The sequence below is a fragment of the Cervus canadensis genome, chromosome 15, assembly GCF_019320065.1.
Source record: "Cervus canadensis isolate Bull #8, Minnesota chromosome 15, ASM1932006v1, whole genome shotgun sequence".
NCBI classification, from domain to species: Eukaryota; Metazoa; Chordata; class Mammalia; order Artiodactyla; family Cervidae; genus Cervus; species Cervus canadensis.
Genome location: NC_057400.1, coordinates 8,520,633 through 8,664,811, shown reverse-complemented (window position 1 = coordinate 8,664,811; position 144,179 = coordinate 8,520,633). Strand labels below are relative to the sequence as shown.

Below are 144,179 nucleotides of genomic sequence, written 5' to 3'. Positions count from 1 at the left end.
ACCCCTCGGACTGCAGCCCACCAGGCTCCTCTGTCCATGGATTCTCCAGGCAAGAATGCTGGAGTGGGTTGCTATGCCTTTCTCCAGGGGATCTTCCCCACATAGGGATTGAACCCAGGTCTCCCACGTTGGAAGCAGATTCTTTACCGTCTGAGCCAGCAGGGAAGCCCTTGGTACCATGGAGCCACTGTAATTCTTGGTGGTAAAAAGAAGACTGACTTTGGGTCTGCCCCACTGAGTCAGAGCAAAATGGATGGATTTGGGGGTTCAGGCCTGTCCTTGTGTCACCTGTAGGCCTCTGCAACATCACATGGGCCAAAGACTGGAACTTTGTCTGCCCTCAAAGTTAATATGTAATTATCTCTCAGTATGGGGAATGGTTCCAGGACCTCTGAGGACACCAAAGTCCTCTGCTGCTCAAGCCTCCCAGGGACGACAGTATAGTACGTCAACCCTCTGTATCTCCAAGTTCTGAGGGCCCAGGATACCTCCATTTATGTTTAATTATTTGAGATCTGTGAAATTTAATTTACTGGGAATTGGAAGTTTTGCATTGAGCTGATGCCTTTCTTCTGTGTGTGAAGTTCATTTGCTCTTATAGAAAAAAGAAAGAAAGAAAGAAAGTGCTTACGAATGATTTTTTTTTTCCATTTGATACTGAGCCAAATATATTTATTTGGGTTAAAATGTGTAACTCCCAAAACCAATGGAAAATTTACAAGGGTGAGCATACCTCATGCCTGGCTTGCTGTGGAAACACTAATGTTGAAGGAAAACTGTTCTAATTCTCTTTCCAAGAGTTACTGTTAAATGAAGGAAGTGTGTGATTAGCACCCTTGAAGTGAAAATGTTTCTTTTACACTGAGAAAGGGAAAGAATAGGATTCAACTGGTCAGGGAATAGAGGATTAAAGAAAACAAGCAACCATTTGGATAAAATTAAGCTATAGTTTTTCCAGTAGTCATGTAAAAATGTGAGAGTTGGACCATAAAGAAGGCTGAGCACTGAAGAATTGATGTTTTCGAACTGTGGTGTTGGAGGAGACTCTTGAGAGTCCCTTGGACAGCAAGAAGATCAAACCAGTTAATCCTAAAGGAAATCAGTCCTGAAGATTCATTGGAAGGACTGATGCTGAAACGGAAGCTCCAATCCTTTGGTCACCTGATGTGAAGAACTGACTCACTGGAAAAGACCCTGATGCTGGAAAGATTGAGGACAGGAGAAGGGGTTGACAGAGGATGAGATGATTGGATGGCATCATGGACTCAGTGGACATGAGTTTGAGCAAATTCAGGGAGAAAGTGAAGGACAGGAAAGCCTGGCATGCTTCAGTCTATGGGGTCATAAAGAGACACAACGAAGGGGCTGAACAACAATGAAAGATTTTCAAAAGCTCTGCTGGTCTGAATTTTGGAATGTTACCAGAGGCATGGCCAGAAGCCTCTAGCAGTCCGCACCCTAGGGGGCCCCTGTTAGGGGCTTGTTCTCCATAGAATGAAGCTAGTGACTTTAGGATCATTTGAGGTGGTTCAGCGTCTGCCTCTCAGGGGTTAAGCAGTGGGAAGTCTCGGCAGGTGGTACGCTAAGACTTCACAAGAGGGCGGTGTGCTGGGAAAGTCGCTGCGGTTCTGTGTTGGTGCTCAGCTCGACAGCATCTGAATCATGTCCTTGTCTGCCACACCCTAGGAACCCAGCCACCTTAGCCAAATATCCCAGAGACAGAAAAGGACATCTGGGTCTTCCTGGAAGGAGCATGAGCTGGTTACAAAACTGGAGACCTGCCTTCACTGCTGGTCTTCATATTACACCCTGGGGCTATCTCTGGCTCCAGCAGAGGTGGCTGAGGGACGGGGCTTTTGGCGCCCCCCCATGCCTACTTGATCCAGAACTGCTTTTTTAAAAATTCTGTTTTACCTACTGGGATTCTGCATGATATTGTGTTAAAACAATTTGGAAATTATTATATTTTTCACTCAAGTAAGTAAATATCTGTCATGAAAATTTTCTCCGTTTTGAAATAAAGTTATTCTTTCTAATTATAAATGTAATATAGACATGGAACAGAATATTTGAGAAATACTGAAGAATAGGAGAAGGAAAAGAAATTCAATTACTCCACCACTCCCTCTGACTTTGTTCCTGTTCGTATTTTTACATGGTTCAGACAGTACTGCATTAAGCAGTGTTTTCATTCATGATTATTTTTTACTTACAGTGACTTCAGAAGCACCTGTGTTAGGGATTTTTTTAAATTATTACTCTCACTACTACTTTTACAAACAACTTCATACATAAATTTTTTGCCAGTTTTGGATTTTTTCCTAAAGATCAATTCTCAGTAGTTACTAGCGTTATAGGTTTAAAAGATCTGGATGTTGTACATGCTCTTGGAGTATAACACAAACTTGTTTTGAGAAAATGTTTCGCTGATTCATTCATCCACAAGCTATTTTTTTATTTTTTATTTTTTTTTTATTAGTTGGAGGCTAACTACTTCACAACATTTCAGTGGGTTTTGTCATACATTGATATGAATCAGCCATAGATTTACACGTATTCCCCATCCCGATCCCCCCTCCCACCTCCCTCTCCACCCGATTCCTCTGGGTCTTCCCAGTGCACCAGGCCCAAGCACTTGTCTCATGCATCCCACCTGGGCTGGTGATCTGTTTCACCATGGATAATATACATGCTGTTCTTTCAAAACATCCCACCCTCACCTTCTCCCACAGAGTTCAAAAGTCTGTTCTGTATTTCTGTGTCTCTTTTTCTGTTTTGCATATAGGGTTATCGTTACCCTCTTTCTAAATTCCATATATATGTGTTAGTATGCTGTAATGTTCTTTATCTTTCTGGCTTACTTCACTCTGTTTAATGGGCTCCAGTTTTATCCATCTCATTAGGACTGATTCAAATGAATTCTTTTTAATGGCTGAGTAATATTCCATGGTGTATATGTACCACAGCTTCCTTATCCATTCATCTACTGATGGGCATCTAGGTTGCTTCCATGTCCTGGCTATTATAAACAGTGCTGCGATGAACATTGGGGTGCATGTGTCTCTTTCAGATCTGGTTTCCTCAGTGTGTATGCCCAGAAGTGGGATTGCTGGGTCATATGGCAGTTCTATTTCCAGTTTTTTAAGAAATCTCCACACTGTTTTCCATAGTGGGTGTACTAGTTTGTATTCCCACCAACAGTGTAAGAGGGTTCCCTTTTCTCCACACCCTCTCCAGCATTTATTGCTTGTAGACTTTTTGATAGCAGTCATCCTGACTGGCGTGTAATGGTACCTCATTGTGGTTTTGATTTGCATTTCTCTAATAATGAGTGATGTTGAGCATCTTTTCATGTGTTTGTTAGCCATCTGTATGTCTTCTTTGGAGAAATGTCTGTTTAGTTCTTTGGCCCATTTTTTGATTGGGTCATTTATTTTTCTGGAATTGAGCTGCAGGAGTTGCTTGTATATTTTTGAGATTAATCCTTTGTCTGTTTCTTCATTTGCTATTATTTTCTCCCAATCTGAGGGCTGTCTTTTCACCTTACTTATAGTTTCCTTTGTAGTGCAAAAGCTTTTAAGTTTCATTAGGTCCCATTTGTTTAGTTTTGCTTTTATTTCCAATATTCTGGGAGGTGGGTCATAGAGGATCTTGCTGTGATTTATGTCGGAGAGTGTTTTGCCTATGTTCTCCTCTAGGAGTTTATAGTTTCTGGTCTTACATTTAGATCTTTAATCCATTTTGAGTTTATTTTTGTGTATGGTGTTAGAAAGTGTTCTAGTTTCATTCTTTTACAAGTGGTTGACCAGTTTTCCCAGCACCACTTGTTAAAGAGGTTGTCTTTTTTCCATTGTATATCCTTGCCTCCTTTGTCAAAGATAAGGTGTCCATAGGTTCGTGGATTTATCTCTGGGCTTTCTATTCTTTTCCATTGATCTATATTTCTGTCTTTGTGCCAGTACCATACTGTCTTGATGACTGTGGCTTTGTAGTAGAGTCTGAAGTCAGGCAGGTTGATTCCTCCAGTTCCATTCTTCTTTCTCAAGATTACTTTGGCTATTCGAGGTTTTTTGTATTTCCATACAAATTGTGAAATTCTTTGGTCTAGTTCTGTGAAAAATACCGTTGGTAGCTTGATAGGGATTGCATTGAATCTATAGATTGCTTTGGGTAGAATAGCCATTTTGACAATATTGATTCTTCCAATCCATGAACACGGTATGTTTCTCCATCTGTTTGTGTCCTCTTTGATTTCTTTCATCAGTGTTTTATAGTTTTCTATGTATAGGTCTTTTGTTTCTTTAGGTAGATATACTCCTAAGTATTTTATTCTTTTTGTTGCAATGGTGAATGGTATTGTTTCCTTAATTTCTCTTTCTGTTTTTTCATTGTTAGTATATAGGAATGCAAGGGATTTCTGTGTGTTAATTTTATATCCTGCAACTTTACTATATTCATCGATTAGCTCTAGTAATTTTCTGGAAGAGTCTTTAGGGTTTTCTATGTAGAGGATCATGTCATCTGCAAACAGTGAGAGTTTCACTTCTTCTTTTCCTATCTGGATTCCTTTTACTTCTTTTTCTGCTCTGATTGCTGTGGCCAAAGCTTCCAACACTATGTTGAATAGTAGTCATCCACAAGCTATTTATGACACTGCTGTTGGTTCATGCCTTCATCCACGCTGGGTACTCTTGTTTTTAAAAATAGCATCTTGGGACTTCCTTGGTGATCCAGTGGTTAAAAATCCTCCTGCCAATGCAGGGGACACAGGTTCAGTCCCTGGTCTGGGAAGATCCCACATGCCGCAGAGCAACTAAGCCCATGTATCCCAACTACTGAGCCTGTGCGCCAAACAAGAGAAGCCACAGCAATGAGAAGCTCATGCACTGCAACTAGAGAGGAGCCCCTGCTCACCACAACTCGAGAAAGCCCTTGGGCAGCCAGGAAGAGCCAATGCAGTCATAAACACATAAATACTTTTAAAAAGTGATTATGCATATTAAAAAATAGTATCTTGTTTCTTTGGTTATCAGTGTTTTATTTTCATATTTGTTTTCTGGTTGTATTTACAGGTATTCTTTCTAAAAACAATATTTTGCTTTCCTACTTAAAATGGTCCTTTTCCCCCAGTGCCTACACACAGGACAAAATTCTGTGGAGCATATGAGCATGAACACACATATCTGAACTGGAGAAATGTTTTCCAGCCCGTTTTCCTTGCAATATTTACATGACCTTGGATGAGTCCCTTGATCTTAGTTTCAATTTCCCTCACCTACAAAAATAGGAAAAACAACATACAACTCCCAGACTTTCATAATGAAGATTAAATGAGGTGTCCTTTGTGAGGAACTCAGGAGAGGATCGGTTATGAAAGAGAGCTTGAAATCTGTAATGTCGTTCTGCCACGATGACATATGTGACCCTTTAGGAGACGGAGAGTCAACATTTCATGAGTGACCACTTCCTACTCCCCAGGCACTGTGCTAAGCACTTGGCACAGACTAACTCATATTCACCTCCCAGCAGCATGTGAGGAAGGCGATAGTCCTGGTGATTTGGTAGATGAGGAAACTGAGGCATAGAGAGATCAGGCAACTTGCCTAACGTTACAACACTCATCAGTGGCAAAGTGGGAACTCACCGTTTCACATTGGGTCCACCCTTCCTCTTAGAGCTGCTCACTCCAGAGCCGCACGGCGGGGCCATCCCCTGGCGCGCCTGGCCTCTCACTCCCAGGCCACTGCACATGCTCCTCCCTCAGAAGCGCTGCTCATTTTGTAATGTCTAACATAAATGTCCTCTTCCCTGTGGTCACAACCAGCCTCCCCTTACTGTGTGCTCCTTTCTCTTTTGTACTTCTATCCCCTAAAACACTGAGCCAGTTGTGAGTGTGTGTGTCTGCGTTAGCACTTTGATTACATATTTATCTTCCCCTTAGACTCAGGACTTCCAGTTCAGTTCAGTTCAGTTCAGTCGCTCAGTTGTGTCCAATTCTTTGCAACCCCATGGACTGCAGCACACCAGGCCTCCCTGTCCATCACCAACTCCCGGAGTTTACTCAAACTCATGTCCATTGAGTTGGTGATGCCATCCAACCATCTCATACTCTGTCGTCCCCTTCTCCTCCTGCCTTCAATCTTTCCCAGCATCAGGGTCTTTTCAAATGAGTCAGTTGTTCACATCAGGTGGCCACAGTATTGGCGTTTCAGCTTCAGCATCAGTCCTTCCAATGATTTCCTTTAGGATGGGCTGGTTGGATCTCCTTGCAGTTCAAGGGACTCTTAAGAGTCTTCTCCAACACCACAGTTCAAAAGCATCAATTCTTCGATGCTCAGCTTTCTGTATAGTTCAACTCTCACATCCATACACAACTACTGGAAAAACCATAGCTTTGACTAGATAGATCTTGGTTGGTAAAGTAATATCTCTGCTTTTTAATATGCTGTCTAGGTTGGTTCCAGTAGACACCCATTATTTTTTCCATTATCCCTAACTCCTCATCTGATTTTTAATCCCTAGGATGTGCCCAATCCCTATTTGTCACGTGAATGAATGAATGGTGGCATTTCAAGCCCAGTGAGAGGTTGACAGGTGACAGACCAGCAGCACCGGCTCTCTGGTGGCTTCTGAGGGACTTAACTTGGGCTCTGTAGAGGGCTAATTATGCAGTAAAATAACTTCTTCCTTTTCCATTGGCTGTTGATCCCAGTTTGCCTCCCCTACAGAAATGCCTGTGGCCACCAGCCACACTCCCACGTGGCCCAGAGAGCTTCAGCCACACACTTTGAGGTTTGCAATCTGGCTGGTGATGCAGCCAGTGGCCTGCTTCTTGTTAGCTGGCCCTGCACTTGGGTTCCATAGGCAGCCCTAAAGGAGACACAAGCTCCTACTGGGCTCTAGAAAGCCCACTCTTTAATTATTTTTATTTGGCCATGCCTGTGGTGTGTGGAATCTCAGTTCCTCGACCAGGGATCAAATCCACGCCCCCCTGCAGCAAAAGCGCAGAGTCTTAACCACTGGACACCAGGACAGGCATGGCTCATAAAACCCTGCAGCTGTATCCTGATGCTGGAAGGCGCTTATGTTGGGTGGTCCTAAGCTGGCTTGTGTCAATCATTCTGCTTCCTCAAGAGGTACCACTGTCCATGTTGCAGATGTTGTAGTTGTCTTTCAAACCAGATGTATACTTACCCTGTGCTATATAACCTCCCTTTCCTTTAGCCAAGGTGCCTAGTCCAACATTTTTTTCTGCCAGTTAATCGCATTCTAAGATCCAGTGTGTAAAAGTCTGCCCTTTTAGAACTTGCTCAACTGGATTAGAGGGCTTTATGCAAATGCACCAGAGTGAGTGAGTGAGTGAGAGTGTGTGTGTGTGTGTGTGTGTGTGTGTGTGTACAAGGGAGAACACAGAACGCAGCTGCTCAGGTTTTGCGTCTGGATTAGGAGTGAGTGCAGTGTGTGTGTAGGCGAAGCCAGACCTGATTGTGTAGGGGGCAGTATTTTAAAATAATGTCTTACTTTTCTATTGCTGCTGTAACACATGATCACAAATTTGGCAGCTTAACAGTCACAGGTATTCTCTCACAACACTAGGGGCCAGGAGTCTGTAGTGGGTTTCAGTGTCAGCAGAGCCAGAGACGCTACAAGACACCCTGTTGCCTTGACTTTTCCAACTTCTGGAGGTTGTTCTCACTCCTGGGCTCACGACCCCACATCACATCTCCTCTTCTCCCCACTTCTATCATCACATCCTCTTCTTTCTCTTCTGTTCCAAATGTCCCTCTATCTCCTTTCTATAAGGAAGGACACTTGTCTCCTCAGGTAATGCAGGACAATCTCCCCATATCCAGATCCTTAACATACATAATAATCCCTCTGGAGAAGTCTCTGTCCAAGAACTAGGACGTGGGGGTCTTCGAGGGTCACATCATGCCTACACAAATACGTATATGGGGTATCCTCACTGCTGCCCCCACCTGAGTGTGAAATGCTGGGCGCATTCATGCCATGCTGCCAGTAGCTCATTTCCACCAGCCCCTGCCCTGGACCAGAACGGTGGCAGGTGCTGGAGATTCAGGGGTGGCATGATCTCGTCTACTGGCCAAGAAGGCATTGCTGGTGAAGAGATGCTGCGGATGAATGCAATGTGACAGATGCCAGAGAGAGGCTCATCAGGAACAGAGCAGGGCCATCACCTCTGGTGACAGAGGAGGGGAGGGGTCAGGGAACAGTGAATCCTTGGAGCTGGTTTTTAATGGATGTCCAGGCAGACAGTGTGTGGGGAAATAGCAGCCAAAGTGCAAGAAATAGCAAGGATTCAGGTGTCCACACAAGTGTACTTGGAACCTCTAAGATGAGAGAGTTGGATGGTATTGTCCACTCTCTGGTATGGAATTCCCAGGTGGCTGATTTTCTATGATGCTGTGACACAAGTGATATCTGAAAAATGAGATGAGGGACAGTAACTGGTTTTGGGATATATCCCAGAAGGCACTCGTTACCACCGACTTGTGGTCACCTTAGAAAAATCCTGCCTGTGAGAGAAACAGACTTTGGTCCTTGATCTGGGGCACCTGCAGGAGGGTCTCAAAGGGCACATGCCCATTCTTTCCCTCTGGTTCTTTGGTGTCATTGATGATCTTTCCTCCATTGTGCCTGTACACCGCCCAGCCCAGGTGTTCCTCACCTTTCCTGGTCTCCCTGGGAATCAGCACAGACATGGGGTTAAGGTCACAGTCTCTGCAGCCAGATTGTGTGGGTGCAAAATCTCCCGACCTCTCTATTCCATGTTTGCACATCTGCAAATGTGGCCAGTGCAGAGCACTCAGCCTGTAGGAAAAGTGAAAGCATTAAGTCACTCAGTCATGTCTTACTCTTTGCAACCCAATGGACTGTAGCTTGCTGGACATTCCTCTGTCCTTGGAATTCTCCAGGCAAGAATACTGGAGTGGGTAGCCACTCCCTTCTCCAGGGGGGTCTTCCCAACCCAGGGATGCAAATCTGCCTTGCATTGCAGGCAGATTCTTTACTCCGAGTCAGCACGGAAGCCCCAGATCACAGGAGGCACGGCTGAACTGAAGCTGCTGTCACTGCCCTACAGTTTAGCACTTGGATCCATCTACCTTCACATCAAGTCTTCAATGGTTTGGGGAGCTCGTTTCTTCCCCTGTCTGTTTATGAACCACTCAAGGGTAGAACTCGTTTTTTTAATGTTTATTTTTGGTTTATAACGTTATATAAATTTCATGGTACAATGTTTTATTTAGACTACAGTATAGCGTGTTCACCACCAAAAGTCTGGTTTTCATCTGTCACCATTCAATTGACCCTTTTACCCATTTTACCCTCCCCATCCTCTCCCTTCCTCTTTTGTAACCACTACTTTGTTTTCTGTTCCTATATGTTTGCTTTTGTTTGGTTTGATTTGTTCATTTATTTTGTTTTTGTTTTGTTTGCTTTTCTATTCCACGTATGAGTGAAATCATATGGTACTTGTTTTTCTCCATCTGACTTATTTCACTTGGTGTAATATCCTCAAGGCCCATCCATACTGCATCAAATGGCAAGATTTCATTTTTTTCAAAATGGCTGAGTAGTATTCCATTGCACTGCAAAGTTAATTACTGGGCAGACAAAATGGACATGTCAAAATTCCATCCTTCTCCACATGTTTGATGGGTGTTGGGAGAGCTTGTGATTTCACTTCTAGTTTTATCCACCAGAAGGGAGGTTCTTTTCAAACCAGTTTGAAAGAATTTCCAGTGCTTCTTGACTCAGGAAGGCCATAACTAGCCCAGGGAACCCCGATTTACTAGAGGCAATATGTGCAATTTCTAATCAACAAAGTAATCAATGACAGAGATATAATTTTCCCCGGGCCTTCTCATTGGCCTCTGGGCAGAAGTTGTTCCATTATTCATAACAGTCTGGGCTCCACTCTGGCTCCTACTTGCTTGCAGGAGGTGTGTCTTTACCACTCCCCTCTCACTGTCTCTGAACATCTTCAAGGAACTCACAGGTCTTCATTAATAAGCTCCTGTAGTTTTCACAGGGGTCAAGTACCTAGATAGCCCCTTCAGGATGAAATCTTTCCTCTGGCACTGGTACTGTGTCCTCCTGGGAATACCGACCTCCTGCCTAGAATGCTGCTATTTCCTGGGCTTCCAAGATGTAAATCCCGGAGATGCCAAGACCCATCTGAGCTCCCTCCAGTTTCCAATGTTGCCAAGTTCCCAAGGTTCATGCAGAGGAGGCTCCTATGTATGTGCCTATCTATGGACCACCCTGGATCTCATCCAGCTTTCCTATGGCCTTGCTGCTCATGAGAGCATCACTTTCCTTTTTGCCTCCTGCTCTTCTTCTCATGTGACTGGTCAGGAGATGGATACCATCTCTCTCTGTCTCTCCTTCCAGGTATGACTGCACTAAGTTCCCTTAGTTAGTTCCTTGGGAGCATGCCTCCAGGTTCCCCATGGATGCTTGTTAATGCCTCACTCCTTGCAGACAACAAGCCTGATTGTAGCCGAGAGCTCAGAGATGCAGATTTTGTGGAATGATGCCACTGAAAAGCTCACAGGCAAACTTCCATAGAAATTATGAATATTTGACAATGAGTCTCAAGGATGACGAAGGCCAGAGTTGAAACAAGTATACAACGCTGGCCTTGTGGAGGACACATCTCCTCCCTCCAGCATTATTTTATCCACTGGTTTAATTGCATGTGGGTGAGGAGACTCTGGAAATAACTAGAACAGTTCAGACAGTCAGAGAGGAGGGGCTGAGGACATACCCAGAAGCTAGATGTTGGGGACAGGGGCAGAAACTTGGGTTAGAACTTGCCATGAAGGAAGGAGCAATCTGACTCAGGAGCTCCCTGAGTCTTGGAATGTGAGAGCTGGCGGGGAGCAGTGGTTCCTGAAACTGTGGGTACCCGTCTCTTGAATTCGAGTTTGAACCATGCATCTGTCTGTGGTATTTGTTATGCAGAGAAACAAAAGTTATGCAAATTAAAATAGATAGGCAAATAAAGATGTAGCTTCAAGGGACCCAAACATGTAGGTGTGGGATCCTCTTTAAAAGCGCAGAGTTCAGGGCAAGAGAGGATGGAGAGAGATGGGAATCTGAAGGCTGGAGTGGAAGATCAGTCAGCAGGCAAGGGTCCCAGGTAGGGTGGGAGAGAGAACTGGTGGAGAGGTGGGGAGGGGAGGGCCTGAGGGCAGATGGGGCGGAGGGATGGCAGCCTTTATAACAAACTCTCCCCTTGTCCCGCCCTGCACCCCCACTTCTCCACCCACCAAACAACTCTTACTTCTTAAATGGGGTTATTTGATTCTATCTGTGTCAAGGGGCTGGGGTGAGATTTCAGTGAAATGAAGGTCAGGGTGTTTTGGAAACTTTCAAGTGCCAAGCAGATGTAAAGAAAATGTGAATCATTAAGGGATTGGAATACCATGTCATAATTTCCGTTTAGTGGAGAAAATTGTAGGAAATGCAATTTGCTTTGAGTGTGAAAGCTTTTCTTTTTCAATTTTGCATCCAGAAACACCAGAAACCTTGATGGGATCCATGTCTCCACTCATTCATGCATTCATCACTTGCTTATGACTTCTGCTAAACATCATGGCCCGGGCTGGGTGTGGAGCTGAGGGAAGTGGCCACACGCTGTCTGCCCCACAGGCTTCTCCTATAGTGCGGTGGTGGGGGACACGTGGAAGCAGGGTTCCGGCCTAAGAGGGTATCACAGAAAGGGTGTCTGTCTCAGGCTCTGAAAGCTGAGGATTTCAGACCCACTGAAGTGCCACGCGGTGCTGCGCTGTGCTTCCTACGGGCTGCGGACAGCTGTCATTAGCCTGGCTTTAGGAAGGGAGCTGTGATAATCACTGCTGAGTGACTGTACACACCAAGTGTCCCCTAAGAGAAGAAGAATATTTAGTTAGACTCTCAGGCAATTTGTTAGCTTGGGTCTGTGTTGGGGAGAGGGGAGGGAAGTCCTGTCCGGGAGAGCATTTGCCATAGTAAAAACAGAAAATCAATCGTATGGCTTTAATTTAATTTTAATTCACATTTTTATACATGGAGTTTGTTACAAGGGCTGACATACTGCTGTGGAAATCTATAAGGGCTGAATTGTCCTTGAATTAGAAGATTTTTAAAGGAACTTCTTTGCCACTGGGTTGCAATTTGTTAAAACAAACAATAGTATAACCACAGTACAACCGGAAGCTGAGATATTACTGGACTCAGCGAAAATCAAGTAATCCTTTTTAGGTTCTATTCTCTCCCAACTAAGCTCCCCAGCAATGTCAGAACATGACAAATTGCAGGATGAATCTAAGAGCAGTGCCTTCAAAAATACAATAGTTACACAAGCCATCTATTGTTAATGAAGAATATAATGCAATTTGCCTGTCTGTAATACAATTATGCAAATCAAAGGAGGAACTATCCCAAAATCTCTTTACATTCCGATTAAAACGAGATAATTTATCAAACAGAATATTACTGATTATGTTTATGTGTTGCACATTAATCCTGTTACAATAATGTACCCTTCTCCTAATGTAATGGATTTGTGCAATCTAACAGAAAATGACTTTTATACTATCCACAATTATAAAAATATTCAAAGCATATCCATCCCAGTGCAGTAGCACATGTCTGCAACTGCACAATAAACCTATTAAAACAAGCTGAGCTTGTGAATGTAACCTTCATCCCAATAAAGATGACAGGACATTCAATTTCCTTATACTTATTAAATGAACAACTCCATAGGTAATATACATGAGAGGTAAATTAATTTAACCTTCTTTTTCTTTATTTTATTTTTAAGAAAAAAGTAAACTTTAATCAATGGCATTAAAGCACTCCTCCCTCCCCATCTGAATCTTTTTTTGGTCAAATAGGATATGATTTTGCATATGAGAGATTTGAGGAAATTAATCATAAATGAATTACTTCTGTTTCACCTCTAGGTCGGTCTTTGGATTTGTATGTTTTTGTAGGGTCGGGACATTAACGCAATATATCACGTCCCATGTCTTGTGTTCATGTATATTGGGAAATACGAATGCTTCAGATGGATATATGGCTTGCATGGCAGTCATCTAAAGGGGCACATGAATTTCCATTCTAACATGTACATCAGAGCCAAAAACTAATGAGGAGTATTGTCAGAAAAAACAAGAGCCCAAATAATTGGCTAAGATCTCACTAGTGCTTCTATTGCCAAGGATAATCATTTTTGCATTTAAACCAATCTCTTCCACCTTGAGGAGAGTCATTAGCATCTGACAGTGAGCGATAATGTGCTTAAATTTCACACCTCTTGGCCTTGTTTACACTGTCAGCGTTTCCCATATGCATACCTCCACACCAGGCAGACAGGTTGACTTAAACAAATGTTTATCTTTTGTGGTGAAATTGTAAACCCCAGTGTATTGCAAGTTCTCAAATTGTTTTCCATGCCTTTAAATACCTCGGAGCCAGTTTGGCTTCAGACTATGCTTGAAGCATTATTTTTCCCACAATGCATAGGATTCCCATCCCACTTTGATTAGATAGACCTGCCAAGTCAAGAAAATACAGTCTATGAAGAGCAGCAATTTTTTTCACTTCTAAATAGTTGAGTATGCACTCACACACATATATGAACATAAAGCACAGTTGTTGTTCTGTCGCTCAGTCCTGTCCAACTCTTTGCCACCCCATGGATTGCAGCATGCCAGGCTTCCCTGTCCTTCACTATCTCCCTGAGTTTCTACAAACTCATGTCCATTGAGTCAGTGACTATCCAGCCATCTCATTCTCTGTCCCCCGCTTCTCCTATTGCCCTCAATCTTTCCCAGCATCAAGTGTTTTCTAATGAGTCAACTCTTTGCATCAGATGGCCAAAGATTTGGAGCTTCATCTATTAGTCTTCACCTCAACTACCCAGCATTTCTCACAACAGTAAAAGAGTAAATACTTTTAGAGATATCTATGAGGAAGGAATGGAAGGGAAGGGAAAAAAGGAAGGAAGGAAAGAAAGAAGGAAAGGTGGGTGTCATTCATTGTTTAATAAACAATGGTTTCATAGAAACTATTGAAAGAGGAGGGAAGGGGGCAGGACACAACTCTTGAAAGAATGGTATAGCCCAGGGACACAACATAAACTGATTAGAATCAAATGAGTTCCAGGTGGCAGACAAGTCAACTTGACTCCTGAGAAATATGTATGCAGGTCAAGAAGCAACAGTTACAACCAAACATGGAACAACGGACTGGTTCAAAACTGGGAAAGGAGTAGATCAAGACTGTATATTGTCATCCTACTTATTTAACTTATATGCAGAGTACATCATGCAAAATGCCAGGCTGGATAAAGCACGAGCTGCAATAAAGATTGCATGGAGAAATACCAATAACCTCAGATATACAGATAACCCACTATGACAGAAAGCAAAGAGGAACTAAAGAGCTTTTTGATGAAAGTGAAAGAAGAAAGTGAAAAAGCTGGCTTATAACTCAACATTCAAAAAACTAAGATCATGGCATCCAGTCCTATCACTTCATGGCAAATAGATAGGGAAACAATGGAAACAGTGACAGACTTTATTTTCTTGGACTCCAAAATCACTGCAGATGGTGACTGCAGCCATGAAGTGAAAAGCCACTCGTTCCTTGGAAGAAAAGCTATGACAAGCCTAGATAACTTATTAAAAAGCAGAGACATTACTTTGTCGACAAATGTTTGTATAGTCAAAGCTAAGGTTTTTTCAACAGTCATGAACGGATGCAAGAGTTGGACCATAAAGAATGCTGAGAACTGAAGAATTAATATTTTTGAACTGTGGTGTTGGAGAAAACTCTTGAGAGTCCCTTGGACAGCAAGGAGATCCAATCAGTCAATCTTAAAGGAAATCAGACCTGAATATTCATTGGAAGGACTGATGCTAAAGCTGAAGCTCCAATACTTTGGCCACCTGATGCGAAAAACTGACCCATTGGAAAAGACCCTGATGCTGGGAAAGATCAAAGGCAGGAGGAGAAGGGGACAACAGAGGATAAGACTGTTGGATGGCATCACCGACTCAATGGACATGAGTTTGAGCAGGCCCCGGGAGTTGGTGGTGGACAGAGAAGCATGGCGTGCTGCAGTCTATGGGGTCACAAAGAGTTGGACATGACTGAGCAACTGAACTGAACTGTACTTGCCCTCTGCAGTAGCCCACACTCTGTGGAGTGTGTTTCTCTCTGAATAAATCCACTTCTTACCTATCACTTTGTCTCTTATTGAATTCTTTCTGTGATGAGACATAAAGAACATGAACTTCATTATTGTGGGTTCTGGCTGGGTTTGAGTCCCAGCCACGTGGGTTCAAGTCCCAATCAGAAGAAAATGGTTTCACTATTGCCACTCAGTTTTTGAATGGTTTAGCCATATAGATTGTTAAGAAGTGAAGTCTTGCTGCTAGCTTCCGTGTCCACAGGACAGAGTCTTTACAGAAAAGGAGTGACAGAGTTGGAAGATGGCTTGCAGGGGCTGGTAGGTATTCTCTTTCATGGTTTACCAGTTGGTTTGGGGAGCTGTTGGCCATTCCCCCCTCAAGTGTAGACTGTCCCAAGTGGAAACATTTGATGAAGAAAGAATGCATTTTGCCCCTGGACTTCCTGAGCAGATTTTGCATCCCTGCTCAGGATGTAGCAAAGGAGCACCTTCCACTCAGAAAGACTTCCTACAATTAGAGCAAAAAGATCTGGAAGCTTTGACCGTCAAAAATGGGGGCATTAGAAATGTAGTCAGAACAGTGGGAGTGAGAACTCTGAGGAGACAGCACATATGCAAGAGATCAGTTTCCCTGCTGCTGACCCCGAAGAAGGCCACGCCTCCCTTTCAAACTCTAATGTGGTTGAGGGTGTATTTAAAGCTTAGGGTTGGAAGACTATGGCAGTGAGAAAGGGGATTTTGATGGGTGGTCTGGACTTCCGTGGTGGCTCAGACAGTAAAGAGCCCGCCTACAGTGCTGGAGACTTGGGCTCGATCCCTGGGTTGGGAAGATCCCCTGGAGAAGGGAACGGCTACCCACTCCAGTATGCAGGCCTGGAGAATTCGCAAAGAGTCAGACATGACTGAGTGACTTTCACTCACTTTTACTAGGCTCATCAGAGCTGTGCTAGGCTGTGTGCATGTGTGTAGACATTGGGACAAGGATTTCTAGACCCCTTTGACATGAAGTTGAGGTGGAGAAAATGCAAGCACGCATGCTTCGTCGTGTCCAACTCTATGCGACCCTGTGGACTGTAGCCCACCAGGCTCCACTGTCCATGGGATTCTCTAGGCAAGAATACTGGAGTGGGTTGCCATTTCCTCCTCCAGGGGATCTTCCTGACCCAGGGATCGAACCTGTGTCTCTGGAGTCTACTCCATTGGCAGGCAGATTCTTTACCACTGTACCACCTGGGAATCCCATGAATGAACTATTATCTTGAAGAGTCAGGGAGATTGGGTTGAGAGCAAACACACCAGGTGGGAGAGAGAAGGGTGCCATCCAGAGCAAGACGAACAACTACAGAGTCCACGTCTGCATTTCGTGAACAGTAACCGAGTGACAGCTTGGGGTAAGACAGTGTTCCTGGCACGTGGTGTATATCAGTGAACAAAGACACACAGATATCTGCTTTCATGAAGCCTACACTTTTAGAGGAGTAAAGCAAACAATCAATAAGTAAAAAGTGTAGCATGGTAGTAGGTGACAAATTATGGGTAAAAATAATAGATCAGAGTGAGAGAGATCAGTCAAGAGTGTAGGGGATTGGGATTTGGAATTTTAAAAAAAAATAATACTCTGGTTGTCAAACTTGGAATAAAAGTTGCTTTACATAAAGCGTTTTTCCTGGCTAAGGCTTCTGTTGCCGTGAGAATATATAACCACTTAGCATTTCCATTTTTTTTATTCCAAGTAAGTGTGAATTTTTATGCACAGATCTTTGACGGGTTTTTGTCAACTGGTAACTTCCCAGAGTTTCCACCCGAAATCAAGATACAAGGAAAACATCTCGATTCATTATTTTACTAGTTATTCTTTTCTGCTTTGGACAATAATCAGTAGTTTTAATTGGAATAAAATATTCACAATTGATTTTGGCCTGATTGTGCTCTGCTGAGACAGTTTAGCAAGGTTTCTTTAGACGGAAAATGGCTTAGAGAGCCCAAAAGGTAGCTTTAGAGATTATGCATAATCCCTAAGGTATATGAAGAGTTCAGTTTCTTGGTGGAATTTCCCATTTCAGCTGAAGATGTCAACCTCACCCTGTGCCCTTGAACCAGAACAGTTACCCAAATATGTATATCACTGATGCTCTATCAAACTGAACACAGAGGATAGCCCTGAAGCTGCAGTGAGTCACCCAGCTGCACCCGGATCCCCATTTAGGATGGGAGCAGTCATTTCTCCAGCTGCTGGTCATGTTGCCTGCATGCTCAGCTGCTAAGTTGTGTTCAACTCTTTGTGACCCCGTGGACTGTAGCCCACAAGGCTCCTCTGTCCATGGGATTTCCCAAGCAAGAATACTGAAGCGGGTTGCTATTTCCTTCTCCAGGTGATCTTCCCAACCCTCCTCTTGCTCCTCAATAAGCCTGCTGCACGCTAACTGCCTTCTCAGAGTCTGTTTCCCAGGGAATTTGTTCTAACAAACTCTATTTTATTTCTATATGCAGAGATCAACTACAGAATCAACAATTTATAGTGGTTATGCTGTTGTTCTTACCTTCAATTCAATTAAATTGCTGTCAGTTTCTGATCTTTGGCTCTCCTGTCTGCATTTTCACTTTCTTTTTAAACTAAGTGATAGCTTAAGCCCTCTGGGTTTTAACCTCTGCTTTTACCAGTTCTGGCTTTTTCTTTGATAATCCCATCAGTTCTAGCCTCAGTTACCAGAACCTATACCTGAGGCTTGCTGTCTTTCTCTCCTTTCCCCATCACCGCCCCCCCGCCCCAGCCCCCAACCCTGATCCTGAGCATCTGACTTCAAGGATGCCCTCCCCTTACAGATCACATAGCTCTCACTTCATCCAGCGCTGAGGCTCTTGCAGGCCTTAGGAGGAAAATGTTGTAAGATTAGGACACAATGACCATGAAATTATGGGCTATTCACAACAGGATTGGGAATCCCAGGTGGCACAGTGGTAAAAAAAAATCCATCTGCCAAGCAGAAGACATGGGTTTGATCCCTGGGTCGAGAAGTTCCCCTGGAAGAGGAAGTGGTAACCCACTGCAATACTCTTGCCTGGGAAATCCCATGGACAGAGGAACTTGGTGGGGTTATAGTCCATGGAGTCACTAGGAATTGGAAATGACCGAGCACATATGCACACAACAGAAATGGGGTTATTTCCTTACAGACATTGGTCAAGTTTATGTCCACAGACAGGCCATGAAAGCACAGCATACTCTAAAGGAAAGTGCAACAATTGTGGCTTTCAGTGATAATATTTCCATGACGATGGGCTTGAATTTGAACTTGGCTTAGAGGGACTTCTCTGGTGGTCCAGTGGTTAAGAATCTGTCTTGCAATGCAGGGGATTCAGGTTCGATCCCTGTTCCGGGAATTAAGATTCCACATGCCACAGAGCTGCAACCAAGAACTGACACTGCCAAATAAATAAATATAATGAACTCCTGGCATAAAGGGTCATAACGACTTAAAAACATACTTTTCTGTAAACAGTCCTCTTCTTGCTATAATATTACCATAGGGGTTTGTAGGCATGTCTTCTTTTGTTGTGTTAGTTATTCCAAGTGAAACACCACCCCTCTGTAAGTGACTTTTCGTGCCCCTTAATATCTCAGGAATTTTTTTCATTGCTGTCTAAAATTATCCATGGCTCCTGCACGGGTGGGTAGAGTTAGTGCCTCCAAAGAGTTATAAATCCAGTGTCCCCACTGAGCCCATTGTTTTCGGTCCAAAAGTGTATGAATTGCAGCCCCAAGATTTTTCTTTCTTCTTTGTTATGAAATAGGTAACCAGATCTCGCTGAATGGAAATCCTCCTCCGAAGACTTTCTGGCATCCGACTGCACTTTCAACTCTTGCAAACCTTATTTTGGAAAAATGGTCATTTATAATATCAACATTTCTAGCTCATGTTTTAAGGACGGTTACAGGCATTTGAAGTAACCACATGCCAAAGCTGTCTACTTCTAACCTAACAACCCCCTAGGTTGAAACCAGAGCGAAACTTAGAGACAGGAGGCCAAGAGCCAAAAGACTCTTGGGGGATATTTATAATCCCCAAATTCAACCAAAATTGTTTCCACTCAAAATTAATACTTGGAAACAGATTTTGAAGCCCAAATTTAAACTCTGCCTTCAGTTTCTTGGTTCGTCATGGAGCCAACTGTTTGAAATAAATGTATTTGAAACTGATTGAACATCAAAATGATTGTCTGCTACATCTAACAGACAAATAGCACAAACTATTTGGAGAGATGACCCTCTTTATCCAGAGCTCTCCTAGCCAAGGACTCAGGGTTGGCCAAGATCCATATTGGGAAGGGGTGGTTACCAGCATGTGGACGTACCTCTGTTTACACATATGATTCCTCTGCAGCTCAACTAATAGTCTGTTTGCTGGATGTAGTTGCAGTTCACATTTATGAAGGCAATGTGATATGCTGGAGAGCGTTTTGGCCCTGGAGTTAGAAAAATCTACACTTAAAGAACTGCTTTATCAGTTCCAAATTGTGTAATTGTGCCAAATCATTGAGTCTCTTGAGTCTCAATTTCTCCCATTGTAAAAAGAGGCTAACCAGTTCTGCTCTGCCTCCCTCTTAGAGTTGTTAGAGGCTCAAATGAAGAAATGAATGTGAAAGCTCTTTATCACTAATTCAAATGTGCAGTGTTACTGTGTGGTTCTGGTACTTTTTTGTCTGTTTTGTTTACTTTTTGAATACCAACAATAATTGCAATCTCAAATCAGAGTATCAGACCTCATTTAATCAGTGAAAAAAGAAGCATAAATATAAAGGAAACAGATTTGCCAAAGAGTATCCTTTATATGGACACTAATTAGGACATTGTCCTTGACCTAAGTATCCTAAAGAGACTTTTTTCCCCCCCAGAGTTTGAAAGGTGTTTTCTGGCCACTCATCACAATTGATTTTAAAAATTTGAACTTTTAATTATTCATTTGTTTCTGCATTCATGCATTTCATTCTTGTTAGATTCTTTTTTAGAAGGTAGGGAGTAAAAATTCCCAAATGACATCTGTATAGCTGGTTGTGGATAATACTTTGAGCAGCAAGATATTAAGGTACTATTCTAATAATACTGGTGAGAGATGATGGTGGCTTGGACTTTCAAAATAATGGTGGGCATGGGGAGAAACACAGAGATTTGAGATATAATCTGGAGGTAGAAGAGACAGGAGAGTTGATGAAGTATATATGTGTGAGGGTTAAGGGAGAAAGAATAAAAGATGACCCAGATTTATGGTCTGGACGGAGAAGGCAATGGCAACCCACTCTAGTACTCTTGCCTGGAAAATCCCATGGACTGAGGAGCCTGGTAGGCTGTGGTCCATGGGGTCGAGAAGAGTCGGACACGACTGAGCGACTTCACTTTCACTTTTCACTTTCATGCATTGGAGAAGGAAATGGCAACCCACTCCAGTGTTCTTGCCTGGAGAATCCCAGGGATGGAGGAGCCTGGTGGGCTGCCCTCTAAGGGATCGCACAGAGTTGGACACTACTGAATCGACTTAGCAGCGGCAGCATGGTTTGGATAACTGGATGGGGGTTAGTGCATGCATGCAGGTTAATTCGCTTCAGTTGAGTCTGACTCTTTGTGACCCTCTGGATGGTAGCCCACCAGGCTCCTCTGTCTGTGGAATTCTCCAGACAACAGTTGTGGAGTGGGTTGCCATGCCCTTCTCCAGAGGATCTTCCCAACCCAGGGACTCTTGTCTCTTATGTTTCCTTCATTGGCAAGTGGGTTCTTTACCGCTAGCGCCACCTGGGAACCCCATGGGGGTTAGCATCATTTATTAAAGTGTACAAAATGGATGGTATAGGTTTTTGAGGGACAGGAGGGATGAGGAGTTCTGCTTTAGATATGGTAGAGATGGTATGCCTATGACATAGTCAATGTCTATGACTTAGTGAAGTAGTTAAGTGCATGTATGAGTTTGGAGTTCAGAGTAAATCTCTAGGCTTTAGCATAAATTCATGTCAGAAACACATAGAAAGCACTGAAAACCATGGGACTAAATGGGCTAACATAGAGAATGTAGAAAGAGAAAAGAAAATGGTCTTGAATTTAGCTGAATGCAATTTAAGCATGTATGTCATACCCAGAAAAACTTTAGATAAACTATATAGATTGGAGGTCAAAATCTTAAAAGTCCACCAATGCCAGGCATGCCAGGTAAATGAGAGAAGAGGACTGGCTCTAAGACAATAGAGAATGATGAGGACGGTGGATCTAAGCGGTGAGGATGACTCACCTCAATGGGTAGCTACCATCCCACTCCTCCAATTGATGCCTCCAACTGTAGGTCTAGATCCTCCAAGTTCCCAGGAGAAGTCAGAAATTCAGATAGTTTATGGGAAACTCTTTATGTGCTGGTAACCAAGCCAATGTTTTCATATACTATGTTGGCCAAATAAAATACGTCAGCGAGATGGACCTAGCCCATGAACTCCTAGTTTGTAGCCTCTGACATAGATCCTTGAAGGTATCAGATTTAGCTGGTTTAATGATTAGTGGAGGAGGAGAGTAGCCTGAAAGGCCAATGAAATGGAGGAATTTCTAGTTGCCCTGAGATATAAATCTGAATCACAGTCGCTGGTATGCAGAGCTAGGGAGTGACTGAGACCAAGTATGGAGCACCCACACTACAATAGGGCTTTGTAGCTCTCTACTTACCTCAATGTGTAATCCTTGTGATTCAGAAAAAGTAAACACACTTATTTTGTGAGGAATGGTTGCGTGTAGTTTAAGTTGTAAAGTGGTGAACATTTGGTGAAGACTGTGTAGGCAACATGTGGTTCTAGTTGGAAATGTAATTTAGGAAAAATCCAACAGCCAAGATAAAATTTCCACAGTCACAACTTTGAAAGTTTGAGGCAGTCTCTAGATGTTTCTTTGGAGAATATTCAGGAAGATTTCTGAATATGAAATGGAGATAAAGTGTGGTTTAGTTGAGCATTAAGACAAGTGAAGGAACCAAGCAAGACTATTTGCTTCCTAATGGCAGCACAGATTTCTTCTAAACTGTGTGTTCAGGTGAAAGGAATGATATTCTCAGAGAGAGGAGATTTGTATTTGGTGTATGCTCAGTCACTCGGTCATGTCTGACTCTTTGCAACTCCATGGACTGTAGCCCACCAGGCTCCTCTGTCCACAGAATTTTCCAGGCAAGAATGCTGGAGTGGGTTGCCATTTCCTACTCCATGGGATCTTCCCGACCCAGGGGTCAAACTCATTGTCTCTCTTGCATTGGCAGGCGGATTCTTTACTATTCCATCACCTGGGAAGCCCCTTTGCATTTGGCAATGAGTTTACATATCTGTTTGGGGACTTCCCTGGTGGCTCAGATAGTAAAGCGTCTGCTTACAATGTGGGAGACCCGGGTTCAATCCCTAGCTTTGGAAGATCTCCTGGAGAAGGAAATGGCAGCCCACTCCAGTCTTCTTGCCTGGAAAATGGAAGAACCTGGTAGGCTACAGTCCATGGGGTCGCAAAGAGTAGGACATAACTGAGCGATTCCACTTTGCATATCTGTTCGCATGCTTATAAATCTTTGCTCCTCTAGGTCACAGCCATCTTGTGATATAGTTAAGGGTGTGGATAATAGACCCAAGTGGTTTCAACTTAAGGTGCCTTGAGTTGACCATTTTAAAAGCACTGTTTAACCAATGTCTTAAGAGGATAGCTAAGTCCTTCTTTATCCCCTCCCCCAAGTTCTCCAAGCATGTCACTGGTTGGCATCAGTACTTCTGTTTTTCACTCTTCATTATTGTGGTTTCAACGTGCAATTTACTGGCTAGTGTCTTTGGCAGGCTAAGAGTGAGCTTGCCACTGGCAAGAAGAGGTCAGTGCAGATCACCATTTCTGCCTACTTCACCAAAGAAAAGTTATTCTCTCAGCCTCACTTTCCTCATCTGTAAACAGAAATAATAATACAGATTTCGTAGGGACAATAATGCCCAGAGTATTAAAATATTCAGTAGGTGCTCAATCAATTTTCCTCTTTCCATTGGTCTTTCTTCATTTTCAAATTTTAAACCAAATCTCAAAGCTTTGGAATCCAAATGGTACATCTTCAAACCCTTTCTCATTTTGTCCAGGAAGCCAAGGGTAGGGGAGATGATAACCTAAGTCCTGCTCTGATATCCCAGGATTCTCTAGATGGGAATGCACATCAAGTGTTTCTCCCCCAGCGCCCCCAGAAACCCTGACCTTTCCTACACTTAATAAATCAATTAGTAAGCATGGCCCATTTATTCTACAAACTTTTACTTACTTACCATATGCTCAGTATAAGACATGATGCTGGCCCATGAGGGGCTAGCCATCCAATGGGGAAGGTCTGACTTAGAAACAAAAAGTGCCATAAAGATTACAAATATGTATTGGGTGGCAGATGTTGGAGGCATATCACCCTCACATCTGGAAAAAATATGCATTGCAACATTTACTGAACAATGTGTTCCCCCCCAAACTCTGCAAAAGTACTCAGCAGTCCAGATCCACAGGGGATGATGGTGTCCCTGTGTTGCCCTCAGAGCTGTTGAGGCCATCTTCCTTGCAGCTTGGTGAGTCCCTTTTTTGCTGTACCTACATGGCAGGAGAGCCTGTAGATCATGAGGCCCCATCTCTCCATGTGTCACCCCTGGGAATGGCATTACCCTGTTTGAATCTGGTCTTGAAGAAGGACCAAATCAACCACTCAGAGAGGTCAGGGCTGAGGACCTGGTTCGATGTGGTGAACTGAATGTATGACTTTCCTCTTGATGGTTCCTGAGGGAGACGCCGCTCTCCAGGCTGACAGGGCTGGGAATGAATGGCCTGCAGACTCCTGTTTTCACACAGTACATCAGGTCTAAGTGAAAGGTTTGTGCTGCTGCCAAGAGCAGAAAATGATGGCTTGGTGTCACTTTTGGAGGAGAGGATGCTTTAAAGCAGACCTTGGCTCCCAGAGAGCTTTAGAGACTGAGACATGCTCCCGAGGCCTCCCAGGACATCTGGTCTGCAAAGCCCACCCAGTGTCACTCCTTCCCGGTAACTCTCAAGGCTGGGGGATGCCTTGCATGCTTCAGACATCTGGGATGCTACTCAGATCCTTGCTTTCTACTTCTTAGTGAGGAGCAAAGGGATCTATACATGAAGATTATATAAAAATCAAAGCTGATCATTTATCAGATCAATGTAGCAAAGGCTGCTTTTTCTTTGTAGCTTCCAGGGTCGTAATACATTGATCATTGTCCAGCGTGGTCGCTAAGCAAGTTACCCTGGTTTGTGCCCTGGTACAGCAGCCTATGGGGCAAATGCTCAGCATCCCCTCTGGATCATAGCCTATATCCTTCACCACATTGCTTTGCCAAGCTTGGGCTCTCCTCCACACTTGTTCTGGAGCCTAGAACTTACACTTGGCCCTTGCTTTTTTTTTTTTTTAATTCTCCATCTGCTCCCTCTGGTGCAGACTTTGCTTTCTTCCTCAGATGCATTTCACCCCCCAGCCCTTCCAGGTCTCTTTTACTCTTTAGCTGTCTTCCTTTCCAGCCTCCACCAGTGATATTTACCTCTCCTGACAGTGCCCAAGGATTTCCTTGTTATCTGCCTGGACTAACTTGCTGAGGCTATCCAATTCTTCTACAACTTTTTCTTCTCTTCTCTTTCAGTAATAATGTAGATATGTCTTCATACTCTAGGTTCAACAGGTCCTAAATTAGGATAGCAATTAGGCAGACATGTGGGAGAGATGGTGGCCAGGGAAAATGTAAGGGTACATCAACTCCAGGACTTGTTGTCTTCTGGAAAGCAGTCTTTGTGATGCCAGCTTTTCATATTTTCAAAGAAAAATCAGAAATATGAATTTTTATATAAATGTTTCATTATAATATTTTATCAAGTTAATATGTATACATGTTAAAAAAGTTCCCTGGTGGCTCAGATGGTAAAGAATCTGCCAAATGCAGGAGTTTGATCCCCAGGTTGGGAAGATGCCCTGGAGAAAGGCATGGCTACCATTCCAGTACTCTTGCTTGGAGAATTCCATGGACAGAGGAGCCTGGCAGGCAGGCGACAGTCCATGGGGTCACAAAGAGTCAGACCCAACTGAGTGACTAACACTTTTGGCACTTTTTGGCAGTATTGAAGACTTACATTAACAACATAGTACTACTCTGCCCCACTCTTTCCCACCACTGTTTCTTAATTTACCAATTTTCAATGTTATCTATCAACTTTTAACTTTTTAATGGTAGTTATATGAGCTTACTTTCCTACTTCCTCTTTCTTATCATCTCAGTACTGTTAGGTCCTATTTGTTGGCTAAATCAGTAGTCAAAATTTATATCATTATCACTGTATAAAAACAAGTGGGCTAAGCAGTTTACTCTGATTACACTTCCTTCTTCAAATAATTTTTATTTTTTGTCTTTCTTGAAATTAAATGTTGCTTGATGATTTAATTTCTTTGGTTTTCTATGAGCTTTGGGAAGTGATTTTTTTGGGTCATTTTTTCACTAAAGATTCCAGCAACCCTCAAATATCTATTTATATTTATATTTTTATATATTAAAATAATATCAAAATTTATATTAAAATTATATATCAAATTTATATTTTCATATATTATTAGATATGCTGATTCCACTTTTTCTTTGAAGAACTATCCATGTTCCTGCTCCCCATTTGTATTAATTAGTTCCTAGCCTTTCCACATAACTTTTTGTCTTTGTGACTTTAAAGTGCCATACTCCAATATGTTTTCTTGATTTAGCCCATATTTTGGTTTCCTAGAGTACAGACTCCAGTACCTTTTCCACAAAGGATGAATGAGAAGTAATTTTTTGTATCCTTGTGTATCTAAAAATCCCTTTATTCTATCTATACTCTTGAATATTTTGGCTAGGTATAGAATTCTAGGTTGAAAATTCAAGCTAAATGTCCTCAGAATATTGAAAGCATTGTTCCATTGTCTTTGAGTATCCAATGTTATCATTTTTGACTCTCAGTCTTTAATATGTGATCTGGTAGTTTGTTTTCCTATAGACCTTTAGTATCTTATCTTTGCCCAGGATATTCTGAAAATTCAGTTATGAATCTTGACTCTCTTGCACTCACTACACTTTCTACCAGAGGAGCCCTTTCAATTTTCAATTTGGAAACTAGCTCTCTTCATTTCCATGGCATTTTCTTAATTTTAAAAATAATTTCATTTTCTCTGGTTTATTTGTTCTCTTTTTCAAGAATTTCTATAACTTGAATATTGGACCTCTTAGACTAAATCTCAAGCTTTCTTAATTTTCCTGTTTTATCTTTATCTTTTTGTTCTGCTTTCTGCACAGTTCCCTTGTCTCTATACCATTTTGTACCATATCAGCTTGGTTAATCTGATCTATATTTTCTAGAATCCTCTACCATGAGTTGTCTGTCCCACAGTGTTGATTTCCTACTGTGTGAACTTGGCTAATATCGAACTGTATTTCCCCCAGATCACCTACTCTGTATGGTTCGGTGTTTTAGCTGACCCAAAGAGAAGTTTGTATAAGACTTGGGAAGTAGACAGAAAGTAGTTATTACTACTGGAGCTCATGGTGGTTAGAAGTGGTGAGTGGTGAGACATAGGCAAACGTGCCAGCAGATTCCAATTTGTCTTGCCCACTTGCATAGTCTTCTCCTCTCTGGTCCAGCTCTTTCCCGTCATGTTAGCTCTGCTGCCCAGTGGTGACTCCAGGCCCCCATTAGATGCTTGGCTGTAAACTCTCTGCAGCAGGAGCTATGAATAAGCAGTTTCCATGGACTTTTACCCAGCAACCCTTCACAGTCCCACTCCAGAAGCTCAACGTGGCTGAAATCACCAGTCTGTCCACCTGCGCTTGTGCTTTAGGAGGGCTGGTTAGGGCTGTTCCTGGATCCTCTACTTTTCTAGCTCTTTCCACAATGGGTAAAGTCTAAATTCCTATAAACATTTCTTAATCCATAATATTCATAGTAGTTCTGCTTCTCTGTGTGAACCCTAATATAATATTTATTTGACATTTTACTTTAACTAGTCTGAGTTCAATTCCCAGGTATGCTTATTCCTTTGTTCTTGTTGCTCTTTCAGTATAGTGTCTCTCCTGGGTTGAATACTGTCCTGACCCAGTTCAGGTCTACCAGGAATCTCAGAATGTAAACTCATTTGTCAATATCATCTTTGCAGATGTAATTAGCTGAGTTATTCAATAAGATGAGGTCATTTTGGAGTAGGATGGAACTCAAATTTAATGTATTATGTCTTTATAAGAAGGCCATCTGAAGATGCAGAGAGAGACACATGGAAGAAGGCCATATTCCAGGAGAGGCAGAGACTGGAGTGATGCAACCACAAACCAAGAGATACCGAGGATTGTTGGCAACCACCAGAAACTAGGGGATGGACATGGACCATATTCTTCCTCACAGCCAATGGAAGAACCAACCCAGATGACGTCTTGATTTTAGACTTCTAGCTGCTGAAAGATGAGGTAATAAATATCCATGTTTAAACCAAGCAATCTGTGGGTCATTTTTTTGTAGCAGCCTTATGTAGTATCTTTTCTTGTTTTGAATTGATTGTATTTTTAAAGTTTGCTTCTGATTCCTCTCTTCTTTGTGTGAGTTGGTTTTGATTTTTATTTTTTTGGTCTCTGACTTTTCTGTCCGCATTTCCTCAAATTACTGGTGATCCTTATCTGGCTTTCACATTTTGGAGCAGAGTACTGAAAGTTGGAAGCTCCATGCATTGGATAAGACTTGTTAACTAGTGGGCTTCTCTATACTATTGGAGACAGAAATGGCAACCCACTCCACTATTCTTGCCTGGAGAATTCCATGGACAGAACAGCCTCATGGGCTACAGTCCATGGAGTCACAAAGAGCTGGACACGACCGAGTGACTAACACATACTTCTCTATATTATAGGGCAGGTAAGCAGTGAGGCATCATTTCCTGTGAGGGGGAATCTTAATCCCAGCCTATTACCATGGCATTTCCATGAAACTATTCAGTTTAGTTCAAGAATTATCCACAAGATTTATCTATTTCCATGAAACTATTTATTTCAAGATTACCTCCTACTTGGAAAGAGGAGTCTGATGGGCTATAGTTCATGGTGTTGCAAAGAGCTGGATATGACTGAGCAGCAGGCATGTTATGGTAATCATAAATGAAGCTACTGAGATTTTACAGGGGAAAATATTGAAAGCACCTCCGTCAGTCCTACATCGCAGTATCTCCCACACCAAATTTGGCTTGTGTACCCAAGTCTGGAGATTCTCAGATTCAGTTTCCCCAAAGAGAAAGCCAGTGTCCTGCCAAGGCCAAAGTACTTGGCAAGGTGGGGGTGCTGGTTGCCAGACTGCTTAGATGCTTGTAAGGCATGAACTCCAACTCATCAACTGTAACCTGCCAGGCTCTTCTGTCCATGGGATTTCCCAGGCAAGAATATTGGAGTGGGGTGCCATTCCCTTCTCCATGGGATCTTCCCCACCCAGGGATTGAACCCAGGTCTCCTGCATTGCAGGCAGAATCTTTACCGTCTGTGCTACCAGGGAATCCCCTCCAGATGTAGCTATGCAACCAATTATCCTGTTTTCAACCTTATACCTCATGTCTTCTTATGATGTTTCATGTTCAGAAACTCTGAGCTTTCCAAGAGTGTTCAGGGCAAATTTGGGTCCACTTTTAATCACAATAATCCTCCATATATCCCCATGTTGAGGTTCCTTCCCTCAAAGTCCATTGTCACACTTCCAACTGCCTCTAAGGAGATTTCTGTTGAAATCTCTATTCTGCTGTTGTCTAATCTCCATGTTTTTTTGGTCTTTGTAGCTTAAAAATTTTACAATATTTCTTTTGCTGTTATTTTTAATTTGTGGGAGACAGACTAAATACATATGTTAATTGAACGTACCCTTCCAATTTTCAAAGAATAGCTCACATCGTAAAGTAAAACAAAACAAGATGCAAGTCAAATGAAGAAGAGTTAGGGACCTATTTGGCCTATGGATGTTTGATCTCTCCCAAGGGCTTACTATGGAGGCCAAAACAGAGAGAGGGGCCTAACGCTGCCATGGCAATGACAACTAGACCTGCCAATATCAGGAAAATCCTGGAAGGAGGGGCAAACCTGCTAGTTTGAAGGAGAAAAGGAATGGTGGGTTCTCCCCTGCCCAGGACCTGACACCAGCAGGCCTAGGGCTTCCCTGCCAAGGAAGTGAGGGAGTCCTGAGTGCCAGACAGGCCTCTTGGTGAGAGGTTTTATGAGGCTGTAGCAGTTATCTATTTTTGCATTACAAACTATCCTAGAATTTAGTGGCTTAAAACAATAAACACGAATCATCTCACAGTCTAAGGGTCAGGAATTCAAAAGCAATTTAGCTGAGTGGCTCTGGCTCAGACCAGAGGTCAGCCACGGGCTGCAGGCTTTCCCAGGGCTGGAGGATCCACTTCCACACTCGCATGGCTGTTTGCATGAGACACCAGGTCCTCTCTGACTGTTGGTTGGAGGCCTTACTTTCACCTCTATGAGCCTGAATCCATGACATAACAGCTGGTTTCTGCTGAGTGAGTGATCCTATAGAGAAAGCAGGAAGCTGTGGTACCTTTTATGACCTTGTCTCCAAAGTCAAACATCATTACTTCTGATTTATTTTTGTTGTAATTGTTCAGTCACTAAGTCGTAACTGACTCTGTGACCCCATGAACTGCAGCACACCAGGCTTCCCTGTCCTTCATCATCTCCCTAAGTTTGCTCAAACTCATGTCCATTGAGTCAATGATGCCATCCAACCATCTCATCCTCTGTCGCCTCTTCTCCTCCTGCCCTCAATCCTTCCCAGCATCAGGTGCTGGGAAGAGCCAGCTCTTCGCATCAGGTGGCCAAAGTATCAGAACTTCAGCTTCAGCATCAGTCCTTCCAATGACTATTCAGGGTTGATTTCCTTTAGGATTAACTGGTTTGATCTCCTTGCTGTCCAAGGGACTCTCAAGAGTCTTCTTCAGCATCACAACTCGAAAGCATCAGTTCTTCAGTGCTCAGCCTTCTTTATGGTCCAACTCTTAGATCCATACATGACTAGTGGAAAAATTTATTTTATTTGTTAGAAATGAGTCATTAGGTTCAGATTATTCATAGGAGGAAAATTTGGCTCCACTTTTGAAGTAAGGAATATAAAGGAATTTGTGGACATTTAAAAATAATCACATAGGCCTTTTTGAATACCTTCTTTTTTAACCTCTTCTCTTTTTCCCGGTCACCTTATACCTCTGGGATTTATGGATTTTTTGTTTTGTTTTGAGTTTTTTTTTTTTTGCTTATAAATCACCATTAATTTTAAGAGATGGAAACAAACTAACATAACGCTGATTTTATTAGTTAATCCTTAAGCAGCTATCCCTTCAAAACTCCCCAAGGTAGGCAGCATCCTCAGTTACAAAGTTTAGTTATTCACTCAGCAAGTAGTTTTTTGATTGCACGCGACATTTCAAGCTCTCGGCTGGGTGCCAGGGTACAGAGCTAAACAAGATCTGGTTTTGAGCTCATCTAACTTATGTTTTAATGGGGGCTTCCATTCTTCAGGAGAGCACCTGAGGGGAGGTTATGACATGTGGCCCAAGGACACACAGCTGATAAGCGACCAGTACTGCCCTTTTCGAAGGAGGAGTAACGGGGACAGGGACTGAGAGAGAGGAGGGAAGGGGTTTCTTCCCGGTTGCCCAGCACTGCTCACAGCCAAGGACAGGAGGGAGGGATGAGCGGGGAGTCTTCAGACAGGAAGGAGGTGGGACATTTGTCTGAGCGCCCACAGGGGTGAGGCTCCGCAAAGAGGAGGGGCAAGAGCCCTGATACCACTGTCTTCAGTCCAAGGACAGACATCTCTCCCCTCTGCCCCTCATTGGACTTGGTCTAGCCTTTTCCCTGCTGATTCACTTAAGGACTAAGTACTCTGTGACCTGGGGCCCTAGATAGTGATCTAAGGTCAGTCCAGATGCTAACACCCACAGACATTCAGAGAGAAGCTCATGACATGTTTGGAAACAGAACTTGCATCATATCAGGGGTTCGGAGCAGGGACTCAAGCAGAAGGGAGCAATTTTGAAAGCCAGGGGTGAAAGAGAGGAAGGAACACTTGGATTTCCAGATGGGGTGGGCTGACTCTGGGGCTGCTGGAGTCTGGGTGGCTGTTGGGAGCTTTTCTGCTCTGTTGCGGTTGTAATTACAGCATCTGAAAGCTTGCGTGACATTGCTAATTTTAGAGAAAATGGGACACTGATATCTGTACGAACACTCTGGCTCAGGTTGCTGATTAGTGCTACCACGTATCTCAGAATCAAACCCAGAAATAGTGTAGGCATTAGGAAATATTATTATTAGAAGAATGTTCCTAACGATGGAAATGAAAAATGTAAATGCCAACTCTTTAGAGAGGTTTAAAGAGATTAATTGGAATAATAAAACAACTGGAAGTCAAATTGGTTATGGAACTGTGCTCCGAAATGATGAATTCCATTTGAAGTCTGTTTTCCTTTGGCACATTCTTTTTTGGTTAAAATGTAAAAATAAATTAGTAAAACATAGTTGTATAAGTGAGCTTCTCAAATCCATGAAGGACTACATAATATGGGATATGCTGACCAAGTAGTTCCCATTTGGCATAGGAAAACAAATTTTAAAAAGTGAAAGAAAGCTGCAAGTTGAGACTGTAGGCTAAATATATAGGAAAATTTGTGGGCAGAAAGTGAGACACAGGAATCTGCCATCAAAGATCAAGATACCTTCATCTGAAAACAGAAACAATGGGACGGTTTTAAGACCACATTTAAAAATACTGTAAACAAGACTATGGTTAAGAGAGAAAAAAATGAAGTGAACAATATTAAGGCCTGGAGTGAATAATGCAAAGGGTTATTTGCTTATTTTGATTAAGACAGAGAATAGTCCATATGCAAAGAACTGACATTGATCATTGTTCTTAAGGAAGGTAGCCTGAAACTAATTTGACAAAAATATGTTACATTACAAAGATGTAGGCTAAAATCTTATCAAGTTCTCTAACATTGTATTGTTAATGGTGCAGTTTTCTGGTTATAAGTTTAGTTTCCAAGAGGGCTGGAAAGAACATGAACTTTGGAGCCAAATGGAGCTGGGTTTGATCTGTGTGATCCTACACATTTTATTTCCCTGTTCCCCTGTCCGTCTGAGTAAAGGGAATAATAGTGTTAACCTTTCAGGGTTGCTATGATTCATGAGGCCTTGTGTGTACAGCATGTTGGCACATATTCCACCCTTGTGAGTGCCTCCTCTTTTCCTTTTCTTGAAGGGAAACTACTTAAAGAAGGGAACCTACAATGGCGCTATGTTGCCATCACCTTAAATGCCTAGGCCATGAGCCTCAATTCTAACCTTTAAGGTTTATGCCTTGAATATGGCTCTGAAAGATCAGAACTTGTTTTCTTGAACTGTTCGTGGACTCTGGAAAACTGAACATGAATCCTGCAAAGTGTTTCAGACTTCATGCTGAAGATATTGGAGAGAAATCATTGGTGCATTAGGCTAAAACAGACATATGTGTAATAGCTGTGATTCTTAGAAAGAAAGTGAAGTCATTTAGTCATGTCTGACTCTTTGAGACCTCATGGACTGTAGCCTACCAGGGTCATCTGACCATGGGATTTTCCAGGCAAGAATATTGGAGTGGGTTGCCTTCTCCAGGGGATCTTCCCAACCCAGGGATCAAACCTGGGTCTCCCACATTGCAGGCAGACGCTTTACCATCTGAGCCACCAAGGAAACCCGATTCTTAGTGATTCTTAAACCATACATCAAAGTCACTGATTAAGTCATTAATCATATTTTGTAAGGTATTTGCAGACAGCCTGGCTCTAGCCCTTGCTGGCTGTGTGGTCTTGGTAAAATCACTTAATTTCTCTCACACTCTGTTTTCTCAGCTCTAAAATGGGAATAATAATAGTACCCACCATTATATGATGTATATAAGCGTGCTTAATGGAGTGCTTGGCACAGGTTGGGCACTCATCAGATCTAGTTAAACAATTCAGCAAGTAAACAAATAAAATCCTCATCCCGGCTAAAAAGTAAAGGATAAGGAGGCTTTGTGCCTGGAATCAGTCCTAGCACTTTGGTGACTGCTGGCGCTCAGCCCTGCCGTATAATTAATCACAGCACAGTGAGCTCTCGATTATCTGCACTAGTGAAGGGCAGAGGCGTGGATAATACAAAACAAGGGGTAATCTAAAAGTCATTTATATCTTTGGCTTTGGAATCAAATCAGAGAAAGACACATATGGTATGGGCACATGCACACACATCATTCTCTTTCCTGACAAAGGCTTCCCAAGTGGAATCCTTTATCACTCCTTTTCTTGGGGCAAGGAAGGAAGGTACACTTGGCACTTACTTAAGGAGATAAACGATATGTAAAGTATTTTTAAATTTTTAAAGACATGCATCATATACAAATGTAGTTGTCATTACTGTTATTGATGAGTTGACTTGCAGATTTTTGGCAGTTGACTAAAGGCATAAATCAGAATCCAGGAGGCAGGTTGTTTTCCCTCACAGCTCCCTGTGACAAGCCATGTGCTAGCTGCCACACATCGCCCAAGTGAAGTAGAACTGTGAGCTACAGAATATGGTTCACTCTTAGATTCCTCTGAAGTGTTTAACTATGAATAACAGGGCTGTCATATACTAAGAGGTCAAAAAGCATTCAGGTGGGAATTGGGGTCTTTTAGGGAGATTTCCATCAAGGTGATGTGGCCTGTAGACTTGAGATGGATCCTCCAGAGAACTCTCAGAAAGCACAAACAGCCCCATTCACCTGAGATGATTTCAGCTTTTACCTTTCTAAGGCTCACAACACCTTCTGGAGAGGTTATTTAGTTCTTTTGCTGAAATACTGGACAGGGACAGTGAAGATGGAGAGGACTAGAGACCAATAAGCAGAGAAACATGTGGTGAGATTAAAGACTTTCAAGAATCTCCCAGACTAATTCCCCACATCTCATCGAAACTTCATTCATGTAACCAACATTTGTTTAGCATCTCTTGCAGGTCACATCTTGAGCTCAACACCAGGAGAACAGATAGGCACACACTGTATTTGAACTGCTTACAAGCCTGTTTTACCTTCTGCGCTCAGCTCTTCTGGGGCTAGAACCATGACGTGTTCATCTCTGTGTCCCCAGTTCGCGGTACAGTATTTAGCACTGCCCTACACACAGATATCCACACCCAGTGGTTAAGAGTGATGGAGTCTATTGGTCTATTCAAGATATTTTACCCAGAAACAGATGTCTATGACCAGAAAAACATACCAAGAACTTAATGGTACTTCATGGGTATAAGAATGAAGAAATGAATGACTGAGGGAGATGGAGACACAATGTCATTTTCTTAAGGACCCTGTTGCTTTTTAGAGGCAGCAACATGTTAATAAATGTCTGTAGAGCAGTTCACACAGTGCCCTTACCAGGGGCTGCTCAGAAGAAGAGTTCTCCTTGGTTTGTGTGGGCTGGCTCAGTGAAGAGGAAATGCATGGCCAGGGTCTTGCAAAAGGCTAGGGTTTAGCTAGGCAAAGAAAGACTGAGGAAGGCTCCCCCAAAAGGAGACATAGCCCATGCAGATGCAACGCGTGCTGAAGTAGATCTGTGTGGAGGAGGAATGGGAACAGAGGGTGAGAAACCAGAGCGATATATGGTCCCTCATTCTCATCTATGAATCACTGTGGGTTCCTTATTAATGACTGGCTGCTTGAATATTTTCCTGCATCTCTCTGAGGACAGTCTTTTATGCTTTTCTCTTTTTTTTCTATAAAAAAATAGGTCAGGACACAGAGCACGCAAGTCAAATCCATTTGGCTGGAATCCTGGTTCTCCCCAGGGGTGGGTTATCTATACGTCGTACTGTGCTTTTTAGCTACCAGTTTTAGAGGGTCTTGGCAAAGACTGTGCCCTTTGTCTCTTTCTATCACTCACTCACCCATCCATCCATCCATCCATCTACCCATGATTAAGAACAGCAGTCACACAGACTACCTATTTTTTTTTTTTAAGTCTGCTTCTAAGTCAGTTCAGAAGACAGCAGAGTCAGGTCTCCTATGACACAATTTACACTGGTGGGTACTGAGGTTTAACTGCTTGATTTTCTTTCTTTTCCTTGATTCTACCCTCCCCCCTTCCCATCTTTGAATAAATAAAGATGCTGACGGCCTTCTATCAAGATCTCACTTGCCAATGCTCTTGATAGATAGCTCAACTTCTCATCCAGAGATGTCATCTTCACTGGCAACAACCCAGGACTGGAGAGAGGAAGAGGGTGTGAAAGAAGTTGAACCCTTCTGTTTATCTGAGACCTGCCTGAAATCAGATGCGTCTCCTCTCTCTCAGCCGGGTCATGAGGCTTTCTTAATATCCGTCCCCAACACTAAATATTTAGCACCAGGCAACAAGAAGCTGGAGAGGGAGGGAGTGGAGCGGTCCAAGGTTCTGTGTTGGAGTGTTTGCCTCCCACAATGGGAGGGATTGGAATAGAAAAGATCCAGGCACTACATAAATATTTCCTATTATGGAGAAACTAAAGTCACAATGGAATCTGTCATGCTTGTGATATGAGAGATGGACAATATTTCGAAGCTGCTGCCATGCTGGCACCTGAATGGAGTTTATATTTTGTTTATGGAGCTGAATCCGAAGCCTTTTATTTTTTTGGCCCAGCCTGTGTAATTCTTCTTCATGGGAGCTCGAAATGGCTGCGGAGCAGCTCAATATTCCATTTATTTTATTTATAAAAGAAATTCAAAGGCTGAAAAGATGAAGTAATTGACTTACTGGGATGACAGTTAAACCCACTAAATTTAATCTTATCCTCTCAAGTACAACATATCGCGCTTACAAATTATCGCCAGGCTCCAGGCAGCCCCGCGCTCCTCACCTAATGCAAATGGCAGGAGGCCTCTGTTATTGTATTATCTGACTTTACTATCAGCATTAATCCGGCTTAGCTCACTTAATGATGCCACTTGTGGCACTCTGAAGGCAGCGGAGAAGTCTATAAACTACTTCCATTAAAATGCAAATCGGGCCCGCCGAGAAAATAAGTGACACAAAAAAGTGGGAGAATTGGGCCCTGCGCAGCCCGGCTGCCGCCGCCCGCGTGATCCAGGGATAATGACTGATGCTGTGATTACCCGGGCCCGCAGCGGCCTGGAGAAAGGGAGCCGGCCTTGCACGGAGCGCCACAAAAGTGCTCCAACAAGCCGGGGCATTTAATTTCTGAAGAGATTTATATTTTTTTGTTGTCAGGAAATGAACAAATACTTATCAATGTAAAAACTGCTATCTCCCATCTCGCTGCCAGGTTTTTTATACTGATATTATTTCAGCCCATAACACAGGAAATGAAAATCTTCCCTGCCTTTCACGTTGCCACTGTATCTTCAAATCCTCTGCTAACAGACTTGCTTTCCCCTCTCCCTCTTGCTCACCGGTAAACAGAAAACTTTTGTGGGCTCAGGGTTGAGAAATTCCAAGGCTTCGGATTTTGCAGCCCTGATTTGGATTTCAGGGTCTGGGATGGCTCCCTCTGTCCTGTTGCAGGGAGAGAGCTTGGGCTGGGGGAGGGCTAGGAATAGCCCAGCTCAAGGGGTAACATCTGTTTTACTTAAGTGGCCTGATTCAGTTTTAGGATGACAAAGTATTCCCTTTCAGCAGGAAGAGTCATGGGCCCTGGGTCTTGTATTGATTCAGAACAAGGCCTAATAAAACACGAGCAGGTGATTTCGTTTCATATTTTGATTCCTGTGTTTAAACAGTTTCTCTCAAGTTCTCCTGTGTCAGCTCAGGGATCATGGCATCTCTGCTTTGATGTGGGAGCAAGGGAAGTGCCGGCCCCACTTGGCTTCCGCCACTCTCGCCGACAAACGTGGGGTCCAAGGGCATTGCGTTTCTGGTGGCCTCCCAGCAGACAGCCCATCCTCTGTGGTCAGTCTCTCAGATCTGCCAGGATTTATGGTCCTCGCAGAAGGATCGGTACTGCATTTTAAATATTACAATGGTTTTTCTCGAGACAATATTACAACAAAAGCATTTTATCCTGTCATGGGACCCAATTAAAATTGATTTCGGCCTTGTCATTGGTGAGCTTCCTGGCATCTCTGTGTTGGCCATATCTGAGAACATGAGCATGCTCACTCTGACCTGCCCAGGAGGCCTGGGAACTGAAGAGTCGGGTGGAGAAAGGCTGAGATTTACCCTGAAGCCCTCGGACATGTCTGCGAGCATCCTTTCGCCTGCTCCTCCATCTTCTCTACACGTCTGGTACTCATTTAAACGTTGCCTTATAAGTCCCTGAGCCTGCCTCCACTTTTCCTTCCTCCAGGAACAACGTTCTCCTTGAGGACAGGAGCTGCTTCTGTTTGTGTTCCCAGGCTCCTCTGCGTTGAATGTGCTCAGAAAGGGTTTGTTGAATAATAAAAGGAATGAAGGAAGGATCAGCATTATAATCTTAACCCACATCACTGCATACATTCAAGAAATGCCTGTGAACAAATATAGCACATCCATGGATTGCCTTCACACAGGAAGAGAGAATCCCTCCGACCTTCTTGGTCCACTTGAACTTACTAGCCCCACGTGACGCAAGTATGGAGTCGTACCTGAGTCTGTGCCTGGCTTCTTCACTGCATAGCTGTGGATCTTGAGAGAGTTTCTGAATCCTTCTAAGCTTCCACTTCTTCATTCCCTAACTAGGAATGGGAAAACCTGCCACATGGAGCTATTGAGGGTCTGTTGAGATGCTGTGTGTTGATGTTTCAGAAGAAGAATCTAAGATGACTCTTTTCCTGTGATCTTGATGAGGTATGTGTAGAAATGATGGATCATGGCTGCCTGTTAATAATTTGTAAGAGATTAAAAAAATAATGCAAATCATTTCAATTTAAAAATGCCAAACTGCATAGATATTTTTTCTTTCCTTAAAACTTTGGCACACATCTTTTGTAAGTGGGTCCAGTGTAGTGGAATTGAGTGTACCCAAATTTCATGATGCTGATCTGCTCATTACTTTTCACAGGTATATTTAATGGGCTCACCACATGCCAGGTGCTGAGTTAGGTGATGGGATACAGAAATAAGATCAGAATACCCAGGCAGCTTCTGTTCCAGGGGAAGAGAAGAAAATAAGTGAATGAGCAAATAAAGACTGTAATTGCAAATTGTGATAAGTGTTATGGAGAAAAACTTGAGAGGGTGATGTGATAGGGAACATCCTGTGATTTCTGAATAATTGACCTTCTGCACAAATGGAAAGAGGAGTACCTGGCGACAGTTCTAGTTAGCTATTACTGAGAGACAAAACACCTCAAAACTTAATGGTTTAAAACATCAACAACTTTCACTTTGCTCAGAGATCACCACCTTGGGCAGGGTTCAGTGAGGGGATCAGAGGCTGGCGTTGGGCTATCTGGAGGTTCCCCCCTTTGCCTGTGGGAGGTTAATGCTAGCTAATCCTCAGCTGGGACCTCTGCTGGGGCTGGGGCTGCTAGGCTTCCTCATGGCCTGGGGACTGTTTCCAAGGGCAAGCACCCTCAGAGAAAGGGAACAAGATAGAAGCTCTAGTGCCTTAACCCAGCCTTTGAAATCCCATGCCATCACTGTGCTGCATTCTGCTGATTAGAGACAAGTCACAGAGACAGACCCACATTCAAGAGAGTGGAAATAAAGCCTGTCTTTCCATAGGAGGAGTGCCAAAGAATTTGTGGACACTTTTCTAAACCACACACCTCCGCAGTGGATGAGATATGAAGCGTCCATTTGGAAGATGTTCCCAAGAGCACTGCAGCCCCACACACCATCTCCCCTCCCAACTGGGTCTCCTCCCTCTGGTCTTTCTAGTCTTGCCCTCTCACCACGGCCAAGCAGGGCTTCGATCTTCTTCTGATTGCTAGTTTCTCATTTTTTCACTCTCTCCCTCAGTGACCTTCAGTAGTCTGTCAGAGAAAGCCAAGGCTCCTTATCAAGACAATTAAAATCCTCATGTACTTGACCTCAGCCTCCTTCTTCATTGTAGTTCAGTTGCTAAGTTGTGTCCAACTCTTTGTGACCCCATGGACTATAGCAAGCCAGGCTTCCCTGTCCTTCACTATCTCCCAGGATTTGCTCTAACTCATGTCCATTGAGTTGGTGATGTCATCCAACCCTCTCATCCTCTGTTGTCCCCTTCTCCTCCTGCCTTCAATTTTTCCCAGCATCAGGGTCTTTTCCAGTGAGTCACCTCTTCACATCAAGTGACCAAAGTATTGGAGCTTCAGCTTCAGCATCTGTCCTTTCAATGAATATTCAGGGTTGACTTCCTTTAGTATTGACTTGTTTGATCTCCTTGCTGTCCAAGGGACTCTCAAGAGTCTTCTCCAGCACCACAATTCAAAAGCATCAAATCTTTGGTGCTCAGCCTTCTTTAGGGTCCAACTCTCATATCCGTAAATGACTACTGGAAAAACTATAGCTTTGACTATATGGACCTAAGTGGGCAAAGTGATGTCTCTGCTTTTTAATACACTGTCTAGGTTTGTCATAGCTTTTCTTCCAAGTAGCAGGTGTCTTTTAATTTCATGGCTGCAATCACCATCTAAGGTGGTTTTGCAGCCCAAGAAAATCCTTTCCTACTTTATTTCCTAAACCAATGACGTGCTAAAGTGCTAAGTCACTTCAGTCGTGTCTGACTTTTTGCGACCTTATGGACTGTAGCCTGTCAGACTCCTCTGTCCATGGGATTTTCCAGGCAAGAACACTGGAGTGGGCTGCCATTTCCTTCTCCGGGGATTCTTCCCCCCTAGGGATCTAACCAGTGTCTCTTAAGTCTCCTGCATTGGCAAGTGGGTTCTTTACCACTAGCGCCACCTGGGAAGCCTAATGAAAGGAAGCTGAATTTAAGGATAAGACCCTCACCTAGATTGGGATGCTTATTATCACCTAAATGAGTCATATTGTGTTTTTTTTCTGATACTTTCTCTATTGGGCTTCCCTGATAGCTCAGCTGGTAAAGAATCTGCCTACAATGTGGGAGACCTGGGTTTGATCCCTGGGTTGGGAAGATCCACTAGAGAAGGGAAAGGCTACCCACTCTAGTGTTCTGGCCTAGAGAATTCCAAGGAGCTAGTATGAGGTACATTTGGATGCAAATTGTCTGTTTACCCTGAGTTCAAGATCTTTCTACTCTGATGTCTATAAAAATCAATGCCATCTCTACAAGGTAGAACCTGGTAAGTAAATAAGCCATAAAGGAATAGTACAGGTGGTTCAGAGGTGAGTGATCTTGCTTCCTCTGTGGAAACTGAGTTAATCCGGAACTTCCTTGTCAATGTATGGTTTCACTATAGCAATAAACAGGTCTATTCAAAATTGAACATTTTTGTTTGTCTTTAGCTGCATGAGTTTCATGGCCAGTCATGCTTTTCAGAGTTTTTATCATGATTTCCTTCAACCTCCCAGTTACGTATAGGAAAGTAATGCCTTAAAACCTGAGAGTGTTGAAAGGGAGAAAGAAAAATGGGTTAGGATTTAGGCAGCTTGGTTGTTTGTTCCACCTCAGTAGTTTTGAAATAAAGTTTTGTTGGCCTGGATAAAAAAATATGGCCATGAATTTTCCCCTTTCTTGCATACATGCCCCTTGAAAATGTGCCTTTGATGCTTGAATGTGGTCTGGCTTGTGACTTGCCTTGACCACTAGGAAGCATTGACATGATGCAAGTTTCTGAGACTCAGACATAAGGGGCCCTGCCACATCTGTTCCTCCTTCTCATGACACTTCTTCATTCTGCCATGCCAAGAGGAAGCTGGAGTGAAGGTCCACTTGGAGAGTGAGGTCCTACCATCTCTGCTCTCTCAAGTGCCCTAGCTGAATCCAGACTCCATCCAACCACTGCTGGGGGAGTGAGAACTGACCAACCAATCCACAGAACCTCAGGTAAAAGTAAATAGTTAAAGTCACTAGGTTTTGATGTGATTGATTGCACGGTGATAGATTCTGCTACACATGGGTGAGAGTTCACCATGGAAAGGGAATTTCCTTTAGAATGCAGGTATAGAAAGGGGCTTTGGGTGAAGGAATTTGAATGTAATGAGATGAGAGAGAAATTTCATTATCTCCAGGAAGTTTATAAAGTTGGAAGAAAACAGGAATGTGAAGGATGTTCATATCAAGAGTTAGTATTCAGTTAGTACAGAAGAAACTAACATATCACTGTAAATCAACTATACTCCAAAAAAATTAATAAAGAGAAAAAAAAAAAGCTAAATCACTCCTAAGTTCAGGCTTTACCCAGCAGATACTAAGCCAATATTGACCACATGTAAGATAACACCGTGGATGCAGAGGTTGCATGGACAGGAGACATGGTCCCCATCCTCCAGGAGTTTCCAATAATTTAGGGGGATGGATAATATGTATTCAATGCAGTTTGCATGATAAGCTCATGCAACTCAATACCAGAAGAACAAACAACCCAATCAAAAAGTGGGGAAAAGACCTAAACAGACATTTCTCCAAAGAAGACATACAGATGGCTAACAAACACATGAGAAGATGCTCAGCATCACTCATTATCACAGAATTGCAAATCAAAACTACAATGAAATATCACCTCACACCAGTAGGAATGGCCATCATCAAGTCTACAAACAGTTTGCATGATAAAACAATTTTAATGCTGTGCCAGATAGAAACAAAATTACTTAATTTGCTATGTAGTAAAATCCTTAGCCTTATTAAAAATGTGAAATTCATTGCTAAAAAAAAAGTTAGTATTCAAATACTGACTAGAATAAGAATCAGAGTATCAGAAAATTCCAGGGCTGAGAGGACCTTCCAAAACCATGTGGTCCAGGGATGACAATCGGATTCCATCATTCACCAATTCCAGTTGATTGGTGGTGGCTGCCTGGAATGCTTTGTTGAGAATTCTGAGGCATTGTCTATTTTCAACAGAAAGGAGAGTTGTGATAGATTAGTAATGTCTGCCATGAGTGCAGCTCTTACTTCAATTACTCTATTGTGCAGAGCTCTTTCCTGTCTCAGCACTTTACCCTGGCAGCTGCACAGACCATCTGGAACACTTCCCAACCCAACCACAGTTTTCTAGTTGGCTCACCCTTCATGTCCCTTCCCTGGAGAGTCTTTCCTGCTAAAGTAGAACCACTCCTGTTGATGCTTCTTCATTGCTCTTGTCATAATTTGTTATTCTGTATTTGTGTGTGTTTAACTAACCTTCCTTGACTCCCTTCTCACAATACATTCGTGCAACAGCAAGCTTCCTGAGGGCAAGGGCATGTCTGCTTTCCCCAGCTGTTTACCCAGCTCCCGGCACAGTGCTGGGGCACAGTAGGTTCTCAGCAGTATTTGTTGACACGGTGATAGAGATTGATACAGATACCAAGTTTGGATATCCCAAACCAATCTCATTTCTTCCTGCACTATGGAGTTGTCAGGTCACATTACTTGCTCACATTACCCCTAGTTCAGTGCATCTTCTAACCCACCAGATGTATAAGGCTGAGATCATAAGAGACTGTAAGCTCCAGGAGGAAAGGGGCCGAGGCTGTGCAGACAGACTGTGCAGCCAGCCAATTCAGACACATAATTAAGCTACTGATGGGGAAAAATAGTGATCAGTTTACATAAAAATAATGATCTTGAAATTTTTCACTTTAAGCTGACATTTGGTTAAGCTGTGATAGGAGCCTTTGGATGGTGCCAAGTTGGGGACGTGCAAGGGCTGTTCTGTCTTGGGCTTTGTCTCTGCCCTCATCAACATGACACATCCCATATGTTATGGAGTTAAATTAATGTGTGTTTATAGCACCCTGTATCCCAGGGAGGAGCATATTAAATGTAGTAAAAATCTTCATTTTACAAAAATCTTTTGAACATTAATAATTTGAAAAGAAGATGAATTGCAAATGAAAACTAAAGATACTTTGTCTCACTCCCAAAATTAGAAACAATAAAAATAAGTTAACTGACATATGCCCAAAGCAATCACTTTATTTGATGTAGGAAATCTTCTTTGTTCCCCAGGATCTTCCACATAGAGCAGGCAATTTCACTCTTTGCAAACCTTGTCTTATGAGGAGTGACCGGTGTTTCCCTGTGGTGAGTCACCTGCTTGTTGGACTACAGAAGAACTGACTAAAGAAAGCATTCGCTCCCCACCCCACACCCCAACAATGTATACTGAGCAAGAAACAATTGTGACAAATTTTATGACAGCTATATTGATAATGACCATTTGTGGGCTTTAAGTAGTGGTAGGAAACATTACAATGATTTTAGTATGTTCTCAGTTAAAAATCTTTATTCTCTCTTTGGGATAAATCTTCTCTCTCCAGCTCTATCCTCTAGGACAGGGGTTGGCAAAATCTTCTGTTAATATTTTAGGCTTTGCTGGCTACCAGATAGCTCTTGCAACTCTGCCACGAAAGTGTGAGAGCCGGCAAAGACAACATGCTGAGGAATGGGTGAGGTTGTGTTCCAACGAACCTTTATTTACAAAGACAGGCAAACTGGGTTTCATCTGCAGGCTGTAGTTTGCCAGTACCTGCTTATAAGAATGGAGTCAGGGCTCTGAAAGATGAAAACTTCAGCTGCTGATTTCCAAAAACTGCTCTTTACCTCCTAACTCCTAATATATAATTAATATAAGCAGTAAAGTATGGCCGACTTTCTATGATTTTAAACTTATTAAAACAAAAGACTATGTTCATTGTGCCTCTAAAATGAAGGAACAGTGTCTGATCTAAGAAACTGTTCAAAAATTAAAATGATGAATAATTTCCAAATTCTATGCAGCAGCCATCCTGCATTTGAAATTTTCAAGTAGAATAGCTATTATTTCCCAGTGATGAACCACAAATGGGCTGAAGATATTTGCATACCTTTTTACACATGATATACACCAGTACTCTAACCTCTGATTCTTCTTACCAAATTCCATTTAATTTGTCATTAATTAGTAAATTGTTATGTGAAATGCTGCAAAGCATCTTGGGTGAAACAGCCAGCATGACGATTATTCTTCTGGAAGCTATCTGAAATTGTTACTACTGAGCAATTTCCATGAAAATAGAAGGGTCTTTGGAGCTGTTCTTTTAAAATAAGAATAAAATGGACCAAATCGGGGAGAACAAATAAAGGCAATAATAAATCAAGGACAAAAGACAGGAAACTAGCCCCCCCTCCTCCCCCCAAAGTATCCAGGAATAAACTATATAAGTGTATTTTTGCAAAGAGTAGAGGCTTCTTAACTTTCTTTTGAAGATGCAATTAACAAAACAACAACAACAACAACTAAAAGCAACAGTAAGCCCTCAAAAGTCCTATTTGTATTTTCTTAAGAATCTTCTTATCTCTGAAAGTCTTTATCTGTGGTGGGGCTGGGTAGGGGAATCTTTGCAGAGTAGAGACAAGTTCAAGTTCTTTCCTTCTTTCTGTTACACCCACCATTATGCATTTGTGCTTATTTTTGCCAATTTCAGAATCATTTCTTTGAGTGATTGTCATTGTTACCTTTCTTTCTCTTCTTCTTCCTTTCTTTTGTTCTCTCCCTCTTGCCTTGTTTGCTTGCTTTCCTCTATTTCCTTCTTCTCTCCTTTTCTTTTCTCTCACTTAAAGCCCAGCTGAACACATCCTCCGGATAGACGGGATTTTGCCTTCAAGTTGTTGGCAGTGTTTAATTCCTCCGATGGCCACCTCCATAACCAAGTCCAAATGAAAGGGAGCCTCTTTGACCCTCTGCCCTCCCTTTCCTGCCCTCTCTTCTCCTGGGTTTCAATGCTTGATTGAACGGTGTGTCAGGTTCACTGAACTTGGTCTTGGTTTCAGTTCCACTCGGAGACAAAGTCCGCTTCCAGGTCAATTTCCATATGAAAGCAGCTGAGATCTCTTTCCCCATTTTGGAATTCCAGGCAGCACCCTGGGCTCTGATTTCTCAGACTTGAAGTTTTTGCCCAACTTTCCCCCACCCCCACCTCCTGACCCACCCCTAATCTGCTCCTATTCCCCTTTCTCTGGCCACCGGATTTCCAGTTCTTCCAGCGCACTACTTCAGCCCCGAGAGAGCATCTGTAAACTCAACTCCAGAACAACTGGCTTCATGTTTCTCTGAGGCTGATGGTGTAAGAGAGAGATTTGTTTCTTAGGGTTTAAGATGGGCAGCGGGAGGTGGGGGATGCCATGTAGGATGGGGAGGGGTGGAAGAGTCAACACTTGTTCAGGCTGACTCTAGGAAAGTAGCTAATTCTCATTCCCACCTATTTACAAGCAGACAGAGTCCCATTAAAGAATATATCTGGTTGTGAATCTGGTTTGGGGTTTTAGGCTAACTGCCTCCAAAATTTCTGCTTTATTTCCAAGATGTGGTTTTGCCAAGCTTTCCTTTTGCCAAGAAAAATGACAATGAAAAAGATGTTGCTCTTTTCCAGTGCATTTCTTGCATAATCAAATGGCCTGTTTGGACCCTAGAAATGCCACTAGCAAGAATAATATCCCCAAGCCTGTCTCTATTTGAAAGCCACAGAGATGTGTATGGTCCTCACCCTCAGATCCTCATTCATCTCAAATTAGAATGTATTCAGAAGTTGCTGATGGCCAAGTCAGCTGGCCTGGGCTAATAGCAACACCTTAATGTTTCTACTTGAAGGTCTGTGCAGTGTTAATACCTGGTCACGTTTTGGTTATGTTCTGAACGATGCTTTGTCTCTTGCTTTTGCTGAATGTAAGGCACAGTGATTTATAGACTTCCTGTGGTGGAGCAAATACCGTAATTGTTTTCACTATGTCTCCTAATATATATCACTTTTATAATGGGGTGCAATTGTCTGGAAGGTTGTATGGCTATAACTTGAACACCATAAGATTGTTACAGAATTCCTGCCGTGAACATGAGGGCCTACACATCTGTATGCATGAAGAGAGTGTGAGTGTGCATGTATGTGTGGACACGCATACGTATATCTGTGGGTTATGAGTGTGCTTGAATATATGATCAGTGCGTACATGTGCATGTGTGTGTATTTTCAACCGAATGCACAAGGGTACTTGTGTACATATGCATAAGTGTGTGAGATGCATATGCACATGGGATATGCATGTTGATGGACATTTGAATGCATGGACCTAAATTTGTGTAAGTGGGTACGTGTGTCAGAGAGCCCTTAAGTGTGCAAATCGGGATGTGGAGCACATCCAGGAAGAATCCTAGTATTGTCTCAGCAGCCAAAGGCTTTCAGAGCTCTTTGTTAATAGTCACATTCCCCGTGGGCTCCAGACCTCAGCCTCTGCCTTGAGGTGCAGTATACTTCTCTGAAAGGAGAAATTTTTGAAATGCAGAATGGCTGCAGTTGCAAACCCAAATTCACTAAGTTGTGTTGGCCAGGTCCCAGAGAAACAGCCTGGACATCACTGGACATGCAGGCCCTAAGCAAAAACATATGTGCACGTCTCTGCCTTGGAATCCAATGGCCTTTAAGGAAATGGATCTATCTCTGTGGAAGAGGAAAGGGGGAAGAATTGCAAGGGCCCCCCCCGCCACGGTTTGCAGGGAAGGTGCCTGGCATCATTTATTATTCTGACCAGGTAACTTCTCTATAGATTATAATAAAATAATGTGCCCTTGTTTTATCTGCAGACCCATTATTGTCCTCCATCTGGCCTTGGTAATGAATTCATACGTACAGGAGTGACAACAAGGGAGAAGAGTTTAAGTATTATGATAGTGTTAGTATTGATCACAGAATAGATTAAGAGACAGCTAGGAGGAATTTCTTCTTGGAATCAAATTCTCCCCTTTCCCAACCCCCTGAGACAGCCGGCAGCAGTAAACACCAGCATTTGTCAATGCAACAATTTCAACTCTTGAGGAAAAGTCTCCCATCCCAGAAATTTTGCATCTAACAAATCACTGTATTTTGTCCTTAAATTTACCCAGTGGCAATATTTTGGCAGGATTGTTAGACTGTGGGCTAAGAAGACGAAGGATTTCCCACCCCCAGCTGCTGCGTACTGAATAGCATTGTCCAGGGAGAGGCCGTGATGATTAATCACGCCCAGTTCCCTAGAACCCCTCTCCCCTCCCCCTCTCTCCTGTCCCTCCCCTCCTTCTATGTAGGTTTCTGTGACAAGGAGAATGATTTACTGACTAGTTGAGAATAACAGATACCAGGTCTTAGGTCCAATATAGTTTAATGTCTCTTAAATAAACAGGTCTTGCCTTGGGCCCTAACACCATTGCTTTCTCATGGCCTTTCTCCTGGACTGTGTGTCTCAGCTCCCACTTCTCATTGCTTGGTCTCTGACCCCTTGACTTACTCTATAGCTAAGCCCAGAGGCTCAGACTCTGCTGAGACTCAGTTTGTGGGTTCACATTCCCAGTGCTGACTTCTGGCTTCCCTTTGGACTGCAATTCTTACCAGCTTTTCTGGTGATTCTGTTTTGGGGCTCTCTGGGGAAGCACGTTGCGTGATCCCTACTTAGAATCCCTTCTGGGGTCTTGTTAGTTCCAGAGTTGTCATCCCAGCTCCCAGCCAACTCCAGCTGTGTTCTGAGAGTTATTGCAGGTATGAGATTTAGTAGGAACTAAAGAAGAAGAGGACTATGGCGTATGCAGCATATCTCCCATGCCAGCTGCTATGCAAGGGAATTTTATATATGTTACCTAATATAACAAGATAGATAGTGGTATGGGGTCCCATTTAAACTTTTCAGAACCTGAATTGAAGACAGCAACCTTGCCCAAGGTTACTCAGCAGAGCTAGTGAGTGGAAGAACCAGGATTTACCCTCATCTAACTTTTTTCCTGCTATCTTACACTTTTCAATAATCTGTATCCCAATCACAACATCGTTTGCTGAGTACTTGTATCTGCCAGGCTGTCTGACAAACAGGTTGTCTATATGCTGTTTTACACTTAAAAAATTGAGATATGACTTATAGGCCATACAATTCATGCTTTTTCTTTTAAAGTATACAATTCGGTGCTTCTAAGTGTATTTTCAAGGTTGTTCAGCTATCACTACTTTCTAATTCCACAATATTTTTATCTTCTCTAAGAGAAGTCCCATACCCCTCAGCAGTTACTGTTCATTCCTCCCTCTCTCTAACCTCTGACGACCACTAATCTCCTTTTTTGTCTCTATGGAGTTGCTAATTTTGAACGTCTCATATAAATGGAATCATGCAATATGTGGCATGCTTTTTGCATCTTTGCATCTGGCTTCTTTCACTCAGCATAATGTTTTCAAGAGCCAGTTGTAGCATGTATCAGTACTTCATTCCTTAGGATGACCAAATAATACTCTACTGCTTGAAAGTATCACTTTTTTTCTTGTTTCTTTTCTTTTATTCTTCTCCTTCTTTTTTTTTTTTTTACCATGACTTTCACTACCACCCTATGAGGTAGCTGCAGGTATCATCTCCATAAATAAACCTAGGTAAAGCCATTGTTGCTCTTCAGTTACTAGGTCATGCCTGACTCTTTGGGACCCCATGGACTACAGTACACCAGGCTTCCCTGTCCTCCACTATCTCCTAGATTTTGCTCAAATTCATGTCCATTGATCAGTGGTGCTATTTAACCATCTCATCCTCTGCTACTCCCTTCTCCTTTTACTGTCAATCTTTCCCAGGATCAGGGTCTTTTCCAATGAGGTAAAACCATAGAGATTCAATAATTCGCTTTAGGTCATATTCTAGGAAAAGTCTGTGAAATATAATTATTTTGCATCTGTATTTTCAGTTTAAATTGCTTATTGTCTGTCCCTAGCAGAAGATGGATGAGGTTTGGAACATCCATGCAACATGGATATAGGACGAATGCTCGTTACACAAAGGCTTCGCATAGGTTAACCTCACCCAGAGTTCTCCTTCTTTTTCATCTCAGTATTCCACTTCACACTGCCTTTCAGGAGAAGTCCTGGACCCACCCCATTCCCTGAGCTCTGCAGTTTTGCAACATAACCTGGGACCATAGTCTGGATCGGAGGGTAAATTAAGAGAAGCAACACTCCTCTGATGGGACATTTGATTCTGTTCCTCAGAGGGCGATGCCTCAGACAGAGCTGAGGGTGTTGGAGTTTTTCTTTCCCTGACAAGGATTCCAGGGACCACGTTGTTCAAAGAGAATAAAATGGTAAAAACTTACAGCAGTAAGTAAACAACTCTTTTATCAACAGATTCAGATTTCACATCAACTTCTAACTGCTCCAGTCTTGCTTTTAGGCATTAAAATACGAACTAATCTCCTACTGAAGATCCTGTATGATGAAGGCACAGTTCATGCCCAGCAGGGACTTCCACCCAGAGTAGGGAGCTAGGATGTGTGTGGAAAAAGCCAATTGCTGTAGCAGGCTCTGCATGCTGGACCACAAACTGGCATTGGAAGTAGATGTGCTAGGAAAAGGAAGGTCACACAGGCTGGAGCGGGTGGGGAAGGCTCCCTGTATTAGAGGAGGAGAAGGTGAACTAGAGGCAAGAGAGGCCTTTCAAGGAGGCCTGGAATTTAGTCAAACATCCAGAAGAGGATAGCAGTAGAGAAAACTTCCCAGGGAAAGACACAGAGTTGTATCGGTTGGGTGTGGTTGGACAATGATGAATAACCTGTTTGGCTGGAGTTGAAAGCATGTTGGGATGGGGCTGCTGAGGGAAGTGGGTATGAGACTGTGGCAGGACAAAGAATGTGGGTTTTGTTTGCTAAGCAGACAAAAACCAGGGTGGAGGAACAGGCAGAGTCAACCTGAATATGGTGCAGTCAGCTGGTAAGACAGGAAGACACAAGTAGCAGGGGAAAGTTTTCCTAACGTTATTGTTTTTGAGAAATAATGGCAGAGATCTGGAGCTTGGACCCAGCATGGAAGGTGTGCTTAGAGTGGTGTGTTTTGAGGCCCCTGAAGGCTGGTAGGAGTACAGTGCAGATAACAAGCTATGTGAGCTGGTGCGATGAGGGAAGCCAGAGTGAGTGCTCTGAATGTGTCAGGGGATCAGATAGCACTTTTTCGAGTTGCCCAATTTGGTAGCCAAGTCAAAGAGGTGGGCTCAGGGGCAGAGAATGAAAAATTGAGCCAGCATCTGGGATGGGTTGTCCTTGCACCTGAATTGAAGAAATGCATTTCTAGTTCAGCTCAAAATCTGGATGATTTTGAAGGTCCAGTTTTAAAAGGTAAATAGGAAATTTTCATTCTGATGAGAGTTTGGGGATGTTATAAAGTACAGCGAAACATTTCAGAGAAGTTGACTTACTTGGCCAAGGTAAAGTGAAAAGAAAGTGAAAGTGAGTGTCACTCAGTCATATCTGACTATTTGCAACCCCATGGACTATACAGTTCATGGAATTCTCCAAGCCAGAATACTGGAGTGGTTAGCTTATCCCTTCTCCAGGGAATCTTCCCAACCCAGGGATCCAACTGAGGTCTCCTGCATTGCAGGTGGATTCTTTACCAGCTGAGCCACCAGGGAAGCAAATAGCAAGTTTGGGGTTCAGCCCTTGTGCAGTGGCGCTTAAAGCCCTTGTCCACTTACTTGGGTTATATCATGTAGATTTTCAGACTTTGTGTTGACAGAGAGGCGTCTGTATCTATTTTCATCCCAGTCATCCTAACTTTTGACTTAATCTGCACGTGAGGAATATGACATAGCCTAGTTATGTTTCTCTGCTTTTACCTAAAATGTAGATGCTGAACACAAAGCCAGCCAGGTCCAAAACCTTGGGAGGTGGATGTCTCCAGGTTTTAAAAGGAAATTCAATAAATATTCTCTGTTCATATCCATGGATTTTTATTTATTTGTTTATTTATTTTTAATTTTTTTATTTTTCATTTATTTTTATTAGTTGGAGGCTAATTACTCCACAGTATTGTAGTGGTTTTTGTCATACATTGACATGAATCAGCCAGGATTTACATGTATTCCCCATCCTGATCCCCCCTCCCACCTCCCTCTCCACCCAATTCCTCTGGGTCTTCCCAGTGCACCAGGCCCGAGCACTATATACAATGGAAAAAAGACAACCTCTTTAACAAGTGGTGCTTGGAAAACTGGTCAACCACTTGTAAAAGAATGAAACTAGAACACTTTCTAACACCATACACAAAAATAAACTCAAAATGGATTAAAGATCTAAATGTAAGACCAGAAATATCCATGGATTTTTATGCCACAGTCACTTGGCTGAATTTTGCTGCAATAGCTCAACTATCTAGTGCTAGTATTTCTCTCTATATTTAAGTTACTTTTTCTGCAGGAAGGTTTCATCATTCAGAAATAGACATTGTTATTTCACAACTTTGTGTACATCTTGGCCTGTTCATGATGTTTTTTGGGGGAGCACAGGCTTGTGTTTGTAATGTGTGCGTGTGCATGCACGCACCTTCTGCTTTTCATTATTGGATGAGAACTAATTAGGGAATGGGTGGTCTGGTGCAGGAATGTCTCTCAGGGGTCCGATGAGGTCCAGCTGCAGGGTCTATGCCATAGGGGAGGTGTACGTGGGTAAGGGAGGGCCTCTCCCCTGACCTTTCCACCCAGGATTCTGGCACCAACGTTGACATTCCAAGCATCCTATCAGAGGGCACAGTGATGGGGTTTGAGACTGCTTGTGGCAAGCCAGGAAATTTTATCCATATGTTTCTGATTCATTTACACCCATAAAAATGCAATTTTTAAGAGCAATGTGACATGCAATAAGCTTTCTAGGCCCTCTCTCCTCTACATCTCTGCTTAGAGGAGAAGACAGATCCATTTTGCCAACAGAAAAAAGATTCAGACTGTAGGATCCTTGACCCTAGATGCAGGAATGTAAGCGAGGCAAACACAGATGGTCTTCCACCAGTGTAAGGCAACTCCTGACAATGTACACTGTCAGGCTGAAACTGTGCCCAAGATCTAGCTTTCGCCCTTCCCCAGGGAGCACTGGTTCAATAACCCCATGATAAAGATGGCTTTTTCCTTGCTATTTTTATTTTCTCTATTTCTGATCCTTTTGTTTGCTCTCATTACCCAAGGAGCATTGATTCCCTGGTTCTGCTCATTGCTCAGAATATATGCAGCTTCTATTGTACCTTTGTTCCTTCAGATGAGTCATCGCGAGCCAATCCATTTACTCTTTTTGGTTTTTGTTTTTATTAACTAAGATGTTGCAGAGTGTCTGAAAATAGTGGAACTCTGTTTCATTCTCAAACCCATACTGCCTTCTAGGCTCTTTGGCTCAAGAACTGTGTCTCTTGGCCTCTATGAGTTTACCGAGTTTTGCCACCATGCTATTCCTAGTCTGTTGGTATCTTTTGTTTTCCGGGCCAGCCTGGCCTGATTTTCCTCTTTGCTGCTCCTGGAGGTGTTGGGTGACATCTGCTTCTGATCCCAGTGATGGGGAAGAGCTAAATGCTGCTGCTCCCAATTAAGGGAAAGAGAGGAATTTTGGAAACCCACAGATTGGTAAATTATTCCTGACCCTACCACTTCTTAGTTGTCTGGCCTTGGGTCTCTTTAGGCATTCCCTCTTCAGTATAGTGAAGATGGTAAAATTCATCTGACAAAACAGCTGTAAGAATTTAAGAAGACCATGCCATGTTTTCCCTGAATCCACATGGCCCAGTTCTGGACCTGGCACATAGGAGGGGCCCTTCCATGTTGGATAGAGTCAATGTCTTTCAACCAAAGGCCACCAGGAACAAGACCGTGGTTGAGAAAGTTGAGCTTATTACTCATTGCAGTGATGGAGTGCATAGATTCTGGGAACTGTGGAATGTCTCACTAAGAGGGTGAACCTAGGATTTGGGCTTTAGTTGAGTGATTTGGGAGAAAGTCTAAGGAAGTGGAAGTTTGATTTAGTCAGAAAATGGGGGTAATTTTATAATTGAATATCTCAATAAATCCAATCTCTAAGCAGGGGAGACAAGAGTAAGAATAAAGCTGTAACTGATGAAGAAGTAGCAGTCACTCCTGTCCAGAGATGGAGGTGCTGGGTGTGTCGTGCATGGCACAGTGACCTTGCTGTTGTCTTTTCTCAAATGCCATTATGACGTGACCTTGCTTGGTCTCATGTTACCGTGACCTTGGAATTGCCTTGCTGTGATTGGTGTTCTGTGAGTTTACATCTAAGAGAAGACTAACAGCTAACAATGACTAGCTGTGCCAGGTCAGCTTCTCAATGTGAAGGCCTGCTTTTTTTTTTTTCTTGCTTGCTAACTTTCTCCATTCCTCTCTCTCAGAGGGACAGCAGGCTGGACAGTGTTCCTTGTAAGAAAGTAGAATTAAGAATGAGTAGCCTATATGTCTTATTATTATATCAAATGGCCTTCATGGAACCCAGGTCTGTGAGAAAGTGACTCTGGTTAGCGAGCAGTTCAGGGGAGAGAAAGGAAAGGGACTGCGGAGGAGACTGACTATTATCTGAATTCTATCTGGATAATTGGGGGATTAGGGGTTGCAGGAGCTGGGGCCGCACACACAGATGATCTGAAAATCCCCAGAGGCTACAGAGCATGGGCCAGTCAGGTGGCTGGGGGCAAAGTCAAACACAGGGGGCACACCATGGATCCAAGCTAAACGAGGCCAACCACAAACGTGAAAGTGAGTACAGGCAACCAGAGAAACACTGGAAGTGGTGAGATGAAGAAAGAGGCTCAGGTATTAGTACTTAGAAAAACTTTATAAAACCCCGGAGTAGAGAGGAAAGGAGTTTATGAGGTGTCTTGGTCCTCACCAGCTCATAGAAGAATAAGGCTCTTAAAAATACTGGACCAGTTCACATAAATTTGGCATAGTAAGAAACCATGGAGGAAAATGTTTATCTGAAAATTGGGAAAGTGGGAAAAGTGACCCAATTATTGATATTCTTAAATGTAGTCTCCCTGTCCTTCACTCTACCCAAAACACACTTATTTCTTAGAATTAGTGAATTATGATGGTTAGACTTCTGAGTGACTATGCTGATGTTACTGAAGATTAGTGTGGCCTAGAAATCTTTCCCACTCTGAATCACAAAGATGGTTCACCTCTACTTTTAGCAAGCCAGGAATGGCAGCTGCGTGGCACTGGAGTGACTGTGAGGAGATGCCCCACATCCCAGCACAGAGAAGTCCCAGAGAGACGGTAGGAGGGGCAAAATCAAATTTAGAATCAAACCCCATACCTGCCAGCGATGCTCAGAGGGCTCAAACATACCTTGTGAGCACCAGGGCTCAGAGACCCCACAGAGACTGAGACAGAACTGTGTTTGGGTGTCTCCTGAGGATGTACGGGTCAGCAGTGGCCTGCCGCAGGGGCAGGGTCCCTGGGTGCAGTCGACCTGGGCATGGCAGAAGCCGTCTTGGAGGAGGTCACCATTAACCCACCACAGAGCCTCCAGAACGTTCACAGGACTGGGGAAACAGACTCTGGGAGGGCACAGACAGAACCTTATGAGCACCAGGACCCAGAGGAAGAAGCAGTGACCCCACAAGAGACTGGCCCAGACTTGCCCGTGAGTGTCCAGGAGTCTCTGGCAGAGGCGTGGGTTGGCGGTGGCCTGCTGAGGCGTCGGGGGCACTGAGTGTGGTAGTGTGTGCATGGGGCCTTTTGAAGGAGGTCGCCATTATCTGCGTTACCTGCACCATAGTTTGGCAGAGGTCAAATAGCAGGGAGGGGACACAGCCCTGCCCTTCAACAGAAAATTGGATTAAAGAGTTACTGAGCATGGCCCTGCCCATCAGAACAAGTTACAGTTTCCCCCTCAGTCAGTCTCTCCCATCAGGAAGCTACCATAAGCCTCTTGTCCTTTTCCATCAGAGGGCAGACAGACTGAAAACCACAATCACAGAAAACTAACCAATCTGATCACATAGACCACAACCTTGTCTAACTCAATGAAACTATGAGCCATGCCATGTAGGGCCACCCAAGACAGATGGGTCATGGTGGAGAGTTCTGACAAAATGTGGTCCACTAGAGAAGAGAATGGCAAACCACTTCAATATTCTTGCCTTGAGAACCCCATGAACAGTATGAAAAGGGAAAATCATAGGACACTGAAAGATGACACCCCAGGTTGGTAGGTGCCCAATATGCTACTGGAGATCAGAAGAGAAATAACTCCAGAAAGAATGAAGAGATGGAGCCAAAGCAAAATCAACACCCAGTTGTGGATGTGACTGGTTATGGAAATAAAGTCTGGTGTTGAAAAGAGCAATATTGCATAGGAACCTGGAATGGTAGGTCCATGAATCAAGGTAAATTGGAAGTGGTCAAACAGGAGATGGCAAGAGTAAACATCTATATTTTAGGAATCAGTGAACTAAAATGAACTGGAATGGGTGAATTTAACTCAGCTGACCATTATATCTACTCCTGTGGGCAAGAATCCCTTAGAAAAAATGGAGCAGCCATCACAGTCAACAAAAGAGTCTGAAAAGTAGTACTTGGATGCGGTTTCAAAAACGACAGAATGATCTGTTCATTTTCAAGGCAAACCATTCAATATCACAGTAATCCAAGTCTATGCCCTGACCAGAAGTGCTGAAGAAGCTGAAGTTGAACGGTTCTATGAAGACCTACAAGACCTTCTAGAAGTTAACACACAAAAAATATGTCCTTTTCATTATAGGGGACTGGGATGCAAAAGTAGGAGATCAAGAAATACTTGGGAGTAACAGGAAAATTTGGTCCTGGATTACAGAATGAAACAGGAGAAAGGCTAACAGAGTTTTGCCAAGAGAATACACTGGTCATAGCAAACACCCTCTTCCAACAACACAAGAGAAGACTCTACACATGGACATCACTATATGGTCCAAACGAAAATTGGATTAATTATATTCTTTGCAGCCAAAGATGGAGAAGCTCTAAACAGTCAGCAAAAACAAGAGCTGACTGTGGCTCAGATCGTGAACTCCTTGTTGCCAAATACAGACTTAAATTGAAGAAAGTAGGGAAACCACTAGACCATTCAGGTATGACCTAAATCAAATCCCTCACAACTATACAGTGGAAGTAACAAATAGATTCAAGGGATTAGATCTGAAAGACAGAGTGCCTGAAGAACTGTGGACGGAGGTTCATGACACTGTACAGGAGGCAGTGATCAGGACCGTCCCCAAGAAAAAGAAATGCAAAAAGGCAAAATGATTGTCTGAGCAAGCCTTACAAACAGCTATGAAAAGAAGAGAAGTGAAAGGCAAAGGAGAAAAGGAAAGATACCCATTTGAATGCAGAGTTCCAAAGAATAGCAAGGAGAAATAAGAAAGCCTTCTTCAGTGATCAATGCAAAGAAATAGAGGAAAACAATAGAAGGGGGAATACTAGAGATCTCTTCAAGAAAATTAGAGATACCAAGGGAACATTTCATGCAAAGATGGGCTCCATAAAGGACAGAAATGGTATGGACCTAACAAAAGCAGAAGATATTAAGAAGTGGTGCAGGAATACATAGAAGAACTATTAAAAAAAAGATCTTAATGATCCAGATAACCACAATGGTGTGATCACTCACCTAGAGCCAGACATCCTGGAATGCAAAGTCAAGTGGGACTTAGGAAGCATCACTATGGACAAAGCTAGTGCAGGTGATGGAATGCCGGTTGAGGTATTTCAAATCTATAAGATGATGCTGTGAAATTGCTGCACTCAATATGCCAGCAAATTTGGAAAACTCAGCAGTGGCCACAGGATTTGAAAAACTCAGTTTTCATTCCAATCCCCAAAAAAGGCAATGCCAAAGAATGCTCAAACTACCACACAATTGCACTCATTTCACAGGCTAGCAAGGTAATGCTCAAAATTCTCCAAGAGAGGCTTCAATAGTATGTGAACCAAGAACTTGCAGATATTCAAGCTGGATTTAGAAAAGGCAGAGGAACCAGAGATCAAATTGTCAACATCCACTGGATCATTGAAAAAGTAAGAGTGTTCCAGAAAAACATCTACTTCTGTTTCATTGACTAAAGCCTCTGACTGTGGGAACCACAACAAACTGGAAAATTTTAAAGACATGGGAATACTAGGCCACCTCACCTGCCTCCTGAGAAATCTATATGCAGGTCAAGAAGTAACAGTTAAAACTGGATGTGAAACAACAGACTGCTTTCAAATTGGGAAAGGAGTAAGTCAAGGCTGTATATTGTCACCCTGCTTATTTAACTTATATGCAGACTGCATCATGAGAAACACTGGACTGGAAGAAGCACAAGCTGGAATCAAGATTGCCAGGAGAAATATCAGTAACCTCAGATATGCAGATGACACCACCCTTATGGCAGAAAGTGAAGAGGAACTAAAGAGCCTCTTGATGAAAGTGAAAGAGGAGAGTGAAAAAGTTGGCTTAAAGCTCAACATTCAGAAAACTAAGATCATGGCATCTGGCCCCATCACTTCATGGCAAATAGATGGGGAAACAGTGGAAACAGTGACAGACTACACATTTTTGGGCTCCAAAATCCCTCCAGATGGTGACTGCAGCCATGAAATTAAAAGATGCTTGCTCCTTGGAAGAAAAATTGTAAACAACCTAGACAGCATATTAAAAAAGCAGAGACATGACTTTGCCAACAAAGGTCCGTCTAGTCAAAACTATGGTTTTTCCAGTAGTCAGGTATGGATGAGAGAGTTGGACTATAAAGAAAGCTGAGCGCTGAAGAATTGATGTTTTTGAACTGTGGTGTTGGAGAAGACTCTTGAGGGTCCCTTGGACAGCAAGGAGATCAATCCAGTCCATCCTGAGGGAGATCAGTCCTGAATATTCATTGGAAGGACTGATGCTGAAGCTGAAATTCCAATACTTTGGCCACTTGATGCGAAGAGCTGACTCATTTGAAACAATCCTGATGCTGGGAAAGATTGAAGGCTAGAGGAAAAGGGGATGACAGAGGATGAGATGGTTGGATGGCATCACCGACTCAATGGATGTGCGTTTGAATAAGCTCCAGGAGTTGGTGATGAACAGGGAAGCCTGGCGTGCTGCAGTTCATGGGGTTGCAAAGAGTCGAACACAACTGAGCAACTGAACTGAGTGTGCTAGCAAACCATTATAGACTAAATGTTTATGTCCCCCAAATTTATGTATGAAAACCTAATCCCAAATGTGATGGTATTTGGAGGTGGAGCCTTCATGAGGTGATTAGGTCATGAAGGTAGAGACCTCATGAATAGGATTAGTGCCTTTATAGAAGAGACCCAGAGAGTTCCCTTGTCTCTACTGTTGTGTGAGGACATAGGGACCATACCATTTAAAAAGAAGGAAGTGGGCTCTCATCAGGCACTTAATCTGCCAGCAACTTGATCTTGGACTTCCCAGCCTCCAGACTTGAGAGAAATAAATAATCTGTAGTTTAATGAATACCCAGTCTATGGCATTTAGTTATAGTAATATGAACACGCTCAGAAACTGCTCTGTTTGCAAAGAGACAACACTTTCTTCTCCACTTGTCTCATAAGTGACTGCCTGGCAGGGAGGCCTGCATTTGGGATGCTTTCCTCAACAAAATCAATGTCAGAAATTGTCCTTTCCTTGGCTCAACTCCAGCCACTGCTCTAGGCAGAAAGGATGATAAGTGGACAACTTGGACTCTGATCGTCTGTAGCCTAGTCTGTGGCCCCTGTTATTTCTCTACCAGTTTTCTAGACTCTTTCCTAGATTCTTTGTCTAGTTTCAGACAAATCAGCCTCTTCGATTTTCTGAATTCTCACTACTAGACTACCTGGAATTCTATGTGCTTGATTCTTCAAGTTTTTTTTTTTTTGCATATTAGATTCCTTACTTACCATGAGAAATTGGCGTTTGGCCCTAAATTCTTGGGTCACAGTGACTACCAGCTTCTAGTTCCAGCCTCAGCTCTGCTCAGTTCCAAGTCTTTTCTAGGTCAGGCCTTGGTTCCCTCCCTTGACTTCTTTTCTTTTTTTTAAGATTTTTGTTTTTTTTGATGTGGACCATTTTTAAAGTCTTTATTGAATTTGTTACAATAAAATAAAAAAAATTGTTTCTGTTTTATGTTTTGGTTTTTTGGACAAGAGGCACATGGGATCTCAGCACTTTCACCAGGGATTGAACCCATACCCCTTCATTGGAAGGTGAAGTCTTAACTACTGGACCGCAAATGAAGTCCCTCCTCCCTTGATTTTTAACACCCATCAGCACCCTCTTTTTCTTTTTGAGGCCTGCCATTTAAAATGAGGAAAGTGAAAATAATATATTCAGTTCAGTTCAGTCACTCAATCATGTCTGACTCTTTGCAACCCCATGGACTGCAGCACTCCAGACTTCCCTGTCCATCACCAACTCCTGGAGCATGCTCAAAATCATGTTCATCAAGTCAGTGATGTCATCCAACCATCTCATCCTCTGTCGTCCCCTTCTCCTCCTGTCTTCAATCTTTCCCAGCATCAGGATCTTTTCTAATGAGTCAGTTCTTCACATTAGGTGGCCAAAGTATTAGAGTTTCATCTTTAGCATCAGTCCTTCTGATAAATATTCAGGACTGGTTTCCTTTAGGATGGACTGGTTGGATCTCCTTGCAGTCCAAGGGACTCTCAAGAGTCTTCTCCAACACCACAGTTCAGAAGCATCAATTCTTCGGTGCTCAGCTTTCTTTATAGTCCAGCTCTCACATTCATACCTGACCACTGGAAAAACCATAGTTTTGACTAGATGGACCTTTGTTGGTAAAGTAATGTCTCTGATTTTTAATATGCTATCTAATTTCGTAATAGCTTTTCTTCTGAGGAGCAAATGTTTTTTAATATCATGGCTGCAGTCACCATCTGCAGTGATTTTGGCGTGCAAGAAAATAAAGCCTGTCACTGTTTCCATTGTTTCCCCATCTATTTGCTATGAAGGGATGGGACCGGATGCCATGATCTTTTAGTTTTCAGAATGTTGAGTATTTTTTTTTTCTTTGAATGTTGAGTTTTAAACCATCTTTTTCACTCTCCTCTTTCACTCTCATCAGAGGCTTTTTAGTTCCTCTTCACTTTCTGCCATAAGGGTGGTGTTATCTGCATATCTGAGGTTATTGATATTTGTTCTGGTAATTTTGATTCCAGCTTGTGCTTCATCCAGCCTAGCATTTCTCATGATATACTCTGTATGGATGTTAAATAAGCAGGGTGATAATATACACCCTTGATGCACTCCTTTCTCAGTTTGAAACCAGCCTGTTGTTCCATGTCCTTTTCTAATTGTTGCTTCTTGACCTGCATACAATTTCTCAGAAAGAAGGTAAGGACATCTGGTATTCCCTTGTCTTTAAGAATTTTCCACAGTTTGTTGTGGTTCCCACAGTCAGAGGTTTTAGTCAGTGAAACAGAACTAGATGTTTTTCTGGAACTCTCCTGCTTTTTCAATGATCCAATGGATGTTGGCAATTTGATCTCTGGTTCCTCTGCCTTTTCTAAATCCAGCTTGAATATCTGCAAGTTCTTGGTTTATGTACTATTGAAGCCTCGCTTGGAGAATTTTGAGCATTACTTTGCTAGCCTGTGAAATGAGTGCAATTGTGTGGTAGTTTGAGCATTCTTTGGCATTGCCTTTCTTTGGGATTGGAAAGAAAACTGACTTTTCAAATCCTGTGGCCACTGCTGAGTTTTCCAAATTTGCTGGCATATTAAGTGCAACACTTTCACAGCCTCATCTTTTAGGATTTGAAATAGCTCAGTTGGAATTCCATCACCTCCCCTAGCTTTGTTTGTAGTGATGCCTCCTAACTGACTTTGAACTCCAGTATGTCCGGCTCCTGGTGAGTGATCACACCATGCTGGCTATCATCAATATCTTTTTTTAATAGTTCTTCTGTGTATTCTTGCCACCTCTTCTTGATATCTTCTGCTTCTGTTAGGTCCATACCATTTCTATCTTTTATTGTGCCTGTCTTTGCATGAAATATTCCTTGACATCTTTAATTTTCTTGAAGAGATCTCTATTGTTTTCCTTTATTTCTTTGCATTGATCACTTAGGAAGGTTTTCTTATCTCTCCTTGCTATTCTTTGGAACTTTGCATCCAAATGGGTATATCTTTCTTTTTCTCCTTTGCCTTCATTTCTCTTCTTTTCTCAGCTATTTGTAAGGTCTTCTCAGACAACCATTTTGCCTTTTTGCATTTCTTTTTCTTGGGGGTAGATGGAACCCATACTGCCTGCATTGGAAGGTGAAGTCTTAACTATTGAATCAGCAGGGAAGTCCCTCCTCCCTTGATTTCTAACACCCATCAACACCCTCTTTTTGTCTATGAGCACTGCCATTCAAAATGAGGTAAGTAAAAATAATATATTCAGTAGAAGACAATTTGGATTGTAGAGTCCACTGAATAAATATTGAGGAAGATATATTGGTAGAGAGATCAACCTTTTGGAAGTTTGGAAGGTTTTATGAAGAAAAACCTGTTGTGATTCTTAAATAGATTGTGTTGATGTTAGGATGCCCGAGTGGGTCTGCCCTGTTGTCCCAGGGCTCCAGGGAATATATTTCCTGTTTGGTTCCTAAACTGGAGGTACATGACTCTGTTGCCTCATGATCTGCAGAGCTAGGGAGTAATTGTCACCTCTTTGAACTCTACCCATTACCTGCTCCGCAAACTTTTCGTCTTGGCCCAATTCTACATTCTATTTCAATTATTCCAAATGAACAGTCCCCAGCTGTGCCTTGAACCTCATTCATTATATTCTGTTTTCACTACCCCACTCCCATCTCCACCAGGTTCCTAATTTTTCTAATCCTCTTTACTCTAGGCAAAAATACCAGATTATATCTCACAAGGAAAACAGAGGAGCCAATGGGTGGGATGTCTCTCTCCTTATATTTCCCCACCACAAAAATGTTCTTGCTTTGTGCTCACCCTTCTCTTTTTCTCCAATGAAAATATTGGAGAGGTGGCCCTCTTCCTGTTTAAGGCTACTTTTCCTCTGCCTCCTAAATGACTATTTTGTTTCCCCCAAATTATCCAATTTTCTTTACACCATTTATTAAATTTGTCCATTCCCCCCCCACCAAAGACTTAGGATGTCAACTTTTATCATATACTAAACTCCATATATTTACAAAATTTAAATGAAATTGTTTGATTATCAGGGACAAAGCTGGAGACAAGTGCTAAAGATAGATTTTAATCAGTAATATACTATTGTAATAGAGAGAGCAGTCCAGGATGAACTGAACTCAATTTTGATTTGTACAGAGGAGACTTGGTGTTTTTAAGGGAGAATGATCAATTAGGGATCCATGTAAGTAGGGACTCAGTAGAGTCAGGGAAGTGAAACATTACTGATACAAACTGCAAGACCCTGCAAGACAAGGGTCTTGTTCTTGTGAAATTCTCTGGGTTTGCTACCTGGCCCTTACTGAAGTTTGCCTCCTATCCTCCCATAGAGGTTGGGAGACTGGGACTTCATCTTCACATGTTGGTTGGAACAGACAGTAGATTCTTTTAGGTAGCCTTCAGTTTTCCCAAGCATGCACTTGAAGGAGGGCCAAGGTCATCGCAAGGATGAGGCCTTGAGCAGTTAGAAAGTATGTTATGGTTTGCTCAAGTAATTATTGGCTAAGGTTGAGGTCTAGTCAAGAAAAGGGCTCAGAGAAGCCTGCCTAGATTGTGGGCAAGAGGAGTCTTTCTCACTATGCGTCTCTTGTCTATTCTTGTGTCACTGCCATAGGGTTTCGAACATTATAGCTTTATGTTACAGTTCATACTTAATAGAGGCTATTGTTGTGTTTGCTTATTTCTTGTCTCCTTCAGTTCAGTTCAGTTCAGTGGCTCCGTTGTGTTTGACTCCTTGCAACCCCATGAAACACAGCACGCCAGGCCTCCCTGTCCATCACCAACTCCTGGAGTCCACCCAAACCCCTGTCCATTGAGTCGGTCATACCATCCAACCATCTCATCCTCTGTCGTCCCCTTCTCCTCCTACCCTCAATCTTTCCCAGCATCAGGGTCTTTTCAAATGAGTCAGCTCTTCGCATCAGGTGGCCAAAGTATTGGAGTTGCAGCTTCGACATTAGTCCTTGCAATGAACACCCAGGACTGATCTCCTTTAGGATGGACTGGTTGGATCTCCTTGCAGTCCAAGGGACCCTCAAGAGTCTTCTCCAACACCACAGTTCAAAAGCATCAATTCTTTGGCGCTCAGCTTTCTTTATAGTCCAACTCTCACATCCATACATGACTAATGGAAAAATCATAGCCTTGACTAGATGGACCATTGTTGGCAAAGTAATGTCTCTGCTTTTTAATATGCTGTCTAGGTTGGTCATAACTTTCCTTCCAAGGAGTAAGCGTCTTTTAATTTCATGGCTGCAATCACCATCTGCAGTGATTTTGGAGCCCCCCAAAATAAAGTCAGCCACTGTTTGCACTGTTTCCCCATCTATTTGCCATGGAGTGATGGGACCGGATGCCATGATCTTAGTTTTCTGAATGTTGAGCTTTAAGCCAACTTTTTCACTCTCCCCTTTCACTTTCATCAAGAGGCTCTTTAGTTCCTCTTCACTTTCTGCCATAAGGGTGGTGTCATCTGCATTTCTGAGGTTATTGATATTTTTCCTGGCAATCTTGATTTCAGCTTGTGCTTCATCCAGCCCAGCATTCCTCATGATGTACTCTGCATATAAGTTAAATAAGCAGGGTAACAATATACAGCTTTGACGTACTCCTTTTTCTATTTGGAGCCAGTCTGTTGTTCCATGTCCAGTTCTAACTTGCTTCCTGACCTGTATACAGGTTTCTCAAGAGACAGGTCAGGTGGTGTGGTATTCCCATCTCTTTCAGAATTTTCTACAGTTTTTTTGTGATCCACACAGTCAAAGGCTTTGGCATAGTCAAAAAAGCAGAAATAGATGTTTTTCTAGAACTTTCTTGCTTTTTTGATGATCCAGTGGATGTTGGCAATTTGATCTTTGGTTCCTCTGCCTTTTCTAAAATCAGCTTGAACATCTGGAAGTTCACAGTCCATGTATTGATGAAGCCTGGCTTGGAGAATTTTAAGCATCACTTTACTAGCGTGTGAATGAGTGCAATTGTGTGGTAGTTTGAGCATTCTTTGGCATTGCCTTTCTTTGGGATTGGAATGAAAACTGACCTTTTCCAGTCCTATGGCCACTGCTGAGTTTTCCAAATTTGCTGGCATATTGAGTGCAGCACTTTCACAGCATCATCTTTCAGGATTTGAAATAGGTCCACTGGAATTCCATCACCTCCACTAGCTTTGTTTGTAGTGATGCTTCCTAAGGCCCACTTGACGTCATATTCCAGGATGTCTGGCTCTAGGTCAGTGATCACACCATCATGATTATCTGGTTGGTGAAGATCTTTTTTGTACAGTTCTTCTGTGTATTCTTGCCACCTGTTCTTAGTATCTTCTGCCTCTATTAGGTCCCTACCATTTCTGTCCTTTATGGAGCCCATCTTTGCATGAAATGTTCCCTAGGTATCTTTAATTTTCTTGAAGAGATCTCTAGTCTTTCCCATTCTATTGTTTTACTCTATTTCTTTGCACTGATCATTGAGGAATGCTTTCTTATCTCTCCTTGCTATTCTTTGGAACTCTGCATTCAAATGGGTATCTTTCCTTTTCTCTGTTGCTTTTTGCTTCTCTTCTTTTCACAGCTATTTGTAAGTCCTCTTCAGACAGCCATTTTGCTTTTTTGCATTTCTTTTTCTTGGGGATGATCTTGATTCCTGTCCCCTGTACAATGTCATGAACCCTTGTCCATAGTTCATCAGGCACTCTGTCTATCAGATCTAGTCCTGTAAATCTATTTCTCACTTCCACTGTATAGTCATAAGGGATTTGATTTAGGTCATACCTGAATGGTCTAGTGGTTTTCTCCACTTTCTTCAATTTAAGTCTGAATTTGGCAATAAGGAGTTCATGATCTTAGCCACAGTCAATTCCCGATCTTGTTTTTGCTGACTGTATAGAGCTTCTCCATCTTTGGCTGCAAAGGATATAATCAATCTGATTTCAGTGTTGACCATCTGGTGATGTCCATGTGTAGAGTCTTCTCTTGTGTTTTTGGAAGAGGGTGTTTGCTATGACCAGTGCGTTCTGTTGGCAGAACTCTATCAGCCTTTGCCCTGCTTCATTCTGTACTCCAAGGCCAAATTTGCCTGTTACTCCAGGTATTTCTTGACTTCCTACTTTTGCATTCCAGTGCCCTAAAATGAAAAGGACATCTTTTTTGGGTGTTAGTTCTAAAAGGTCCAGTAGGTCTTCATAGAACTGTTCAACTTCAGCTTCTTCAGCATTACTGGTCAGGGCATTACCATGATAGTGAATGGTTTGCCTTGGAAACGAACAGAGATAATAATTTCCACAAAGTGGGGATGTTGTCGTTTTTGCTTGCTGTTGGGTTGCCATCTCAGTGATGGAGGTTCAATAGCTTTTTGTTCACAGAGTGAATTTCCTGTGCTTTTAGTATCTCCTTCTCAATTGGTTCCTTCTTATCAACATTTAAACAAGTTCTTTTATTAAAAAAATAAGGTAACTCTCCCTGTACCCCATGCTCCCCTCAGCAGCTCTTTTTCTATTTCTTCAGGCATACTTTTTTTTCCCAGAATGTTGTCTTCCCTGTAGCCTCAGTCCATTCACTCCCCACTTCCTGCAGTCTGACTTCTGCTTCCATCACTCCCTGGAAATTCTCCTGCTGTAGGTACCTGAACCTCTGTTTCTAGAATAATCCATGCCCCCACGTCCCAACCTAAGCAAGATGCCTTCTCTTAGCTCAAAATCTGTGTACAAACTATTTTCACCAAATGATCTACAACGGAGTTTACAATCCTCCCTTTCCTTTCCTAACCAGCTCTTCACCCAGTAGTCCTCATCTCAGATAATGACGTTCCTGTAGAACCAGTTGTTCAGATGATAAACCCGAGACATCTTCAGTAGTTTGTGCTTCCTCACCTTCCAATTTCCAACATCCAATCGTTACTGAGTCCTCCCTAAATCTCTAGTTAGTTGATTCTCTTTTGATAGTTCAGGTCACCATCATGGTTTGCCTGGATTATCATGGCAGCTTCCAGCCTTCATAATTCCCATCTTCCTTCCCCAAGACTCAGTCCACATTCCACAGCCAGAGAAATCTTTTGAAATGAAACTCCACTACCGTACTTCCACTTTGAGTCCATTACTGGCCCCAACTGACTATGGAATGAAGCTCAAACTCTGAAGGATGATTCATATTTCTGATCTTCTCTTTAATAGCTACATAAATATACATGAGATATTCTGAGACTTAGTTTCTTCACCTATAAAGTGAGAACGATAATGCATGCCCTTTCTATTTTGTAATGAGGGGGGAAATATCATCAGATATATATTATGTAAAGTGCTTTATGAAGTAAGGAATAATAATAATCCATTGCTCTATACCTATCTTTTGAGGGAATAAATGAATTGCCTCTGTCACTCTGTTCCCCCATTCAAACCCATTGGATGGGAGCGGAGGCAAAGCAGTAGGGGAGACCATTTCTAGCGCCTTAAATTTGAGGGGGCTGCTGCTTCACAATCTGGGACCAGCATGTTTAGTGTTGACTTTCCTTCTCCTCAAGTGTCTTTATTGTATCCATTCGTAAATCCAGCTGTGGAGGAACCACTTCAAATAAACCTTTCTCAGCATATATCACTACCCCCTGAGGAGGGTGGGTTCTGTGAAGTTAAGTGAAGAAATATAGATTTTTCTAGAATAGGAGAAAAAGGAAGGGCTTCCACTTTTATTCAAAATTATCACTTCAGCAGCTGTCTACATGACGGAAAATTCCCCTTACATCTCTCAGTGGATTCTCCGTTGTCAAAGTCCCCGTTCTCACTGGCTGACGGAGACTAGTTTTTAGTGCCAAGAATATTTGATGTTGAAATGCAGAAGGAGGTGACATCAGGATCTCTTTCTCCACATTAATCTCTTCATTATTTCTGACACAGATATTATAACATTGTCACAGATTTAATAGAGGATAATGGTATTACAATTCTAATGCATTAGGTGTGATCTGGGGTGACTATGGTCTAAACTTTTAATATAAAACAGATATTCTCTATGTGAAGGTAAATGAGCTTGAACGCAGACTCATACAATGGCTATCACAAAGGCACTGCCTTCACAATAGGGAGTGAGAAATGAACTTTTCATTACTGGATATGATTGACATCTTTTTGTATCCATTCATGGTTGCAAAAATCTCCATTGTCAGAGCAGAGAACATGAAGAATTTCTCCACAGCTGTGATGGAGACTTTCAGGCACAAAGTTATGGAGGTTTGAAGTCAATTGTTTCCAAAAATGCTGAGCAAAATGAATTAATTTTGCACCTTGCTGTTAGTCAAGATGTTTCCTTCTAAGGCATTTTTTTTTTTTTTAAATGCAGTGGTATCTCAATGATATATATCTTTTCAATAGCCACAGGTGGTAGATGTCTGTTCCAAGGATTTCCCTTTAAATGTTTCCAGCAGGCCCCCATGGAGCTAAAGAAACAGGAGAAAATCACTGCCCAGTTTTTCAGCTCCAGGTCATTCTAGTTTTTTAGAGCTAACTTATCTTTCCTCATTTTTCCTTTTTGTTTCTTGTTGTCTTTTATGTGGATTTTGCATCTGGACTTCCCCTCTTTTCCCCATGTCCCCAGTGATTAGGAACTCAGTTCTGTTAATCTCTAACTTGATACTTACTCCCTTGAGTTGATTTTTTTTTTTCCCCCAACATCAGTCTCTCTGATCACAGTTAAAAGAGACACAATACCCTTTTTCCACTGCAGGGTCTCTAGCGGCTCTTCTCTGGAGGCCCTAGAACATTGCCCGGCTCTGCTTATCCTGCAAAAGGGATCAAGTGACAGGTCATGAGGATAGTGTCATGGGGGTCATTCTATAGGTGGGAAATTTTGCTTGGAAAGGTCATGGAGTGAATCACCTTAACTCCCCAAGTCAGTGCTCTGATTCATAGGAGATTAGGAAGAATTGGAATGGAGATAGTTTCCTGTATGTATCATAAGCAAAATATTTTAGGACACATTAGAATAGATTCACACAGGTGGTGGGAGTTTCCTTAAAGTCTGGCTGCAAAAATTTTTTTCTTCGGACATGTGTTTCTCAAGAGTTTCTCAAACTCTAACAAAGGTAAACTGTTGAGACTTAACAGGAAAAGTTCTTGCCATAATAGAAAAAAGAAAGAAAAAAAGATAAAATCTAGCAAAAATCTCTTAGAATGTCACATAATTATGAAATATAATACTATGTCTTGCAAAACTATGATCTCTCTAGCAGATCTATAATCAGTAAATTTGTAAACCTAGATATACAAAAAAAGTAAAGAGCGTTTTAGTTTATAAATCAGTATTTCCTGGTGTGTCGGTGTACTTGGTTTGTCTTTCTCTAGCGGTATTAGATTCAAATAGGAAGTCATGGAAAGAATCAAAGTAATTTCATAAAGCTCATCTGGTAAATAAACCTTGTGAAAACATATTTTGTTTTAGAAATTACCCTATCACACTGGTCACTTAAAGCATGTTGTTATTAAAATGTTAAGGAGGAGAAGAAGTGAAAACATTTAGATTCTAAGGAGCAGAAGTACGAGAAGTAAAGACTGGGTAGAAAGGATAAAAATGTAGCTGATCAGACAACCTAGTTAATATTGTAATGATTACCATATATGGAGATCTTACTAGTATCAAGTGATTTATATGCTTTATTTTTGGTTTTTCACAATAACATCACAATGTTGCTATTATTATTCCCATATTGCAGGCGAAAAAAGAGAGCTAGGGCACGTTAGCTGAATTTAAGTGGTTCTATGGTGGACAGCCTCTGTCTTGCTTCCCGGTGTTCAGTTCCTTGTACAACCCCATTCACCTGATTCTGGGCTGGACCGCTGATGTTCTTCTAAGGAACATCGTGTGGTCAAAGTGACAGCCTCTCACTTCCAGATGAGGTTACGGAAGTCTGTGATTTCTGCTTTTTCTCTCTCCGGTACTTCTCTTCCCTCTCTGCTTGCTCACTCTGATGAAGTAACTTCCATGCTGCGAAAGACTATGTAGAGAAGCCCATGTGACGAGGAGCTGAGGGAAGCCTCCAGCTAACAGCTCAGGAGAAACTGAGGACTCAGTCCCACGACCGTAAGGAACGGAACTCTTCCTACAACCACAGGCCTGAACTTGAAAGAAGCGTCCCCAGGTGAGCGTTCAGAAGAGAACAACACCTTGATTGTGGCCTGTGAGAGACCCAGGGAGTGTGTCAGATTCCTGACCCACAAAAACTGTGGAATAATAAATGTGTGTCATTTTAATATGCTATGTTTGGGGTCAATTTGTTATATAGCAATACATAACTAGCACAGTTACAAAGTGGCTAAGCTAGAATTTAAACTGAGAACTAAGCTGACCTCCAAAACTATCTTCTTTCCACATTACCGTAAAGTCATCCTTAACATTACTGAACGTTTCCAATGTGCTGGCCATCATGTTAGACACTGGGGTGCACAGGCACAGTTCCTCAGAAGAAAGGAGTTAGGATTTGAACTTGGCCTTGCCTCAAATGAAGGAGGATCGCATGCCAAGCATGCAGAGAAGTGTGAGTACGGATGCAGAGACTAGGACCAGCTTGCTCCTGCTGCTGCTGCTAAGTCACGTCAGTCGTGTCCGACTCTGTGAGACCCCATAGACGGCAGCCCACCAGGCTCCCCCATCCCTGGGATTAGCCTATGGTAAATAGACCCTCTGAGTCAGAGTGGAAGATTTTCATTTGTGGCTTAAGAAAACATGGCTCTAGTAAAAAACCTATGTGTTCTCAGGATACAACTATAAAGGACCCTAGACTATTTTGTGTTATATATGTATACTAGCATTAAAAATAATAATAATAACATTGCTTTAGGAGAGACTCTAGGACGTAATCTCTCAAGATCTCTTTGAATTGATATAAATCGATCTCCATGGCATATTTTTAAGAGAATAAAGCAAAGTGACAGGTAGAAGTAGCTATTTAATAAGAAATAGTAGCTTATTAAATAGTAGCTATTTAATTAGAAACACTGAAAGGATAAACCAGAAAGTAATAAAAAAAATGCTTCTTTTTGGGACAGGGTAGAGAAGAAAAGTGGAGGGTAGTAGATGGGAACTATACTATTCTGCATGTGTCCTTTTGTACAGTTTTACTTTTGAAACTTGAATGTCTTAAATTAAGAAAAAGTTAATATTAACGTCAAAAATAAAGAAAATAATATAATTATACCTAAAATTAAAGAATAATCCCAAGGGACATTTGAACACTGGCTTCTGACTGAGCCAGCATAGAGTATATATTCTTAGAACAAATAGAAATGAATTCATTCAGTATTTTCATGTTAGAAGTAATACTAATGTTATAATTTTAAAGACTATTTAATGGAGATCATGGGGTAAAGCAAATAAGTTATACCACTGTAGTCAAGAGACAAGATTTTCCATATAAGAGGAAAGAAACGTAGTTCCCAGGTGGTGCTAATGGTAAAGAATCTGCCTGCTGATGCAGGAGACATAAGAGACACAGGTTTGATCCCTGGGTGGAAAAGATCCCCTGGAGGAAGGCATGGCAACCCACTCCAGTATGCTTGCCTGGAGAATCCCATGGACAGAAGAGCCTGGCAGGGTGCAGTCTTTGGGGTCACAAAGAGTCGGACACTGTTGAAGCCAGCTTAGCACACCCATGCACGACAAGACATGCCTAGTTCTCTTCTTACACCAGTTGCCCTAAACCTAGAATCAGGCATTTCTCCAACAGCTTCTGGTTCCTCACAGAGGACAAGTGAAAGTAGAAGTTACTCAGCCCTGTCTGACTATTTGTGACCCCATGGACTGTAGTCAGTCAGGCTCCTCTGTCCATGAAATTTTCCAGGCAAGAATATTGGAGTGGGTAGCCATTCCCTTCTCCAGGGGACCTTCTTGACCTAGGGATGCAACCTAGGTCTCCGCAGTGCAGGCGAATTCTTTACTGTCTGAGCCACCAGGGAAATGGTATTTTATTTTATTTATTTGTTTATTTTTGTTGTGGAAGTGGTATTTTAAAAAAATAATCTAGATACTAGAGAATATTAAAAAAAAAAAAAATCTCACTTGAGTCCTTTTATTGCCCCTGGATCTGGATGCTGTTTTGGTTGTTTTACCTCCAGCTCACAATGGGAGTAGCAGAAGAGTTTGGAGGGGGTGAGTGCTGGCAGATGGTAAAGGGCACTAAATGCATCTTATATAAATTTAGACATGTTCAGTGGAGGGGAAGAGTTGTTTGTTACTGGGACTGAGGAACCTGCTGCTGATGGCAACAAATAATAATGCTAGGTCTGATACATGTTATATACCTAAGTTATGTCTCCTGATCTATCATCAGGGTTCAGAATTTCTTGTTTGCTGCTGTTCCATAACCCAATTATAGAATGAATGCAAAGCCTCTTATACAACTTTGCAAATTCTAGTATTATTGCTTGTTATACCATTGGACCTACTTCAGCTCCTGGGCTTATGCCAGTGGGATTTTAGTTTTATCTTCTTATAGAGTCATTATGACAATTTTAGTTAAGCATAATAAAGTTTAAACATGTGGATAAGAGCTATGCAAGGCAGTCCAACACTTGCACTAATCCAAAATGTCTCCACATTCACGTCTTAAGAAGTGCATTTACTTTGTTGTTACACCCTAGTTTATAAATTATAGAAATAATTTGTGACCTTTTGGGTGTTCCTGTTTGTGACTCCATGGACTGCAGCTTACCAGGCTCCTCTGTCCTCCACTATCTTCCGGAGTTTGTTCAGATTCATATCTATTGAGTCAGTGATGCTATCTAACCATCTCATCCTCTGCTACCCCCTTCTCCTTTTGCCTTCAATCTTTCTCAGCACCAGGGTCTTTTCAGCTCTTTCCATCAGGTGGCCAAAGTATTGGAGCTTCAGCTTCAGCATCAGTCCTTCCAATGGATATTCAGGGTTTATTTCCTTTAGGATTGACTGGTTTGATCTCCTTGTAGTCCAAGTCAAGAGTCTTCTCCAGCACCACAGTTTGAAAGCATCAATTCTTTGGCGCTCGGCCTTCTTTGTGGCCCAACTCTCACATCCACACATGACTACTGGGAAAACACAGCTTTGACTATATGGACCTTTGTCAGCAAAGTGATGTCTCTACTTTTTAATACACTGTTTAGGTTTGTCATAGCTTTCCTTCCGAGGAGCAAGTGTCCCTTAATTTCGTGGCTGAAGCACTAGCTGCAGTGATTTTGGAGCCCAAGAAAATTTGATCTGTCACTGCTTCCACTTTTCTCCCTGCCATTTGCCATGAAACGATGGGACCAAATTCCATGATCTTCGTTTTTTGAATGTTGAGTTTCAAGCCCGCTTTTTCAATCTCTTTCACCCTCATCAAGTGGCTCTTTAATTCCTGATTCATTTTCTCCATCAGAGTGGTATCATCTGCATGTCTGAGGTTGCTGATATTTCTCCTGACAATCTTGATTCCAGTTTGTGATTCATCCAGCCCAGCATTCTCATGATGTACTTGGCATATAAGTTAAGTAAACATATAGAAATAATAAACTTAAAAGAAAATTGATATAGTACAGAATAGTAACAATTGAGAAAATAATAGTCATCCTACCCCCACTTTCATTTCCTAGAAGTTTTTTTTTTTAATTTTTTTCCATTGGGTCCATGATAATTCTAAATGATAAACCAGTTTTTGATTTATAAACTCCCTCATTTTGAAGATGAAGAATTTAAAAACTCACTTATACATACTAGCTCTATCTTTGTTTCTATGTGTCTTCTGAATTTGTTGGTTAAATTGTTATCTTCCGTTGTACTGATGATCTTTAAAATGTTTGTTAATGTAATAGAACCTCTACTTTTGGTTTTATCTGTTTTAGACACACACTCTTTCTTGATTCAACATTATTCAGAAATAAACTACCTTTGTGTTATATCTCATTTTTTTCCCCAGCCCACTTCCCATTCTCCATCAGTTTTATAATTTTTTTAAAATATTATCAAGGTTTTTGCATTAATATTCTTTTCTGTAATTATTATATTGTGCTAAGTGCTTTGTCCATGGGTTTACTACAAACATTAAAAATCTATAAATAAAATTTATAGTATCATTATCTGTAATCATTGTTTACTACAGAACTAAGTAGTGTGATTAGATCCTTGGAGAAGATAAAAGTAATTTCATATCATCAAAAATGTGCTGTTTGTAAAAGAATATTCCAAGTGTCAAGGCCAATGAGATTCTCTTATTTATTTATTTATTTTTTTAGATTCTCTTTTTTAATATGCCATAAATTACTTAAATTAATGCCATAATTTAGCATGCTTTCCTTATAATTCATAATATTCCTGGACATTTTTATTCTTACTAGGCTTATATTTATATATTTTTTCTTTTTTGAGAAAAAAAGTTCTACTGTTTTAGCATGGTACTTGGATTTCTCAGTTTCAAAATCAATTTTTGTTGCATAAAATGTATTACTTTTGAAGAAACTTTCCTTTAAACCCTCCAAAGACTAGCTCCAACTCACATGAAGCTGGTATTGCTTTTGTTGCTCTCGGCAGTAGTCTCCTTGTAGTCTCTTCTTAGAACCCATCACTTCATATTTCCTAGACTCTTTGTCCTATGTACTGAAGTATCTCCTTAAGCAGTTTTTTTTTTTTTTTCCCCCCATGGTGTGTGGTGGGTAAACCTCATGGCCTTGTATGATTGAGAATATCTGGCGGTGGTTTAGTCATTAAGTTGTGTGGAAGTCTTGCAACCCCATAGACTGTGGCCCACCAGGTTCCTCTGTCCAGGGGTATTCCCAGGCAAGAATACTGGAGTGGCTTGCCCTTTTCTTCTTCAGGGGATCTTCTTGACCCTGGGATTGGACTTGTGTCTCCTGCATTGCAGGTGGATTCTTAACTGCTGAGTCGCTAGGAAAGGCTTGAGAATACCTATCTTCACTCTTTCTTTGATAGTTTTTCTGGGTATAAAATTTGAGTCTCAATATCATTTTTCTTCAGAACATTGAAAAAATTGCTCTGTTATCCTCCAGTATCCAGTCAATCTTGATTCAATATCTTTTCTTAGGTCTGAAAAATTTATCCTTTGTTCTTTCACTGGTTATTTTCTCCCCTTCATGTTCTCTTTTCTTTTTAACCTGTAATACCTAACTAGAGAGTGATGACTTCCTTCATTATCTCTCTATGCTTCTTACCTTTTTTAAATCTCAGATTTCTATTCCCTTGTTCTTTGGCAGTTCTTTTCTAAGTAGCTTTCTGATATAAATTCTTTTAATACTTGGCTATGTTTTTATTTTGGCCATCTTATTTTTAATTTTGATACTTACTTGAAATAAAATTTTATTGCTCCTGTTTAGTTGTAACCTACTCCTGTTTTGTAAATTCCTTTGAGCATATTCTTAAAACTTCCCTTTCCTCTGAAGCCTAGTATTCTCTAATCCTTTCCATCTCTATTGTTGGTTTTCTCAAATATCTGCTGATCCTTGGTGTTCTTTTTTAATTTTGAATTAAAGCACAGAGATCTGTAGAAGATTGAATGATTATGGTGTGGGTGAGAAAAGAAAGGACCTTTAGAGGAGGGGGAAAACTTGAGGAGTGTTGCAGAGTTGAACCGAGGAGAAAAGCCCTGGTGAATTCTCCCTCTTCAAACTGGAGGCCAGGTTGTGATGCTCTAATTATCCCAGAGCCAAAAGAGCTGTTTTGTTTTCCCAGTAATAATATAGCCAAGGCAATAGACTTTGTAAAGTGTCAAGCTTTGGGGCAAAAAGAGAAATAAAAGAGACTAAGAAAAAAAGAACAACAAAAAGTGCTGTTTAAAGTCGGGTAGAGTGTCCTGTCTACTGATGCTTTGTGAAGTTCCGCTCTGAGGGCAGCAGGCTCTGCATTTCTAGCTGCCTCGTGCGTTTATCCCTTAACTCTGAAAATGTGAACTTGTGTTCTCCCGTCAGGAGAAAACCTTCTTGACAGTTGCGAGTGCTTGGTGGGAGTGTTTGCAGCAGGATTGGCCGACGGTCTGTCACTCCTGGGTTAATCCCTGCCCAGCAGCTCTGCAGGAGGAAGCGCTGGACAGACGTGAGTAGGTCCTCCACAAAAAGCGGCCTTCTCCTCCCCCTAGAGCCCACTTTAGGGGAGGTGTCCTGCCACCTGGCAAAGAAGCCGCATTGTGCCCTGGGCCTGAAATACTCAAGAAAACCCGCTCGCATTTCAGTGGAAAAATCACTCCCCACCCCTCCTTCTTTCATTTCAGCACTCAAAAATTCTAGCATGTGGCTGGGTGAGGTGGTTTCCAGATGTCCCCAGCTTTACAGGCTGAAAATGAAATAATTGAAACTAGCATTTTGGTTGCACCCACTATTACAGGCTCTGTCATACAATGCTTTCAGCACCTATCTCAATCCTCACAGCTCTTTCAGAGAAGGTAGTCTTGTCTCCACTAAATATGCAAGTAAGGAGAAGCAACAACATTTCAGTGCAGATCTGGCTGGCTTCAGAATGCTACTTTTTCCGTTAACATCCTTGTATGTCAAAGTAGAGGGTACTTGTCAAGCACTGCAATAAAAATCCCCTTTCACTACTAAAATCTCCCTTTTCACCACAATTGGATGATTCCAGGTAAATTAACCTTTTTGGACTTCAGATTTTTTTATCTGTAAAATGGGGGTAATGATAACATCTATGTTGTGATCTTTTGTGTGCATTAACGACATGTGTATAAAACTCCATACATGCCTGGTACATTGTTGCTGTCGTTATTTAGTTGCTAAGTCATTTCTGACTCTTTTGCAACCTCATGGGCTGTAGCACTCCAGGCTCCTCTGTCCATGGGATTTTCCAGGCAAGAATACTGGGTAGGTTGCCATTTCCTTCTGCAGGGGATCTTCCCCAACCTGAGATGAAACCTTCATCTCCTGCATTGCAGGTGAATTCTTTCCTGCTGAGCCTCCAAGGAAGACCACTGGCTACATAGTACACATTCAGTAAATATTTGTTGAATAAATGAATAAAAAATACAAAAATAGTCTTATAGAACATTCTTTTGGTTAGAGCAGGGTTTCTCAACTTTGGCACTATGGACATTTTGGACTGGATAATTCTTGTTGTGGGGTGGGGTAGGATGGCTGGCCGTGCATTTCAGGCCTGTGGAGAGTCAAACATGACTTTGACCAGTATCCTCTTCATAAGAGCACGTTCCTACAAGACGACTAGACAATAAAACTGTCTTCAAAGAGTTCCACCTACATGTGAGTGAATTTCTCCATTCAGAGGGATCCTTAATCCTCTGTAGCCACTGAATCTGGAAGGATAACGGGGTGAGGCAAGAGAACAGCGCTGGAAAGATGGGACAAGTATATACAATTGTGCCGCAGGAGCCCAGAACACAAATTTGGCTGACTTTTCAAATCTATCAATAAAGGATATGTCCATTTTAGACTGAAGAGGAAATGGCACAAAAGTCAACTCTATTATTTGGCAAGGGTGTAATTAGGCTTACAAATGGGCCTTTATTAATAAGGAGTACTGAAATCCTTCTGTAAATGGTACCCTACAGCCATCGTGTCAACTGCCTGCAAGTTAGTGCCTATCCCTTGTCATAATGATACTGTACACATCTGTCTCAATAGAACACAAACATCAACCTGAACAAACACACTCTCACAGTACCACAGGTAGGAGCCTTGCCAAGTGCAAGCAAGAGAGTGGTCCATGGAAAGCAAGAAGCCTGAGCTAGATTTGTTTAGGTTCCACTGCCTTACTTCATTTGACTCGCATATGTAATTGTGGCTTTAGTAGCAAAGAGCTCATTTTCTTGTCATATCTTCATAATTGCCACTAATAACAGGACTAGATTTTTAATCTGTCTTCTTCGTTTTCCCTGGCCCTTTCCCCATATCTGTGTGTTTTCTGACTGTGTTCCCATTATTAGGAATGCCCAGTTCCAGCTCAGTGCCTGGCAGAGATTGGCACCTCTTAGACACCTCTCCTGACCACTTCAGGGCATTGTATCTACCTGCTCTAAAATTTTATAGCACTGAGGTCTGTTCACTTACATGGCTCTTAGTCCACTGGCTTATTATTGAGCTATGTGGGAGCTCTTTCTGGTTGGAGGCCTCAGTTTATACTTCTATGGGCTCCCCAATGACTTAAATGGGGAATAAATGTTGTTTCATTAGTGATGGCTAACTGTCTAAAGATTTGTGAGCGTAGGTTTTGGCAAGATTAAAGGGTTAACAATGGGAAAGTGTGTGAATGCTTTTACAAGAATGTGATGTTACTGCTGCAGCACTTCTATAAAAATAATAAATACCATTACTGTTACTACTATATAGGCTTCCCAGGTGGCTCAGGGGTAAAGAATCTGCCTGCCAATGCAGGAGACACAGGAGAGGCAGGTTTGATCCCTGGGTCGGAAAGATCCCATGGAAGAGGAAATGGTAATTCAGTTCTGTATTCTTTCCTGAAAAATTCCCATGGACAGAGGAACCTGGTGGGCTTCAGTCCATAGGGTTGTAAAGAGCTGGAAACTACTGAGCAATTGCATGCACGTGCGCATACACACACATACACACACACACACAAACACACACACAAGATCCTGGTGGCTTAGATGGTAAACAATCTGCCTGCAATGCAGGAGACCCGGGTTCAATTCCTGGGGGAGGAAAATCCCCTGGAGAAGGAAATGGCTATCCACTCCAGTATTCTCGCCCGGAGAGTTCCATGGACAGAGGAGCCTGGTGGGCTACAGTCCATGGGGGTCACAAACAGTCGGACTGAGCAACTAACACACACCCACTCCACCACCACCATTTTTACTACTGCCGCTTCAGTACTACTTTACTGCTAGTGTCTAAAAAAGGCCTCTAAAAAAGGTCTAGAAAGGGCTAGTGTCTAAAAAAGTGAAGCACAGAAGATGTGAGCAGAACTTTCTAATAAAACTGGGGGTAAGAGGACCATTGAGTAGTGGTGTTGAAATCAGGTAGAGGGAGAATTCTGAAAGAGAAAGAATAAGCCTAGAGGAGAAAAAAAAAATACTGTGGGAGGGAAGGAGAAAGAAAGGAGGACTGAGATACATTACCTGATGGGATAGAATGCTGGGAATAAAAGAAATTAAACTGAGATAAAGAAAAAATGTGTTACACAAAAAATGATGTAATACAATTTATTCCCATGGGTGGGAAGACATTTAACGCCTCAGTCTTATAAAAGATGCAGAAGCTGTTTGCCCATGAACAAGTGTGACAAATGGCTCAAAGAAGCAGGATTGTCAAGTCTACAAAACCACTTCTTCAGAGATGTAGCTTTATTCTTTCAGTGATTCAGTTTCATTGGAATAATTTGGAACTGTTTCAGGGATCATGGAGGTCAAGGGCTTCTCAAGGTATAGCTTCACTTCACATCAATCCAGCTTGGATGGGAATTAGAGCTTTGTGGGTTTGGCAGTTTGGGCTCAGCTAAGAACTGAGTAGTTTGATTCTTCCCCCAGAATGATAAAGGTAGAGAAATACCTAGATCAATATCTCCAAACCCACCAGTAGATTTGTCATAACCTTCAATCCTCATTTACTGCCCAATCGCGTTCATTTCCACAGGTTTTAATTTTTTACAATTTTAAAACACCTTCAATTTCAAATTTCTCTAATATCCTAGATGGAGTTCCTATCATTCTATCCCTTCAAAGTCAGATCATTCTTTTCTTGGTTAATTTATTAACTGAGCTTCCTACATTGTATGTGATGGCTCTTGATTCAAAATGTCCTGCTGAACACATCAATCTGTCTAGTTGCTGACTTTCAACTTCCCAACTCAATCAATCACAAAGTACCCTAATCCTTCTTGGTTTTTCCTGAATTAAATTCAATACCAGTCCAACCTTATCTTTAATAAGCTCACCTAGGTAATTTGCATATAGCAAACAAATTAGGTCTTCCAATGATTATTTATAGGGTGCCAAAGTCATAAATCAATCTAGAAATAACCTGCTACTAAAGTACTTCCCATTGAATGGGGGAGCAGACCCAATGAACAAATTAAAGTTAAATCCTTCTCTCAAATTCAATTCTTTATAACTGTACAGTTTCACCTGTCATGTACAATTAACTGTTAAATTTAGATCAGAAATGAAATTCATGTTACTGTTTTGGTGTCAATTCTTTTTTATTTTTATTTTTTGAGTATTTTTTTATTTTGAGTATGTGATCACAACCTTTGGTGTTTCCCTGTTCTGCTTTCATGGCTCAGCTGTAAGTATGCATGTGGAATGGTACAGATCAGAGACATGGGAGATATGGGTTCTTTTTCTGGCTATGACATATAGTACCTGTGAGCTCTCGATTAATGTATTAACATTCTCCCAATTTCTCCACTCTAAACTGAGGGGAAGAGGCCAGTGCACAAGCTTCAAGTGTATTTTTAATGTGTTTGTGCATTTTTTTTCCTTTTAGAGAGAGGTCCATAGGTTTAATCAGAACCTATTTCTGACATTAAAAGATTAAAAATGATCAGATTAGAGTATTTTAGAGTATATTCCATCCATATTTAAGTACTTACATAATAATTTGATGTTGAGCTTATGTTCTCAAAGGAAAATTCTATTTTTCAAGTCAGGGTTTTATTCCCTCAACTATGCTCCCTAAATTGACTGCACTCCAAATCAGGAGGGTGAGGAAGGATTGACTTTTGACAGACGATCTTGGGATAATTGGTCATTCATGTGGAGAAAATTAAAACTTTACCTCACACCATACACAAAAACCAAATTCTGGCTGTTAAAAACCTAAGTGTGAAAAGCTAAAATTAAAAATTTTTAGGAAATATTGGAGAATATCCAGAATTATTTCTAAAATAAGATAAAAATTATATGCCGTGGAGAAAAACATGGATACATTTTACTGTGCTATAGTTGCAGACTTCTGTATGATCAAAGACTTCTAGACAAATTTAAAAATAAGTCACAGGCTAGAACCAGGTATTTCAAAAATTCATCTCACAAATATTAATATTTTAAATATAGTAAAATTTATTTCTTTCTCTTCATTAATAATAAAATGACCAAAATACAGAAAATAGGGAAATATATAAAGAAGTGATAAAATGTGGAGAGACATGATATATGGCCTCCACTATTCAATACATCCCTTCAAACTCCAACATGTCCCGCTATTTACTCTAAAATTTATTCTATGCCATTTGTCATGGTTATCTACTTCATCTGAGCAACTCTCTTTGTTAAATTTCTTGAGACAAGCACTATTTTTAAAATGTTTAAATATATCTACCTGACAGTCCCTATCACGTCACTGGATACACAGGAGAAACTCAATAAATATCATATTTTTTAACACTTAAATATCTTTGAAATTGAGATGCACATTACAATTTATAGCGTTTGACACCATCAGTCAAGTAACATTCAAGACATAGTTGCCTTTAACTGCACAAGCAGGAACTTGGTTATCACTGCATCACTATCATCACTTCAGTTGAGTTATGTGCTTCGCTAGCACTACATTTATTGAGTTTAATTGTAATTTAAATACATTTTACACTGTGATTTGATACTGATACAAAATGTTATAGTGAAGACAGAAGACACGGAAATAAAGTAGTGGAATGAAAAGCAAATATGATTGGACAATGGCCACAAGTCTGCATCTTTCTGAAATGTGAAGACCAAGTACTTTATGGAGGCTCAAAAAGGAAGACACCCACAGATATATGAAGCTGTGAAAAAGTCTGCAGTTGCGATATGTGCAAAAGGATTACTTATCATAGTCCAAGCAATACAACCCAAGGCAAAAGAACTGCCAAATCTCTGGAGGAAATTCAAAGCAACACAGGGCTAATGTAACTGATTCAAGTTACCTCTTAGTCAATCAAGAAAATATCAGCATCAAAACTTGAATAATGCATGTTAGCAGCTTGGAAGAAAATTCTAGATGTAACAGTGGAGTAATCTTTAAGAAATGCTGCCTTGATATGTACTTGATGGCATGAAGGGTGATATTTTGTGGATAAACATAAATGTTGACTCTCAAGTCAGACTCTGAATGTGAGAAAATTTTGGAAATACCTTAACTAATTTGCTTTGCTTTTATTATTTATTTTCTGTATGCACAATAGTGATAGTTGATACAAATTTGGGTAAATATGTCTTAAATAACTCTTTCAATAAGCTTGCAAAAATAAACAATAGTAAGTGATTAAAGAAAAATCACAGGGATTCCCCAGTGTCTTAGCAGTAAAGAATCCACCTGAAATACAAAAGATGCGGGTTTGATCCATGGGTCAAGAAGATCCCCTGGAGGTGGGCCTGGCAACCTACTCCAGCATTCTTGCCTGGAGAATCCATGGACAGAGGAGCCTGGAGGGCTACAGTCCATGGGGTTGCAAAGAATCAGACATGACTGAGTGACTACCACACATAATCTATAGCAAAAGAGACAAATATATACAATGGGTAAAGAAAGCCTCTTTAATGAATGGTATTGGGAAAGCTAGACAGCTATATACAAAAGAATGACACCAGACTACTTTCTCATACCAAATACAGAAAATAAACTCAAAATAGATCTACCGCTTAAATGTAAGACCTGAAAAACCATGAAATTCCTAGAAGAAAGCATAGGCAATAGGCTCTCTGACATCAGTCTTAACTATATCCTTGGATATATTCCCTCGGGCAATGGAAGCAGAAGCAAAACAAGCAAATAGGACTGCACTAAACTAAAAAGTTTTCTCACAGGTTAGCAAACTATCAACAAAATGTAAATGCAGCCTACTGAACAGAGAAGATACTTGAAAACATCTCTGATCAAGGAGGAGTATCTAAAACATACAAAGATTTTACACAACTCAGTGTAAAAACAAAACATTGAAAATGAGCAGAGGACCTAAACAGACATTTTTTCCAAAGAAGTCATACAGATGGTCAACAGACACAGGAGAAGATGCTCAACATCACTGATCATCAGGGAAATGCAAGTCAAAACCACAATGAGATAACACATTGCACTTGTCAGGATGACTACTATCAAAAAGATAATGAGTAACAAGTGTTGAGAAGGCTGTGGAGAAAAGGAAACACTTGTGCATTGCTGATGGGCATGTAAATTGGTACAGCCACTATGGAAAGCAATATGGAGGATTCTAAAATAAATGAAAATAGAACTACCATCAGTTCAGTTCAGTTCAGTTCAGTCGCTCAGTTGTGTCTGACTTTGCAACCCCATGAATCGCAGCATGCCTGGCCTCCTTGTCCATCACTAGCTCCCAGAGTTTACCCAAACTCATGTCCATTGAGTTGGTGATGCCATCCAACCATCTCATCCTCTGTCGTCCCCTTCTCCTCCTGCCTCCAATCCCTCCCAGCATCAGGGTCTTTTCCAATGAGTCAGATCTCCATATCAGGTGGCCGAAGTATTGGAGTTTCAGCTTCAACATTAGTCCCTCCAATGAAAACCCAGGACTGATTTCCTTTAGGATGGACTGGTTGGATCTCCTTGCAGTCCATGGGACTCTCAAGAGTCTTCTCCAACACCACAGTTCAAAAGCATCAATTCTATGGCCCTCAGCTTTCTTTATAGTCCAACTCTCACATCATACATGACCACTGGAAAAACCGTAGCCTTGACTAGATGGACCTTTGTTGGCAAAGTATTATTGTAATTCAATTATTAATTTTTTTTTATCAGCATCAGAATCTGGTTCCTCTTAATAATTTCTCCTGGGTTTGATCCCTGAGTTAGGATGATCCCCTAGAGGAGGGCATGGCAACTTACTTTAGTATTCTTGCCTAGAAAATCCTATGGACAGAGGAGTCTGGTGGGCTATGGTCCATGGGGTCACAAAGAGTTGGACATGACTAAGCACAGCACAATAATTTCTATCTCTTTGTTGATATTCTCATTGTGCTCATTTTTCTTTTTTGCTGAGTTCATTAGTTTTTCTTATTTGTCATTTCTTTAACTCTATGAACATATTTAAAACAGCTCTTTCAATGTATTTGTCCAGTAAGTCTGACGTCTGTGCTTCTTCATGGATGGTAATTACCAATTAACTCTGTTTTTTGATTTTTCATTTTGTTGTATGCCTTGTAATGTAATTTTTTTGTTGAAAATTGGGCATCTGTAAAAATATCATCTGCAAATTGTTTTTGTGCCTGGAAAGTCATTCATTGAGTAGCTGGGCATGCCCTATGTGTAGGTATAAGTTTGAAGTGCAATCTGAAATTCTTCTCAGGTCTTTTCTGAGCATGCATCTTGCCTGGGTTATATGTGACTTTCTATATTCCCTTTACACACATCTGCTTTTGAATGCTTTAATTTCTCCTTGGGACTTTACGTGACTACTGTATGTTTCTAGATTCTCCTTGGGACTTTACGTGACTACTGTATGTTTCCATACACAGTCTCTTGCTCAGGTATATGTGGGTCTATAGTACCTCCCTCCACCCCCATAACTTTCACAAATAGAAGCTGCTGATCTTTCTCATCCAAGATCTGAGTTAGACAAGATAAAGATCAGTTTTTTAGGCAGCCCCCAGACAGGTTAGAACATTATAAATATCAGCTACTCTGCTCCTTTCAGTCCAAGGGTGAAAATTGGAAATTATGTTACTGTTTGCTTTAGATCAAGACCACACCATGGATAGAAAGGGTAGGAAAAGTTTGAATAACTATGTCACAAAGTTTCCTACCATTTTGAATGTGGACTTTTATTTGGGTGCTCATTTGGTTGCTGTGGATTTTTCACTCTTTTCTAAAACTTGTATATTTGTTCAGTCAGTTCTGTTTTATCTTACTTTATTCAGCTATTTAGAATATTTTCATGGGGAAAACAAGGGCTTGGAAGTTCCTAGTTTGCTATTTTGCTGATATCATTTTATTTTTCCTATTTTGAATGAAAGCTTCTAGTTATTCAATCCATGTCTTACCATTGTATGTTGAACATTTGAGGACAGATAACATTATTTTAGCCTACAGATCTCCAGACCAAGAGTATTGCACACAGGAGCCTCATACACATGCAGATCTGAAGCAAGTGATGAGATTTGAACTTCAAGCTGTTATCATAATGGAGTGAAATTTTTGAAAGAGGAGTGCATGTATTTCAAATGTGACAGACATGAAAGCTTTTATTAGAGGTTAGGTGGCAGTGGTCAAGAATCCACCCGCCTTTGCAGTAAATGTGGAAGAGGCGGGTTCGATCCCTGAGTCAGGAAGATCCCCTGGAGAAGGAAATGGTAACTTATCCAGTATTCTTGCCTGGAAAATCCCATGGACAGAGGAGCCTTGTGGGCTCTGTGAGATTGCAAAGAGTCAGACATGACTTAGCTACTGAGAATACATGCATAGTATGGTAGGGGTGCTTCCCTGGTGGTTCAAATGGTAAAAAATCTGCCTGCAATGCAGGAGACCCAGGTTCAATCCCTGGGCTGGGAAGATCTCCTAGACAAGGTGATGGCAATCCACTTCAGTATTCTTGCCTGAATAATCCCATGGACAGAGGAGCCTGGTGGGCTCCATGGGGTTGCAAAGAGGGGGACACTACTGAGTGACTAGCACATTCACTTTCATAGTGTGGTAGATCTTTTTCAAAAATGGTCAAAAAGAAATGCTCTCTTTCTTGAATATATATATATGAATTCTTATTTCTAGAGTTGGGGTGTGTTTCCCCCTCCCTCGATCAGGGATGGCTTTCAAACTTGTTTGGATCATTAGAATCCTGTTGAAATGTTGCTCCTGGACTACCACGCCAAGGTCTTAGAAGATCTTCTATCTCCTATTTGCAAACTCTAATTCAGCCATCATGTAAAGAATCTCAGGTTAAGTCACTGAATAGTGATAGACCACATGGAAATACAGGCTATATAGTGGAACACTAAGACTCCCCAGCTTAGCTTCAGCAAAGTGCAATTTCATGCATAATACTAATCTATACTGCATCAGCAAAAAGTTACCCAATTGAGCCCAACTAACACTACGTATTAGCCTTCCCCACATCCTAACCAAACTGCAGAATCATAAGTAAATAAAAATGGTTGTTGTTTTAAGTCACCAAGATTTTTTTTGTAGGAGAGCTGAGAGGAAGAATGGTCATATGAAAATGCCACATTATTTATGAAACAGTTTAATATATTTTCATGAATCTAACTGAGACTAAAAGCAGTTTTCATTTCTGTAGCTAACTTTAGAAACTAGCCCTTGTTTAAAATGAGACTCATATAATATGTCTTTTTCTTGTTAAATCCTCATGCTAGAGAGGAAAGGGCATACATTTTAGTGTTACAAATTTTGGGTATTAAATTCTATTTCTGCGATTTATATGCCCTGAGGCCATATTAAGTGAGTTCATCTTTCTGAGTCAAGGTTTACTATTTTGTAAAATAAAGATAATAATTCTGACATAGGTTTTAAAAGGATGAGATATGCTAATATGAGTTGGGACCATATATTTGTGCATAACCTAGATGATTGCATATGGTGATGCTGTTTAAAACATAAAGTACAATTCCTGGCACACAGTAGGCATGTGAATCATGGTAATTAATGAAACCCTTTGCTAAAAGGGATATCTTTAGACATAGAAATGCATCAAACTTCAAAGGAAGGAAGCTGTAACAGCAGACTGACAGATGTTTGGGTTGTTAAGTTAATTAAATGAATAATGAGTTTATTATAAAGGAATTGGAACAGTGCTTGTGCACATAGTAAGCATTAAATAAATGCTACCTAGTATTATTGTTGTTGTGGCTGCTATTACTTCAACAGGTGGCTTCACCTAACATCCCCTCTGGTCACATCTGGGAGAAAGTGTTTATGTCAAGTCTGGCTTTATATCTAGGTATCTCATGCTGGCAAGCCATCTTTGGGACATGCTATGTCCCAGAAGGGAAATGAATGACACTATAATCTGTATACCTTGCCCAATATATGTATCTATTTCATTCTAACATCTTCAGTTAACTTTGCATCTTCTCTACCTTAGAAATTTTTGGTGTTTGAACTAATTTAATAGTTTTATTATTATTATTGTTATCTAAAGAACACAGACTTGGAGAAATACTTGGTTGATAAAACTAAAATATTCCTAAGAATGTTCTATTTCTTTTCTTTCTTTTTCTCTCTTTTCACTAATTTGATAACTGACCATGTTTCAAGGAGTATTTGAAAAAAAAAAATTCATTTCCTTTACATTAATTTAGTCACTTGCTTTTTAGTTTAGGCATTTTTAGCTTTAATTTTGTGCTGACATGTTGTTTTTGACCCAGTTGGTTTCATCCGCAACCTTCAGGACATCCTTTACTTCATACTTTTGCTCTAGGGTCAAAGCTCCACGTATCTTAAGTCTCCCACCAAAAAGTTCTCTGCTTAGCAATCTGCATTCTTTCAACTCAGTGGTGGCCTCAGTTCCTTTGTATTTCTGGCCAAATATCCAGGCTTTCTGACAGCATCAGTTACCTAATGCTGCGTAATAAATCACCCTAGTATTTAAGTAACGTAAAAAATCAATTGTTATTATTTCTTAGTTTCAGTGGGTTAGATATGCAGGAGAAGCATGACTGGGCTATACTAAGGATCTCTCATGAAGTCACAGTCAGGTGTCAGCTGGGGCTGCAGTTATCTGAAGGTTTGACTGTGGCTGGAGGATCCTCTTCCAAGGTGACTCGCTCACGTGGCTAACAAGTTGGTACTGGCTGTTGGTAGGATTCTCAGTTCCTTTCCATGCAGGTCACTTCATAGGACATCTTGAGTCTCATAACAGCATGGTGACTGGCTTCTCTCAGAGCAAAAAATCTAAGAGAGCAAGTCAGAAGCTTCAATGTCTGTTGTGACTGAGCCTAGGGAATCAAACCATCACTTCCCTCATATTGAAGGTCTCACTAGCAGGCCTCTAGGGAAACTACAGAAAGGAAAGAATACTAGAAGGTACTAGATTGTTGAATGCTATCTCAAAGACTGACAACCACATAATCATCGTGCTTCACTGAGGTTTCAAGAGTGGATCTAACTCTAAAATTCTGGCCAGTCCAGCTGAAAAAAGGTTCTGTTGTATTTTATGAAACTACTTTCCTCCTTAACTTTCTTTAGAGCTGTTGTTCTTAACCAGTAGTTCTCAGTGAAATCCTCAATATCCTCTTTTATTTCAAAAAGAAGGGAGGGAGGGAGGGGGAGAAGTAAGAAAGAAGGGAGCGTCAACTACAAATTGGCACTTACCAAGAGCATTGCCGGTGATTGAACCAGGGCATTTGCCATCTGCCTCTGCAGATGAAACTTCTGGAGACTGAACCCTGTGCTGTTGCAGCTTTTGACCTTCAACGCCCCCTGAATTCAGGGTGGAGTGGGGCACTCTGTGCTCCTGGGAATCTGGTGGGACAGGTCTTTAGATAGTTGCATGTTTTTAGGGTCAGATTTTATGATCTCAATCCTTGCATCTCCTCATTTCTAGAAAAGTATTAAATCCCTGCATGGTGACATCAGATCCTCATGACTAGCTAAAAACCTTTTGTAAAATGAGCGCTTAATAGTATTGAACTCCCCCTTTACTAAAGTCTTACGTATTGACCTTCCTTCCACTCTCTCTTCGCAGCAGTCTTTCAGAGCTATCTGGGGTACTGCCTCCCTGGCTTCAGTCCTCATTTTGCCTCAAATAAAACTTAACTCACAACTCTCAAATTGTGCATCATTTTAGTCAACAGGAGGAAAATCCTACCTAACATTTTTGATCTTTGTTCTTAAAAGTGTTCTGGAGTCCAATTGTCATACTGAAGATCGTGTTTTCCAGTATCTCATTTTGAAGGATCAGGCCCATTAATAATTTCCAAACTTAGAGTTCTTCCTCTACTGGCTGTATCAACTTGTGCCTTGGTATTTTTTTTGACAGGTTCTCATACTGCCTTCATGATGTGAAAAGTGATATTTTTACAAATATGATCTCTTTGGTTTAGATTTTCTCTAAACCTAAATTTCTCTAAAGAGAAATTTCTCTAGAGAAAAAGATTTTCTCTAAATCTTTTTATACAGAAGATATTTAGTATTTCCCATCAAACACACAAGATGTGTAATGATTAAAGTTTTTGCCAGTGTCTGCCCTGCATACATATTGCTTTGGGAAGAAAAGCATGTATTTGCACTTGAAAACAAAGATCTATACTGATGGTGCAGTCCACAATTTGGTTTTCCTTTTGCTAAATTGGTCAAGTTTTTCTCTAAATTATGTAGACACATAAGCACATAGATGTTTTTAGGCAAAATAATCTAATGAGTAAGAGCTTGGACTCTGGCATTTACACCTGAGTGTGAATCATGGTTCTGCCAATTACAAATTGGAAGCTTTTGGCAGGTTATTTAAATTTTCTATGCTTCAGTTGCCTCATCTATAAAATGGGATTAACAAAAGAATTCATTCTATAAGGATTATCAGTTCACACTGGTCCTTTCTTTAAAAAAAAAAAAAATCAGTTTTGAAAAGGAAACTATCAATAAAACAGCAGTAGTCATTCTGTTCATATGTGAAGTGAAATTGTTGCAGGAAGAGGGAAACCTTCCCGGGCCCGAAACTGGGCTCTTGTGTAACATTTGGAAATAAATTGTCCGAGGAGACACATGTGCTGACAAAGCAAGAGATTTTATTGGGAAAGGGCACCCGGGCGGAGAGCAGTAGGTAAGGGAACCCAGGAGAACAGCTCTGCCACATGGCTTGCAGGTTTTGTGGTGATGGGATTAGTTTCCCGGTTGTCTTTAGCCAATCATTCTGACTCAGAGTCCTTCCTGGTGATGCATGCCTTGTTCAGCCAAGATGGATGCCAGAGAGAAGGATTCTGGGAGGTGGTCGGACACGTGATGTCTCCTTTTGACCTTTCCCGAACTCTTCTGGTTGGTGGTGGCTTATTAGTTCTGTGTTCCTTACCAGGACCTCCTGTCATAAAACAACTCATGCAAATGGTTACTGTGGTGCCTGGCCAGGGTGGGCGGTTTCAGTCAGTGTGCTTCCCCTAAGAAAATGGTATAGGAGAAACTGCTCTGAAAAGCTAAGACCACTCTGACAATATTCTGAAAACACACCTGCATCCTTCCTGCGATGAATTCAGACAACTGCTACTCTGGGAAAACACCTAATTTGTCACACTAGTAGATGTATCCAATACAAAATAGCATAGATAAACTTCAGCTCTGGCGTACTTCAGAATTTTTAAACATCAAATTCAATATTGAATGGAAATCAAGGTTCACTTTTTGAGAGAAATATTAGGTCTGTATCTTTGATGTCTTCATAGATCCAGGGTTTTCTATGGCAGTGGAGTCCTCTTTTAATAGAACACTTCTGTCAATTAAAAAGAAATGAGCGGACATGAATGTTAACAATATAAGAAATTTTAATTTATAAAATATTAATATACAGAATTTCTATGCTAATAAAATATTATATACATTAAGAATATATGCATAGAATATAAAATTTCACATAATGAATGAAAAAGATGTGGTTGCCATTTTTCTCTGTGTATTTCAATGCATTATCTTTTGCAAATGATAGGATATACACATCCTACTTGGGAGACAGCTGCTTACTTTTAATTGAATAAGAACAAATGGCTGATCAAAACAACAATGAGATACTACTACATGCCCATTAGAATGCTAAAATCTGAAACAAAGACAACAGGAAATGCTGGTGAAAGATGCAGAGCAAAGGAACTCTCATTTATTGCTGATGAGAATGCAAAATGGTAAGTCACTTTGGAAGACAGCTTGACAATTTTTAACAAAACTAAACATAGTATTATTGCAGGATCTAGCAATCAGGCTCCCAGGTATTTACTCAAATGAGGTGAAAAGTTATGTCCACACAAAACATGTGTATGAATGTTTATAGCAACTTTATTCATAATTGCCAAAGCTTGGAAGCAACCAAGATGTCCTTTGATAGGTGAATAGATAAATAATCTGTGATAATCCATACAGTGGAATATTATTGAGCAATAAAAAGAAATGAGCTATCAAGCCATGGAAAACCATGGAGGAAACAAATGCATTTTGCTAAGTGAATAAAGACAGTTGGAGAAGACTGTATGTGTATGATTCCAACTGACATTCTGGAAAAGGCAAAATTACAGAGACAGTAAAAAGATCAGTGGTTGCCAGGATGTCAGATGGGGGGATGGTGGGAAAGTGGGTGGAGGAATGAATAGGTGGAGTAAAAGCAGTATAACTATTCCATATGACACCATACTGATGGATACAGGACATGCATTTGTCAAAACCCACAGAAAGTACAAGGCAAAAGTGAACTCTATGGACTTTACTTAATAATAGTATATCAATAGCGGCTCTCCAATTAGATACACCACAGGACTGCACATGTTAATAGGAAAACCTGGATGCGGAAAGAGGGGGGCATAAGATCTGTTTGCACCTTCTGTGTATTTTTTAAAATAAACCTAAAACTGTTTTAAAATAAAAGCTATTTTAAAAGTCTAGACTATAAAAAAAAAATTAGTCACTTTGACTGATTTGACTTTACTGGCTCTTTGAGAACAATATCAGACATTAGGGTGAAGTCTTCATGGATCATGTTTACGACATCGTAAGGAAAGGCCTGTGTTTTCCAAACCTTCTGTTCCAGGTGAAAGTCTGTGGAAGTTTCTGGCAGGACTTTTGACTTTGAAGCAGGCCAAATTTGAATCTGTGCTCTAATACTTATAGTCTCATAGCCACGAGCAGCTCACTTAACTGTTATCTCAGTTTCCACATCTGTAAAATGGAGACAATTGTACAATATCTAACCTTATAGGATTAGTATAAGGATTTAAGTCAGGAGACATATATAAAAAACTAGCTAGCATGAGGCACCAATGAACAAATAGCTTTTGTTAGGAAAACCCAAGTAACTATGTCCTAAGAACTATCATTACGTATTCTACCTTAGCTTATACATTTATTGAAATTAAGACTCATGATGTCTATTAAAAATTCTCTCAATGACACTCAACTTTACTGAAGCATAGGAAATAACTGGGAACTGTAATAGTTCTAAGAAATGAAATAAAATGAGGCTAACGTAAATAAAAAAGAGTTACCTACTGGCTTTTCCCAATTAATTACCATACATTCAATTATTCATACCTTAGGGAACTCATTTAGGCAATCAGGTATCCCATAAATATTCATCTTATTTACCTTCAGTGTCTCTGTCATTAGGATTGGAAATTGGCAGTGTTTTCTCAAGATATTTCACAACTGGTTGCTTTGAAAAAAATTACCTGGGACTCAACTCGTATGTCATTAACAGTGAAAATGATCCGCCATAAGAATGCTGAATTAACAGAGGGACGCTCGGTCCTCATTGTCATCCATTGGCTCAGGCCTCCATCCTCTGAGAGACAGGAGCTCTCTCAGTGGGTCCGTGATGGGACTGCAAAGGTGCCGTTCTGACCTTCGGCCACTAGCATGTGCTCTTGAATAGTTTTTCATGGCAGTCAGGCCCTGGGCCCAAAGAAATGGAGAGGCTAAACCTCTGGTTCTAATTTGTGGAAGAGGCAGAAAGAATGTGATTTATAAGTGTGAAAGCAGTGTGCCACCAACACAGACATGACCTCATATAAGGAGACTCTTCAAGAGACCAAGATTGGCAGAGACAGCATTAGCCAAGGGGAATGTGCCATCAGGATGGGCCACATAATTTGCAGGACCCAGTGCAAAATGAAAATGCAGGGTCCTCTGTTCAAAAATTAAGCTCTTCAAGACAGCAGCGGCGGGGTCTTTCTGAATGCCAGGCCCCGTGTCACTGTGCAGGTTGTATACCCTCGAGGCTGGCCCTGTGTGCAATACAACGACACTTTCTTCTGAACTGCCTGGCCTCAGACAACAAAACAAGGCTGAGTGACCCTCCCCGGTTTTTAGGAAGCCAGTTTCGCATTATAGATACTATCTATGAGCGCTTATTAAAGCTAGGCCCTATGGTAGGCTCTGATATTATCGCTAACCCTTAGGATATGCCTCCAAAGTAGACTTTAGTGTCTCCATGTTAAAGGTAAAGAGATTATTAGAGAGAACAAGTGACTTCACAGAGCACAGAAGTGACTGAATCAGGGAAGAAGCCCAGGTTTGTTGCTCTGCCTTCAAAGCCCATGTGCTTCTTATGTGGATCATGTTGCTTTTGTAAAGTAGGGACTTAGGAACATCTGAAATATAGCACAGTGCTGTTTGGGGGATAACTTTTCTATTTCCAATCGTTTTACTTACCTTTAAAGATTTTGTCAGTACCCCTCACCAGGTTGAGCACTCCCTTCTTCCTGTGATAGGAAACACTGCAAAATAAAATTTACAGAGCAAATTACAAGTGTGGCTTCCACCTCTTGCCCTCAAGGCTGCAGACAAAAGCTCTTTTCATTGTGTCAAAGGGATATAGTCAGCCGAATAGTATAAACTAACAGGACGATTTAGTTTCCAAGAGGAGCCTAGTCTAAACGTTTCTGATTCACATTCGAAATAAATCAGTATGGTACAGAACGGGTCATGAAAGACCCTTTGAGAAGGGAAAGGTCTTCAGAATATAGAGTAGGTCCAAGTTTTCCTCTAACTTTCCCACTCACAAATTGTGTAAAGAATATAGAGTAGGTCCAAGTTTTCCTCTAACTTTCCCACTCACAAATTGTGTAAAAAACAGGAGTTTGGGGGTGGGAGTGTATCACGGAATGGCCTTTTGAGGGTCTTTTCTTGCTTAATGGTAAGGAAACAATTCCAGAATGTCCCCACCTTCCGAAAGGAAGGCTCCTTTTGTTTGAAGCTTAGCAAAGCTACTTTGGTTGCCATGAAGACAGAATCAGTCCAAAGGACCTCTTTACGCTGTGCTCCCGTTGGAAGCCACGGCCCCTCGCAGCCAACAAACAGCAGGAGTGGCCCAGCTTTCCCAAAGCTCCGCAGCTCATTAGAGCCATCAGTTAACCCCCTGCCCCTGCCCGTTGCCTACTTATTGTAATTAATTTTATGGCCCCTTTAAAAAGAGAGAGAAAAGAAAAGGGAGACCTCTACATTTTATGCTACATTGCACAAGCAATTGAAAGTTGCAGGGAAAGAAGAAAAAAAAAAAAAATCCCAGCACCAAATGTTTAGCAGTCTTTTCTTCTACTTTAAATGAGCAACCTATTTAAATCAATTATCGGCTCAAAATGAGCAGGCTGATCTAATTAGTCTTGGCCCCTGGTGGGTTAATGAATGAAAGGGAGGTGTTGGGTAGATGCGGGCTTTCTCTGGAGTCTTTGGAACTGACCACACTAACATAGATTCCTTTTGGGTTTCTAACTCTTACCAAGAAGAATTATAGAAAGAAATAAAGAGAGGCAAAGGGTGAGGGAGTAGAATGAGAGGCAAGGTGGAGAAATATTAGTTCCATTAGCAGAATGACTAAGCATTGCATGGCATATTTTCAGCCTGTGTTTTACTAGGCACTGATCATTAGTGTTTGATAAGTAGTTCAGAATTGTAAATAAATCAATTTGTGTTTTCTTTAAGCGTGTTTGAAATGGAACAATGTATTGACTTCAGAAGAAAACATGCTGGTGAGTGATAGCAGCACAAGCCCTGAATCTTTGCACAAAAACCTCCTCCCTCTTCCTGCCCCACTCATGTCCAGCCCTCTATTCAATCACAATGGCCCCTGGACATTAATATATGGTTAATTAGGGAACTAAAATAAGGAAGCAGGAGTGGGAAATACGATCAACAATAAGTTTATGACTTTTGGACTGGAAGGTCTTAAGTTTCCCAGTTTTTAATACATCTTTGTGAGTATTCCTCTGAGCAAGGAAATAGATATTTGCTTTTTGGGTTGTGACATTTCTTACCCCAAATGTTAACTCTCTGGTAAATGTTACAAGTGTTTACAGTTTGGGAATCTGATGTCTGTAACTTTTTGGGTTACTCCTTTCCAATGGAAATTACATGGGTCTTGAAGTCAAGCAGGCCAGCTCTGTTTCTGAAATGTGTGACCTTAAGGAGCTTCCCCCCCCCCCCCCCCCCCGCCCAATCTCTGAGCCTCAACTGTCTCATCTTTAATATGGGGACAATATCACTTGGTTGTTCTGAGAACTGAGATGATATGTGTAAAGTGGCCACTATGTGTGCCCTGTGTCTCTCCTTCCTCATTTGAAGAGTGTACCTAAGGACGTTTTGGCAAAAGATAGAAGAGTTCTTGTATTTTTCAAAATGATGCAACAGAATGTGAATCTTTCTGTGTTAATTTTCCCTTGAATGTGATCACTTTTTTAAAGACACTACTTGAAGAAATGTAATAGTGAGTCTCAGGTAACCAAGCTCTTGCCTCCAGTTGAGGTTGAAGAGCAAACGAGAGACTCCATAAATGCCCTGGTATTTAATGAAGATAGCCAACAGGTATTTCTGCGTTATAAAAATGTCAATGACAAGCTGAAAATAACCAATACTGCCATTAGATTTTTAGGAGGTCAGTCATCATGGGATAGAATAGGAGGAGGGGTGAGTTGGGTGAAGATATTCCGGCTGCCTGAGCTGAGTCTATAATGGAAGGAGGTAACAGTTTGAGGAACTGGTCTAATACATACCGCTAGATTCGGAAGAACCACTTTCCGTAACTCCTCAGCCTGGTTCTCCTCCCTGACCAGTTTTTATTTCATCAGGGTCAGACTGTTTTAGGGAATATCGAATCATCTTTGAACTACAAACTGAGTGTGTGGGCTTATGTGGCAAGACACGTTTTGGCTGCAAAACAGCTATACTCTTTCAGATATTCCTAAGAACTCAGTCTTTAATCAGTGAAATGTCCAGACACATTGCCCTTTATAGAAATCAAAACCCTACTGTTGAATGACCACTTGGAGATATCATGATTCTTTTCACCCATTCTTGGCATCTTATCATCCATTGCTTAAGACTAAGAAGTCTCGCACTGAAACTACAAAATCACATTGAAGATGAAAGTTTTGCAGACTCTTATGTGAACTGGATTTTGGCTTTGTGGGGCAAAGAGTGGGTGTGGGAGCATTCAGGAGCACATATAAAGGAATGGAAATAATTTGCTATTTTTAGAGACACAGAAAGACACAGAGAAAAAAAGGGAAGAAAAAAAAATCTTTTGCAGCCAGGGAATGCAAACTTTGTAGTTCATCATAGTTTCAACATGGGTTCTTACAATGATTTATTCAGTTAACCTCTTGCCTGTAACCCCCATCTTTAAATAAGCAGAATCTGAGAACAACAATTATAACTTTGCTAACGAGAAACTGGGTAAGTATTAAGTGTTTAAAAATCCCACTATTGGAGCCTGGTAATTTTTAAACATATAATTACCTCTTTTATAATACTTTGATTAGATTAAAATTAATGCATTATTAAGTCATGAGATGTTCAACCATCTAGACCTCTGTATAGACACAGATAGCAATTCCTTTATTTCCCCTTCCCCAGGTCTAAGTTAATTAAATTCCCTTTAATTATAATTTACTAAAAAGCTTCACTTTTGCCACTATTATGTCTTTTGAACTTTGAAATTTGAAAAAAAAAGGGGGGACCTTAAAATGGTCTTTTATAGGAGAAATGAACTGTCAGCGAATTCAGGCAAAATTAATTATTTCAGCTTGATAAACCTTTTCATCTATTTGACTCCTTATACAGAAAAGCCAATTAATAATGTCAAACATGCTTTGCCTCCAGGGACCTGCAAGTTCTAATGAGTCTGTTTACTGTGGAGTGGCTAGCAGAATGAGCTTCATGTAGAAATTTTCTAATCGCGCCACACCTGTCAAGCTCAGTCATTATCTGTGTACCAAGGGCAAACCTCATTTTGTCAGTAGTGGTTTTCGAAGAACTAACAGATGCCTGGGGGAACATGCAGGACTGTCCGCCAGTAGACGAGTCACTTAATTACCAATCAGAGCAGCGGGGTGAATGCCTAATGTTCCTTAGTCCCGACCTTCCTCATCCCAACTCCACGCGCCCATCTTATCAGCGACCGGAACCTCGGTCTTTCTCAGTGCTGAGTGCTCATCTACCAGGACCTCTTTCTCCTGGGTGCTTTGAGGTGATGATTGATGAATGGGTCAGTCAGGGTCCTTGGACTCCACCTGCCGGAGAGCTGATAATTGCTTGGTGGGGAGGAGCCTGTAAGGGAGGGCGTTGACATAACCACCCCTAAATGAAACCACATATTCCTTCTCACTTTCCATTTGCCTCCTTGACTTGCAGGAAGCCCAAATATACAAACATTTGGCTGCAGGCAGAGGCCCAGCATTCGGGGAAGTATGCATACTTCAGAGCAGTGCTTCTGAAGCTTTGATGCACCTATGAGTCACCTGGGGATCTTGTTCAAACTATTTTCTGATTCAGTGAGCCTGGGCCTGAGATTATGCATTTCTGACCAGTTGAAACTGGATGCTGCAGGGAACATGAATCACACACTGAGGCCAGGGTTGAAACTAGTGGCCTTGGACAAGATGCTAAGCCTTTCTGGACCTTCGATTCCCACTACTGTAAAATATTACAGAAGATTCAGTGTTTCCCTGTTGCCTTCAGAATAACAGACAAAATCCTTCATGCTTACAGAGACCACAATCTTCCCCGAACACCTGGAAAGCTTAAACTGGCTAGTCTCCCCATCCCTGAGAAAGGATGATACCATCCGTCTATTCTGAGTTCTGAAGATCAACACACTTCTCCACGCTCTTGTTTGAAGAGCATTTGTCTTGGCTAGGACCCCATCTGTAGCTCTTGAGGTAATTTTGTAATACTGCATCATGCCTGAGAAGGACTGAGATTGAAAGAGAGCCTGGAGAGGCAATCAGATTCGGGGATCAGATGTCCAAGAGTCCTGAATTCAGAATGGAAGTCTGCCATTTGTGGGCAAGTCATTTATTCTTGCTCTGGCTCAGTTTCCACTTCTGTAAAATTGAGGGATAATATTTAACTCACCTATCATGATAGGGATTAGAGACAGACTTGAATAAGTAGTAGGTATTTATTACTATGCATTGAAGTAATCCAAGGAAGGGCTTTGACATTAGGTAAGTGCCATCCATGTGCAAGACAACAGTACTTTAACTTTTCAATTTATTCACAGGTGTTTTTCTCTGTCTCCTCTGAGAAATGCAGTGTCACTGGGCCATGGACTTAAGGTCTAAAAGAAATCAGACAATTCATATAAAATTAGGCAGTGGGCTTTGAGGAAATCAAACATAGTTAGCCTGTCCTTTCATTAGCTTTATTTCCCCAGGAAAACTGTGCTTCTGGGGAAATGTCATTGTGTAACTGATTCAGCCAGAGCTTTCTAATTTCTTAGCCCAGGAAGTAAAAGAAAGCTGGAAAATGGAGGGTGATTAATTCTGTCAACACTTTACTAGATTGCTTTCTATGCTGCCCTCCTGTTGAATATTGGGCACAGAGATGGCTAGATGCCAAGGGACTCATCTCTCCTCTGTGTATGCTTCAGTTAAGCTGACATTGTTGTCTCTCCCTTAGACCTTTAGACTATTGGTCACCAGAAAAATATCCCTCGGCACTTTGCAATGATTAAAAAAAAAATTTGAGCAGCATTCACATTGTCCTTTTTCAATATGTGGAAAAGGCTTAGTCCATTCTTAAGTGTGATGTTTTTCTATATTGATGTCAATTCGTTTACCAAAACAATAAATTACCCCCTCTTGTTTTATGATGGTCAAGAGAGAATTAGGCCTTGATATGGAAACAAGTCACTTGAGAGACGGGTCTTTCGGGTCTGGGATTTTCATACAGTTCTGTGAAGCCCTAGGTTTCCCGGGAAATATCTTGAGCCATCTCAGAAAGGAGGGAACAAATGAGGAGGTGGAGCCCCAGGATCCCCGTCCTAGTTTCAATCAGGTCTGCTTGTATCTTTTTTATATATTGGGGTTTCATTAAGACTTTATATGAGAAAGGGCACTGTGACTTTTAAAATGTTGGAAATCATTGCTGTAGGTCAAATTTCAGTGCTAACAGGGATGTCAGATCTTAAAACTTTAGGGTCCTCATCCTTCAACACCATGTCTTTGCTTACCACAGCCAGAATTGTGCATCATGTCCCAATACAGAGCTTTCACAGCCTCCCCATTATCCTGATGAGCTTTACACTTATGAAAAAATCTACCGAGAATCCACAGTTCATTATGCTGACATCTTTGCCGATAAATAGCTATGGCGGAGGTTGACCATCTAGTTTCCCTCTTTGTATCATAAGGGACACTAGAGAAAGTGTAGAACATGCATAAAGGACATGGTTGGCCCACTTTATTCACACTGATGTCAGGCAAGAAAGTTATTTGGGATTCCAAAATTCTGTTTCCCATCATAATTTTAGTACTGCCAAATGCCCTTCTATATTTTAATGGAGAACTCATTTTAAGGGACATTCAACTATTAAGGATTTTCAAATTGTGTCTATAGACTTTATACACAGAGCATTGAACTTTCTGTGACTATGGAAGACTATCCCCCTTGTATAGTAGAAAACTACAGATTTCAAAGCTTGACAATTGTATTTTGTTCTACCATTTTCTAGAGAGATACCTTAAGTAAGCTAGGCAATCTCAATACTCCATTTCCCCCTATATTTCTGGAAAAACAGGTCCCTCTCTATCTTCTCCCATCATGATTGAGAGCCAGCCTATGTTTGTTAAGATTTTTTGGTCCAATCTGAAATGCAGTGGGGTTTCTGATAGGAAAGAATGTTTCAAAGTTGATTTCAATGCAATCTAACAAAATCCATTATTCATTTACTAAGCACCTATCTTAGGGCAAGCATTATTCAAGGTACAATGAGGACCACATACAGAGGTGAGTCATATATAGGTCCTGGAGCAGAGAGATGCAGACCATAGCCAAGCTGGGGTAAGGGCTGTGCAAGGAATTACACTCTGACATCATGAATGACTGACTTCACATTCTATAGACCTTCATTAAGACTAGGATGTTTCCTCACATGCTCTATTCCCTCCATTTTATGGGGAAGAAACCAAGGTTCTGAAATGAGGATGGCCTTAGCGAAGCTCACATTTCTTTGTCCCCCAGATTATAGCATTTTTTTTTTCATATAGGTGGCACCATATCATGCCATCTGATGCCCCACCCTGGGCAGTTTGGCACTAATTCCCTATTCATTTATGCTTTAAGTCCACCTTCTTTTAGTAAGTCTGGAAGCTTTTCCGACTTTTTAAAAGAATGCACCTCTCACTCTTCACAGCTTTCCCATTCCATTACCATATCTGTCCAGGTCTCCTGGCAAGCCCGTGAGTACTTCTGAACTCAACAGAGCCCTGTTGTTAGAAAGAGCTGGTGGAAGTTAAGGTTGATTTCTTGCTGTGGTGTCAGTTCTGTGACCTCCCAAGGAGAGCTATTCTACACTTCCTTTTATCAAAGCAACTAGAAAGGGGATTTATAAGCTCAGTAGAGGAGAGACTCTGCCTGGGGATGCCATGGTGAGTGGTATTTAAATTCAGTGTCTCATTACCTTCCTAGGACAGAACTGAAATGCTCACACTCATGCTCTGGGCTATGACTCTCCATGAAGTTTGTTTCTAGAGAAGATTTCAGTGCTGCATTTCCTGGGAAGCCATCACTTGCTGAACTTGTTCATTTTGATGTAAAGACCATAATACCCAGCCTATAAAAATGTATAACATAGCTTATCTTAAAAAAAAATGATTAAAGTATAGTTGACTTTCAGTGTGTGTTCATTTCTTCTGTACGGCAAAGTGACTCAGTTATACATGCATAAAACTTAAGCCTAACTTTGAGAAATGGAAAATATATCATGGAAGTAGGGATGATATTTATTTATTTATTGGCTTTATTATAGGCTAGATACTTTGTAAAACTGTGAGGATTAAGAAATGAGAAATTTATGCAGTCATGATGCAGTGAAGAAGACCTACAAGAAAATGTGGGCTGGCACTCCAGGCTGGTAAGTGAAATAACATCATGAAGTTCAAGCAGTGCTGGCATAAATATATCGACAAAAACTTCATAGAGGTGGTTAGAAGTAAATTGGATCTCTAAGGGTGAACGAGGGTTCTCTGGGGGCAATTTCAGACAGAGACAATTTCCTGGGGACTCTCAGGCCTGACAACTAGACATTTAATCCTAAGATCCCATGGAACCAGTTGGTTATTGAAGACCTTAAGGCAATATCATGATGTTTTAAGAGCAGACTCCAGACCTGATGGCCTAAATTCATACCAGCTCTTAGCTAAGTGATCCTGTATAAATTATTTACCTCTCTGAGCCCCAGTTTCCTCATTTGCAAAATGGGTATAATAGTAACTTCCTTGTAGATGGTCATAAAGATTAAATGTTACAGGTAATCCACATTAATTGCTTGACATAATTGCTTGGTGGTTAGTATACATTGTTTTTGTAGCTTCATTTGTCCCTTTCGTATTCAAATATCTTTATGATTTCATTGTTACAGGGCCTGCTACTAGAACTGATGGTGTGTTAAGCAACAGGGATCAATTATCTTCCTGGCAAAGTGTCATTATCTTATTGGCCCAGATATAGTCGGAGATGGCCTGATCTCTTAGCAATATTTGCCATGGATATGGGAGGAGTGCGAGCATATATGCTTCTTAGTTGTTATCCTTTTCTGTAGGCCTTTAGGAGGTAAGAGCTGGAATAAGGAAGCCTCAGCGGTGTGAATGTCAGGGGGAAGCAGCCAGTGAAGGTGGACATCTGGGTAGAGGAGGCAGAGCACCAAAAGGATCAGGGCAGATAGGAAAGGCTCAGGAGGTGGATAGGGAGGGATGTAAAGCAACAAGATGGCATTCAGAAAGCTAAATTCAGCAGTTTTAGGAGATTTACAAGCTAGGGTGGTGGCAGCAAAAGGGAATTACTGATTTTTTGTGGGTGAAGTATCAGAGGTGTCAGGTGATGTCATGTGTCATTCATTTGTTTACTGAGCTCCTCCTAGGTACCAGGAAAGATCATGGCAAGCCTTTCATGATGCTAATATTTTACATACATGAAATTTACATGCAATCATTACAAATTGCCTATAAAGGAGTGTGTAACATGTAAGATGTTCTAAGTGCAATAAGGAAAAAAAAACAACACACGAGGAGAGAGAATGGTGAGAGGGATTCCATTCTGAGAGAAAGTCTAGGGAAAGCCTCTCCAGTAAAGTAACTTTTGAGCAGAGATCTGGAAGTAATGAGAGTATGTGTTGTGCTGACATCTGGGGGAAGAACACTGTGAGCAGGATTATGTGTAATTGTGGTAGCCAGCCCCCAAGAAGGTCCCAGAGAGTGTTGCCTCCTAATACACATGCCCCAGTGTAGTCCCTTCCACCTTGAGTAGAGCTGATCAGTATAACCAGTAGAACATTGTGGAACTAGGGTTGACTTCCAGGGTTTGGTCATCAAAGGCACTGCAGCTTCTTTCTTGCTCTTTCTTTGAGGACTCACCCTGGGGAAAGCTCACCGCCATGTCATGAGGACAGTCAAATTGCTCTGTGAAAGGGTCCACATAAGGAAGAACTGGGACTTCCTACCATGGCCAGTACCAACTTGCCAACCACATGCATGAGCCATCTTAGAATCAGACCCTCAAGCCTTCAGAGACTGCAACTCTGGCTTATTTCTTGATTGCAACCTCGTGAGAGATTCCCATGCCAGGACCATCCAGTTAAGCTCCTCTCTCATCTCTGACCCATAGAAACAGTATGACATAATAAATGCTGATTACCATTAAATCTTGGAATAATTTGTTACCTGACAAGTATAATAGTGAGCAATTTTTTTTCAGCAGAATTGCTAAATATGAGGAGTCAGAATTGAGATATCTCCTGGGACCTGCTCAATGGAGAAGCAGAGCAGAGTAACAGTACCCAGGTTACGTGTTTTCCGTGTTTCCATGCCTTTTCTATGCTCTCCCATCACAAATATTCCTCTTTCCTGTCATCACAGCTGGTTTAACTTCAGGCCTAAATTAAGATCCTACATATGCTCTAATCCCGCCCCTTGCATTAAGCATTAAACATCTTGTTAGTGAACTCCTGGAGGAAAAAGTGAGAGGAGCATGAATTTATTGGATTCGTGTTCTATGTACAGTCCATTACAAGTATTATCTAATATAATCTCCTACAACCTTATAAGGTAAGTATGATTACCTGCTTTCTATAGATGGAAAGAAAATGAATTTCAGAATGGTTAAGTAGTTTATCCTAGGACACATAGCAAAGTGATCATTTGAATTTAAACCTCCTAAATTTTAAGCTTTGGGCTTTAATTTTTTTTGTTTTTCTTTTTTCACTGTACAAGACATTGGCTATGGAAAATTTGGAAAGTGTAGGGATGCACACACACGAATTGTTAGTGATCCCACAATTTGGAGAAAACTGCTAACATTTGGGACTGATCTGTCTAGTTTCTTTTTTAAACATTTTTTTCAATTTACAAATTAGGCTATACAGTTTTTAAAACTCTTTCATCCTCTAATATATCATAAACACTTTTTGTATTGTTACACACTTCTCTATAGGTAATTTTTAATGGTTGCATATAAATATCATGTTTTAGGAAATCAATATATTTAATGAGAATATATTATTGTACATTTATGTTGTTTCCAAATTTTCTCTGTTCTAAAGGATCATGCAACAAGCATACTTGAAGACAAATTTTTGTGTACACTTACAGTTATTGGGATAAATTTTTGCAAGTAGTATCACTGGTAAAATTTAAATTAATGTTTACTTTTTTTAAGTTTAAAGTAAAAACATAGGTAATTCCTTTGACACACATCATCAAGTTGCTCTCCAGAAAGGTTATATAAAACCTACTCCCTCCAGCAGTATGTGAAGATGCTCATGTCTCCACACATTCATATGCACTATAATTTGTATTAGAATTTTAAAAATCCTGTTAGCTCTTCTATTTATAATTAAACTCAGATTTTAATTTTGAATTTTTAAAATTCTGTTGATGGGTCAGTAAAAGCTACCCAGAGAAAATTTGGTGAAAACTAGGCACACACTCATGAAAAATGTTCACAAAGTTCTTGAGTCTAAGGACACATAGGTAATGTAACATTTGTCCAGGTACTGTATTGGCTAAGTAGAGAGATATAGGAGACACTTGCCTCCAAATATTAGTTTGCAACAGTGAGGAGGCTAAGGAGCATTTTTCACTACTATTCTACCACTATTACTACCATTCCTGGTAGCGACAGGGCTAGAGGGAAAGTCATCTATACCCAATATAAGCTAATGTGGGGTTGCATCATTGCAAGGTCTGTGAAAGGACTGGGGCAAGCCTTTGAGGAGTGTCAATCATAGTCACATGATTTTGAGTCTGTGTTAGCACTGTGTGCCGCCTGGGTCTCACTACCTGGAGAGATGCTAACTGGTGTCTCTGTGCTGTGCAAGGCACCATTTAGGCCCTTTTCAGCAGCAGCATGACATGGGCTAACCATGTTACTGTCATCTCTGAGGCCCCAGGTCACATAGCAAGTGAGTGAGTGGGCAGACCCAAGGCTTGAGACCGATGAGTCGGACCCAATGTTTGTGTTTTGCCTACCCCTGCTTTTGCATATAGTCCACACAATTGTTGAGGACTGCTCCCCTGCTCCACAACTGGGCTGGCTGCCACAGTGCCTCCTTCTCTTCTGATCATATTGCACTCACCACCTGCCACTGTGGCAACAATGGAGTCACTAAACGGTACTGTATGTTTGCATGCCAGTCTCTACTCTGAGAATTCCTTGACAGTTAGAATGATGCTTAACTAATCTGCTCTGAGCTTCTGGTATTGTAACCGTTATGATTTTATTAAATGTTGCCAGCTAACAAAAGAAAAGTTGAAAAGGAGAGAGGTAATGAGGAGAGGGAGGAGGAAGAAATGAGTGAAGGAAGGAAGGAAAAATGGACTGGAATCTTGTCCTATAATTTGCCCCAGGGCCCTGAAAGCCACTATGACCCAGTGTGTTGACTCTCCCAAGTAATGGCCTGTGAGAAGCAGATGATTTATGTGTAGTTCTGAATTAACAGTCGTGGTAGAGTTGAGCAGAGTGAATCTCCTGGAAAGACACCTGCACTTGGTGAGGAGTGACTCCGTCTCTGGTAGAAGACCACCCTCCCCTGGGTCTGGAGCTTTGCAGTGGACCTCAGGGACTCCTGGTGGCTCTAGGATGGTCGGCAGTGGCCCTGTGCCCTCTTGGTAGTGCTGGTCTCTCTTCTAGGTGGGGTGTTCCCTGGGTATCTTTTAGTTTAGTCTCTAAGGTGTGCCTGCATCTCATTTCTCATTGGAGTCGCCACAGGGCTCATGGCTGAGCTTGCTTCCAGGTCCTGACGAAAAAGTGTTTTTGGTCTTTAATCCATTTTGAGTTTATTTTTGTGTATGGTGTTAGAGAAAGTGTTCTAATTTCATTCTTTTACACGTAGTTGACTTGTTTTCCCAGAACCGCTTGTTGAAGAGACGTCTTTTCTCCATTGTATCTTTTTGCCTCCTTTGTCAAAGATAAGGTGTCCAGAGGTACATGGATTTATCTCCAGGCTTTCTATTTTGTTCCATTGATCTCTATTTCTATTTTTGTGCCAATACACTATGGTTTTGATGACTGCAGTTTTGAAGTGTTGTCTGAAGTCAGGAAGGTTGATTCCTCCAGCTCCACTTTTCTTTCTCAAAATTTCTTTGGCCATTTAGGGTCTTTTGTGTTTCCATACAAATTGTGAAATTATTTTTTTTAGTTCTGTGAAAAATACTTTTGGTAGTTTGATAGGGATTGTGTTGAATCTATAGACTGCTTTGGGCAATACAGTCATTTTCACTATACATGTTCTTATAATCCAAGAACATGATGTATCTTTCCATCTGTTATAATAGCAAATGAAACAACTGACAAAGAATCTCCAAAATGTACAAGCAGCTCATACAGCTCAATACCAGGAAAACAAACAACCCAATCAAAAAGTGAGCAGAAAACCTAAACAGACATTTCTCCAAAGATATACAGATGGCTAATAAACACAAGAAAATATGTTCAATGTCACTCATTATTAGAGAAATGGAAATCATGATGAGGTATCATCTCACACCGGTCAGAATGGCCATCATCAAAAAGTCTACAAGCTATAAACGCTGGAGAGTGTGTGGAGAAAAGGGAATCCTCTTACATTGTTGGTGGGAATGCAAACTGATACAACCATTATGGAGAACAGTATGGAGATTTCTTAAAAACTAGGGATAAAACTGCCACTACTGGGCACATACCCTGAGGAAACCAGGATTGAGAAAGACACATGTACCTCAGTGTTCCTTGCAGCACTATTTACAAAAGCTAGGACATGGAAGCAACCTAGATGTCCATTGGCAGATGAATAAATAAGGTGAATGTATAAGGAAGTTGTGGTCCATATAAACAATGGAATATTACTCAACTATAAAGAGGAATGCATTTGAGTCAGTTCTAATGAGGTAGATGAACATAGAGTCTATTATACAGAGTGAAATAAGTCAGAAAGAGAAAAACAAACATCATATATTAATGCATATATTTGGAATCTAGAAAGATGGTGGTACCAATGATGCTACACGCAGAATAGCAAAGGAGACACAGAAATAAAGAACAGACTTTTGGACTCAGTGGATGGAGAGGGTGGGATGATTTGAGATACTAGCACTGAAACATATATATTACCATATGTAAAATAGAGAGCCAGTGGGAGTTTGATGTATGATGCAGGGAACCCAAAGTCGGTGCCTGGAGGGATGGGTGGGGAGGAATGTGGGAGGGGTGTACAGGAGGGAGGGGACACATGTATGCCAATGGCTGATTCATGTTGATGTATGGCAAAAACCACCACAATATTGTAATTATCCTCCAATTAAATAAATAATTTTTTAAAGTGATTTGGAAAGGGCATTTTCACCAAAAATTCTTTTTACAAAGAAAGTAAAAGAGAAGTCGCCCAGTCACGTCCGACTCTTTGTGACCCCATGGACTGTAGCCAACAGGCTTCTCTGTCCATGGGATTTTCCAGGCAAGGGTACTAGAGTGGGTTGCCATTTCCTTCTCCAGGGGATCTTCCCAACCCAGGGATCAAACCCGGGTGCCCCATATTGCAGGCAGATGCTTTACCCTCAGCCACCAGGGAAGCCTAAAGAAGCAGATCTTAACCTAATATTCAAGGTGTCATCCTTTCAAACTTTCTCTTTTAAAAATGAGAAAAGCAAAGCACATTCTGCACACCAATGTGCCAGAACATTACAGTTAAGTAGATTTTTAAAAACATTTTTTTTTTTTTTTTTGAAAAATGCTTACTCCACAGATCCTACTGAAGAAACCAGTGAGAGAACATTCTCTTCTCTGGTGTGGTTTAGTACAATGATTATTACTAATGACAGCAATAATGAGCCACATTCACCTCAAGTTATAAAAATTAAATGATAGCCCTTATAAGACTGTAAGGGTGTGATGCTTCTGTAATTCCCAGAGCGTGCCCACAAACATGATCTCATAGGATTGCCACAGCAGCCCAGTGTGATGGGGAAGGAAGCATTGGTGCAACTGGTCCCATTTTCAGAAGACATGGAAAGAGGTCTAGAGTATTGCTCAAGGTCTCACAGCCTATCAGTGGATGGTGGAGTCTGGGTCCCAGCCTGAATAGCCCCACTTCCAGAACACTTGGGACTAACTAACATGACTGCTGCTGGGCCTGGCTGTGGCATTCTAAGGTTGAGTTTTTGAACTTTTCTCTCCTGCTGATACCATCAGCCACGACAAGAGCGTGACTCTAAGCACTCTCCCAGGCTGTCAAACCCTCCCATCTTTTACCAGAAAGCTCCCTGGCCAGCAGGATGAATCTTTTCAAGTATGGGTAAATTTAACAGATGGTTCAACCTGAGATTTTGTGAAAACACACTCCTTCCTCCATTGGCCTCAGGACAGAACTAGGCTGTTTAATGATACAGTTAGGGGCTTGGGTTCTGGGGACAGCAAACCTGGCTTTAAATCCAGGTTCTAATTCTTACTGATGTGTGACTTTGAACTGAAAATTTCGCCTAGCCCATTTCCCATGTAAAATTGGTTTGCTAGTAGATGCAGAGATGGTTTTGATAATTAAATGAGACATAAAGAACTCAGCACAGAGGAAGCACTCAATACATTGAAGACATTATGATTACTAGTATTATTATTACTTGGTAGGGTGGAAATTTATCTAAAGACCCCATTCATGTCTTTGGCCTTAGTCATTTGGACCACAAAGATGGTAAAAAACAGTGACGCCACCACAAAGTCAGAAAGCCCCCTAAGCATGGTACTGAGTGAGGTTTCCAGAACCTGGCAGCCTAATTTTTGGTATAATGTTAGTGTCCTGTGTCTGCTGCCACAAACTTAGTAGCTCAAAACAACATAGATTTATTATTTCACACTTCTATAGGTCAGAAACCTGATGTGGATCTCACTGGACTAAAATCCAGATGTTGGCAAGGCTGTATTCTTTCCTGGAGGCTCCAGGGAGAATGGTTTCCTTGCCTTTTCCAGTTTCTAGAGGCGCCTGCAATTCCTGGCTACCTTCCTCTGTCATCAAAGCTAGCAACAGTGGGCCGAGTCCTTCTCACATTGTATTACCCTGACATCTTTTGTCCCCTTCTTCCAGTTTTAATGACCCTGTGATTACATTGGGACAACTCAGGGTAATTTCCTATCTTAAGATTGGCTGATTAGCCAATTTGATTCCATCTGAATCCTTAATTCCCTCAGTTTTATGGACTAGGACATGGACATTTAGGAAGGAGGCATTATTCTGCCTCCTGCAGGTATTAATATATGAACTCTGCCCACTGAGTTAAAATGTAGAAGCAGAGTTAAGTACTTGGGACCCACTGCAAGGCCGAGAGAATGAAGAAGGCCATTTGGCCAGGCAAACTGGTCCACAGCTCAGGATTGTTATCGTTGCTCTTGTCAGTTATCTGTTGGACAATTTATATACATATTCTGTTTAATCCACACAATCATTTAATCTTGTTAGCCTCACTTTACACCAGGAATCTGAGACTCAGAGCAATTGCATTTTCCACGGTTACCTGTTGGGGCTAAGGTTTAATTGAGGCTTGACTCCCAAAGCCTGAAAAGGTGTTTCTCATAGAACACTATGTGTCTGCATCAAATTTTCTAGAGTGACTTGTTAAAATGCAGATTCCTGGAATCAGTTTCCCCTCCAAACATCCTGATTTAGTGAGTCTAGATTGGATCAAAGAAGTTGCATTTAACAACTCCTTGGAAGTGTAGGTGATTCTATCATTGACTTACTCATAATTACTATTCTCTTAAATTTGTTGAAGTTTATGTTGTGAGCTTCCCTGGTAGTGCAGATGTAAAGAAGCTGCCTGTAATGTAGGAAACCTGGGTTTGATCCCTGGCTTGGGAAAATCCCCGCGAGAAGGGAAAGGTTATCCACTTGTTCTATGGACAGAGGAGTCTGGCGAGCCCCAGTCCATGGGGGCACAAAAAGTCAGACATGACTGAGTGACTAACACTTTCACTTCACTTCAGTTTTGTGGTCTAGTACATGATCTATCCTGGAGAATGTCCCTTATGCACTTGAAAAAAAAAATGTATTCTGCTGTTTTTGGATATAGTGGCTTGTGATATCTATTAAGTCCAACTGTTCTATTATTATCATTTGAGACTATTGTTGCCTTATTGATTTTCTGTCTGGATGATATGTTCATTGATGTCAGCAGGATGTGTTAAAGCCCCCAACTATTATTGTATTATTGTCAATTGCTCCCTTTACATCTGTTAGAATTTGCTTTGTATATTTAAATGCTCCTGTATTGAATGCGTATATGTTAACAAGTGTAACATCTTCTTCTTGCATTGATATCTTTATCATTTTATAATGTCCTTCACAAAGCCTACTGCCTCTCTAAAGCACACAGCCCTGTGGTGAACATGGCACCAGAAACAAAAAAAGTCAAGAATAAAGAGGACAAGGATCTGTAAATAGAGGGGAGACAATAAGATCCCGTGAAGTGTCTTCTGATGGATGGCCTGAGGCAGGACAGGAGTAAAAGATGAGATCGAGGCTGAGACCTAACCTGGACCCGGTTTCTCCGTTTTCTGGCTCCTCTACCATCAGGGAGTTAGAAGACTGGCCTGGAATTCACACAGCACATAGCTGCTCAGAGGGAGAACAGAAAGGAGCCCGTGTGACGTCACTGGAAACATAACCATAACGAGTGTCGATTACCTGCTCCCTTCCTTGGTGTGGAATCGCAGGGCAGGGGTGCCTCCAAGGACTCTGATGACTGCTGAGGAATGTGCAGGGCCTCAGGACACTGAGTCCCTCCCTGCCCACCACATTTCTTTCCCTGCAGGCCCAGAGTCTGTTCTCCAGATTTCAGGCAGAGGCCACAGGGGAGGGTACCATGCTGAATCATCTTTCCCTTGGAGGAGCGTTGGAATGACTTCACGTAAAGTTAGGACCTCCTTTACAGACTTGTTCTCACACAAGGAGGTGGCATCCTTACCTTGGACAGTTTCTCTAATGAAGATGTTTGTTAGATTCTTGTTTTGCAGGAAGTTCAGCTTCTTATCACCTGAGGTGGGCAGTGGGACCTTCTGTCTCCTTGTCACGTAGGTCCGGTTTTCTCCATTAACCTTCAAAAGTCCTCATCCCTTCATGCGTCCCCAGGTCAGTTTCAGACGTGAGCAAACAAGGGGTGTAGCAGTGCTGGGATCTGGGATGCCCTGAACAGGTTTTGGCCCTTCTGTGACCTCCATCTGTGCTTTCACAGTACCCTTTCTCTTGGCAGTCCTGAATTTCTCACCGAATTAACTTCCCCAGAGGACAGACACAGGTCAGGGCATTGTCTCCCAATCAGTCCAGTTCAGTTCAGTCGCTCAGTTGTGTCCAGCTCTTTGTGACCCTACGGACTGCAGCACGCCAGGCCCCCCAGGCCATTATCTCCCAAGGGCCCTACCTAAAGTCCATGAGACACCTACGCCAGCTGTTTCTCTTATTCCCATGTCTTTCCTGAGACCAAGCATTTTTAGCAGACCATCTTTTTCTGAGGGTTCAGTTGACATAGGAAGGAGGCACAATGATGCACAAAAAGAATTTTTACCAGACAACTTTGGTGCAAGTCTTAGCAGGACTGTCCGCTTGCTGTCATCTTGGGCAAGTCCTTTAACTTCCCTGGGACTCATTTTACTTGGCTGACTCACAGGGTCATTTTGAGAAATAAATGAGATAATGCATATAAAAACATATTATGAAGAGTAAGATTTTGTACACATTCATTACAAAATTTATTGAGCCCATTTATTGAAGGTTTATTCTACTTTAGACCCTGAGCGAGGCACTGTGGGTAATGGGCATTTAAGATACAGTGCACACAGAAAGCCTTATAGGGCGTGGATTTTGCCGTTATGATTAATAATAAATTAAAAAGGCCAGCAAGTCTAGCAACGGTGATGGAAGTGTGGGGCCATACAGGGAACCAGCCATGGTGGCCACCTGGAAGTCAGGATATGGGGACAGCTATTTCTTGTTCGCCATCTAGGGAAATCCAGAGACAGGCACCCATGTCCCCTGGGATGGAATCTAGTCTACAGGAGGGGAGGGTTCTGGTTTGGGGCTTCTATGTCCTGCTTTCTCTCCTGACATCTACCTCTTGAGATAGTCTGAGATTTTTCATCAATTCTACTTGAAACCTCTTTGGGCATCCACTGGACTTTGGTTCCTTGGCTCCTAAATGTAGAGAGACTCACAAACAGTCCCTTGTCTGGACTTCTTTGAGTCTGATGTGTTTCAGAAATCAGCTTTAGGTTTTAGAAAAGCAATACCATCCATATATTTCATATTGTCTTTTCAGAATTCTAAGCCCAACTTCATTTTTAAAGATGTCAGTGCATTTGTGCTAAGTCACTTCAGTTCTCAGGAGGATCTGAGCAGCACCCCCAGTCAAACATGGAAGCATTTCTGCAGAAAATACACAACTTCTCATACATGAAATATACAAATTCCCACTCATGAAACTCTTTGACCCCCAGCATCTGTCTCTGTCCACCTTCCCAGGCTTTGGGGCGTCAACAAGAACAGTGTCTCAAACTAACAACCACTGTCTTTCCAGTGCTCAGTGGTGCTATCAGCTTCCAAGCACCCATGGAGAGTCATAATAATTGTTGTGATTATCTAGGGACATATAACATGCTAAGTAGTAACCATATTTTATTCGACATTTGTATGGTGTGTTTTTATATACCAGTCACTGACATCTAGGGCTTCCGAGGTGACTCTAGTGGTAAAGAACCTGCCTGCCCATGCAGGAGATGTAAGAGGCATGTGTCTGACCTCTGAGTCAGGGAGATTCCCTGGAGGTGGGTGTGGCAGCCCACTCCAGTATTCTTGCCTGGAGAATCCCTTGGACAGAGGGCCTGGTGGGCTACAGTCCACAGGGTTGCAAAGAGTCGGACATGATTGAATTGACTTAGCACAAACACACTGACATCTATTAAAAATGAAGTTGAGGATATAATTCCAAAAAGACATTTCTGAAATTGCATTTTGTTTCCCATACACATAAAAGAACTATTTCAACATTAATATCTTTTTATGGATTAGTGTCCTCATGCCAAGATGGAGCAGAAGCTGGCCCTGATCTGGCTGCCAATACTCCAGGCTTGGTGGGGGCCACAGCTGTTACAATTCAAAGAAAGGATGAAAAGAAGAAAGAAAAATGTCCTAAGAGAAAAAGGAAGAAGGTAGAGGAAAGGGCTTGGAGACCACCTCCCTCAGAGAAAATATGGCTTGACTCATTTAGAAATAGGCTCTGCTTTGAAGATTATTTGTGAAACCCATGAGCCAAGTCCTCTCTCCCCTCTCCATAAGACAAGAGCTCATACAAGTGCTACTTGACTCCTGCCTATAGATCTAGCTCCATCCCATGCCCTGAAAACAAACCTGTTCATTATCAGTGGGATTTAAGGAAATAGCAAATCAACACAGGGCTTGTCATATTGAGGGAACTGGAAGGTTCCTCTGAACAGCTTTATTTGCCCCATCAATTGACGAGTGGGGATTAGCCAGGTGAGCGGTGAGGGGGAAGATGCACCAGGAAGAGAAAATGGCATGTATGAGAACACCCAGAGGAGGGAAGTAAAATGAGCATGGATCAGAACAGTGTAAAGTTAGGCTAGATTGTATGACCCAGCCATTCTCCTCCTAGGTATACCCTTCACAGGAAAACATACACTGTGCACCAAAAATACGTATGCAAGTGTTCATAACCGCAGTCAGTGTTGGTAATATCCCTAAGCGGGAAACTACCCAGAAGCGTATCAACAGAAGGATGAATGAATGAAATGTGGCACATTCACCCTGGAAAACTACTCAGAATGCACATGAATCGCAGCTGTGTACAACAATATGGTGGAGTTTTACAAACAAAAGTTTGGGTGAGAGAAAAAGTGGGTACACTGTATGACTGGGCTTATAGAAGGTTCAAAGCTGAGTAGTGGTTCTCCTTTGCAGGGTTAATGACCAGAAAGAGGTTATGAGGAGGCTTCTAGGATGCTGGCAATATTCTGTTTCATGATCTGGATGCTGGGTACTTGGATGCGTTTAGTTTGGGAACATTTATTAAACTCAGTTCAGTTCAGTTCACTTCAGTTGCTCAGTCGTGTCTGACTCATTGTGACCCTATGGACTGCAGCAAGCCAGGCCTCCCTGTCCATCACCAACTCCCGGAGTTTACCCAAACTCATGTCCATTGAGTCGGTGATGCCATACAACCATCTCATCCTCTGTTGTCCCTTTCTCCTCCCAACTTCAATCTTTCCCAGCATCAGGTCTTTTCAAATGAGTTAGCTCTTCACATCAGGTGGCCAAAGTATTGGAGTTTCAGCTTCAACATCAGTCCTTCCAATGACCGCTCAGGACTGATCTCCTTTAGGATGGACTGGTTGGATCTCCTTGCAGTCCAAGGAACTCTCAAGAGTCTTCTCCAACACCACAGTTCAAAAGCATCAATTCTTTGGGGCTCAGCTTTCTTTTCCAACTCCCACATCCATATATGATGACAGTAAAAACCATAGCCTTGACTAGATGGACCTTTGTTGGCAAAGTAATGTCACTGCTTTTTAATATGCTATCTAGATTGGTCATAGCTTTTCTTCCAAGGAGCAAGCATCTTTTAATTTTGTGGCTACAATCACCATCTGCAGTGATTTTGGAGCCCAGAAAAACAAAGTCATCCACTGTTTCCACTGCTTCCCCATCTATTTGCCATGAAGTGATGCTACCGGATGCCATGATCTTAGTTTTCTGAATGTTGAGCTTTAAGCCAACTTTTTCACTCTCCTCTTTCACTTTCATCAAGAGGCTTTTTAGTTCTTCTTCACTTTCTGCCATAACGGTGGTGTCATCTGCAAATCTGAGGTTATCGATAATTTTCCTGGCAATCTTGATTCCAGCTTGTACTTTATCCAGCCCAGTGCTTCTCATGATGTACTCTGCCTATAAGTTAATTAAGCAGGGTAACAATATACAGCCTTGATGTACTCATTTTCCTCTTTGGAACCAATCTGTTGTTCCATGTCCACTTCTAACTGTTGCTTCCTGACCTGCATACAGATTTCTCAGGAGGCAGGTCAGGTGGTCTTGGTATTCCCATCTCTTTCAGAATTTTCCACAGTTTATTGTGATCTACACAGTCAAAGGCTTTGGCATAGTCAATAAGGCAGAAATAGGTGTTTTTCCAGAACTCTCTTGCTTTTTCAGTGACCCAGCGGATGTTGACAATTTGATCTCTGGTTCCTCTGCCTTGTTTAAAACCAGCTTGAACATCTGGAAGTTCTCGGTTCACGTATTGTTGAAGCCTGGCTTGGAGAATTTTAAGCATTACTTTAGTAGCATGTGAGATGAGTGCAATTGTGTGGTAGTTTTGAACATTCTTTGGCATTGCCTTTGTTTGGGATTGGAATGAGAACTGACCTTTTCCAGTCCTGCGGCCACTGCTGAGTTTTCCAAACTTGCTGGCATGTTGAGTGCAGCATTTTCAGAGCATCATCTTTTAGGATTTGAAATAGCTCAACTGGAATTCCATCACCTCCACTAGCTTTGTTTGCAGTGACGCTTCCTAAGACCCACTTTACTTCACATTCCAGGATGTCTGACTCTAGGTGAGTGATCATACCATCATGATCATCTGGGTCGTATTAAGCTACACACTTAAAATATATGACCTTTAGTTTATGAATGCTATACTTCAATAAAAAGTTCAAAATATAAGACTAGGCAGAGAGGTAGCAACATTATAGGTCTGTAGGTTTAGAGCTCCACTCTGCTTATGCCCCTGACCCAGGAACTTGGGGCTGACTGCTCTGTGTTTCTATCTTTGATTAACTGACTACATACCTCAAGTTCCAGTGGCAATCTGGCCCCAACCTTGCTGCTTTGTTCTATATTCTCTCCTGCCCAGCTGCCTCCATCTAGATCACAGGCTCTGACCACCACCTGGGATTCTCGCAGTATCTGTCCCTCATCCAACATCTTGTCTCACCTCACTTCCTGTCCGCACCAAATACAGCACCCTTCCCCTGAGTCTAGTGTGCAATGTCCCTGGAACATAAAGGGGAAATATTTGTTTGTTTCTACTTTATTTGACTTAATGCCTAAGATACCACAGATGATCTCTCACTTAAGATCTTACTCAGAATGTTTTTAAAGCTTATTACCTGATTTGGGTCAATATTTACCTTTTTGTTAAGTGACAGAATAATGACCCTACATTAAGTTAATTTTAGTTGTCTCTTTTGTTAACCTGCAGCTGTAGGCATTCCAACATGCATGTTGTAGTTTATAGAAATAGCAGCAGCCACTGCCTGTTCTTGGTCTCCTTCTGCAAAGGTTGGTAATCAAGGAGTTTAAACTCTTGGAGCTTCAATTTCCCTATTGTTAACTTTGAGGGTCACACCAGTTTAGTACTTCTCACATTTCAGTATTTACTTCCTATCTTTTTGATTTTTACCATATTTTCATGCCAACTGAACTTCACTAAGTACTTTGTATTTAAATGGTTCCCCTTTTACAACTTAAATTTACTTCATAAGCTACAGCTATATCATTATTCCAAACAAAAACCAGAATCACTTACAACATAAAGAAGAAAATGGTGACGTAAATACAATGTCAACAAAAATATACCAACCCTGTGGTATATTCTGGCTAGATCCTGCAGAATGTGGAAAGCAAAAGAGAGTAGCCAAAGCTAGAGACCTCCTTGATATAATCAGAAGCTTTACAGGATATTTGAAAGGGGCTTATTTTGTCATGGTGCAAGCCACTGCAGTTTCATGCCTTGCCTACACACCACCTAGAGTCACCCTTATAAGCCTTGGGGGAGGTGCTGCATCACTCTGGAAACTAGCCCAGTGATTCTTTAGAACTCGGCTAGCAAGTGGTAGGGAAATGGAAGAAAACAGTTTGTAGAAGTCATTCCTTTTGGCAAAGAGAAAAATGTGAGACAGACACTTTGCTTTGCAAGTGTCAACCGGTCACTTGTCCCTGCGTCTCTTCTTTCCTTTCCCTCACTATTTTAATGGAAGCAGCAACACGACGCTGCCCACGTCTCCAGGGTAAAGACAGAAAGGGGCCAACGCTGCCAATATCTGTCCCTGCAGTGGTCCTGGCTCTTTCCTCACCTTCCACGCCTGTCCCCACCGAGATGCAATAAGAGCCCAGAGGTCCTCTCAGTGTCGGGGCAGCTTCCTGCAGCCCCATCCTGTTCCCAAATTAAAACCAGACTCCTCATATCTTTGTATTTTGTGTTTTGGCTACATGGTGGGATCTCTTCAGGGTACTGTTCCCAGTCTATATGGAAGTGAGTTGTGAATGATGAATACCGTAGATCATCTTGTTTGTGAATGGCACCTTAATATGCTGAAAGTAATATGAAGCCATATATCTTTCCAGAAGAATATATCCAGGTCCTGAAACAGCTTAATAGACTCCCCCACCCCCTTCAGTTATTATTGAGGTTCATCAAATGGAGCTCACCAAAAGACATTATGGCTTTTGACCAAAACTAAAATTTCCTGTCTCTGATTTCCTGTAATTTTGAAGTTATTTCCCTTCTGTCCTGTAACTTGCAAACCCAAATCCCCGAAGTAAAAGAGGCCCTATACCTTGGCTTCTTCCATAGCCCTATAATAAATAATTAATATCTTACTGTTTTATGGGGTTGCTCTGCCCTCAGTGAGTCCTGCAAGACTTTGCACATTCCATGGACTTCTATGGATGCTCCTTCAGCTCTCAAGGAAGCTAACATTGTCAGTCATTTTAAATTTTAATTAAGATGTTCAGGAAGAGTAAAAAGCCTGTTAAAGGTTCTGGGTAGTTTATGACTAATATTTCTTTAAGCAGGTACTAATTTTTTAATTTCCATAGTAACAGAGCATCTATGAGCTTGCTTCTTTAACCCATGATAACCATTTTGTTGGCCATTCATCTTTAAATGTCTTCTAGTTACTTAAGTCATCTTAGAAAACCATGTCCATTTTATTCTTGCTTTTGTCCTCTTCAAATTTAAAAAATGTTCTTACATTTCTTACATGTCTGTGCTTACATCTGTTTCTTCTCTCATTGTTTCAGTCATTGTCTTAAGTCAGCATTTTTGAGATGTCTTATCCAGAAGACTAACTCTAGGACATTTCAATGTCAAAATACTTTGCAAGATGACGCCTTATTCTACTCTTGGAGATTCCCAGTGCATATTAGCCTTTTAAAGGTTCTGAGAATCCTGTATAGTTAAAACTGTTTAACATTGTATAACTCCACTTTGCCAAACTCATGTTCCCTCTGAGTGATGTTTGGTACAGATGTTCAACAGTTATTTCTAGAACTGTACTTAGATAGTGGATTTATATCCAAAGGAAGTATAGTTGTTTTAAAACATGGCTTCATAGTTTATGTCTACTCCCCTTGAACCTGGTTGGCTTCAATCAATAGAATACAATAGAAGCATGCCCTGAGTAAATCATGCATTCCCAAATAGCTTTAGCCACATCACATTTGGAGTCCTAAGCTACCAAGTATGACATCTAGCTAGATGTCATATCCTGCAGCTTCCATGATGACAAGGCTGCATGTAGGCGTATTGATCAACAACTGAGCCATCTGCTTAGCCACTCTTTAGAAGGCTCCAGTCATCTTGGATCCACCAGATCCAGCTTATGCACTAAGCTGACATTCCAGCCAATGTCAACTGATGTCACGTAGAATGGAATGATCTCCCAGCTGAGTTCTGATTAAATCCCAAACCTACAAAATGATGAGAAATAGTAAACCAGTTGTTGTTTAAACCTCTAAGTTTTGGGTTAGTTTGTTATATAGAGGTGGATAACTGAAACAGGAATGGATGATTTCTTAGATGTGGTAGAGAAGCCTGAATGCCTTCTCTGAGACACTCCAAAACTAGGAAGGCCCGAGCTCGTTATGGAAAGCTTGGAGTCAGGGAACACCCAAGGATCAGCGCTTTGATCAGGTTTGATAAATACAGTCATTGGTTTAATATCAAGGAAAAGTATGATCGCAGCAAGACCAAGTTGGAAACTGCAACATCTCTGGAATATCATACCTTACCTTGTATATAGGTGTGCTGACTGGTATATGGATGTGCTAGGCTGAGACAGAGCAGTCACCTTTGCTGCCTGGATCTAAATCTTCTGATGTAGATGTGAAAAAGTCAACCACTTTCTCCTACCATAAAGGCCTTGATGTCTCTGTCAGAGATACATTCATGGGTTGGGTGAAATATGGAGAAGATTCTGATGCTCTTATGCCTATGAGGAGAAAAGGAGTAACAGTTCGAGGATATTCATGTCTAGAAGGGTCAGAGTAGTTATGATTGATCACTGGTCAGGGCTCAACCCTTGTGTTTAGAAAGCTTATCACTCTGTCTTCCTATTAAAGCTCAATTATCAGTGCTAATGGAAAAGAGAACAGGATTATCACAAACTGAGAGATCATACGATCCAAATGTGTTGACTCATTTTCTAAGATTCTGTACTCAGTGTATTCTCGGCCATTCAGTGGTATTTTAATAATCCATTGTTATCTCTTTTTTTGCCTCTGACTAGTTTTCTAGTTTCTTCATCTAGGTTCTTCTCTCTGCACACATATTCATGCACATGTACATGAATACATATATGTGCCTTTGTGGTAGGAGAGTGTGGCTGACTCTTTCGTGTCTACATCAGAAGATTTAGGTCCAGGCAGCAAAGGTAATTGCTCTGTCTCAGCGTAGAACATCCATACACCAGTCAGCACCCCCATATACAAGGTAAGGTATGATATTCAGAGATGTTGCTGTTTCCAAGAATATATTCATCAGGAATGAATGATCATTCTTGATTAGCTCTCAGTTCAGTTCAGTCGCTCAGTCATGCCTGACTCTTTGCAATCCCATGGACTGCAGCACGCCAGGATTCCCTGTCCATCACCAACTGCCGGAGCTTGCTCAAACTCATGTCCATCAAGTCAATGATGTCATCCAACCATCTCATCCTCTGTTGTCCCCTTCTCCTCATGCCTTCAATCTTTCCCAGCATCAGGGTCTTTTCTAGTGAGTCAGTTCTTCGCATCAGGTGACAAAATGTTTGGAGTTTCAACTTCAGCATCAGTCCTTCCAATGAATATTCATGAGAGATTTCCTTTAGGATAGACTGGTTGGCTATCCTTGCAATCCAAGGAACTCTCAAGAGTCTTCTCCAATACCACAGTTCAAAAGCATCAATTCTTTGGCGCTCAGCTTTCTTTATAGTCCAACTCTCACATCCATATATGACTACTGGAAAAACCATAGCCTTGACTAGACAGACCTTTGTTGGCAAACTAATGTCTCTGCTTTTTAATATGCTGTCTAGGTTGGTCATAACTTTCCTTCCAAGGAGCAAGTGTCTTTTAATTACAAGGCTGCAGTTACCATCTGCAGTGATTTTGGAGCCCCCAAAATAAAGTCTGTCACTGTTTCCATTGCTACCCCATCTATTTGCCATGAAGTGACGGGACTGGATGCCATGATCTTCGTTTTCTGAATGTTGCACTTTAAGCCAACTTTTTCACTCTCCTCTGTCACTTTCATCAGCTCTAGGACCTTCCTACTAACTTCACTGTCAGGCTACTCACCAAGTGAGCCAGACACAAAGCATTTGATACTAGACTCCAATGTGAACTGAAAAGATGGGGATGAGGGAGAAAATGTGCTATTCCCTTATAGTCCTCACAGGCTTATATTAAAATGGCCAATGCTTATGTGCAAATATTCTTATCTAATTAGTCTTGAGAACTTGACAATGACACCTCCTAAATATATTATTAATCTAATTCATTCTCTCAGTCACAGCTCCAGCTCAGACACTCATCATCTCTGTCTTATATAACATCTTCCTTCTTCCAATCTCTCCCCAACTGTTGCCTCAAGGGTTTTTCTAAAGCATAAATTAGACATCATTTCCGTGGATAAGACCCTTCTTATTGGGCATAGGATAAAGTGCAAATTCTGTAGTACTACTGTATTAGTCATAATCCAGTGAGGAAAAGAGCAATTATTCTAGGTTTTCAAATAAATGGAGCTTAGTTGAAGGAATTGTTTTCATAGCTAATAGAAGAGCTAAAAACCCAAATGGAGGATGATAAGGAAATGCAGCCATTAGCAAGGAGCAGGTGGGTGTAGAGGTGGGGCTGATTTCTTTGAGAGGGGGTTCCAGCAGGAGCTTCAGCCACAGGGATAAGGGGCTGATACTGGGAAGGCCACCTAATGAAGAGCAAGAGACAAATGCGCACTGGAGGTCCAGTGGCTAAGACTTCACCTTCCAACACAGGGGATGCAGGTTGGATCCTTGGTTGGGGAACTAAGATCCCACATGCCTCACGGCCAAAAACCCAGAACATAAACAATAGAAACAATGTTGTAACAGATTCAATAAAGACTTTAAAATGGTCCACATACAAAAATGCTTTTAAAAACATGTTTCACCATTCCCCCAACTTCTCCTCTCCCCTTATTCATACTGAACTCTTCAGAATTCCCCAAATGTAACTTTTTCTTTCATTGTTGGTGAGTGGTCCTTCCACTTATAATGTCCTCCCTTGATGGGATTAGAGAATTAACACTTATTTTTCAAAACTCACCTATCTTCTTTGATAAACTGTTCCTCACATCGCTCCAAAATGAGTTAATCAGGCCTTTATGTGTTATACCCCTATGTCCTGTTTCTCTATTACAACATTCTTCACTTTGCATTCAAGCTGAGGCAGATAAATTTTAGTTTTGTGGAGAAGGGAATGACAGAGGATGAGATGGTTGGATGGCATCATGAACTCAATGGTCATGAGTTTGAGTTCCCTGTTGGTGATGAACAGGGAAGCCTGTCATGCTGCAGTCCATGGGGTTACAAAGAGTTGGACACAACTGAGCAAGTGAACTAAACTACCCAACTTCTTTCTCTCTTATAATAAGAAGACCCCCAGTTTTCTTTTGTGAGCCTTCTCTCCTCCTGTCCTCCTAATGCTAGAGAGGCAGAAAGTGAAGAGGAACTGAAGAGCCTCTTGATGAAAGTGTAAGAGGAGAGTGAAAAAGCTGGCTTAAAACCCAACATTCAAAAAAACTAAAATCATGACATCTGGTCCCATCACTTCATAGCAAATAGATGGGGAAACAATGGAAACAGTGACAGACTTTATTTTCTTGGGCTCCAAAATCACTGCAGATGGTGACTGCAACCATGAAATCAAAAGACACTTGCTCCTTGGAAGAAAAGTTATGACATAGTTAAGCTATGCTATCTAGAAAAGCAGAGACATTACTTTGCTGACAAAGGTCTGTCTAGTCAAACCTTTGGTTTTTCCAGTAGTCATATATGGATATGACAGTTGAACTATAAAGAAAGTTGAGCACTGAAGAATTGATGCTTTTGAACTGTGGTGTTGGAGAAGACTCTTGAGAGTCACTTGGACTGCAAGGAGATCCAACCAGTCCATCCTAAAGGAAATCAGTCCTGAATATTCTTTGGAAGGACTAATGCTGAAGCTGAAACTCTGATCATTTGGCCACCTGACGTGAAGATCTGACTCATTGGAAAAGACCTTGATGCTGGGAAAGATTGAAGGTGGGAGGAAAAGAGGATGAGATGGTTGGATGGAATCACCAGCTTGATGGACATGAGTTTGAGCAGGCTCCAGGAGTTGGTGATGGACAAGGATGCCTGACGTTCTGCAGTCCATGGGGTCACAGAGAGTCGGACACGACTGAGTGACTGAACTGAACTGAGAGAAGCTTCCAGTCACAGGGATTTATCTCCTTGTTCTTGAAATTGACTTATGACTCATGTTGAATAATGGAGTACTTTGTCTGTAGTGATTGGACTATGATGGATACATGAATAAATGATCTATAGGAGTTTTTTTTTTTTTTTAAGAGACTGATATGAATATTAGAGGATGGAGTCACAATCTTTAACTGTTGGAGTAACACAAGCTAGAGATTCTGGTGGTCATCTTTGTCACCTCTTGAAAAAAATCTGCCTGAGAATCAAAAGAAAGCAAAGCAGGACCAAGTGATAAAGAAGGAAGGGTTCAGGATGGAGGGGACACATGTACATCTGTGGCTGATTCCTGTTGATATATGACAGAAACCATCACAATATTGTAAAGTAATTATCCTCCAATTAAAATAAATAAATGCATTTAAATTAAAGAAAGATTGTTGACATTGGGCACCTAAATGAAGTTAACCCCTAAACTTCTCAGGAACATGAGTCAGCAGATAACGTCCCTCTTTTTCTTTTAAATTAAAACACTCCTTATGTGTATGCAAAAGAAGATTTATTCTCTGCTATTGGAATTAAGAATTTGATATTTAGCCATAAGGTCTACATTGCAGATTGTGTTACCTAGGTCTTTTGTGCTTACAATTCTTTTGTCTTTTTACTGTAAGAAATGTGTTAAAATCATCTTGTATTAATGCATTTCTGTATTAATGCATTTTTCCTTGTTTCTCCTGTAGTTTCTGTTCTGAGTTGTTGTTTTATTGGGTACCTAGATATAATTATATGCTTACAGTGAATCACAGACTTTAGCTTTTATAAAACGTGTGCATGTGCACTCAGTTGCTTTGCAACTGTGTCCAACTCTTTGCAACCCCATGGACAGTAGCCCACCATACTCCTCTGTCCATAGGATTTTGAAATGTGCTCCCCTCCAAATAACTGCATTGTGTGCACATGTGTTATACTATGTGGTCTGTTCATTTGCTTTATTCCTTTCTTTTTGATATTTCTCTTGCTGAGAAGGCTCATTTTTTCCTCATTACCTTTCAGTGAATATTTTTATACAATACTTTTTAAAAAAATATATAAAACTTTTAATTCCCTCTTTTTTAGATACTGCCCATTGGTTTCTTACTATAAGCAATATTAAAATAAATCAACAAATAATATTTAGCACCTCTCTTTTCCCTCACAGCAGAATTCTACTCCCAGTTAATATCTCTAAAACAATTAGCCAGCTTATTTACTTTCTATATAATTCCTCCCTCTTTTTTTGTTTCAAAGATAATTTTCATAGTTTTTCTTATGAATTATTGCCAAATATAATAGAGGTCAGCCATCATTTTTTAAAAACTTTGCCACCTGTAGTGCAAACAGTTTCCTGTGTTAATCACTTTCAACTGGAAAATGTCTCTCCTTAAAAACAGAATGAACACTCTCTAGGTAAGCGATCACTGCATATGTTTCACGGGAAAAAAGAAAGACAAAATATTTATAAACATGAATTCACCTTTGAATGAGGATTACTCTAAATGAGAATTACTGCTGGTCATGTTTGCCTTCTCTCTGCTTCCCGCCTCTCATTAGGTCTCTATAGACCAAGGTCACCCTGTTTGTCATGGAAGCAATATGCCTAGGGAGCACCTGTGGGTGGCCCTCGTGGTCTGAAGGGATGTGTGTGCTCAAATCATGCAATTTGGGGAAGAACTTTTGAGAGAGGCTTCAAAGCATGTTGTCATTCCTCACCCTTTGTGTTCTTTGAGTTCCAACTTGGCTGGTATAAGCAATCTTCGGTCTTAGAGTGAAGTCTTGAGTGCAGGTTTTACTTATTCGCTAAACACTCTGACCTCCTCTTCTTTTCCAGCAAGCCATTAAGATGATTCTTCTCCTTTTCCTCCTCCCCATTTGGGTTCCCTCCAGTGTGAGACAGAATGAGGTAGGCAAATCTCATTGTCGACTCCTCCTTTCTGAGCTACTTTGGCTTAATAAATTCCTCAGTGAGCAGAGGAGGAGCCCCTTGCCTCCTCCACAGCATCACTTGGCCTCATGCTCCACGATGATACAAATCCTGCTCTACTGTGGAGAACACAAATGTTCAGGGTTTAACACCCTCCTGGGTCCCTTCACCCTGACTGTTCACTCACTTAGGATTACTCCTCTCCTCCTGCTTTCTCCTTCTGTTCTCTCCTCAGCTTTCTGCCTTCCTCTTGGCTTGCTAATTTCTGTTTCCTTTCCCTCTCCTATCAATGGCCTACACAAATAATGAATGACATTTTAGCTACTCTCCTACCAGCAATTTTTCATGCTCTACATCAAATGCTTCTAGTTGCACAGAATATTAAATGCAGAGCATTGGAAAAGGTGCAAAGCCTGAATTTAAGTCCTGGCTTGGTCACAAAACAGCTGGGAAGTCTATATTTAGTAAATCTGTTTTGTGAAGAATTGCGCTACAACCATGCCTTAATGCTGGATCTGTCTGTAAACTGAAAAATCTCGCAAGATTTGAATTAAATATACATCCAATAGAGTCATTTTTGGACAAAGCGTCCACTCTTCAAGGAAGAAGGGCAGAAGATATAGCCAGTCATGTTAGCTGCGTTTCTAAAGTCCCTGAAAGGCTGTCAGCAGAAACAGCTTATGAGCTCCCACCCCTTTCCCACTGGGCTCCATCAAGCACCCACCCACCCCTTCTCCCACAGTGTGAATATTTGGGAAGGCTCTTTTCCTCTTGGACTCATTTTAAATTACATTCTGGCAGCAGTTAGATAAATTCTATCTGTCTTCTGGGCCCAGGCCCCCACCAAGAGAAATACTTATAATTGAAGAAAGAACAGAAACCAAAACTTGACCCAGGCAGTTTGGATTTATGTGCTTTGTCAATTTACCTGGGTAATTCCCTAGAGGACCAGGAAGCTAAAGTTACCTAGGAGTGAAAAGTAAGAAGGAGAGGTCTTTACAATGGGAGCTCTGCTTTACATGAAATAAAAATGAACAGGTATCCTTTGACTGAAGTCCTTTTATACACAAGAGGTCAAGTTAAATAGCTTGGAATCCATGGTTAGTCTTCATATAAACATCCAGCCTGGAGTAAGTGGTGCATAATTGCTTTGCATGGTGCTTTGTACCAGGCAAAGGTGCAGTTAGTTAGAAGTGTGTTAATGACTCAAGGGCTCTGGATGTGATTTCCACCCAAGCAGAGCTCTGCCAATGGCTGCAGACTTCATGAAAGAATGACCATTCCCCAAAGCCCTAGGATCAGCTCTCGGTGTTCTCATTCTATACCCTCTCCATTTGAGAACACATCTGGCCTGGTGCCTTTAATTACTACCCCAATATGAGCAACCTTTCAGAGCTGTATTTTCCATCTTTTGCTATATTTGGATCACTGATTCAAAGACTCAGGTGAGGTGCCTACCATGTTCCCACTGTCTCATCTACCCAAGCACACAACTCTCTCCAACACCTAAAACCACTTTTCCCTTTCCACCTTCTTATCTTTGGAAATGGTGCCTTTAAAGGAGGAGGGTACCCTCACATTAAGAAAACTCATTCAATAAAAAGTAGCCCTGGGGTCTTGCTTAGTGGTACAGTGATTAAGATTGTGTGCTTCCAGTTCAGAGAACACAGGTTCGATCCCTGGTCAGGGAACTAAGTTCCCACATGCTGTGGGGCAACTAAGTCCACATGCTGCAACTAGAGAGGCCTGTGTGCTGCAATGAAGAGCTCATATGCCACAACTAACACCCAACACACCCAAATAAATATTAAATAGAAGAAGTAGCTTTGAATTTTCTAAAGCTGCATGCAGCAAAAGAACTGAGCCCTCTTACTTAAGTAGTGATCCAAAACTAAGCACCATTCTTTCTCTGTAGCTTTTTGGCAGCATAGAAGTGACTCCTCTATTATAGCTATAACTATTTTTGCCTGATTCATCCCCTGTTTTAGAATGTGTGAGCTCCTTCATTGTAGGAGTGGTGTTGCATGTTTTCTGTGGCCCCACAGAAAGTCAAATGGTGATTTTGTAGTATATGCTCAATAAACACTTACTAAAAGAATAAATAAGAGAACGAACAGAATGAAAAGCAAGATATTCTCTTAGGGGAACCCCAGCACTGAATTTTCTGGCCTTCAGTGACTACAGTGGGCACTATGGTATTTCAAAAGCATGCCTTCTCTGAAAATCTGTGACTCATATTTTCTAAGAGTTTAGTGTATAGCTAGTAAGTGGCTTCTAATGCTGTTAGCTATATTTAAAAGGTGAGATGGTTGGCATTTGATTCTCAGAGGCTTTGAAAATCAAATTTATAAATACTTATGTCTTTCTTCCTCATTTGAAGGATGGAAAAGTGGGACAGTCCCCTGGAAAATGAACATTTAAGGAAAGACTATAGGTTGGATTAGGGTAAAAATGCATTACCATTTAAAATTTGATACATATCATTGAACTTTGAGCACTAATCTTGTGGGAACCATATTGTGAAGTGAATCTGGAAAGTGCTGCAATTCGACTAGAGTCATTTCTTCTTGGGATAAGAGATTCATCCAGATGTCTAAGAATTTTGAGTTCAAGGTTGCAGACTGAATTTTTACGTTTTTTCCTTTTCAAAAGAAATGCATAAAACTGCATGAGTAGAATGAAGAAACCAGGAAGGGCAGGATAAAGAAAATCTTACTAATGAGGTGACACTGGGTGATCTTTACCATCCTTTCCACCTCAACAAGTCTGAGTAGTATATGAAATAATGGTCAAATACACTAGGAATTTTAGTCTTAGTAAGAAATAAATTTCATGTTGTCCCTAATGACTAAGATTACTATAACCAAGCAAGTGACTGATAATCGTGATATAATTGTCTTAAACCAGTCCACTGAATGAAAGTCATATTCATGTCCGATGCAATGTACATGAACTTGGGCAATTTCCAGGAGACAGTAGTGGACAGGGAAGCTTGGTGTGCTGTGGTTCATGTGGTTACAAAGAGTCGGACATGGCTTGGTGACTGAAGAACAACAAGAACACTCCAGTGAATAAAAGTCAAACTCCCTCCTATGGGTCATAAAGTCCTACATCATACCCCCGTCAATTTTTCATATCTCATCTCTTGCTATTCTCCCCATCACTCTCTATGTTCTACCCAGATCAGTTCTCTGTTGTTTCTTTGAAAATATTAAGTCCATGCCTCATGCACTTTTTTCATTTCCTAGTATACTATGCCCTATGCCAGGAATATTCTCCCACATCTGTGCATAATTGGTCAATTCTCAAGTCTCTTAATATTTACTGGAAAGTAACATTTCAAAGTTATCTTCAGTCATTTCATTGTGCTTCCTTTTTTCCTATAATTCTTTTCATGAATTGAATTTATCTATATCTTATAAATAAGCAAATACTCCCTATTTGCTTATTTACCTATCTATGTGCTTATTGTCTGTCTCTCTACTAGAATATAAATTCTTAAAAAGATGGGCTTTGCTAGTATTTTCCAAAAGAGAGCTTGCACAAAGTGTGTGCTCATTCTAAAAACGTAGGAAATCACACACAAAGAACATACCTCCCAACCTATCAATAAGAAAAAAAACTGGATAATAAACAAAATCAGATTTTCCTTGAGTCTGTCAGAGACTGAGGTTATAAGACAACAAATGAACTAAATTCCAAGAAGTGTAAAACCTCTTTGAAGAGGGATGAGTCACAGAAACTGCATTCAACAGGACAGGAGAGAAAGAGAAAGAGATGGCCTCCATTAACAATACATTTTTAAGGCCAAGTGTGGGCTAGAGTAACAATTTAGAGTAACTGAGAACCCCATCCACAAAAGGAATCTGTACTCACTTGTAGGCTATGTGTTATGAGCTTCCAATCTGTTCTCCAAAGGAAGATCAGGGACAGGTCAAGAGACCAGAAGACCTTCCCCGTGGTATAAACAGTCAGGAAGCTTTCAATAGCCGGGGGGGGGGGGGGGGGCGGTGGGAGGAAAGGCATGAAACACTATTCATATCTCTAAACCTTTTTCTCATATGAAACAGACTTAAGCCACTGAGGGTGAGGTAAGAAATCTTTCTGCCCAGGACTCAGGAAAAATACATCAGTTCTAAAAGAAAGAGTAGAGGCCAAAAGCTGTTTTTTTCTGAAGGGAGAGAAGAAAACATTTTTAGTCCTAGGGATTCTTCATAGATACAAAGCAGAAGTTTGTTATCATTAGGAAGGGGCAAGAAATTATCTCTGTCCAAGAGCTTCCACAAGTAAAAGGAACTGGCATGGGTGGGCTTCTTTGCTGGCTCAGATGGTAAAGAATCCACCTGCAATGTGGGAGACCTGGGTTTGATCCCTGGGTTGGGAAGATCCCCTGGAGGAGGGCATGGCAACCCACCCCAGTATTCTTGCCTGGAGAATCCCCATGGACAGAGGAGCCTGACAGGCTACAGTCCACGGGGGTCTCAAAGAGTCAGACATGACTGAGTGATAAGCACAGAACACAGCTCATGGGTAGGGAAGGGCAGCAATACAGAAAATGCTCCATCCCTGAGGCATGTACACAGGGTACGCATGAAACTAACGCTGAACTATAAGAGTGAAGAGTCTTCTTGTCCCAGCTGCTAGCTTAGCAGTGAATAGCAAGCAACATGTTTCTAATTCTAGAGGAGCGGCCAGACGTGGCTTATGTGTGTAGAGACTCCTGAAAGTTGACAGTGAGTCAGGGTACTGAAAAAAGTCTTCCCACATCTATACCTCACTTCAAGCACCAGTTAACAGCACACTATTGAGAGAGAAACTTAAAATTCTTGGTCAATCTGCAACAACAAAGCAAAAATCCAAATTAATTATTATCTATATTAACTGAAACTACCCCCCCCACTACACCCCAACAAATACACACACTCTTGTTTGCTACAAGAAGACACATGGCTACTTTCAGGCAGTATTATTTGTTTCTGTCTCTATTGTCTTTTTATATATTATATCAGGTACGTAATAAAAACTACAAGATAGAAGCAAGAAAGAAAAATACTACCCCATTGTCAAGGGAAAAGATCACTGACAGAAATACACTCAGAAACTCAGAGATAACACAGATGTTGGAGCTATCAGATAGATAGTTTAAAACAACTATAATTTATATTAAAGAATCTCATGGAAAACAAAAACAGCACACATAAATGAATGGAGAATTTCAGCAAAGAAATGGAAAATTATGAAAAATAATCAAATAGAAATACTAGGGAAAATCCCAACAGGATATCAGAGATGAGTAATTCCCAGGATGGGTTTATAATAAGACAGGATACACATGAAGAAAGAAGCAACGGTTTCAAAAATATATCAACAGAAATGATCCAAACTGAAACAGGGAGAGAAAAATAAAGTGACAAAATCTAGCATCCAAGAACTGTGGGACAGTATCAGATGGTCAAATGTAAGTGTGACTTAAGGTCCACAAAGAAAGGAGAGAGAAAATAGGGGCAAACGAATATGTGTACTTGAAGAGAGGATTACTAGGAATTTTCCCTAGTAAAAGACTACAAACCATAGATACAAGCAGAATGAAAATACACACACACACGCACACACAGTGATAGAGAGAGAGAGAGAGGACATACACAGTAAGATACATGATAATAAAACTGCTGCAAATCAAAATTAAAGAGCAAATATTGAAGGTAGGTGGAAATAAAAGAAACACTACAAACAGAGCAGTGAAGAATGACAGCAGACATGTAGCCAAAACTATGTAAGCCAGGAGACAATAGTGAGGCATCTTTAAAGCCCTGAAAGAAAAAAGCTGTCAATTCAGAATTTTATACTCAGTGAAAATATCTTTATAAAAATGAAGAGAAAATAAATTTTTTTCAGACACACAAAAGCTGAAAAAATTTATTGCCAAATGACCTGCATGAAGTATTAAGAAATGTTAAATGAACTCCTCTAAGTAGAATAAATATGATAATAGATGGACATTTAGTTCTACACAAAGAAATTACAATATTTTATCATTGTAAATGATAAAGTTAAACAAAGCACAGTATATTTCACATATAAATAGAATAATGGGATAAAACTATGTCATCTCAATAATTGCAGAAAAAAATACATAATTGCAAATTATATCAAATTTAACCTTGGTTAACAAAAATATTCTTACCAAACCAGGAATAGACAAAATGTACCCAAGGCTAATTAATGAATTTCTTACAAAAACTTTTCAGTCAACATGATTTAGAAACAAGACAAAAATATCGCTATCAACAACAGCAAGAAGAATGACTGGTGGTCCCTGTTTTTAGGAAATAATTTTTCTACTGAAATAAAGGTATTAAATGTATCTGCTGTCACATCTTTATTAACAATGTCCTGGAAGTCCTAGGCAGAGCAAGGGAATAATATGTACATACATACAAACATACCATTTGGATGGTGGGGTTTGTTAGTTTCCTGTGACTAATGTAACAAATCTCCACAAACTTGGTGGCTTAAACAACACAAATTTATCCTTTTTATAGGTTTGGAGACTAGAAGTCCAAAAATTGAGAGGACTGTGCTTCCTCTGGGGGCCCTAGGGGAGAATCCATTCCTTGTCTCTTCTAGCTTCTGGTGGCTGACCTAGTGCTCCTTGGTTTGTAGCTTTATGACCCCAGTTTTTGTCTCCATATTTGTGTCAGTTTCCTCTCTCTGTGTCTCTTATCTCTCCTTCCTTCTCTCTAATAGGGATAACTCATAATGGCATTTAGGGCCCATTCAGGTAATTCACAACAATCTCCTTAGCTCAAGATTTTTAATTTAATTATATCTGCAAAAAGCCTTTTTCCAAACAAGATAATATTTATAAGTTTCAGAAATTAAGATTTGGCATCCTTGGATAGTCATCATTCAATCTTCTACAGGTGGAAAATGAATAAATAAAATTGTCTTTATTTACAGACAACATGATTTTATAAACCATAAACTGAAAAAAATCTATGGGTAAACTATAAATAACTTTACTAAGGTTAAACAACTAAGGTTAAGCAACTAAGGTAAGTAACGAAGGTTGCTAGATATAAAGCACTATTTTAAAATTAATTACATTTGACACACAACCAGTAAGCAACTAGAATATACACTTTTATAAAGATACCAGAAGCAGTAACATAGAAATCCACCTGATACCTAGAAATAAACAAATAATGCAAAACACCTCTGCTGTAAAAACTGCCATAATTGAGGGAAATTGGAGAAGACCTAAATAACTAGAAAGATATATCATGTTTCTTAGTCTGAGATATTCAATATTGTAAAGGTGTCATATCTCCCTAAATTGATCAATAGATTCAAGACAATCTAAATCAAAGTTATCATTGCTTTTTGAAAATGGAAATTGACAAGCTGATACTAAAATATGTATGGAAATACAAAAAGCCAATAATCCTCACAAGATAATCTTGAAGAGCAACAAAGATGTAGTTTTTCTACTGCCAGATATTAAGACAATAGAAAATTACAGTAATTAAGATTGTGGCATATAAGACATATTTGTATACTCATGGAAAAAACAAAATATCCAGAAAGAGATCAATACTAACATCACCCTTTCCTCAATACCTTCTTCTCCCAGAATCCACGTCTAATTGCCCTAGTCTCTCATACTCTCTTTCTCTTTCCTGACTCATTTCCCCTTATCATAGACATTTTTATTAGATAGCTGTCTGTACATTGATCTTAACCCTATGCTACTGTAATCTTTTGGAGGGACAGGAAAATATTGCTACCTAGTTATATATAACAAATGTTAGCTGTCTCTGTAATTTCAGAGAGGAGGCCAGCAGGGAAACTTCTAGAGGGACTGCTAGAACTCCCACATCTTATTGAAGAGCCCACTTCAATTCTGAGAGATGAAGAGATTTGCTAGAGTAACATATGAAGTTAATGGGGGAGCCAAATCTACAATCTTGGTAAGAAAAATTCTAAACTGACAGGGAATTCTTACATCTCTGACTCACATGAAAAATACAAATTCTCCCCATTCATATATGTGTTTATATATATAAAGACTCTTACTCTTTGTGTATTTCTTGTAATATTGTCATCTGTTTTGTATGAAGTCTTGGCAGGTCTCCTCAGAATGGATTTTCACATAAAGAGTCAGTCCCCTAGGGAAGGAGTGGGCTGGAGAGGGAGGCAGGAGAGAGCAACTTCAGGATCTCAACCCTCCCTGCCCTTTTCAGTCTAACTCTTGAGCAGGGCAGACACGCTGACAAGCACTCCTGGTGGTGCTTTCAGGGTGTGAGGAGGAGGAAGAGGAAGGCAGTGCCCACTTCAGGAGACGGGGTGAGGGAGGAGAACTGCGGTTGGCTGCAGGTTGAGTGAAGCTGAAGTCCCATCTTGAGAACCATGCTCTGAGTTCTCAATTGACTTCCTCTTTAAAATCCTACCACTTACAAAGTTCATTTCAACTCTGCACAGTGTTTCTTGGGAACAGCCATAATCCTGCCTCAGGAACAAAGTGTCAACACACAGTGGTCACTCCTCTCCCTGGAGGTCAGTGCTGTGGGGCAGGGGTAATCTGAGAGAGCTCCCAGGAGAAGGAGAATCTTGGGGAGCAAAAGCAACAAACTTTGCGACCTGTTGACCCACCCTAGCCAGAAATGCTCTCTAATGTACACTGAGATGATTTAAGATTTACTTCATCAAGGAAGTTACTTGTATCTTTACATCCTCTATTGTCTGTTTACTTTGGCATGTGAACCATTGCACTCTAGGGAATCTGACCTCATTTCACATCGCTGGCCACCCCTTTTTCTCAACAAACAATTGGTCTTTTTGCCATATAGGAGATTAGTTCACAAACAGGCATTCCACCTTGTAACAAGCCAACTTCAATATTAAGTCAAGAAATTCACCCTCTGCCTCCCAACATATACCTCCATAATGCTCTGCTATGTCTAGGACAAAGAATTAGGGGAGGGGAGGTGTAGGAAAAAATGGTGAGAAAATTTCACCACATCAAACTGCCTAAATCCCTCTTTTTATAGATATCATGGAAAATGGAGGAAGCGTTTAAGTCTTTGGTCTATGTGTTTAAAAAATAATTGTAAGAGAACTATGCATTTCATGCATGAAGCATTTTAAGACACTGGAGTATGAATTTCACAAAAGCCCATGCTTAGGTCAGAACACTGGTTGACATTCATCACTTAATATAAACCTTGACTTTAGTGCCTGGATTCCTGGGGAGCCGGCATCTGTGTTGGCAGTTCCCACCAGCTTTCACAGTTTATAGCCCTCTAGGATCGCATGCGTGCATGCTAAGTCACTTTAGTCATGTACGACTCTGTGTGACCCTATGGACCTTAGCCTGCCAGGTTCCTCCGTCCATGGGATTCTCCAAGCAAGAATACTGGAGTGGGTTGCCATGTCCTCCTCCAGGGGATCTTCCCAACTCTGGGATTGAATCCACGTCTCTTAGGTCTCCTGCACTGGCAAGGAGGTTCTTTATCACTAGTGCCACCTGGAAAGCTCCTCTAGAATTGCAGTTTCACATTTCAGGAGAACGCATCATTCAGGACATATCCTGAATGATGAAAATGGCCAAGGAATATGTTGAAGCTGAATCTTTTTCCTCTTTGGGGTCCTTTCTTTTTCCCTTTTGAAGTAATTTCAGCAAAGTTCAGAAGATTTTCTAGGAGTCATAGGTTTTGGAGCCCTGGTAGCTCAGCTGGTAAGGAATCTGCCTGCAATGCAGGAGACCCTCGTTTGATTCCTGAGTTGGGAAGATCCCCTGTAGAAGGGATACTTCCCTGGAGAACCCGCATGGACAGGGGAGCCTGGTGGGCTACAGACCGTGGGGTCACAAAAGACATGACTAAGCACAGCACACATAGGTTTGGGAAAAATAAAATGTATGATCACTGTATGTGAAAAAATAAACAGTAGGACAGAATGGTCAAGGGAGCAAGTTCTAGAGCTTGATTCAGTTCAGTTCAGATCAGTTGCTCAGTCGTGTCTGACTCTTTGTGACCCCATGAACCGCAGCATGCCAGGCCTCCCTGTCCATCACCAACTCCCAGAGTCCACCCAAACTCATGTCCATTGAGTCGGTGATGTCATCCAACCATCTCAACCTTTGTTGTCCACTCCTCTTCCTGCCCTCAATCTTTCCCAGCATTGGGGTCTTTTCAAATGAGTTAGCTCTTCGCATCAGGTGGCCAAAGTATTGGAGTTTCAACTTCAACATCTGTCCTTCCAATGTACACCCAAGACTGATCTCCTTTTGGACGGACTGGTTGGATCTCCTTGCAGTTCAAGGGACTCTCAAGAGTCTTCTCCAACACCATAGTTCAAAAGCATCAATTCTTCGGTGTTTAGCTTTCTTTATAGTCCAACTTTCACATCCATACATGACTACCGGAAAAACCATAGCCTTGACTAGACAGACCTTTGTTGGCAAAGTAATGTCTCTGCTTTTTAATATGCTGTCTAGGTTGGTCATAACTTTCCTTCCAAGGAGTAAGCATCTTTTAATTTCATGGCTGCAATCACCATCTGCAGTGATTTTGGAGCCCCCCAAAATAAAGTCAGCCACTGTTTCCCCATCTATTTGCCATGAAGTAATGGGACCAGATGCCATGATCTTCGTTTTCTGAATGTTGAGCTTTAAGCCAACTTTTTCACTCTCCTCTTTCACTTTCATCAAGAGGCTCTTTAGTTCTTCTTCACTTTCTGGCATAAGAGTGGTGTCATCTGCATATCTGAGGTTATTGATATTTCTCCTGGCAATCTTGATTCCAGCTTGTCCTTCTTCCAGCCCAGCATTGTAGGTGAAACAAATATAGAATTCATGTAGAGCACAAAGAACAATCCTCAATAAACACTATTACAATTAATTGGATGTGGTGATAAAAGGATGGAGGACTCAGAGAAAGCAAAATAGGAAACCCTTTCAGGCAGGTGTTTAAAGGGCAGGTTCAGGGGCGTGAATTCTTAGATAAAAGTTCAATTCCAGGTCTGTTTTAGTGCATGTGATAATGAAGAGGACCTGAACTAAGGCAGTGGCTATGGGGATGGTAAGGATAGGACAGATTTGAGAGTTATTTGGAAGGTAGAGTCAGAAGGACTTGGTTGTGGGGAAGGAAAGAGTTGAGGCTAATCCCCAGGGTTCAAATCTAGGAGACTAGATATTGTCATCAAGAGAATGACGTTTTGTAAGTGAAGAAATGAACTAGGTTTTGGCCCTTTATACTTCCAGTTGCTGGGAGACACAAGTAAGCAGAACTACAATCCACTGGGTGTGTGGCTTTGGACTTCTTTGTTCTCTCCATCTCATTCAAAAATGAAGACTTGGGTAATGTCTTCATAGGAGTAGAAGTGGAAGCCATATGTGCGATTGTTCTCACCCATGGATAGTACAGAATGCAGAGAGTATAAAACACCCACAGATCGTATAAAATCTCAACCTAAGTACTACAGTGTTGGACGGGACTGGTTTTTGTTATTGTTATTGTTTCTGTTCCTGACTGAGGGAGTGGAGACTTGCCTGCGCATTGGAGGGTGTTTCCCTTCACTGGCCTCTACCACCCCTGGCCTCTACCCACTAGATGCCAATAATAGCTCCCTAACACAGTTATAACTACCAAAAATATCTCTAGAAGTTGTAAAATGTTCCTGAGGACACAACTAACTGGCCTTGGTTGAGAACCACTGTTTAAAATAAAGTCAAGAGGTCAAAGGACAGAACCCTGAAGTCCACCAATATTTAAAAGTAAGGTAGAGAGAGAGGAGTTAGTGTGAACAATCAAGAGAGCAGAGTTCCAAGAAAGTTATTTTGAAAAGTCAGCCTCTCTCGAGAGGTTGGGCTTCCCTGGTTGCTCAGTTAGTAAAGAACCCACCTGCAATGTGAGGGACCTGGATTTGATTCCTGGTTTGGGAAGATTCCCCTGGAGGACGGCATGGCAACCCACTCCAGTATTCTTGCCCGGAGAATCCCCATGGACAGAGGAGCCTGTTGGGCTGCAGTCCCTGGGGTCGCAAAGAGTCAGACACAACTGAGTGACTAAGCCCAGCATAGCTAGAGAAGTTACAAAAGAAATGGACAGAACAAAATGATCTTTGGCTTTGGTGATGGGAAGGTCTTTTGTGATCTTATTCACAGGCTTGGGGAGGGCAGGTGCCTGGAGGTGAGGAATAAATGAAATGCATGGGAGTAGAGCTATTTAAAGTAAACTTTACTTTAAATAAGCTTGAGTAAGGAATGAAGAAGTGAGAAGAACAATTCAAAAGGGGTAGGGTATCAAGATCAGTCATTAAAAGGATCTTCTCAGAAATAGAACTTCTTGTGTAGCATTCCTTGCAGGCTATGACTACATCTTGTTACTTTTTGAAATGTCATACTTAATTTGTAGAAAAGGCTCAATAAATATAGATTGGTTGAAGCAGAGACTTATTTTGCTACCCTTTCTTGGACTGTGGATATTTTAAAACAACTCCAGAAAAAAAGCAATGTTAACACAAAAGGATGAATCATAAATGGCAGAATTTCAGACATGAGTCAGAGATATTTTGGGTATAGTCTTGCCCTGTGTCCTCTAACCATAGCACCTACTCACCTCACATTTCCCATATGAACCGACTGTTCCCTTTTTTGCTGCCAACCAGACTTTGTTCCCTAACTCAAGGCATGGGTAATTACTTCACCCTTGACTAATTGACTGTGACAAATAGCTACTAAATTGGGTAGATAAGGAGAACAAATTTGGTGTCCTTGTCTTTCCTGGACTCTTCAGACTTGGAGAGATGGGAATGTTCCCCTGGATTGAGTTGCACAAAATCGTACCGTCAATCTTAAGAATGTCTGCTTAGCTAATGAAATGCAAATAGTGACATGTCAAAGAAAACAGCCCAACTGAAAAACCTCATAACTTATAATGCTGTCCTAAGGGCGGCAGTAGAGTACGTAAAAGAAGGGGGAAAAGCACAACTAACAGTATGATTTTGAATGATGAGTTGTTGATTTATCTGCAGCTTATAGGCATAATCTCAGGCTCAAAAGACAAATGAGAAGAAGTTTCAGGAAAGAAAATCTCTTATTTGAAGATGTAGAATTGCAGTGTTGTAAAGGCAAAGTTTATTTTTGTTTGGTTTTGATCATAGCTCATCTCTTCTCCCACAAGACAATTCATAACTAGACATAGATTTTTTTTTTTAATTTGGTAGTCAATAATTGACAGCGAGAAGCCAGGACTTACTTAGGCCTCATTCAAGGCTGTTCTTTACCTCACTTAGCCTGGTGCCTGACATTTACTTGGTTCATGCTTATTGAACTAAAAAGGAGTGATGTTTTGAATTGATGTAGGTTAAAGTAGGATTTTGAATGTCTAATTTGATTTTAAATAAAAACTCAGAAATGTTGCCTAGCATCAGGTGACACCATTGGCCTTGAAGAGAACAGCGCTTAAGTAAGCCCTAACTTTTGATGTATTGCTAAACAGCCAGCTTAATCAGAACGCTTTTCTTGAAGCCTCCATGATGAGCACTGACACGCTAATTGAAATGTACTTTCCCCAGTGAACCACTTAACAATTTATATAAATATCAAAGCCCTGGGTTTACTGTCAGTCTTTGTTTTGGAATGAGAAATTTATAAAAAACATATGTTTCCGACTGTCATTGACAGAGTGTTCTGAAGATATGGCCACTGAATCACATCCGACTTTGCTTTCTGCAGACACTGAACTCGTCAGGGTACATTTCTCTGTTAATAACATCTCCTTTCAGAAGGAGTCTACTCCACACCGGGGTTTCATTACTAAATTCTGGGGAGCTGTTGATAGTGGAGGTGGTGTTGAGGGAAAGAATGGCCAAGGAGAAACAGCAAATACATTTGAAATTGTAATTTGGGAAGATGAGAAAGAGAAGCAGTTATTAGAGAAACTGCTGGTCTTGCTGATGGTCTGGTAATTCTGACGAATATTGTCTTCTCTGTTACCTTTTAGACACGAGTAGGTGTCCCTTTCACAGGAAAAGTTCTGTTGCTGCAAGTGAAATCCTTCCTGAGCCTGGAGACCTTCCTGCTTGAATCAGAAGAGGGACAGTCGGACTGTAACCATAAGTCTGGCTTATAGAGGACTTGGGAGTTGAGCTGAAAGTGTGAAATCCTACAATAACTGTATCAATGTGCCAGACAGAGCTTCTTTTGTCTTTTTAAGCTATCTGACTTTCCCATAGGGTTTCTTTTCCCAAACATGCCTCAAATGGTGTTGCTTAATGAAAAATGCCACTCAGGACAAGGTAGCTTTCACCAGCGACCGTACGTGGTGGACATTCGAGTAATTCTAGTCATATGGGAAGGCAGGACAGGCTTAGTGAGCTTGGGAAAATGAGTTCTGCAAGTGGCACCCAGCGCAGCCCGGCTGGTGGGGCAGAGGAAATGGGTCATATGTCAGTCTGTGTCCTCCACACGTCTCTCCAATCCATCTCGAATATGCCCCAGACCCTGAAAACCATGCAATTGTTTTGCTTCCAGTCTACATATAAATCTTTTAATTGCATGTCCTAAGCCTTGAGACATTTATGTGGAATAGTTTAGGAGAAAAAAAAGAAGGGAAGGAAGGAAGGAAGGAAGAAAATTCTGTTGGCAGCCAAGCAATCTGCATTTCATTTCAATTTAGATTTGCTCTACATTTTTTTCCCAAGGTTTCCTGGATTTCAATAATATATCTTTCATCACCAGATCACCAAAAACTGGTTGTATTGAGCTGTCCCTTGGGCTTTGGAGTGGATAGCAGGGATTACATTATAACTGGGAACTTATGAATTGTATGGGGTTTACAAATGACTTGTTTTTCTCAGTTTAATGGTCAAGCTATGAAACTGATAACTTATTCCCGGAAGGGTATGTGTCTGATATGTTAACAGGTCTTTGAGAACAGGATTAAAAAAAAAATCCAAACACAGACATACACACTCAACTAGTTTTAAATAAGATATTTGTTGAGTAGATGAGATCTGACTGCCACAAATCGCAGGCTTTAAGATGTCCATTTTAATGTGTTCTTGTGTCTCTCTACCTTTGACCCACTCATCCCAACTACTCTAAGAGCTTTGGGGGTGAATATTTTTTAACTTCTTGGCAGCTGTCATTTGACCCTGCAGATGACATCCAGTGGACTTCCAGCAGGACCCACAGTGGAAGAGCCCTGAGCTCTGGCATTTGCTGGCCTGCATCGTAGAAGTAACTGAGCTGGCAGTGGGTTCCAGGGAGCTGGGTGGGGTGGGGGAGGACCAGTGCCTTTCTGAGCACATCTGTTTTATTTCATATCAGCCTGATGGCTGCAGCAGGGCAGGGGTAGCAGGAGTGGGGGTCGATAGGTATGGGGTTTCTATAAAAGATATGTTTGGATTTCCAGTTTATAGGGATGAAAGAACCTGTGTTTGCCAAATTGCAAGCCCATAAATATATACTGAGCTGGGAGTAGAGAATTCAACTGAAATATTTGGAGTGGAGGTGATTTACGACTGGCCAAAGGAAGAGTCCAGGTCCACACAGTGAGGAAAGTGGGGATTGAGGAGGCAGAACAAGAAAATGAAAGAAGGAATGGAATTTTTCTGACTCTCCAACAGCTCTCTCAATATACCATTGTGATGAGTTGGGTGTAAATGAATCAGAAACATGTGAATTAAGATTCCCTTCCAGTGAGGAAATAGTGAAAAGCAATAGTTGTCAAGCTGGGGGGGTTGGATGTTTCTAATGTGAACTGAGTTGAAAAGTGTCAGTTGACTGACAAGTGGAAAGGTCTCCCATGATGGCCTCTCTCCAGCCTTGGAGGACAGTTACACTGAAAGCTGATAGTTGAAACTGCCTTTATTGTTTCCAAGATGATAAATGCTCTGGGATTCACTTCCCACCTCTTCCTGCAACTCTCAACCTCCACAGCCACCTCCAAACCATAAGGTCTTTCCATGAATTTTCAACACAGTGATTTTAGTGGTGATTTTTTCCAAAGACGTGGATTAAAATGTGTGATGTTTAAAGTTGGAGAGTCTTTTCTTCGGTTTACCCTTGCAGGCCCTGCCATATGCAATTTTGGTTAATGTTAAAAACATCAACACTTTCATTTGAAGAGGTTTTAGTTCTGTGACATGTTGCTAGGTGGCTGGAGTCACTCTTGGGATAAGGGACACTTGAGGGGAGGTTGGAGGAGGAAAGAGAGAGCAAAGACTGCAAAGGAGTCTTCTGAAGATATTTGAAGATAATATGAATATGAGGCTGAACTTAGCTATGCTGGTTCCACTTCTGCATATAATAATAATTGTAACGTTTCTGTAGCACCGGCAATGCTCTGGGTGATGTGCTAAGTTCCCAGATGCATTTCTCCGTTTAGACCTGACTCTCAGAGCTCGTTGGAGGAGACTGTATGATACCCATTTACTGGTGGGAAAACTGAAGCAAAATGATTTTAATCACTTTGTATGTTTACAAAGCTAGTAGTACACAGGGGATTAGGGTAAGGCAAATGAGACATTTACTAAAAAAACTTCTATAAAGCTCAAAAAATCAAAATTAAAGAATTTAAATTAAAGATTAAAATTAATTAATATAAACACCAAATAATTTGTGATGATTCCATCAGTGTGATGATCATGACCCTGCACTTGCCCAATCCTTCTTCCTCCTTCACCCCTACTCATGAAATAGGGAGGTAAGAAGCTGTGACCTCAACCTGCACCTGCCGGGCGCCTCCACTGCCCACAGGCTCTGTGTCCCTGGTGCTCATACCTTGAAAAGACAAAGTTAGAAGTGAGAGAGGGTTGAGAGGATGTGGGATGAGGCTCAACCCATCTCTGAGGAGGAGAAAACCATTGAACCCAGAAGAGAGGAAAAGAATGAGATCAGAAGAACCAAGGGAAATGCCAGAAACCAAAAGTCTCCAGGATCATGGGAGGAAACTACAGCAGTTAAGGAGTGCATCCAGGAGGCTGGAGGAACTGTGGTTTGCTGGCTGTGGTGGTTGTTTCAGACTTTCCACCTCACTGAGGGGAGATAGCCATGATGGGACCCGGACAGGGCAACAGAGGCCAAAAGTATACGAGGTTGAAAACACTGAGGAGGTTCAAAAAGATGCTGCCAGCAGCTGGGTGGGAGGGATGCAGGGCTCCTGCAGGCCCAAGGTTGGCTGAGGTTGGCAGATGGTGAAGAAATGTGAAGTGGCAGTCAGGAAAAGAAGACAGGGGGAAAGGTACACAGCTGGAGAAGAGAAGAGCCACATGCTCCACCTCTACCCCATCTCCACCTTAGAGAAAGTAGCTCAGGAGAGTGGTTATACCTGAACGACTAAGCCACCTCCCAATAACCGCTGATGGGAGCTTTCATCATCATCACCATCACTGTTACTCCTTTTGGAGACAAGGAAACCGAGGCAATGAGACATTCAGTCATTTGCCCAAACTCACACAGCTGCTAAAGGCAGAGTCAGGATATGAACTCGGAGTTGGCTCAACTGCTCCTGACCACCAGGTGACAGAGACAAGAAGGCAGGAAGAATACAGAAGACCAAGATGGAGAGTTTAAAGTTAAATCCTGCCTGGGCTATCCCAGGTAAAATCTGAGTGGTGTGGAGAAATTCCTGCCATCTAGGAGTCACAGCTGGGGATGCATAAAATTAACCACGCCCTGATTTCCATCATCAATTCATAGAGTAGGCTAGGCAGCAGAGAGACCCAGACTGGAGTCCACTTCAACTACTTGAGTTTCACTTTTCTCATCTATAGAATAGGGATAGTAATACCTACCAGCAGAGAGCAGGGGTGAGGAAGAAAGAAGATGCAGTTGAAGACAGAAGATGTTTAGCAATCTGAGCTGTACCAATGCTTTTAATATCATTAGGAGTTGGATAGTTGTCATTGTGAATATCAGGTTATACCAGAAATAGTAATAATAAGCTAATACTATCGAGTGCTTGGGGGCTTCCCTGGTGGCTCAAATGGCAAACAACCTGCCTGCAATGTGGGAGACTGGGGTTTGATCCCTGGGTTGGGAAGATCCCTTCGAGAAGGGAACAGCAACCCACTCTAGTATTCTTGCCTGGAGAATCTCCTTGAGCAGAGGAGCCTGGTGGGCTTCAGTCCATGGGGTTGCAGAATCGGACACTACTGAGTGACTAACGTACACACATTGAGTGCTTACCATGTATTAAGCACTGTATTAACTCATTTCATCATTTAAAACTGCCTCTGAAGTAAGTACTGGACTGTACTCATTTTATTGTGAAACTAGTTTAAGCACTGATGTTTGGGGCATGGTTTGACCACTATGGGTTTGGTTCATCCATGATATATTTTGAAATTTAGAAGGTGTTTTGCAGTAAATTTGTCTTGTGTGCGTGCGTGCATGCTAAGTCACCTCAGTTGTATCCGACTCTTTGCCCCCCTGTGGACTGTAGCTAACCAGGCTCCTTTGTGCATGGGATTCTCCAGGCAAGAATACTGAGTGGATTACGAGGCCCTCCTCCAGGGGATCTTCCTGACCCAGGGATCAAACGTTCATCTCTTGTAGCTCCTGCATTGGCAAGCGGGGTCTTACCACTAGTGCCACCATTGTCTTAGCAGAACAAATTGAGTGTCTGCCCCTCCTCAGAGCTCAGGGCAGCCCATACTCCCTCTGTGCAGTCTCTGGGACCAGTACAGCCTGCCACGGTCCCTTCCACTGGTGAACATGTCCCACTTATTCTGATAGCAGTAACTCAATTGGTCAGGAAGTCGGTGTGGTTTAGTCACTGCTTTTGTTTTCTTCTGTTTCCTTTCTGTTTAGTGGATAACTTGTTGCCCCAGTTGTATGCACTTTGTATGGATCCACCATATAGACTTGATGAGTGAATAAATGGTATATCAAAGAATAGTCCATGATGCAACAGACTTATTCATATTTAGCTTGAATTAAATGTTTGTGATTTTCATTCTCAGCTGTCACACCCTTACTTATGGTGTTTCTGTCCTATTTTATAGGTGGTTTTATGTCCCTCTGCCAGAAAAAAAAAAAAAGAAAGTAACATGATCACTCTCTACAGCCTCTTGATGAAGGTGAAAAAGGAGAGTGAAAAAGTTGGCTTAAAACTCAACATTAAAAAAACTGAGATCATGGGATCTGGTCCCATCATTTCATGGCAAATAGAAGGGGGAAAGGTAGAAGCAGTGACGGATTTTGGGGGCTCCAAAATCACTGCAGATGGTGACTACAGCCATGAAATTCAGATACCGGCTCTTTGGAAGGAAAACAATGACAAGCTTAGATAGCATATTATAAAGCAAAGACATCACATTACTGACAAAGGCCCATATAGCCAAAGCTATGGTTTTTCCAGTAGTTATGTATGGATGTGAGAGTTGGACTATAAGGAAAGCTGAGTGCCGAAGAATGGATGATTTTAAACTGTGGTGTTGGAGAAGACTCTTGAGAGTCCCTCAGGCAGCAAGGAGATCAAACCAGTTAATCCTAAAGGAAATCAACCCTGAATACTCATTGGAAGGACTGATGCTGACTGAAGCTCCAATACTTTGGCCACCTGATGTGAAGAGCCGACTCATTGGAAAAGACTCTGATTCTGGGAAAGATTGAAGGCAAAAGGAAAAGGGGGCAGCAGAGGATGAGATGGTTGGATGGCATCACTGACTCAATGGACATGAGTTTGAGCAGACTCTGGGAGATCGTGAAGAACAGGGAAGCCTGGCCTGCTGCAGTCCAGGGAGTCACAAAGACTCAGACATGACTTAGTGACTGAACAACAACAGAAACCTAGGATGCTTTCCTGAGCAACTATGCTTTGAGTGTTTGTCTTTCTAATCTTTATTCCATGAAAGACCTTAGAACATATGCATGGCAGTATGGTAGGGAAAGCACCAAAAATTCAGGCCACATCTCCTTGGCCTAGTGATATGATGTGAAAATAGCTCCTTGAGGCTTGGAGATGTCAACACGCTGAATGCATGACAGGCAATGAAAGAGAATTGCTCCAACACATTATTCTTATGGGCTCATTGGCTCAAGCTGTGGAATAATAGAAATAAACCTGTTTGAAAGTATAACATCACATTTACAGATGGACTTAAAACCCTGAGAACAGTCAGTGCAAGTGGCAACCTGGCTGGGCGGGAAGCATGCTGTAAGAGCTATTGATTTTTATATCTCTGTGGGTAGCAGAAGTCTGAGAGAGATGGAGGATAAGTAGTATATATGCTCCCATTTCCCACTCTTATCTGTGACAGACAATACTAATCAGTTATAGCATCTTTCCCAGGTTGCCTGGTCTAGTCTCACAATTCTCAATACAGCATTCCAGGCTGTCACTTCCAATCAGATGGAACTGGAATGAGAAATGCAACTTATTTGTTAATGATAACTATCTTTCCCATGGATAGGATCATGCTGAGTTTAATACTGTTTAGTAGATACAACAAGTTTGACTTTTAAAACAGAAAAAGCACCATCTATATATGTTTCACTTTACAAGTGTTACTACCTATTTTTTTAACCTTCGTTTACCCATCTCTAAAGTGGAGAAATAATGACAAATCCTGCAGGGCTATGGATTGATATTATATAAGATATAAATTTAGAGTGCCTAAATTTAGACTATGAGGGGATACACAACTGGCTT

General features: G+C 41.4%; 2 long non-coding RNA genes across 2 annotated transcripts; both read left to right on the top strand.

Annotated features, from left to right (window-relative positions):
- The first annotated feature begins 45,236 nt into the window (after positions 1-45,236).
- On the top strand, positions 45,237-99,932 carry LOC122453766. The gene is made up of 5 exons (XR_006273164.1): positions 45,237-45,423; positions 69,245-69,409; positions 89,785-89,977; positions 93,762-93,808; positions 99,747-99,932. It is a non-coding gene; the product is annotated as an uncharacterized LOC122453766 (long non-coding RNA).
- A 153-nt stretch (positions 99,933-100,085) lies between these two features.
- On the top strand, positions 100,086-101,982 carry LOC122453767. The gene is made up of 3 exons (XR_006273165.1): positions 100,086-100,191; positions 100,699-100,889; positions 101,683-101,982. It is a non-coding gene; the product is annotated as an uncharacterized LOC122453767 (long non-coding RNA).
- The last annotated feature ends 42,197 nt before the right edge of the window (positions 101,983-144,179 follow it).